General features: G+C 45.7%; 1 protein-coding gene and 1 long non-coding RNA gene across 5 annotated transcripts; both read right to left on the bottom strand.

Annotated features, from left to right (window-relative positions):
• Nucleotides 1-41,429: 41,429 nt before the first annotated feature.
• Nucleotides 41,430-103,526, bottom strand: LOC137300447 (uncharacterized). 2 transcript variants are annotated; one of them, XR_010958095.1, is made up of 3 exons: nucleotides 103,466-103,526; nucleotides 51,221-51,313; nucleotides 41,430-41,580 (listed from the first exon to the last, which is right to left on the bottom strand). It is a non-coding gene; the product is annotated as an uncharacterized lncRNA (long non-coding RNA). The 2 variants fall into 2 exon arrangements; XR_010958094.1 differs by having other exon boundaries at nucleotides 103,335-103,483.
• Nucleotides 103,527-112,560: 9,034 nt separating this feature from the next.
• LOC137300750 (protein myomaker-like) lies at nucleotides 112,561-143,003 on the bottom strand. Of its 3 annotated transcripts, XR_010958151.1 has the most exons (8): nucleotides 142,656-143,003; nucleotides 140,353-140,487; nucleotides 139,938-140,052; nucleotides 135,175-135,323; nucleotides 134,373-134,489; nucleotides 123,701-123,808; nucleotides 119,201-119,310; nucleotides 112,561-112,647 (listed from the first exon to the last, which is right to left on the bottom strand). XR_010958151.1 is itself a non-coding variant. In XM_067970023.1 (6 exons), exons 2-6 carry the CDS (start codon nucleotides 140,485-140,487, stop codon nucleotides 123,665-123,667), a joined length of 660 nt encoding a protein of 219 aa, XP_067826124.1. In that variant the 5' UTR covers nucleotides 142,656-142,991; the 3' UTR covers nucleotides 122,142-123,664. The 3 variants fall into 3 exon arrangements, 2 of the variants coding, with proteins under 2 accessions (XP_067826124.1, XP_067826125.1); XM_067970023.1 differs by lacking the exons at nucleotides 112,561-112,647; nucleotides 119,201-119,310 and having other exon boundaries at nucleotides 122,142-123,808; nucleotides 142,656-142,991; XM_067970024.1 differs by lacking the exons at nucleotides 112,561-112,647; nucleotides 119,201-119,310; nucleotides 142,656-143,003 and adding an exon at nucleotides 142,034-142,079 and having other exon boundaries at nucleotides 122,142-123,808.
• Nucleotides 143,004-144,179: the final 1,176 nt, after the last annotated feature.

The following is a 144,179-nucleotide window of genomic DNA, read 5'->3' as shown; positions in this document are numbered from 1 at the left end:
ATTCTTTGAGAAAGGAACGAAACTGATAGATGTCAGTGAGTGAGTACAATTTTACTTAGATTTACAGAAAGCATTTGATCTGGTTCAACATATAAATTATTATTAAAAATATTCAAACTTGGGGAATTAATGACAGATTAGCAAATTGGATTGAAAACTGGTTTGGCGATAAAAAGCAAGAAAGTGGTGATAATCTGGAAAAGATTTTGTGAGGGCAACAGGCTATCTGAGTCCGCAGATCGTCATGAGCGATTTGGAGGATGGTGTTAGTAATATTCTAACATTTTTTATGGCCAAGTATGTCTTGCATAAGCGAGTATGGGGGTTAAATTGATTAACCCCTGTGGGGTTCACAACCCCTTTTAAACAAAGACATTTGAAAACCTGCAAACACAGTAATTTGGTAAATTGTGTTCCCGCAAATCCTGTTTTTCCCTCAATGACGCTGATGGGATTAGTCTGAGTTTCGGGATCGGAGACGTTGTACTGTGAATAGATATCTAGATTATTAAATAAATAAGCTCGATAATATTGAGCTTTAAGCATTGTCAGGCTTTCAAAACACACAGGCTTTTGGAAACACCAGCTTTTCAACACAACAGGGGTAATGTACGAAAAGGCAACAAGAACACACATCAAAGGCTTCAGAAGCAATGATAGGTGTGAAAAAAACACAGGCTTCTCATTCCTATCTGGTAATCTGTTCAAAGAATTGGGATTTGTAAAACATCAAATAGTATTGCATCCAGAATATGGTCAAATGGTGTAAGGAATGGATTTGAAGCCACTGAAGAATCAAAATTGGAGACGTCGGGTCCATTAAGAATGTCTGGGTATAGAAATGTGAGGGGCTATCTCTACATGAAAGGCCATAAACAGCGAGAGTAAAGGGGCCTTTTACATTCCATGGTTCGAGCACATGGTCTTTTCTCCATCAAAGGGTCTGCAGTCACATGATCGAATCCTAAACTGTCAATCATTCAGTTATGTTAACGTTTGATGCACAGCAACAGGGAGTGATTGGACAAAAAGAATGACCCTCCCCAATCCTACGTCCTGTTGGTAACAACAATATAAAAAGACTTTGGGAGAAGAACAGTCTTTTCACTGCCTGGCAGTCACAAGGAACTCACACTGCAGTCACAATAAGAACATAAGAACATAAGAAATAGGAGCAGGAGTAGGCCAATCGGCCCCTCGAGCCTGCTCCGCCATTCAATAAGATCATGGCTGATCTGATCCTAACCTCAAATCTAAATTCATGTCCAATTTCCTGCCCGCTCCCCGTAACCCCTAATTCCCTTTACTTCTAGGAAACTGTCTATTTCTGTTTTAAATTTATTTAATGATGTAGCTTCCACAGCTTCCTGGGGCAGCAAATTCCACAGACCTACTACCCTCTGAGTGAAGAAGTTTCTCCTCATCTCAGTTTTGAAAGAGCAGCCCCTTATTCTAAGATTATGCCCCCTAGTTCTAGTTTCACCCATCCTTGGGAACATCCTTACCGCATCCACCCGATCAAGCCCCTTCACAATCTTATATGTTTCAATAAGATCGCCTCTCATTCTTCTGAACTCCAAAGAGTAGAGTCCCAATCTACTCAACCTCTCCTCATATGTCCGCCCCCTCATCCCCGGGATTAACCGAGTGAACCTTCTTTGTACTGCCTCGAGAGCAAGTATGTCTTTTCTTAAGTATGGACACCAAAACTGTATGCAGTATTCCAGGTGCGGTCTCACCAATACCTTATATAACTGCAGCAATACCTCCCTGTTTTTATATTCTATCCCCCTAGCAATAAAAGCCAACATTCCGTTGGCCTTCTTGATCACCTGCTGCACCTGCATACTAACCTTTTGATTTTCTTGCACTAGGACCCCCAGATCCCTTTGTACTGCAGTACTTTCCAGTTTCTCGCCATTAAGATAATAACTTGCTCTCTGATTTTTCCTGCCAAAGTGCATAACCTCACATTTTCCAATATTGTATTGCATCTGCCAAATCTCCGCCCACTCACCCAGCGTGTCTATATCCCCTTGTAGGTTTTTATGTCCTCCTCACTCTCTACTTTCCCTCCCATCTTTGTATCATCTGCAAACTTTGATATGTTGCACTCAGTCCCCTCCTCCAAATCGTTAATATAGATTGTAAAGAGTTGGGGACCCAGCACCGACCCCTGCGGAACACCACTGGCTACTGGTTGCCAGTCCGAGAATGAACCATTTATCCCGACTCTCTGCTTCCTGTTAGATAACCAATCCTCCACCCATGCCAGAATATTACCCCCAATCCAGTGATTCTTTATCTTGAGCAATAATCTTTTATGTGGCACCTTGTCGAATGCCTTCTGGAAGTCTAAATACACTACGTCCACTGGTTCCCCTTTATCCACCCTGTACGTTATGTCCTCAAAGAACTCAAGCAAATTTGTCAGACATGACTTCCCCTTCGTAAAGCCATGCTGACTTTATCCTATTAAATTATGTTTATCCAAATGTTCCGCTACTGCCTCCTTAATAATAGACTCCAAAATTTTACCCACCACAGATGTTAGGCTAACTGGTCTATAATTTCCAGCCTTCTGCCTACTACCCTTTTTAAATAAGGGTGTTACATTAGTAGTTTTCCAATCTGCCGGGACCTTTGCTGAGTCCAGAGAATTTTGGAAAATTATTACCAAAGCATCCACAATCCCTACTGCCACTTCCCTCAAGACCCTAGGATGTAAGCCATCAGGTCCAGGGGATTTATCCGCCTTGAGTCCCATTAATTTACTGAGTACCAATTCCTTAGTGATTTTAATCGTATTTAGCTCCTCCTCCCCTCGAGCCCCCTGTTTGTCCAGTGTTGGGATATTCTTAGTGTCCTCTACCGTAAAGACTGAAACAAAATATTTGTTCAGCATTTTTGCCATCTCCATGTTTCCCATCATTAATTTCCCGGTCTCATCCTCTCAGGGACCTACGTTTGCCTTAGCCACCCTTTTTCTTTTTATATAACTGTAGAAACTCTTGCTATCTGTTTTTATATTTTTTGCTAATTTATTTTCATAATCTATCTTCCCTTTCTTAATCAATCCTTTAGTTACTTTTTGCTGTCTTTTGAAGACTTCCCAATCTTCTATCCTCCCACTAAGTTTGGCTACCTTATATGTCCTTGTTTTTAGTCGGATACTATCCTTAATTTCTTTACTTAGCCACGGATGGCTGTCATTTCTTTTACACCCTTTTTTCCTCAGTGGAATATATTTATTTTGAAAGTTGTAAAATAACTCCTTAAATGAACAGCGCTGCTCATGTACCGTCTTACCCTTTAATCTATTTTCCCAGTCCACTTTGATCAATTCCGCTCTCATACCATCATAGTCTCCTTTATTCAAGCTCAGTACGCTTGTTTGAGAACCAACCTTCTCACCCTCTAATTGGATATGGAATGTAACCATGTTATGGTCACTCATTCCAAGGGGATCCTTAACTGGGACATTATTAATTAATCCTGGCTCATTACACAGGACCAGGTCCAAGGTTGCTTGCCCCCTTGTAGGATCAGTTACATACTGCTCAAGAAATCCATCCCTAATACACTCAATAAACTCTTCCTCAAGGCTGCCCTGCCCAATTTGATTTGTCCAGTTAATATGATAGTTAAAATCCCCCATAATTATAGCTGTTCCCTTATTACATGCCCCGACTATTTCCTGATTAATACTTCTTCCAGCAGAATTGCAACTATTAGGAAGCCTATATACTACGCCCACGAGTGTTTTTTTCCCCTTATTATTCCTTATCTCTACCCAAACTGTTTCATTAACCTGATCCTTTGTCCCAATATCATTTCTCTGTATTACAGTGATTCCTTCCTTTATTAACATAGCCACCCCACCTCCCCTTCCTTCCTGCCTGTCCTTCCTGATTGTTAAATACCCTGGCATATTTAATTCCCAGTCGTTGTCACCCTGCAGCCATGTTTCTGTAATGGCCACAAGATCATACCCATACGTAGTTATTTGTGCCGTTAACTCGTCCATTTTGTTACGAATGCTACGTGCATTCAGATAAAGAACTTTCAAATATGTTTTGTGACACTTAGTTCCTGCTTTTTCCTTTTTTAACACTTCACCTTTTACTCCATACCTTCTGTCCCTTCCTGATACGCTTTCCTCTGTCTCCCTGCTCAGGTTCCCAACCCCCTGCCACAGCTTTGATGCTGGGTTAATCGCCTTATGCCTTCTAGTTTTTATTTTATCTGTCGTGCCTAAAGTACACTTTCTTTCCGCTGGTCTACGCTTTTCCCTTTCACTTGTTCTTGAACAACTGTTTGTACTATTTGTATTGTAGATTTCCCCTGGGTCTTCCCCTCTCTTGCTGCTCTCAACTTTATTCCCTTCTGACTCCCCGCTCAGGTTCCCATCCCCCTGCCACTCTAGTTTAAACCTTCCCCAACAGCACTAACAAACACCCCCGCGAGGACATTGGTCCCGGTCCTGCTCGGGTGTAACCCGTCTCGCTTGTACAGGTCCCACCTTCCCCAGAACCAGTCCCAATGTCCCAGGAATCTAAATCCCTCCCTCCTACACCATCCCTGCAGCCACGCATTCATCCTGTCTATTCTCCTGTTCCTATACTCACTGGCACGTGGCACTGGTAGTAATCCTGAGATCACTACCTTTGAAGTCCTGTTTTTTAATTTATCTCCTAACTCCTTAAATTCACCTTGCAGGACCTCATCCCTTTTTTTACCTATGTCGTTGGTACCAATATGGACCACGACTACTGGCTGTTCACCCTCCCCCTCCAGAATGCCCTGCAGCCGCTCCGTGACATCCTTGACCCCAGCACCAGGGAGGCAACATACCATCCTGGAGTCACGTTTGCGGCCGCAGAAACGCCTATCTGTTCCCCTTACAATCGAATCCCCTATCACTATAGCCCTGCCACTCTTCTTCCTCCCCTCCTGTGCAGCAGAGCCACCCGTGGTGCCCCGAACCTGGCTCTTGCTGCTTTCCCCTGATAAGCCATCTCCCCCAACAGTATCTAAAGCAGAATATCTGTTTGAGAGGGAGATGGCCCCAGGGGACTCCTGCTCTACCTGCCTTGTCCTTTTACTCTGCCTGGCGGTCACCCATTTCCTTTCTGCCTGCGTAATCTTTACCTGCGGTGTGACCACCTCACTGAACGTGCTATCCACGATAGTCTCAGCATCACGGATGCTCCACAGTGAGTCCACCCGCAACTCCAGCTCCGAAAGACGGTTAGCCAGTAGCTGCAGCTGGACACACTTCCTGCACACATGGTCGCCAGGGACACCTGTAGTGTCCATGACTTCCCACATAGTGCAGGAGGAGCATATCACAGGTGTGAGCTGTGCTGCCATGACTTGCCTTAGACTCTCAGACTCTCCTCCCGCTCTCGGTCTCTCCTTTTATACTGTGCTCACCTCTCGGACTCTCCTGCCTCACCTGTGACGTCGCACAGTAGTTGTCTCTTGTTGCAGGTCTGCTGCTGCTTTTATTCCCCAATCTCAGTCTTCTACTCTCAGGTCCACTGCCGCTCTGGGGAAAAAGTTAGGAAAAGCAAAGCAAAGCAGCACCTCCTTCCCCCACTTCACCGAACTCCCACACTCACCAAACTCTCCGTTCACAATGTGTTGTCCGCACACCGTGCTGTTTGCACTCACACTGGACCTCACACTGCAGTCACAAGGAACGCAGACTGCAGTCACAAGGAACGCAGACTGCAGTCACAAGGAACGCAGACTGAAGTCACAAGGAACGCAGACTGCAGTTGAACATCACGCAAGAAGAAGAGGACCTCAAGACACAAGAAACTGATCACTTCTGAGCTGCCCCGATGAGTGAAATCCTTGGTTTAAAGGTTGTATACATTCCATGATTTGCCTGATGTGTGTATGAATTGTTAAGTCTTACATAATAATGTTGCAAATTATTAAGTATAACAGGATTTTATAGAGGAAAGTCATATGTATGGTTTGATTTTGCTTCATGAATGCTCGTATGAATTATAACATCTTTAAATAATTATTTTTGATTTACGAAACTACCGTGAGTGAGGGTGACTTTCTTTTTTTGACTATTCGTCCAGTTCCAAGAATCACAGGAAATAAGGCACACCCTACACCCCCAAAAACGGGCGCGGGCAGTGCGGTATGAGATTGATCTGCGGCCGGTCGTGCTGCCTGATGAATTCTGTGATTGCTGCGTGCAGCCAGCGCTACCTGCGCTGTTGAGTGGCTGCACGCACCAGCAGGGGGCCCTGATATCAGGAGTGGCGAGCACCACTTAAAGGCAGCCTGCACCTCTTAAAGGGGAGGTGCACTGTGGCTGCAGAAAGTGGTGGAAGTCAGTGGTGAAGTGAATCTGTGCTGTGATACAGTGCAGCCTGGTGATGATGGGAACTCTGGAATGTTTAATGAGCAACAACTTGGCTGCTCAAAGTTTGTGGGACCCTGATATTTTCAAAATATAAAATACGGGTCTGAACAGAGGTCAGAAATCCCACAGTAAAACACAGATGCAGGTCTCTTCCTTATGTTTAAAAACTGTTGTGTTATTTTAAAATAGTGAATAAAGGTTTCTCAAAACTAAATCCCACATCTTCCAATCAGCATGCCAGATCCTGCCAGTCTGCCGATCTGAGTTTGTAGCAGGCCTGCGGGAGAGCATGCACCAAGGTTTTCTGCTGATGCACTAGAGGCCTTCGGGCAAGAGGTGGATAGAAGGAGGGGATTCCTACATCCGCAGGAGGGCAAGAGGCCCCCAGACATATGCTCCCGAGGCAGCGGGGGACGAAGTCAATGACAGGAGCATAGCACCATGAACATGGATGCAGTGCAGGAAGACGTTCACTGCTTTGACACGAGTGGTCAAGGGGAGTGGATTCAACTGTCTCCTACCAACTGCAGCACTGGCCGCATCCACTGTTCAACCCACTACACCCCCCATCACCCACCTACCAACAAACTCTTTCAATTAGTACTCAACTCTTCCAATCAGATGCTTCATCTCACCCTCACACATTACCACTGTTGCAAGCCGCACACCCACAACTCACAGGCCACACACACACAGGCAGCTATTCAATTATGACAGCTGTATCACCCCGAACATCTTGCAGGACACTCATTGACACACGTCCCCCTTTCTTGCAGGAGAAGGTGGCGCATAACAGGAGGCAGCAAGTGGCAGTGGCTCCATGGAACATGAACCTGCCGTCCTCTCTCAGGATGTCAGGAGTCCTGCCCCACCCCTGCCACCCTACCAGTGCCCTTGCTGTTGCCTGTCAGCTAGCCAGCCCACTCCCTGTAGAGTATTCAAACTTTATTATAGGAACATAGGAACAGGAGTAGGTCCTGAAGCCTGTTCCGCCATTCAATGAGATCATGGCTGATCTGTGACCTAACTTCATATTCCTGCCGTAGCCCCATATCCCTTAATAAGAACATAAGAAGTAGGAGCAGGAGTAGGCCAATCGGCCCCTTGAGCCTGCTCCGCCATTCAATAAGATCATGGCTGATCTGATCCTAACCTCAAATCTAAATTCATGTCCAATTTCCTGCCCGCTCCCCGTAACCCCTAATTCCCTTTACTTCTAGGAAACTGTCTATTTCTGTTTTAAATTTATTTAATGATGTAGCTTCCACAGCTTCCTGGGGCAGCAAATTCCACAGACCTACTACCCTCTGAGTGAAGAAGTTTCTCCTCATCTCAGTTTTGAAAGAGCAGCCCCTTATTCCAAGATTATGCCCCCTAGTTCTAGTTTCACCCATCCTTGGGAACATCCTTACTGCATCCACCCGATCAAGCCCCTTCACAATCTTATATGTTTCAATAAGATCGCCTCTCATTCTTCTGAACTCCAAAGAGTAGAGTCCCAATCTACTCAACCTCTCCTCATATGTCCACCCCCTCATCCCCGGGATTAACCGAGTGAACCTTCTTTGTACTGCCTCGAGAACAAGTATGTCTTTTCTTAAGTATGGAGACCAAAACTGGATGCAGTATTCCAGGTGCGGTCTCACCAATACCTTATATAACTGCAGCAATACCTCCCTGTTTTTATATTCTATCCCCCTAGCAATAAAAGCCAACATTCCGTTGGCCTTCTTGATCACCTGCTGCACCTGCATACTAACTTTTTGATTTTCTTGCACTAGGACCCCCAGATCCCTTTGTACTGCAGTACTTTCCAGTTTCTCGCCATTAAGGTAATAACTTGCTCTCTTGGTTAATAAAAATCTATCAATCTCAGATTTAAAATTAACAATTGAGCTAGCATCTGCCGTTTGTGGAAGAGAGTTCCAAACTTCTACCACACTTTGTGTGTAGAAGCGTTTCCTAACTTCACTCCTGAAAGTCCTGGCTCTAATGTTAGGCTCTGTCCCCTAGTCCTAGTATTCGAGTATAGGAGATCTCCAAAACCAGGTACAAATGCATCAGCAGCTAGAAGCAATAATCTAGCAACCAACCTGTAACTCCTGCAAGATCCCTTTAAATAGCACAGGTCTTAAACATGCTCTTTAAGACCTGTTCAGCTGTGCGAGGTTAAGACAGTGTGTTGGTGGAAGTGTGGAGTTCCAAAATAGCAGCGGTCTCTTTAAATCTGGATTGGACACTAATCTACGTCATAATCTCTTTACTCTGCATGCTGTAGGCGTTTGTCAGGTGCGCATGCGCAAAAACCTTTACCAAGATGGCGTCCTGCGCACATCTCGGATGCCATTTTCAGGGCTTAGGTGTTCGCGTAGCACTTACAGAATGGGCACTACGTGGCCCAATTTAACCCCTAATGAGAGAGATGGTTAACATTACAAGGGTTCTGGATCAATTCAATGGAACAGCGAAGGAATGGTGAATTAATTTTAATGTAGGGTGATACACATTAGAACATCAAAGATGTGGAAACAATAAAGGGAAGTTCATTGATAATTATGGAGAAGGAAAAGGGTCTGGGTGTGATTAGTGGCTTCTCAATGAGATTATCCAGTTAGTATGAAGCTAGTTCTGGGGCACCTTGGGCTAAATTGGACCCTAAATAGCACCCGTTTTGTAAATCATAGACTGGAGCATCTCAGGGACTGGAAACATGTTGCTGGCACCAATAGTGTTCACGCGCATTGGCTACAAGAAGCCCATAGTGTCGGGCCCTGAATCCTGCACAGCTCAGGATATTGCATTGCAGAAATACTTGTCGTACTTAAGAGTTACATACCTGCCTTACAATCATAGAATCATAAAATCATGGAATCTTACAACACAACAGGAGGCTATTCGGCCCGTCGTGCCTGTGCCAGCTCTTTGAAAGAGCTGTCCAATTTAATCCCACACCCCAGCTTTTTACCCATAACCCTGCAAATTAATCCTCTTCAAGTACAAGTACATGTCCAATTGCCTTTTGAAAGTTCTTGTGGAATCTGATTCCACCGCCCTTTCAGGTCGAGTGTTTCAGGTCTTAACAAACCTCTGTGTGAAAATATTTCTCATTTCCCCTCTGGTTCTTTTGCCAATTATTTTAAATCTATAACCTCTGGTTACCGACCCACTCACCAAAAGAAACAGTTTCTCCCTACTGGCTCTATCAAAACCCCTCATTATTTTGAACACCTCTATTAAATCTCCCCTTAACCTTCTCTGCTCCAAGGAGAACAATCCCAGCTTCTCCAGTCTCTCCACATAACTGAAGTCCCTCATAGAGTCATAGAGTTATACAGCACGGATAGAGGCCCTTCGGCCCATCGTGTCCGCGCCGGCCATCAAGCCCAGTCTAATCTAATCCCATATTCCAGCATTTGGTCCGTAGCCTTGTATGCTATGGCATTTCAAGTGCTCATCCAAATGTGAGGGTTCCTGCCTCCACAACCCTTTCAGGCAGTGAGTTCCAGACTCCAACCACCCTCTGGGTGAAAAAGTTCTTTCTCAAATCCCCTCTAAACCTCCCGCCTTTTACCTTGAATCTATGCCCCCTTGTTATAGAACCCTCAACGAAGGGAAAAAGCTCCTTAGTATCCATCCTATCTGTGCCCCTCATAATTTTGTACACCTCAATCATGTCCCCCCTCATCCCTAATATCATCCTGGTGAATCTCCTCTGCACCCTCTCCAAGGCCTTGACATCCTTCCTAAAGTGCGGTGCCCAGAATTGGACACAATCCTCCAGCTGAGGCCTAACCAGTGTTTTGTAAAGGTTTAGCATAACTTCCTTGTTTTTGTATTCAATGCTCCCTCAGTACAATCGTACAGTGAAGTGCTGTTGAGATGTACTGTATAGCTCACTTGCAAAATTAAGCAAAGTGTAAGCACACTTACCTTGGCAACCTTTTGGAGACCAGTGAATTGCTTCCTCGTACCCAAGATCTGAACTGGGGAGAATCAGCATTCACTATTTCTGCTGTCCCCATCTAAGTTGCTCTTATGCCTACTCTTCAGAGACAGGTGCCCCTTTATCCAAATAAGATCACCCTTCTTCCCAAATAGCAGCACCCCTCTCTCCAGCTCCTCCTGCAGCACATCCTCCAAAGCTACATCCTGGAGGGTGCCGTTCAATATCCTGGTATTATTGGAGCCATTTCTGTCTCTCTATGGCAGTACAGCTTTAAGAAAATCAACAGCCCTTAAAGAACAGTAGCAAACAGATACAGGGATGCAGATACAGGGATGCAGACAAATACGGGGATGCAGATACAGGGGTGTGAATACAGCGATGCAGATACAGGGACGCAGGCAGATACAGGGATGCAGATACAGGGATGTGAATACACCGATGCAGATACAGTGATGCGGGTACAGGGATGCAGACAGATATAGCGATGCAGACAAATGCAGCGATGCACTTGATTTACTTTTGATGGGGCAGGGAATAGTTTTGCAGGACTTCTCCTCGTGATAGAGCAGATTGTCAGCATGGCTTTGTTAAGGGAAGGTCGTGTCTGACTAACTTGATTGAATTTTTTGAGGTGGTAACAAGGAGGGTCGATGATGGTAACTTGTTTGATGTAGTCCACATGGATTTTAGCAAGGCTTTTGACAAGGTCCCACATGGCAGACTGGTCAAAAAAGTAAAAGCCCACGAGATCCAAGGGAAAGTGGCAAGTTGGGTCCAAAATTGGCTCAGTGTCAGCAAGCAAAGGGTAATGGTTGATGGGTGTTTTTGCGACTGGAAAGCTGTTGCCAGTGGGGTCCCACAAGGCTCAGTACTAAATTCCTTGCTTTTTGTGGTATATATTAATGATTTGGACTTGAATGTGGGGTCTTGATCAAGAAGTTTGCAGATGATACAAAAATTGGCCGTGTAGTTGATAGTGAGGAGGAAAGCTGTAGACTGCAGGAAGATATCAATGGACTGGTCAGATGGGCAGAAAAGTGGCAAATGGAATTCAATCCAGAGAAGTGTGAGGTAATGCATTTGGGGAGGGCAAACAAGGCAAGGGAATACACAATAAATGGGAGGATACCAAAAGGTATCGAGGAAGTGAGGGACCTTGGAGTGCATGTCATCAGATCCTTGAAAGTAGCAGGACAGAGAGATAAGATGTTTAAGAAGGCATACGGGATACTTTCCTTTATTAGCCGAGGTATAGAATATAAGAGCAGGGAGGTTATGCTAGAACTGTATAAAATATTGGTTAGGCCACAGCTTGAGTACTGTATACAGTTCTGGTCACCATACTACAGGAAAGATGTGATTGCACTGGAGAGGGTACAGAGGAGATTTACGAGGATGTTGCCAGGGCTGGAGAATTTTAGCTATGAGGAAAGATTGGATAGGCCGGGCTTGTTTTTTTTGGAACAAAGGAGACTGAGGGGAGATTTAATTGAAGTGTATAAATTTATGACGGGACTAGATAGAGTGGATAGGGAGGACCTATTTCCCTTAGTAGAGGGGTCAGTGACCAGGGGGCATAGATTTAAAGTAATTGGTAGAAGGATTAGAGGGGAGCTGAGGAGAAATGTTTTCACCCAGAGGGTGGTGGGGGTCTGGAACTCACTGCCTGAAAGGGTGGGAGAGGCAGAAACCCTCAACTCATTAAAAAAGTACTTGGATGAGCAGTTGAAGTGCCGTAACCGACAGGGCTACGGACCAAGTGTTGGAAAGTGGGATTAGGCTGGACAGCTCTTTTTCAGCTGGCACAGACATGATGGGCCGAATGGCCTCCTTCTGTGCCGTAACTTTCTATGATTCTATGATTGGCCTGTGGAAGGAATGATTCTTGTTCAGTGATTTCTCATGTTGTTATGTTACATTTAACAGTAGCTAAAGTGCAGACTGTGACCAGTTGCAGCACAAGGCAGGATTCTGCTGGATGAGTTGGCAAATGTGCAGACTGCAAGATTAATCCGTCTGTGTTTGAGGGACCATCAAATGCAGAGAATGTGTAAGGAATATTTAATATGGGAAGATGTAAACTTTGATGTAAACATACAGCTTAGTGTTGGGTACGAGGAGGACGAATTCCAGCTATGCTACTTGGCATTTGCACAAAGGATCTGTGACAGTGGTCGGTCAGTGGGGAATTACTAATGTCCAGTCAGACACTAGTCAGTGGGGAGTTACTAATGTCCAGTCAGACACTAGTCAGTGGGGAGTTACTAATGTCCAGTCAGACACTAGTCAGTGGGGAGTTACTAATGTCCAGTCAGACACCGGTCAGTGGGTAATCACTATTGTCCAGTCATACACTGGTCAGTGGGGAGTTACTAATGTCCAGTCGGACACCGGTCAGTGGGTAATCACTAATGTCCAGTCAGACACCGGTCAGTGGGGAATTACTAATGTCCAGTCAGACACCGGTCAGTGGGGAGTTACTAATGTCCAGTCAGACACCTGTCAGTGGGTAATTGCTAATGTCCAGTCAGACACTGGTCAGTGGGGAATTACTAATGTCCAGTCAGACACTGGTCAGTGGGGAATTACTAATGTCCAGTCAGACACTGGTCAGTGGGGAATTACTAATGTCCAGTCAGACACCGGTCAGTGGGGAATGACTAATGTCCAGTCAGACACCGGTCAGTGGGGAATTACTAATGTCCAGTCAGACACCGGTCAGGGGGGAATTACTAATGTCCAGTCAGACTGGTCAGTGGGGAATTACTAATGTCCAGTCAGACCAGTCAGTGGTGAATTACCAATTTCCAGTCAGACTGGCCAGTGGGGAATTACTAATGCCCAGTCAGACACCGGTAAGTAGGGAGTTACTAATGTCCAGTCAGACGCTGGTCAGTGGGGAGTTACTAATGTCCAGTCAGACACCGGTCAGTGGGGAATTACTAATGCCCATTCGGAAACCAGTAAGTAGGGAGTTACTAATGTCCAGTCAGACACCGGTCAGTGGGGAGTTACTAATGTCCAGTCAGACACCGGTCAGTGGGGAATTACTAATGTCCAGTCAGACACCGGTAAGTAGGGAGTTACTAATGTCCAGTCAGACACTGGTCAGTGGGGAATTACTAATGTCCAGTCAGACACCGGTAAGTAGGGAGTTACTAATGTCCAGTCAGACACCGGTCAGTGGGGAATTAAATAATGTCCATTCAGACACCAGTAAGTAGGGAGTTACTAATGTCCAGTCAGACACCGGTCAGTGGGGAATTACTAATGTCCAGTCAGACATTGGTCAGTGGGGAATTACTAATGTCCAGTCAGACACCGGTCAGTGGGGAATCGCAAATGTCCAGTCAGACACTGGTCAGTGGGTAATCATTAATGTCCAGTCAGACACCGGTCAGTGGGGAATTACTAATGTCCAGTCTAACACCGGTCAGTGGGAATTACTAATGTCCAGTCAGACACCGGTAAGTAGGGAGTTACTAATGTCCAGTCAGACACCGGTCAGTGGGGAATTACTAATGTCCAGTCGGACACCGGTCAGTGGGGAGTTACTAATGTCCAGTCAGACACCGGTCAGTGGGGAATTACTAATGTCCAGTCAGACACTGGTAAGTAGGGAGTTACTAATGTCCAGTCAGACACCGGTCAGTGGGGAATTACTAATGTCCAGTCAGACACCGGTCAGTGGGGAGTTACTAATGTCCAGTCAGACACCAGTCAGTGGGTAATCGCTAATGTCCAGTCAGACACCGGTCAGTGGGGAGTTACTAATGTCCAGTCAGACACCAGTCAGTGGGTAATTGCTAATGTCCAGTCAGACACTGGTCAGTGGGGAATTACTAATGTCCAGTCAGACACTGGTCAGTGGGGAATTACTAATGTCCAGTCAGACACTGGTCAGTGGGGAATTACTAATGTCCAGTCAGACACTGGTCAGCGGGGAATTACTAATGTCCAGTCAGACACCGGTAAGTAGGGAGTTACTAATGTCCAGTCAGACACTGGTCAGTGGGGAATTACTAATGTCCATTCGGAAACCAGTAAGTAGGGAGTTACTAATGTCCAGTCAGACACCGGTCAGTAGGGAGTTACTACTGTCCAGTCAGACACCGGTCAGTGGAGAATTACTAATGTCCAGTCAGACACCGGTCAGTGGGGAATTACTAATGTCCAGTCAGACACCGGTCAGTGGGGAATTACTAATGTCCAGTCAGACACCGGTCAGTGGGGAGTTACTAATGTCCAGTCAGACACCGGTCAGTGGGGAATTACTAATGTCCAGTCAGACACCTGTAAGTAGGGAGTTACTAATGTCCAGTCAGACACTGGTCAGTGGGGAATTACTAATGTCCAGTCGAACACCGGTCAGTGGGGAATTACTAATGTCCAGTCAGACACCTGTAAGTAGGCAATTACTAATGTCCAGTCAGACACCGGTCAGTGGGGAATTACTAATGTCCAGTCGGACACCGGTCAGTGGGGAATTACTAATGTCCATTTGGAAACCAGTAAGTAGGGAGTTACTAATGTCCAGTCAGACACCGGTCAGTGGGGAGTTACTAATGTCCAGTCAGACACTGGTCAGTGGGGAATTACTAATGTCCAGTCAGACACCGGTCAGTGGGGAATTACTAATGTCCAGTCAGACACCAGTCAGTGGGGAATCACTAATGTCCAGTCAGACACCGGTCAGTGGGGAATTACTAATGTCCAGTCAGACACCGGTAAGTAGGGAGTTACTAATGTCCAGTCAGACACCGGTCAGTGGGTAATCGCTAATGTCCAGTCAGACACTGGTCAGTGGGTAATCATTAATGTCCAGTCAGACACCGGTCAGTGGGGAATTACTAATGTCCAGTCTAACACCGGTCAGTGGGGAATTACTAATGTCCAGTCAGACACCGGTAAGTAGGGAGTTACTAATGTCCAGTCAGACACCGGTCAGTGGGGAATTACTAATGTCCAGTCGGACACCGGTCAGTGGGGAGTTACTAATGTCCAGTCAGACACCGGTCAGTGGGGAATTACTAATGTCCAGTCAGACACTGGTAAGTAGGGAGTTACTAATGTCCAGTCAGACACTGGTCAGTGGGGAATTACTAATGTTCAGTCAGACACCGGTCAGTGGGGAATTACTAAAGTCCAGTCAGACACCGGTCAGTGGGGAATTACTAATGTCCAGTCGGACACCGGTCAGTGGGGAATTACTAATGTCCAGTCAGACACCGGTCAGTGGGGAATTACTAATGTCCATTCAGACACCAGTAAGTAGGGAGTTACTAATGTCCAGTCATACACTGGTCAGTGGGGAATTACTAATGTCCAGTCAGACACCGGTCAGTGGGGAATTACTAATGTCCAGTCAGACACCAGTCAGTGGGGAGTTACTAATGTCCAGTCAGACACCGGTCAGTGGGGAATTACTAATGTCCAGTCAGACTGGTCAGTGGGGAATTACTAATGTCCAGTCAGACACTGGTCAGTGGGGAATTACTAATGTCCAGTCAGACACCGGTCAGTGGGGAATGACTAATGTCCAGTCAGACACCGGTCAGTGGGGAATTACTAATGTCCAGTCAGACACCGGTCAGGGGGGAATTACTAATGTCCAGTCAGACTGGTCAGTGGGGAATTACTAATGTCCAGTCAGACCAGTCAGTGGTGAATTACCAATTTCCAGTCAGACTGGCCAGTGGGGAATTACTAATGTCCAGTCAGACACCGGTAAGTAGGGAGTTACTAATGTCCAGTCAGACGCTGGTCAGTGGGGAGTTACTAATGTCCAGTCAGACACCGGTCAGTGGGGAATTACTAATGCCCATTCGGAAACCAGTAAGTAGGGAGTTACTAATGTCCAGTCAGACACCGGTCAGTGGGGAGTTACTAATGTCCAGTCAGACACCGGTCAGTGGGGAATTACTAATGTCCAGTCAGACACCGGTAAGTAGGGAGTTACTAATGTCCAGTCAGACACTGGTCAGTGGGGAATTACTAATGTCCAGTCAGACACCGGTAAGTAGGGAGTTACTAATGTCCAGTCAGACACCGGTCAGTGGGGAATTAAATAATGTCCATTCAGACACCAGTAAGTAGGGAGTTACTAATGTCCAGTCAGACACCGGTCAGTGGGGAATTACTAATGTCCAGTCAGACATTGGTCAGTGGGGAATTACTAATGTCCAGTCAGACACCGGTCAGTGGGGAATCGCTAATGTCCAGTCAGACACTGGTCAGTGGGTAATCATTAATGTCCAGTCAGACACCGGTCAGTGGGGAATTACTAATGTCCAGTCTAACACCGGTCAGTGGGGAATTACTAATGTCCAGTCAGACACCGGTAAGTAGGGAGTTACTAATGTCCAGTCAGACACCGGTCAGTGGGGAATTACTAATGTCCAGTCGGACACCGGTCAGTGGGGAGTTACTAATGTCCAGTCAGACACCGGTCAGTGGGGAATTACTAATGTCCAGTCAGACACTGGTAAGTAGGGAGTTACTAATGTCCAGTCAGACACTGGTCAGTGGGGAATTACTAATGTTCAGTCAGACACCGGTCAGTGGGGAATTACTAAAGTCCAGTCAGACACCGGTCAGTGGGGAATTACTAATGTCCAGTCGGACACCGGTCAGTGGGGAATTACTAATGTCCAGTCAGACACCGGTCAGTGGGGAATTACTAATGTCCATTCGGACACCAGTAAGTAGGGAGTTACTAATGTCCAGTCATACACTGGTCAGTGGGGAATTACTAATGTCCAGTCAGACACCGGTCAGTGGGGAATTACTAATGTCCAGTCAGACACCGGTCAGTGGGGAATTACTAATGTCCAGTCAGACACCGGTCAGTGGGGAATTACTAATGTCCAGTCAGACACCGGTCAGTGGGGAATTACTAATGTCCAGTCAGACTGGTCAGTGGGGAATTACTAATGTCCAGTCAGACACCGGTCAGTGGGGAATTACTAATGTCCAGTCAGACACCGGTCAGTGGGGAATTACTAATGTCCAGTCAGACACCGGTCAGTGGGGAATTACTAATGTCCAGTCAGACACCGGTCAGTGGGGAATTACTAATGTCCAGTCAGACACCAGTCAGGGGGGAATTACTAATGTCCAGTCAGACTGGTCAGTGGGGAATTACTAATGTCCAGTCAGACCAGTCAGTGGTGAATTACCAATTTCCAGTCAGACTGGCCAGTGGGGAATTACTAATGTCCAGTCAGACACCGGTAAGTAGGGAGTTACTAATGTCCAGTCAGACGCTGGTCAGTGGGGAGTTACTAATGTCCAGTCAGACACCGGTCAGTGGGGAATTACTAATGCCCATTCGGAAACCAGTAAGTAGGGAGTTACTAATGTCCAGTCAGACACCGGTCAGTGGGGAGTTACTAATGTCCAGTCAGACACCGGTCAGTGGGGAATTACCAATGTCCAGTCAGACACCGGTAAGTAGGGAGTTACTAATGTCCAGTCAGACACTGGTCAGTGGGGAATTACTAATGTCCATTCGGAAACCAGTAAGTAGGGAGTTACTAATGTCCAGTCAGACACCGGTCAGTGGGGAATTAAATAATGTCCATTCGGACACCAGTAAGTAGGGAGTTACTAATGTCCAGTCAGACACCGGTCAGTGGGGAATTACTAATGTCCAGTCAGACATTGGTCAGTGGGGAATTACTAATGTCCAGTCAGACACCGGTCAGTGGGGAGTTACTAATGTCCAGTTGGACACCGGTCAGTGGGGAATCACTAATGTCCAGTCAGACACCGGTCAGTGGGGAATCACTAATGTCCAGTCAGACACCGGTCAGTGGGGAATTACTAATGTCCAGTCAGACACCGGTAAGTAGGGAGTTACTAATGTCCAGTCAGACACCGGTCAGTGGGTAATTGCTAATGTCCAGTCAGACACTGGTCAGTGGGTAATCATTAATGTCCAGTCAGACACCGGTCAGTGGGGAATTACTAATGTCCAGTCAGACCAGTCAGTGGTGAATTACCAATTTCCAGTCAGACTGGTCAGTGGGGAATTACTAATGTCCATTCGGACACCAGTAAGTAGGGAGTTACTAATGTCCAGTCAGACACCGGTCAGTGGGGAATTACTAATGTCCAGTCAGACACCGGTCAGTGGGGAATTACTAATGTCCAGTCAGACCAGTTAGTGGGGAATTACTAATGTCCAGTCGGACACCGGTCAGTGGGGAATTACTAATGTCCAGTCAGACTGGTCAGTGGGGAATTACTAATGTCCAGTCAGACACCGGTCAGTGGGGAATTACTAATGTCCAGTCAGACACCGGTCAGTGGGGAATTACTAATGTCCAGTCAGACCAGTGAGTGGGGAATTACTAATGTCCAGTCAGACACCGGTCAGTGGGGAATTACTAATGTCCAGTCGGACACCGGTCAGTGGGGAATTACTAATGTCCAGTCAGACCAGTCAGTGGTGAATTACCAATTTCCAGTCAGACATTGGTCAGTGGGGAATCACTAATGTCCAGTCAGACCAGTATTCGGGGAATCACTAATGTGCAGTCAGACACCGGTCAGTGGGGAATCACTAATGTCCAGTCGGACACCGGTCAGTGGGGAATTACTAATGTCCAGTCAGACACCGGTCAGTGGGGAATTACTAATGTCCAGTCAGACACCGGTCAGTGGGGAATTACTCATGTCCAGTCAGACCAGTGAGTGGGGAATTACTAATGTCCAGTCAAGCATTGGTCAGTGGGGAATTACTAATGTCCAGTCAGACACATGTCCAAGACCTGTCTGTAACATCAGAATACCAGAGTGTTGAGCACAGTGAAATTTATTCCAATGTTAACAGTGGATGAATCCTTTATAACAAGCAACAATGTGAAAGATGGAAGTTTGCGCACTGCTGATTTGGGCAAAATGTATATGTTGCACCTGCTGCTGTTATGCAACTACAGCCGTGAAAAATTTATGGTGGGGTAGACTGAGAGAGACAGCTATTATCCCAGGAGAGGCGTGCGGGCGGGAGATAGTGGTGCTAAATCTAGTTGTACTAGACAAGTTGGAAGAGACCCAGCATTAAGTTGGAGACAGCGGCTTCTTCACTGCGGTTAGGAGTAGTTATTGCAGAGTTTGAGAATGATCCTCGAGGGAGCTGAATTGAAGAATGAAGCTGAAGTCACTGGTCAGAGGAAGATTGAGGGTTTGACATCCAACCTGTGACTGATCCATAATGAATAATAACACCGTGGGTAGTTTGGGAGGAATGCACTGTTGAAAGTTCTGAGCATTTGATATAATTTAAAGCCAAGGCTTCACTGTCCAATACACAGGTTAACACCTGGTAAACTACAGTAAACAAAATGACATGACTACAACTGGCTTAGAATCCAAATCTGAGCAAGACAGTGGAAACTGGGTTTGGGTCACAGTAATAACTCTGTACAAAATTCATAATTCAACAGTAACTGCTATCACTAAACGCCATGCTGTTTCAATAAGGATACTTTTCTGAGATTAGGGTTAAGCCGCATTGTTCTGGCAGTGTAGAGGGAGCTTTACTCTGTATCTAACCCGTGCTGTACCTGCCCTGGGAGTGTTTGATGGGACAGTGTAGAGGAAGCTTTACTCTGTATCTAACCCGTGCTGTACCTGCCCTGGGAGTGTTTGATGGGACAGTGTAGAGGAAGCTTTACACTGTATTTAACCCGTGCTGTACCTGCCCTGGGAGTGTTTGATGGGACAGTGTAGAGGGAGCTTTACTCTGTATCAAACCTGTGCTGTATCTGCCCTGGGAGTGTTTGATGGGACAGTGTAGAGGGAGCTTTACTCTGTATCTAACCCGTGCTGTACCTGCCCTGGGAGTGTTTGGTGGGACAGTGTCGAGGGAGCTTTCCTCTGTATCTAACCCTGTACCTGCCCTGGGAGTGTTTGACGGGATAGTGTAGAGGGAGCTTTACTCTGTATCTAACCCGTGCTGTACCTGCCCTGGGAGTGTTTGATGGGACAGTGTAGAGGAAGCTTTACACTGTATTTAACCCGTGCTGTACCTGCCCTGGGAGTGTTTGATGGGACAGTGTAGAGGAAGCTTTACTCTGTATTTAACCCGTGCTGTACCTGCCCTGGGAGTGTTAGATGGGACAGTGTAGAGGGAGCTTTACTCTGTATCTAACCCTGTACCTGCCCTGGGAGTGTTTGATGGGACAATGTAGAAGGAGCTACATGAACAATGACAATAGAACATAAGAAATAGGAGCAGGAGTATGCCATGTGGCCCCTCGAGCCTGCTCCGCCATTCAATAAGATCATGGCTGATCTGCTATCTCAACTTCACTTTCCCGCCCGATCCCCGTATCTCTTGATTTCCTTAGTGTCCAAAATCTATCCATCTCAGTCTTGAATATATTCAACGACTCAGCATCCACAGCCCTCTGGGGTAGAGAATTCCAAAGATTCACAACCCTCTGAGTGAAGAAATTTTTCCTCATCTTGGTCCTAAATGGCCGACCCCTTATCCTGCGACTATACCCTCTAGTTCTAGATTCTCCAGCCAGGGGAAACAGCCTCTCAGCATCTACCCTGTCAAGCCCTCTAAGAATCTTATACGTTTCAACGAGATCACCTCTCATTCTTCTAAACTCCAGAGAGTATCGGCCCATTCTACTCAACCTCTCCTCATAGGACAACCCTCTCATCCCAGGAATCAATCTAGTGAACCTTTGTTGTATTGCCTCTAAGGAAAGTATATCCTTCCCTAGGTAAGGAGACCGAAACTGTACACGGTACTCCAGATATCGTCTCACCAGAGCCCTATATAATTACAGCAAGACCTCCTTACTCTAATACTCCAAACTCCTTGTAATAAAGGCTAACATACCATTTGCTTTCCTAATTGCTTGCTGTACCTGCATGTTAACTTTCCATGATTCATGTACAAGGACACCCAAATCCCTCTGACTATCATGATGGACAGGAAAAGACCCTCTGGTCCAGCCAGTCTGTCCCATACAGTTGTGATGCCTTGTGTGTCACAATATGTACACTCTCCATCCCATCCAAAACCATGTGATCTCCTGGGAGCGGTGAAAAACCCAGGCCAATATTGGGAAAAAAATCTGGGAAATTCCTCTCCGACCCCTATGGCAATCGAACCTAGTCCAGGAGATCACTCTGGCTCCGATAATTCTACACAGTATATAGAATGGAGCACATGCTGTCTGTGACCTGAGAGTGTTCGTGAGGCATTGAATGCTGAATCCACACATTATTGGGCACTTGGAGCCCAAGCCCTGCTCAGTGCTCCATTCACCTATCACAAAGTGCCTGTGATGCTGAGGTTTGTTCGAGACCCTCCAGTTCCTTCAAACTGCTCTTTATGTGTGGAGTTAGACAGATGTGTCAGCAAGATGTGCTGCTGTGAACCATCACCGCTGAGCCCAATTCTGGCCTCACCTGATACCCAGCCATGCACATGTACCAGCAGGGGTCACTAGTTAGTGATCAGGAGCAGATTTTCCCCTCGTTAACCCTAGGACACTGAGAAGGTTGTTTACAATGCGTTGTCTTTTGTGTAGTTCAGTGTGTTGTATTATTCTGTCAAAAGTCTGGTAATTAGCACCCACTGGACACTCCTGTAACTCTCCTTCCTGTGCTGTTTCTCTCAGTCTCACAATCAATACTAGTCATTTATTAACTCGGACAGATCTAGTATGCTGTCTCCAATATCTGGGAAATCACTTGTCCCCTGATTGCTCTCTACACCTGGGCAGCAGAGTGGTCAAAGAGATTTAGACATTTTTGCACATACCTGCTGACGTTTAGGATTATTTCTGTGAAAGTCAGTGCTTTGGGTTTGTGTTTTTAAAATCTATTAATGTCCTATTAAGTGGGGAGAGGAGCAGGTGTTGATACATTGAAACGTCTCTCCTGTCCCAATCATTTCATATTGCTTCTGTAATGTCTGCCGGAAGTTTAACATCAAAATAATTAAAAAGGTTAATGGAATGTTGGCCTTAACCTCAAGGGGGCTGGAATACAAAGTAGTGGAAGTGATGTTCCAGTTGTATGAAGCTCTGCTCAGACCCCATCTGGAGATGTTGGGTTCAGTTCTGGGCACCGCACCTCAGGAAGGAGATATTGGCCTTGGAGGGGGTGCAGCACAGATTCACCAGAATGATACTGGGGCTGAAAGGGTTAAATTATGAGGACAGGTTGCACAGACTGGGCTTGTATTCCCTCGAGTGTAGAAGATTAAGGGGTGATCTAATCGAGGTGTTTAAGATGATTAAAGGATTTGATAGGGTTGATAGGGAGGGGCAGGACTGGCAGCTCAATGTTCCAGGGTACAGATGCTATCGGAAAGATAGAGCAGGAGGTAAGAGAGGAGGGGGAGTTGTGTTCTTGATTAGGGAGAATATCACGGCAGTAGTGAGAGGGGATATATCCGAGGGTTCGCCCACTGAGTCTATATGGGTAGAACTGAAAAATAAGAAGGGAGAGATCACTTTGATAGGATTGTACTACAGACCCCCAAATAGTCAACGGGAAATTGAGGAGCAAATATGTAAGGAGATTACAGACAGCTGCAAGAAAAATAGGGTGGTAATAGTAGGGGACTTTAACTTTCCCAACATTGACTGGGACAGCCATAGCATTAGGGGCTTGGATGGAGAGAAATATGTTGAGTGTATTCAGGAGGAATTTCTCATTCAGTATGTGGATGGCCCAACTAGAGAGGGGGCAAAACTTGACCTCCTCTTGGGAAATAAGGAAGGGCAGGTGACAGAAGTGTTAGTGAGGGATCACTTTGGGACCAGTGATCATAATTCCATTAGTTTTAAGATAGCTATGGAGAATGATAGGTCTGGCCCAAAAGTTAAAATTCTAAATTGGGGAAAGGCCAATTTTGATGGTATTAGACAGGAACTTTCAGAAGTTGATTGGGAGAGTCTGTTGGCAGGCAAAGGGATGTCTGGTAAGTGGGAGGCCTTCAAAAGTGTGTTAACCAGGGTTCAGGGTAAGCACATTCCTTATAAAGTGAAGGGCAAGGCTGGTAGAAGTAGGGAACCTTGGATGACTCGGGAGATTGAGGCCCTAGTCAAAAAGAAGAAGGAGGCATATGACATGCACAGGCAGCTGGGATCAAGTGGATCCCTTGAAGAGTATAGAGATTGCCGGAGTAGAGTTAAGAGAGAAATCAGGAGGGCAAAAAGGGGACATGAGATTGCTTTGGCAGATAAGGCAAAGGAGAATCCAAAGAGCTTCTACAAATACATAAAGGGCAAAAGAGTAACTAGGGAGAGAGTAGGGCCTCTTAAGGATCAACAAGGTCATCTATGTGCAGAACCACAAGAGATGGGTGAGATCCTGAATGAATATTTCACATCGGTATTTACGGTTGAGAAAGGCATGGATGTTAGGGAACTTGGGGAAATAAATAGTGATGTCTTGAGGAGTGTACATATTACAGAGAGGGAGGTGCTGGAAGTCTTAACGCGCATCAAGGTAGATAAATCTCTGGGACCTGATGAAATGTATCCCAGGACGTTATGGGAGGTTAGGGAGGAAATTGCGGGTCCCCTAGCAGAGATATTTGAATCATCCACCGCTACAGGTGAGGTGCCTGAAGATTGGAGGGTAGCAAATGTTGTGCCTTTGTTTAAGAAGGGCGGCAGGGAAAAGCCTGGGAACTACAGACCGGTGAACCTGACATCTGTAGTGGGTAAGTTGTTCGAGGGTATTCTGAGGGACAGGATCTACAGGCATTTGGAGAGGCAGGGACTGATTAGGAACAGTCAGCATGGTTTTGTGAGAGGAAAATCATGTCTCACGAATTTGATTGAGTTTTTTGAAGGGGTAACCAAGAAGATAGATGAGGGCTGTGCAGTAGACGTGGTCTACATGGACTTCAGCAAAGCCTTTGACAAGGTACCGCATGGTAGGTTGTTACATAAGGTTAAATCTCATGGGATCCAAGGTGAGGTAGCCAATTGGATACAAAATTGGCTTGACGACAGAAGACAGAGGGTGGTTGTAGAGGGTTGTTTTTCAGACTGGAGGCCTGTGTCCAGCGGTGTGCCTCAGGGATCGGTGCTGGGTCCGCTGTTATTTATATTAATGATTTGGATGAGAATTTAGGAGGCATGGTTAGTAAGTTTGCAGATGACACCAAGATTGCTGGCATTGTGGACAGTGAAGAAGATTATCTAGGATTGCAACGGGATCTTGATAAATTGGGCCAGTGGGCCGATGAATGGCAGATGGAGTTTAATTTAGATAAATGTGAGGTGATGCATTTTGGTAGATCGAATCGGGCCAGGACCTACTCCGTTAATGGTAGGGCGTTGGGGAGAGTTATAGAACAAAGAGATCTAGGAGTACAGGTTCATAGCTCCTTGAAAGTGGAGTCACAGGTGGATAGGGTGGTGAAGAAGGCATTCGGCATGCTTGGTTTCATTGGTCAGAACATTGAATACAGGAGTTGGGATGTCTTGTTGAAGTTGTACAAGACATTAGTAAGGCCACACTTGGAATACTGTGTACAGTTCTGGTCACCCTATTATAGAAAGGATATTATTAAACTAGAAAGAGTGCAGAAAAGATTTACTAGGATGCTACCAGGACTTGATGGTTTGACTTATAGGGAGAGGTTAGACAGACTGGGACTTTTTTCCCTGGAGAGTAGGAGGTTAAGGGGTGATCTTATAGAAGTCTATAAAATAATGAGGGGCATAGATAAGGTCGATAGTCAAAATCTTTTCCCAAAGGTAGGGGAGTCTATAACGAGGGGGCATAGATTTAAGGTGAGAGGGGAGAGATACAAAAGGGTCCAGAGGGGCAATTTTTTCACTCAAAGGGTGGTGAGTGTCTGGAACGAGCTGCCAGAGGCAGTAGTAGAGGCGGGTACAATTTTGTCTTTTAAAAAGCATTTGGACAGTTACATGGGTAAGATGGGTATAGAGGGCGATGGGCCAAGTGCAGGAAATTGGGACTAGCTTAGTGGTATAAACTGGGCGACATGGACATGTTGGGCCGAAGGGCCTGTTTCCATGTTGTAAACTTCTATGATTCTATGATTCTATGATAGAGAGAAACTATTTCCTCTGGTGGGGGGAGTCCAGATCAAGGGGGCAGAACCTTAAAATTAGAGCCAGGCCGTTCAGTGGTGATGTCAGGAAGCATTTCTTCACACAAAGGGGAGTGGAAATCTGGAACTCTCCCCCCCCAAAAAGCTGTTGAGGCTGGGGGTCAATTGAAAATTTCAAGACCGAGATTGACAGATTTTTGTTGGGTGAGGGGATTAAGGGTTACAGAACCAAGGCGGGTAAATGGAGTTAAGATACAGATCAGCCATGAATGGCGGAACAGGCCCGAGGGGATGAATGGCCTCCTCCTGTTCCTATGTTTGGTGTGTGTCTCTGTACAGTGCTGTTCTATGTGATTTTAAAAATCCAAGCTAAAGACCTGTCTCGAGATTCTAATGGTTCAGCTACCAACAGTCTGCCCGACTTAATCAAAAACAGACTTTTACATCTTTGCTGACAAGTAGGTACAGTAACAATGTAGACACAATTCCAAATATAAACACAGAATTCCTGCTGCTAATGGAATGGCTGACCACACATTATGGAGATAGCGTACGGAGCAGGGTATAGAGTAACAATGCAAACTTACAGCGCAGTAATCAGCTCCAATAAATGTTAACAGCTGAGGAATGAGCATTGCCTGTGACATTAAGAATGTTTGCACTGCACTGGATAGGAGGGTGTCTGCGGCTAGACTGCATTAAGAACAGTCTGTGCAATCCAGCTTCAGCTCTCTGGAGTAATTTAGCAGGAATGGTAATTACAAACCCCCTTTTGTTTTGGTCTGAGTGACCGTCTGTGGACCTCCGCACATCTCCCGTGCCAGACGCCAGTTCCTGCTGTCAGCCTGAAGCAGCCTGGAGTGAGCGAGGAGCAGCCAAGGCACTGGCGGATATTTAAGTTTCATTCCTGCCTTGCCTGTGCTATTCAAACACTCACTGTTAGTGAGTTTCAGTTCTTTTTTGTGTAATTTTAACAATTGTTCTAGAGATCAAAGAATGAGCTGTGAGTGGGAATGTTGAAAGTGCAATGTGTTTGTTATTGGACTAAGTTTTAGACAAAATCTACCCTCAAAATGCATTGCTAAATAACTGATCCGTGCCCAGCTCACTGACGCCCAAAGGCATTGCACTCAATTCAGAAACATCGCTTTGGCTGAGAGATTAAAACTTGCAGATTTCAGATATTTCAGATCATAGTTTAAACTATTTCATTTTAATAGTTAGATATGAAGGTTTACTCCCTAATTACCAGATTATGTAGATGAGCAGAGCAGGTTTGTGCTTTGAATGTTCTGACAATTTGTGGGGTCAAAACCTCAGGTCACAGCTTCGTCCAAACGAGAGGGTTCAGACTATTTGTGAAATGAGACACAAAAGGACATTAAGGATAATGTTATTTTCAAAGACCATCACAAACGAGTTAGTCTTTGTAAAAGTTATAATTTCTGAACCGATTGGTATCATTGCCATTTGTCTAGAAACTGTACGATTGTTGCCTTTTTCTCATGATTAGAAACACTTGGTTCATCTTTTACCTCGCTCTTCAATCTCAGTTTATCCATCAATCCCTTGGTCACATGTCCACAGACACAGTCCTGAGCATTTACACTTGTTTTCATTTGAGTTGATTTTTTTGTTTGAACAATGAGTGTTGTGGCATCATGATGGGAATGGTTTACAAGTAGTTACTGAGTGACAGTGTGAGGGAGCTGGATTAACATCAGTAGAGATACAGTCAGTGACACAGGACGCTGGGGGAGAGGGGTTACTGAGTGACAGTGTGAGGGAGAGGGATTAACATCAGTAGAGATACAGTCAGTAACACAGGGCGCTGGGGGAGAGGGGTTACTGAGTGACAGTGTGAGGGAGAGGGATTAACATCAGTAGAGATACAGTCAGTAACACAGGGCGCTGGGGGAGAGGGGTTACTGAGTGACAGTGTGAGGGAGAGGGATTAACATCAGTAGAGATACAGTCAGTAACACAGGGCGCTGGGGGAGAGGGGTTACTGAGTGACAGTGTGAGGGAGCTGGATTAACATCAGTAGAGATACAGTCAGTGACACAGGACGCTGGGGGAGAGGGGTTACTGAGTGACAGTGCGAGGGAGAGGGATTAACATCAGTAGAGATACAGTCAGTAACACAGGGCGCTGGGGGAGAGGGGTTACTGAGTGACAGTGTGAGGGAGAGGGATTAACATCAGTAGAGATACAGTCAGTAACACAGGGCGCTGGGGGGAGAGGGGTTACTGAGTGACAGTGTGAGGGAGAGGGATTAACATCAGTAGAGATACAGTAACCCCTCTCCCCCAGCGCCCTGTGTTACTGACTGTATCTCTACTGATGTTAATCCCTCTCCCTCACACTGTCACTCAGTAACCCCTCTCCCCCTCCAGCGCCCTGTGTTACTGACTGTATCTCTACTGATGTTAATCCAGCTCCCTCACACTGTCACTCAGTAACCCCTCTCCCCCCAGCGCCCTGTGTTACTGACTGTATCTCTACTGATGTTAATCCAGCTCCCTCACACTGTCACTCAGTAACCCCTCTCCCCCCAGCGCCCTGTGTTACTGACTGTATCTCTACTGATGTTAATCCCTCTCCCTCACACTGTTTCTCAGTAACCCCTCTCCCCCAGCACTGTCAACATTCACTAATGAAGCAGCAAAATATATTTTTTTAAATGGCAAACAGTAAAAAATGTTGAAGTTAATGATCATACTTGGAATTAACTTTCAAAGGGGGCTGCACTGGTTGGACTTCCCTTGTTGCTGAGGTAAAGTCTCTAATATTTTGACTGTAGAGCTTTAACCATTTGTTCCATGAATGCAGCTGAAAGGAACAGAAAGTACAGAACACCAGTCAGGGAGAAGCCACAGCCTCTCAACGCCACAGCAACTGTTGGGCAAGAACATCTCCACCTAACCTCAAGTGAAGGATTTGAGCCAGTGGCAGCAGCCGGCCAGCAGCTGATGTGTGTCTGACATTCCCCCGCACTGAGAGGCCGGGCCTGCTGTTCTTCCCTTTGTACAAAGCCCCTGTGTGATGTTGAGAAAGTTGTAAAAGTGGAATTTGCTTCTTGTTTTAATGTCTGGAAAAATGTTGCACCAATTGGATCCAATTATTTAATTCAGCAGCAGTCTTGGCAAAGCTTCTTTTAGGAAATGTTGTTTTTCTCGACTTGCTTCTTCCTCAGTCCAGGAATTGTGAGCCAGGCCTGAGAGTGGAGGCTGGGTCTTTATCCAAGAATCTGCCAGCTCTGCTCTAACTGGCTGCTGGGGGTTGAGTGAGAATGCCATCGGGTAATGGGGGGTGAGTGTGAGATGCTCAGGGTGTAGAGTGAGAGTTAGTTGCCCAGGACGGTGAGGAGAGTGAGAGTTGCTCAGGGTGAGTGTGAGTTGCTCAGGGTGTAGAGTGAGAGTCAGTTGTCCAGGACGGTGAGGTGAGTGAGAGTTGCTCAGGGTGAGTGTGGGTTGTCCAGGGTGGTACAGTGAGAGTCAGTTGCTCAGGATGGTGGGGTGAGTGTGAATTGCCCAGAGTGTAGAGTGAGAGTTAGTTGTCCAGGACGGTGAGAAGAGTGAGAGTTGCTCAGGGTGAGTGTGAGTTGCTCAGGGTGTAGAGTGAGAGTCAGTTGTCCAGGACGGTGAGGTGAGTGAGAGTTGCTCAGGGTGAGTGTGGGTTGTCCAGGGTGGTACAGTGAGAGTCAGTTGCTCAGGATGGTGGGGTGAGTGTGAATTGCCCAGAGTGTAGAGTGAGAGTTAGTTGCCCAGGATGGTGAGGTGAGTGAGAGTTGCTCAGGGTGAGTGTGAGTTGCCCAGAGTGGTTTGTCCATTGATGTAACTTCCTCACTACAAGGAAGCAGCTTCCTCTTGGTGGGAATGGCACCAGTTTTGGTGCAATTGTAATAACGCAGTAACTGGAGATTATGTTTTACCTTAATGCTTTGTTAAGTACGATAAGTTAGAACCAATGGGAACTAGTTTTCAGGCTGTGTGTTTTTTAAAGCAACCAGAAATTGAGATTTTGAGCAGTGAAGAAGCGACTGAGTGACATGTGAATCAATGACATAAACTGTTGTGATGTGGAGATGCCGGTGATGGACTGGGGTTGACAATTGTAAACAATTTTACAACACCAAGTTATAGTCCAGCAATTTTATTTTAAATTCACAAGCTTTCGGAGATTTTCTCCTTCCTCCTTTCCACATCGTTCACCTGAGGAAGGAGGAAGCCTCCGAAAGCTTGTGAATTTAAAATAAAATTGCTGGACTATAACTTGGTGTTGTAAAATTGTTTACAATAAACTGTTGTGTGATGGTTGCACTGAACTTAACAACTCCTCACTTGAAACCAGTGCACAACTGGAAAAAGATTGAGGCAAGGTGGAAAAAGCAATAACTGCAGTGTGACAATGAAAGATGGAGACTTCAAGGTCAGAACCCCCTCAGTATGATGAGTGATGAAGCTGCTGAAATGTACATGGGATACACTGAGTGACAAAAGGAAAATATAGAACCTTATGGAAAAGTTTGGGAATTTTTGCCAGCTGAGCAATAGGCATTCAGTTGAAGAAATGGAGAGTGAGGAAGTGATTGATCACAGTCATAAGGTGGTGAAGACCTTGCAGTGAAGTGAAGAAGGCACTGATTTGTGATTGTGTTTTTACAGTGTGCTGAGATAGCCAGACCTCCATCTTAAGAAAGCTGCACATATGGTAAGAACAGCTGAACTTGCAGTGTCAGATAAAGCAGCTCAGTAATGATGAAACTGACTGTACAGATAGGCTAAGAGGGAGAGTCAAGATTAAATTAGATCGTCAGAAACCCAACAAAGACAAGCCTGAGCTGATTAGAGGTGAATTGATTGACTGCAAGTTGACTCACCTGACTCCTGACCTGACGAAGGAGATAATCTCCGAAAGCTTGTGATTTTAAAATAAAATTGTTGGACTATAACCTGGTGTTGTAAGATTCCTTGCAAGTTTTGTAGATAGAGACATTCTAAAGTTAAGAATCAGTGTCTGTCGCTCAGAGAACCAAGGAGATAGGAAAAGAAACAACTGCACCTCATACAGGCAAAGCAACAAGATGATGAGTAAACATCCCAAGTGGGGCAGTGAAAGATATGACAAAACTGATCCAGAAAAGTTCTTTTTGACAGTGAGGAGTCAAAGACAAAACAGATATTAAGTTTCAGCCATGTGGTGGATCTTTGTGAAACTTATTATTATTCACTCTCAAACAGTGCACAAATGTGTTGGGAAATCCTGTAATCTCTATCTCCACAGTAAAGCCAAGCTAATCCTGAAGGCAGATGTAAATGGACATGGACCAGAGAAGCAGTGACACCGATTTGTGAGTTCCAAGTTGTAGGTAAAGATGTGACACTATTGGAAAGGGAACTGTTCTGAAAGGGCAGACAGACCAGACGCAATGTCGATACTATTATCAGGAAGGCAGCTTGTCTGACATCAAGTTATGGATTAGCTATAACTTTCCTCTTAACTTTGACAAAACTGAAGGTATCCTGTTTGGCTCCTGCCAAAACTGCACACCTAACCCTTGACTGCATCCCACTCCCCATCTGCTCCCTGATATTCAGCCTGACAGTGTGCAGTTTTGGCGTCCTGTTCATTATAATACTGCCTATTTCCAGCTGTGTAACATTGGGCACCTCTATCCCTACCTTAACCCCACTTGGATTGAAACTGTCATCCAGTCTTTGTCATCTCTGGCTAGACTTCCCCAATGCTTTCAGCACCAGCTACTTAAATTCCACCTCACACGAACAGTATCCTCGCTAAAATATCATCATATTCTGCACTGTGCCATTCATCTATCACCTCTCTTCTCACCAACCTCCACTGCTCTGCATTGCCCAAACAATGACTTCAAAATCCTAATCCTCAACTCAAGTACAGGAGACTAAATCATCAGGGGATGGACTGATGAGGCCATTTGGCCCATCGTGCCTGTGTCGGCTCTTTAAAAGAGCTATCCAATTAGTCCCACTCCCCTGCTCTTTCCCCGTAGCCCTGCAACTTTTTCCTTTCAATTACTTATCCAGTTCCCTTTTGAAGGCCATGATTGAATCTGCCTCCACCACCCACTCGGGCAGTGCATTCCAGATCAGAACAACTCGCTGTGTAAAAAAGTTTTTCCTCATGTCACCTTTGATTCTTTTGCCAATCACCTTGAATCTGTGTCCTCTGGTTCTTGACCCTTCCGCCATTGGGAACAGTTTCTCTCTATCTACTCTGTCTAGACCCGTCATAATTTTGAATACCTCTATCAAATCTCCTCGCAACCTTCTCTGTTCCAAGGAGAACAACCCCAGCTTCTCCAGTCTGTCCACGTAACTAAAGTCCCTCATCCCTGGAATCATTCTAGTGAATCTCCTCTGCACCCTCTCTAAGGCCTTCACATCTTTCCTAAAATGTGGTGCCCAGAACTGGACACAATTCTCCAGTTGTGGCTGAACCAGTGTTTTATAAAGGTTCATCATGACTTGCTTGCTTTTGTACTCTATGCCTCTATTTATAAAGCCCAGGATCCCGTATGCTTTTTTAACCGCTTTCTCAACCTGCCCTGCCACCTTCAACGATTTGTGCACATATACCCCCAGATCTCTCTGTTCCTGTACCCCTTTTAGAATTGTGCCCTTTAGTTTATATTGCCTCTCCTCATTCTCCCTACTGAAATGTATCACTTTGCATTTTTCTGCGTTAAATTTCATCTGCCACGTGTCCGCCCATTCCACCAGCCTGTCTATATCCTCTTGAAGTCCATCACTATCCTCCTCCCTGTTTATTACACTTCCAAGTTTTGTGTCATCTGCACATTTTGAAATTGTGCCCTGTACACCCAAGTCTAAGTCATTAATATATATCAAGAAAAGCAGTGGTCCCAGCACTGACCCCTGGGGAACACCACTGTACACCTCCCTCCAGTCCAAAAAACAACCGTTCACCACTACTCTCTGTTTCCTGTCCCTTAGCCAATTCTGTATCCATGTTGCTACTGCCCCTTTTATTCCATGGGCCGCAATCTTGATGATAAGCCTACCGTGCGGCACTTTATCAAACACCTTTTGAAAGACCATATACACAACATCCACCGCATTGCCCTCATCGACCCTCTCTGTTACCTCATCAAAAAACTCTATCAGGTTAGTTAAACACGATTTGCCTTTAACAAATCCGTGCTGGCTTTCCCTAATCAATCTACACTCGTCCAAGTGACTGTTAATTCTGTCCCGGATTATCGTTTCTAAAAGTTTCCCCACCACTGAGGTTAAACTGACTGGCCTATAGTTACTGGGTTTATCCTTACACCCTTTTTTGAACAAGGGTGTAACATTTGCAATTCTCCAGTCCTCTGGCACCACCCCAGTATCTAAGGATGTTTGGAAGATTATGGCCAGCACCTCCGCAATTTCCATCCTTACTTCCCTCAGCAACCTAGGATGCATCACATCCGGACCGGGTGACTTATCTACTTTAAGTACAGCTAGCCTTTCTAGTACCTCCTCTTTATCAATTTTTAGCCCATCCAGTATCTCAACTATATCTTCCTTCACTGAGACTCTGGCAGCATCTTCTTCCATGGCAAAGACAGATGCAAAGTACTCATTTAGTACCTCGGCGATGCCCTCTGCCTCCATGAGTAGATCTCCTTTATGGTCCCTCATGGGTCCCACCCCTCCTCTTACTACCCGTTTACTGTTTACATGCCTGTAGAAGACTTTTGGATTTCCTTTTATGTTGGCCACCAGTATATTAAGGGTAAGAGGATGACCAGGGAAAAAATAGGGCCCATTAGGGACAAAAATGGCAATCTGTGTGTGGAGCTGGCAGATGTAGGAGGGGTTCTAAATGAATTTTTTGCATCTGTTTTCACTATGGAGAAGGACGATGTAGACATAGAAATACGGCAGGGGGACTGTGATATACTCGAACATATTAACATCGAGCGGGAGGAGGTATTGGCGGTTTTAGCAGGCCTAAAAATGGATAAATCCCCAGGCCCGGACGAAATGTATCCCAGGCTACTGTGTGAGGCAAAGGAGGAGATTGCGGGGGCTCTGACACATATATTCAGAACCTCTCTGGCCACAGGGGATGTGCCAGAGGACTGGAGAACCGCTAATGTAGTACCATTATTCAAGAAGGGGAGTAGGGAAAAACCGGGGAACTATAGGCCAGTGAGCCTAACATCAGTGGTAGGAAAATTATTGGAAAAAATTCTGAAGGACAAAATTAGTCTCCACTTGGAGAAGCAAGGATTAATCAGGGATAGTCAACATGGCTTTGTCAAGGGAAGATCATGTCTGACTAATTTGATTGAATTTTTTGAGGGGGTGACTAGGCGTGTGGATGAGGGTAACGCAGTGGATGTGGTATACATGGATTTCAGTAAGGCCTTCGATAAAGTCCCGCACAGGAGACTGGTCAAGAAGGTACGAGCCCATGGAATCCAGGGTGCCTTGGCACTTTGGATACAAAACTGGCTTAGTGGCAGAAGGCAGAGGGTGATGGTCGAAGGTTGTTTTTGTGACTGGAAGCCTGTGGCCAGTGGGGTACCACAGGGATCGGTGCTGGGTCCCTTGCTGTTTGTGGTCTACATTAATGACTTGGATATGAATGTAAAAGGTATGATCAGTAAGTTCGCTGATGATACAAAAATTGGTAGGGTGGTAAATAGCGAGGAGGATAGCCTCAGTCTGCAGGACGATATAGATGGGTTGGTCAGATGGGCGGAACAGTGGCAAATGGAATTTAACCCGGAAAAGTGCGAGGTGATGCACTTTGGAGGGACTAACAAGGCAAGGGAATACACAATGAATGGGAGGACCCTAGGCAAGACAGAGGGTCAGAGGGATCTTGGTGTGCAAGTTCACAGATCCCTGAAGGCGGCGGAACAGGTAGATAAGGTGGTAAAGAAGGCATATGGGATACTTGCCTTTATTAGCCGAGGCATAGAATATAAGAGCAAGGAGGTTATGATGGAGCTGTATAGAACACTGGTTAGGCCACAGCTGGAGTACTGTGTGCAGTTCTGGTCGCCACACTACAGGAAGGATGTGATCACTTTGGAGAGGGTGCAGAGGAGATTCACCAGGATGTTACCAGGGCTGGAGCGCTTCAGCTATGAAGAGAGACTGGGAAGATTGGATTTGTTTTCCTTGGAGCAGAGGAGGCTGAGGGGGGGCATGATTGAGGTGTACAAAATTATGAGGGGCACAGATAGGATGGGTACTAAGGAGCTTTTTCCCTTCGTTGAGGGTTCTATAACAAGGGGGCATAGATTCAAGGTAAAAGGCGGGAGGTTTAGAGGGGATTTGAGAAAGAACTTTTTCACCCAGAGGGTGGTTGGAGTCTGGAACTCACTGCCTGAAAGGGTTGTGGAGGCAGGAACCCTCCAACATTCAAGAAGCATTTGGATGAGCACTTGAAATGCCATAGCATACAAGGCTACGGACCAAATGCTGGAATATGGGATTAGAGTAGACAGGGCTTGATGGCTGGCGCGGACATGATGGGCCGAAGGGCCTCTATCCGTGCCGTATAACTCTATGACTCTATGACCCTATGACTCTATTCTCATACTCTCTCTTTGTCCCTCTTATTTCCTTTTTCACTTCTCCTCTGAACTTTCTATATTCTGCCTGGTTCTCACTTGTGTTATCAACCTGACATCTGTCATACGCCCCTTTTTTCCGTTTCATCTTACTCTCTATCTCTTTTGTCATCCAGGGAGCTCTGTCTTTAGTTGCCCTACCTTTCTGCCTCATGGGAGTGTGCCTAGACTGTACCTGAACCATCTCCTCCTTAAAAGCTGCCCATTGTTCAAATACAGTTTTGCCTGCCAATCTTTGATTCCAATTTACCCGGGCCAGATCTGTTCTCATCCCATTAAAATTGGCCCTCCTCCAATTGAGTATTTTTGCTTTAGAATTGTCAGTGCCCTTTTCCATAGCTATTCTAAACCTTATGATACTATGATCGCTGTTCCCTAAATGCTCCCCCACTCACACTTGCTCCACTTGGCCCACCTCATTCCCTAGAACCAAGTCCAGCAATGCCTCCTTCCTCGTTGGGCCGGAAACGTACTGGTTAAGAAAGTTATCCTCTACACATTTCAAAAATTCCTCCCCCTCTGTGCCCCTTATATTATTACTAACCCAGTCTATATTAGGATAGTTGAAGTCTCCAGTTATCACTACTCTATAACTTTTGCACCTCTCTGTAATTTCCCTGCAAGTTTGCTCCTCTATTTCCTTCCCTCTAATTGGTGGCCGAAAGAATACACCCAGTAGTGTAATGGCACCTCTTTTATTTCTTAACTCAAACCAAATAGATTCTGTCCTTGACCCCTCCAGGACATCCTCTCTCTCCAATACTGCAATATTCTCCTTAATCAATACTGCCAATCCCCCCTCCTTTCTTTCCTTCCCTATCTGTCTTGAACACCTTGTATCCAGGAATATTTAGTTCCCAATCCTGCCCTTTTTTGAGCCAGGTCTCCGTTATCGCTATGACATCGTATTCCCATGTGGCTAATGCTTCACATTTCTCTGCATTAAATTTCATCTGCCATGTGTCTGCCCATTTCACCAGTCTGTCTATGTCCCCCTGAAGTCTGCTACTATCCAACTCACTGTTTACTGCATTTCCAAGCTTTGTGTCATCTGCAAACTTTGAAATTATACCCTGTATACCCAAGTCCAGGTCATTAATATATATCAAAAAGAGCAGTGCTCCTAATACCAACCCCTGGGGAAGACCATAGGAACAGGAGGAGGCCATTTCGCCACTCGAGCCTGTTCCATCGTTCAATGAGATCATGGCTGATCTGTGACCTAACTCCATATACCTACCTTAGCCCCATATCCCTTAATAACTTTGGTTAACAAAAATCTATCACTCTCAGGTTTAAAATTAACAACTGAGCTAGCATCAACTGCCATTTGCGGAACAGAGTTCCAAACTTCAACCACCCTTTGTGTGTAGAAGTGTTTCCTAACTTCACTCCTGAAAGTCCTGGCTCTAATTTTTAGGCTCTGTCCCCGGGTCCTAAACTCCCCAACCAGCGGAAATAGTTTCTCTCTATCTACCCTATCAGTTCCCCTTAATATCTTGAAAACTTTGATCTAATCACTCTTTAATCTTCTAAATTCCAGGGAATATAATCCTAGTTTGTGTAATCTCTCCTCGTAATTTAACCCTTGGAGTCTAGGTATCATTCTAGTGAATCTACGCTGCACTCCCTCCAAGGCCAATATATTCTTTCCTATGGTGCAATGCCCAGAACTGCTCACAGTACTCCAGGTGCGGTCTAACCAGGGTTTTGTATAGCTGCAGCATAACTTCTACCCCCTTGTATTCTAGACCTCCAGATATAAAGGCCAGCATTCCATTAGCCTTTTTGATTATTTTCTGTACCTGTCCATGACATTTTAATGATCTATGTACATGGACCCCTAAGTCTCTTTGGACCTCCACTGTTTTGAGCTTTTCACCATTTAGAAAGTACCCTGTTCTACCCTTTTTTGGTCCAAAGTGGATGATCTCACACTTGCCTACAATGAAATCCATTTGCCACAGTTTTGCCCAGTCACTTAATCTATTAATATTTCTCTGTAATTTTCTGCTTCCATCTACACTGCTTACAATGCTGCCTATCTTTGTGTCATCGACAAACTTGGATATGTGGTTCTCTATCCCATCATCTAAGTCATTAATAAATACAGTGAATAATTGAGGCCCCAACACAGATCCCTGTGGGACATCACTAGTCACATCCTGTCAATTTGAGTACCTGCCCATTATCCCTACTCTCTGTCTCCTGCTGCTCAGCCAATTTCCTAACCAGGTCAATAATTTGCCCTCAATTCCATGAACTTCACCTCTAGCTAACAGTCTCTTATGAGGGACTTTATCTGATGCTTCTGGAAGTCCATATAAATAACATCCATTGACATTCCCCTGTCCACTACTTTAGTCATCTTTTCAAAAAATTCAATCAGGTTCGTCAGGCATGACCCCGAGCCTTTACAAATCCCCGCTGATCAGCTGAAAATTTTCAAGGTATCCAGTCACTCTATCCCTAATTATAGACTCCAGTAATTTCCAGGCTCTAGGGGAATCAAGGGATATGGGGATCGGGTGAGAAAGTGGAGTTGAGGTTGAAGATCAGCCATGATCTTGTTGAATGGCGGAGCAGCCTGGAGGGGCTGTATGGCCTACTCCTGCTCCTATTTCTTATGTTCTTATGTTCCCGACAACAGATGTTAGGCTAACTGGCCTATAATTCCCTGGTTTCCCTCTCTCACCTTTCTTAAATAGTGCAGTGACATGTGCAATTTTCCAATCTAAAGGAACAGTTCCTGAATCGAGAAAACTTTGGAAGATTATAGTTAGGGCTTCTGCAATGTTCTCACCTACTTCCTTTAAAACCCTGGGATGGAAACCATCTGGTCCTGGGGATTTGTCACTCTTTAGTGCCATTATTTTCTTCATTACTGTTAATTTGCTTACATTAATTATGGTGAATCCCCGTCCCTGATTCAAAATTAGTTTCCTTGGGGTGTCCGGCATGCTATCCTCTTCCACTACTGTAAATACTGACGCAAAGTAATTATTTAACATGTCTGCCATTTCCTTACTTTCATTTACAATATCCCCATTATCAGTTTTTAAGGGGCCCACATTGCTCATGACCGCCCTCTTTCTCCTAATATAATTGTAAAAAAAGGGATTTTGATATCCCTTCCAACTTTCTTTTCATACTCCCTTCTTGTAGCTCTTACTATCTGTTTTGTCACCCTTTGCTGTTCTTTGTATCTCCCCCAGTCGCCAGGATCTGTGCTAGTTTTTGCATTTTTGAATGCTTTTTCTTTTAGTTTTATGTTGTCTCTTACCTCTTTTGTCGTCCATGGCTGTTTTATTGGTAAGTAGAGCTTTTGCTCCTTAGGGGTATAAACTGGTTCTGTATCACATTAAATTCTTTTTTTGAACACTTCCCACTGATCTTCTGTCGTTTTCCCCATTAACAGATTTTGCCCAGTTTACTGTGGACAGTCTCTGTCTCATCCCGTTGAAGTCGGCCTTACCTAAATTTAGAATCTTAGTGGCTGTTACTGGTTTCTGCCTTTCATACAAAATGTTGAGCTCGATCATATTATGATCGCTATTAGATAAATGGTCACCCACCATTAGGCTGTTAACTAAATCTGGCTCATTACTCATTATTAAATCTAATTTGACCTGGCCCCCTTGTTGGTTCCAGGACATATTGTTGCAGAAAGCTGTCCTGAACACACTCAAGAAATTCGCTGCCTTTCTAACGTGAGCTCATCTGCTTATCCCAATCAATATGAAAGTTAAAATCCCCCGTTAAAACTACTCTGTCTTTGCTACATGCTTGTCTAATCTCTGCATTTATATATTCTGTCACTTCACAGCTGCTACCAGGGGACCTATATACAATTCCCACTACAGTCTTAAATCCTTTTCTATTTCTTAATTCTACCCATTAAGTCTCCACTGCCTGCTCACCTCTCGTTATATCCTCTCTTATCATTGGAGTAATTTCGTCCTTAATCACTAAGGCTACTCCTCCCCTTCTACTAGTTTCCCTACCCTTCCTATTGACCTTATAACCTGGTATATTCAGTTCCCAGTCCTGACTGTCTTGCTCTATGCTTCCCTCTAGTCTGAAAAATAACCGTTCACCACTACTCTCTGATTTCTGTCTCCTAGCCAATTTTGTATCCATGATGTCACTGCCCCTTTAATCCCATGGGCTTCAATTTTGCTAACAAGTCTATTATGTGGTACTTTATCAAACGCCTTTGAAAAGTCCATAGACACATCGACTGCAATACCCTCATCAACCCTCTCCGTTACTTCATCAAAGAACTCAATCAAGTTAGTCAGACACGATTTGCCTTTAACAAATACATGCTGACTTTCATTTATTAACCCATGTTCTTCCAAATGACAATTAATTTTGTCCCAGATTATTGTCTCTAGAAGTTTTCCCACCACTGATGTTAGGCTGACTGGCCTGTAATTACCGGGTTTATCCCTCTCCCATCTTTTGAACAGGGGTGTAACATTTGCAATCCTCCAGTCCTCTGGCACCGTCCCCATATCTAAGGAGGATTGGAAGATTGTGGCCAGAAGCCTCCCCAATTTCCACCCTTACTTCCCTCAGTAACCTAGGATACATCCCATCCAGACCGGGTGACTTTTCTACTTTGAGCACTGCTAAAATAGGATCATAGAAAGGTTACAGCACTGAAGGAGGCCATTCGACCCATTGCGTCCGTGCCGGCTCTCTGCAAGAGCAATCCAGCTAGTCCCACTTCCCTGCCCTTTCCCCGTAGCCCTGCAATTTTTTTCCTTTCAAGTACTTATCCAGTTCCCTTTTGAAGGCCATGATTGAATCTGCCTCCACCACCCCCTCGGGCAGTGCATTCCAGATCCTAACCACTCACTGTGGAAAAAAGTTTTTCAACATGTCGCCTTTGGTTCTTTTGCCAATCACCTTAAATCTATGCCCTGTGGTTCTTGACCCTTCCACCAATGGGAGCAGTTTCTCTCTATCTACTCTGTCTAGACCCTTCATGTCTGTTTTAATACCTTCTCTTTATCTATTTTTGTCCTATCCAATTTCTCGACTACCTCCTCCTTTCCTGTGACATTGGCAACATCACTGTAGAAAGTAATTCTTTCTTCATGGTAACCTTCACATAGAGAGTGTGTATACCTGCACTGTATAGAAATGCTGTACCTGTGAGCATATGGTTGGTGAACATCCTTGTATTCAGGACCGAGATGAGGTAAAATTTCTTCACTCAGAGGGTTGTGAATCTTTGGAATTCTCCACCCCAGAGGGCTGTGGATGCTCAGTCATTGAGTATATTCAAAGTTGAGATCGATAGATTTTTGGACACTAAGGTAATCAAGGGATTATGGTGATAGGACAGGAAAATGGTGTTGAGGTAGAAGATCAGCCATGATCTTACTGACTGGCGGAGCAGGCTCGAGGGGCCGTATGGCCTACTCCTGCTCCTATTTCTTATGTTCTTATGTATGTATATGCCATAACATATCTGCACAGTCATGGTACAAACCTGCAAATACCCATAGTTACAAACTGTGAATAAACATTAGACAGACCTGCACAGCAACATCAGAAAGTGGTGGTGAGAAGGGGCCATTCAGCCTGTCAGTTTTTTAAATTAATTCTCGGGATGTGGGCGTCGCTGGCGAGGCCGGCATTTATTGCCCATCCCTAATTGCCCTTGAGAAGGTGGTGGTGAGCCGCCTTCTTGAACCGCTGCAGTCCGTGTGGTGAAGGTTCTCCCACAGTGCTGTTAGGAAGGGAGTTCCAGGATTTTGACCCAGCGACGATGAAGGAACGGTGATATATTTCCAAGTCAGGAAGCTGTGTGACTTGGAGGGGAACTTGGACCTTTTACAGACCCTGTACAATTTCGCCTATCATCCTATCATGGACTCTACCCACCGATTAATGTCCAGAGGGAAAGTTCTGATAAACTCTCCCTGCTGTTGTCACACTAATATGGCTGTTCCCACTAAAAGGGGTCTTTTTCCGAGTTGCGGTTCCAGCAGAGATCGACCGCACATTGGGACTGTGGGCTCATTCTGCACTTCATTTCCTGATGATTTAGATTAATGGTTGGAAATTCACGCACAACTCGCATCTGAACTTCCGATACACACAACAGGCAAGGCTCCCTGTGAGAAATGCACATCTAAAATCGTGAGGCCTCGCACCAATATCAACTCAACTTTTTTGCAGGGAGTTAATTGTTGCTTTTTGTCCCGTTGTACTGAATATAAAGAGGAATTAACGCTGAGACAAACGGGCTGTGCAGTCCCAGACGGGAGTATGTCAGCTAGTCTTGGATAGTGTAAGATTTATTTTACTGTTACATGAATATTGACTATTCACACATCGGCTTTGATAAATCTGTAACCGGAGCGTTCCCATCAGGGCGATTGGTTCTTCGGTGAACAATAAAACATTCAGTGCAGCACCGTGGCGCTGTGATTCTAGGAAGAGCGAGTATGGATCAGAATCACAGCACCGTGTCAAATTCACTCCAATTCACTCCGCTTCCTCTCAATAAGTGTGAAGCACTGCAGATGGAAAATATCATTCTTTTAGATTAAAGTTTTAAAAATGTTTCGAGAGAAGGATGTGATGTGATGGAATGTGTTTGAAAACTATGTGATGCCTCCTCTGTAACTTGTACTTATTTTGGGGAAGAGAAGGATCTTTTTAAAGAAAAAATGCAGAATAACAGCTTTGTAGAAGTAACTGGGCTGTAAAATGGGGGCTTTAACCGTTCAGAGGGAGCTTGGGATAACTGATTAAGATGGAGAAGTTCATCAAATGCAATGTTTTGTAAATCAGTGTATTCTGAAGTCTAATTCTGGAGTTGGCATTGAGATACACTCACCATACAGACACTCGCATACACACACTCATATACACATGCACAGACTACACATACACACACACACATGCACTCACAAACACACTCGTATATACTCGTATATAAATTTCGCTAAAAAAAGTCATAATAAGAATAACACCGGATGGACCACCCAGCATCGGACCACTGGGCACCGGACACGACAAAGGCAAACCAAGCCCAGTCGACCTTGCAAAGTCCTCCTCACTAACATCTGGGGACTTGTGCCAAAATTGGGAGAGCTGTCCCACAGACTAGTCGAGCAACAGCCTGACACAGCCATACTCACAGAATCATACCTTTCAGCCAACGTCCCAGACTCTTCCATCACCATCCCTGGATATGTTCTGTCCCACCGGCAGGACAGACCCACCAGAGGTGGCGGTACAGTGATATACAGTCAGGAGGGAGTGGCCCTGGGAGTCCTCAACATTGACTCTGGACCCCATGAAATCTTATGGCATCAGGTCAAACATGGGCAAGGAAACCTCCTGCTGATTACCACCTACCGCCCTCCCTCAGCTGATGAATCAGTCCTCCTCCATGTTGAACACCACTTGGAGGAAGCACTGAGGGTAGCAAGGGCACAGAACGTACTCTGGGTGGGGGACTTCAATGTCCATCACCAAGAGTGGCTCAGTAGCACCACTACTGACCGAGCTGGCCGAGTCCTAGAATCATAGAAGTTTACAACATGGAAACAGGCCCTTCGGCCCAACATGTCCATGTCGCCCAGTTTATACCACTAAGCTAGTCCCAATTGCCTGCACTTGGCCCATATCCCTCTATACCCATCTTACCCATGTAACTGTCCAAATGCTTTTTAAAAGACAAAATTGTACCCGCCTCTACTACTGCCTCTGGCAGCTCGTTCCATACACTCACCACCCTTTGAGTGAAAAAATTGCCCCTCTGGACCCTTTTGTATCTCTCCCCTCTCACCTTAAATCTATGTCCCCTCGTTATAGACTCCCCTACCTTTGGGAAAAGATTTTGATTATCTACCTTATCTATGCCCCTCATTATTTTATAGACTTGTATAAGATCACTCCTCAACCTCCTACTCTCCAGGGAAAAAGTCCCAGTCTATCTAACCTCTCCCTGTAAGTCAAACCATCAAGTCCTGAAGGACACAGCTGCTAGACTGGGCCTGCGGCAGGTGGTGAGTGAACCAACACGAGGGAAAAACTTAATTGACCTCGTCCTCACCAATCTACCTGTCGCAAATGCATCTGTCCATGACAGTATTGGTAGGAGTGACCAACGCACAGTCCTCGTGGAGATGAAGTCCTGTCTTCGCACTGAGGACACCATCCAACGTGTTGTGTGGCACTACCACCGTGCTAAATGGGATAGATTCAGAACAGATCTAGCAGCTCAAAACTGGCCATCCATGAGGTGCTGTGGGCCATCAGCAGCAGAATTGTATTCCAGCACAATCTGTAACCTCATGGCCCGGCATATTCCTCACTCTACCATTACCAACAAGCCAGGGGATCAACCCTGGTTCAATGAGGAGTGTAGAAGAGCATGCCAGGAGCAGCACCAGGCGTACCTAAAAATGAGGTGCCAACCTGGTGAAGCTACAACTCCGGACTACATGCATGCAAAACAGCAGAAGCAACATGCGATAGACAGAGCTAAGTGATTCCACAACCAACGGATCAGATCAAAGCTCTGCAGTCCTGCCACATCCAGTTGTGAATGGTGGTGGACAATTAAACAACAAACGGGAGGAGGAGGCTCTGTAAACATCCCCATCCTCAATGATGGTCGAGTCCAGCAAGTGAGTGCAAAAGACAAGGCTGAAGCGTTTGCAACCATCTTCAGCCAGAAGTGCCGAGTGGATGATCCATCTCAGCCTCCTCCCGATATCCCCACCATCACAGAAGCCAGTCTTCAGCCAATTCGATTCACTCCACATGATATCAAGTAACAGCTGAGTGCACTGCATACAGCAAAGGCTATGGGCCCCGACAACATCCCGGCTGTAGTGCTGAAGACTTGTGCTCCAGAACTAGCTGCGCCTCTAGCCAAGCTGTTCCAGTACAGCTACAACACTGGCATCTACCCGACAATGTGGAAAATTGCTCAGGTATGTCCTGTCCAAAAAAAGCAGAACAAATCCAATCCGGCCAATTACCACCCCATCAGTCTACTCTCAATCATCAGCAAAGTGATGGAAGGTGTCATCGACAGTGCTATCAAGCGGCACTTACACACAATAACCTGCTCACCGATGCTCAGTTTAGGTTCCGCCAGGACCACTCGGCTCCAAACCTCATTACAGCCTTGGTCCAAACATGGACAAAAGAGCTGAATTCCAGAGGTGAGGTGAGAGTGACTGCCCTTGACATCAAGGAAGCATTTGATTGAGTGTGGCACCAAGGAGCCCTCGTAAAATTGAAGTCAATGGGAGTCAGGGGGAAAACTCTCCAGTGGCTGGAGTCATACCTAACACAAAGGAAGATGGTAGTGGTTGTTGGAAGCCAATCATCTCAGCCCCAAGACATCGCTGCAGGAGTTCCTCAGGGCAGTGTCCTAGGCCCAACCATCTTCAGCTGCTTCATCAATGACCTTCCCTCCATCATAACGTCAGAAATGGGGATGTTCGCTGATGATTGCACAGTGTTCAGCTCCATTCGCAACCCCTCAGGTAATGAAGCAGCCCGAGCCCGCATGCAGCAAGACCTGGACGACATCCAGGCTCGGGCTGATAAGTGGCAAGTAACATTCGCTCCAGACAAGTGCCAGGCAATGACCATCTCCAACAAGAGAGAATCTAACCACCTCCCCTTGACATTCAACGGCATTACCATCGCCAAATCCCCCATCATCAACATCCTGGGGGTCACCATTGACCAGAAACTTAACTGGACCAGCCATATAAATACTGTGGCTACAAGAACAGGTCAGAGGCACTATTTATGGTGGCCCCCCTGCAGTCCGATTCCACTCCTGTGCATTTTGCACTCTCTTCTCCAAGGGGAGAAAGAACAGGTGTGCGAGTGAGTGAAGGTGATGTGTTCACCCAATGAATGCATTGCTTTGGGTGAGGCTGATAGTGAAACAGATGTATCAGAGGGTGACTATCAGACAGAGACATCACATAGATCAGGATTGGGGTGAGTGGGAGTGGTGGGTTCACAAATGGGGAGGTGAGGAAGTGCACAGAAAGTGAAGGTAAGTTGATAATGAGACATAAGTGGGTGTGAGGAGTGATGTGATCAAGTGGAAGGTGAGGGGGTGGTAATGTACACCATAGGATGTAGGTGAATCAGTAACTGTACTCACTTTATCGAACCTGGTTAGGTCATTAAAGCGCTTCCCGCAATGTACCCACAACCTTGTCCCTGTTCTCCTGCTGCTCAGCTTCTCTGCCACCTCCAGCCAGGCCTTCTTGGTGGCAGTCCAACTCCACCCAACCGCTGCATCCTCCTCGAGTCCAGTGTCCTAACCTGCACCCTCCTCGAGCCCAATGTCCTACCCTGTACCCTCCTCGAGCCCAATGTCCTACCCTGTACCCTCCTCGAGCCCAATGTCCTAACCTGCACCCTCCTCGAGCCCAATGTCCTACCCTGTACCCTCCTCGAGCCCAATGTCCTACCCTGTACCCTCCTCGAGCCCAATGTCCTACCCTGTACCCTCCTCGAGCCCAATGTCCTACTCTGTACCCTCCTCGAGCCCAATGTCCTACCCTGTACCCTCCTCGAGCCCAATGTCCTACCCTGTACCCTCCTCGAGTCCAGTGTCCTACCCTGTACCCTCCTCGAGCCCAATGTCCTGCCCTGTACCCTCCTCGAGCCCAATGTCCTAACCTGCACCCTCCTCGAGCCCAATGTCCTACCCTGTACCCTCCTCGAGTCCAATGTCCTACCCTGTACCCTCCTCGAGTCCAATGTCCAACCGCTGCACCCTCCTCGAGTCCAATGTCCAACCGCTGCACCCTCCTCGAGTCCAATGTCCTACCCTGCACCCTCCTCGAGTCCAATGTCCTACCCTGTACCCTCCTCGAGTCCAATGTCCTGCCCTGTACCCTCCTCGAGCCCAATGTCCTGCCCTGTACCCTCCTCGAGTCCAATGTCCTACCCTGTACCCTTCTCGAGCCCAATGTTCTGCCCTGTACCCTCCTCGAGTCCAATGTCCTGCCCTGTACCCTCCTCGAGTCCAATGTCCTGCCCTGTACCCTCCTCGAGCCCAATGTCCTGCCCTGTACCCTCCTCGAGTCCAATGTCCTGCCCTGTACCCTCCTCGAGCCCAATGTCCTGCCCTGTACCCTCCTCGAGCCCAATGTCCTACCCTGCACTCTCCTTCATTCTGACTCTGGCCTACTCTGTGTCTCCTTCTCCCTGCACTCCACCACTGGGGACACTACCTTCGGAAATTACACAGCTGGACTCTCAAATTCTCTCCTTAAAACTCTCCCCCCATTTAACATTCTGCCAAACTTCAAAAGCCTCCTGAAAACCACTCACTTCCATGTCACCCTGTGTCACCCTCCTCAACTCTTCTCCCAACTCCTGTGTGGTGTCCAGTTTGACCCCTGTGAAGCAACTTGGGCCATTTCGCTCTGTCACAGGTGCTATATAAATGACAGTTGTTGTTGATAAAGGTGCTATATATTTTTAAATCAATATAAATCGATACAAGTACTGAACAAAAAGATATGCAAACTGCTGATGATTCTGGTTTAAAAGGTGGAAGCAGTCTCGATGGTAAATCTTACTCCAATAAACGTTCAGAATCTGATAATGCAAATACACTTGGTATGTGCCCAGTAGAGAGAGCAAGTGGGTCAGCTGGTTATAAAAACTGTCAAAACACTTTAGAGAGCTTACATGAAAAATAAGGTATTTAATCCTTGACACAGATTATTGGTTACACTGTCGAGTTACTGACTGTCCTGTTGACGGGTTTCTAGAACTCTCTGGTGCTTTCAATTTCCCAGAATTTGTCAATGGAAATAATGTCAACAAGAGAGTCGGAAGCTGCCAAAGTAAAGCTGAGTAAAGTTGTGTTGGCAGAAGCAGTGTCCACAGACATGGAGATTTATTGAATGGAGCAAGTATCGCATCTACTCTGGCCAGTGCATTTTTGTTGTTGGTGAGGGATATGAATGCTGAGAATGGAACATTTTTTCATTTCCTCATCAAGCATTTAAAACACCCCATCTCCCATCAAACACTCCCAGGGCAGGTACAGCACAGGTTAGATACAGAGTAAAGCTTCCTCTACACTGCCAGGACATACCTGGGCAATTTTCCACATTGTTGGGTAGATGCCAGTGTTGTAGCTGTACTGGAACAGTTTGGCTAGAGGCGTGGCTAATTCTGGAGCACAAGTCTTCAGCACTACAGCCGGGATTTTGTCGGGGCCCATAGCCTTTGCTGTATCCAGTGCACTCAGCCGTTTCTTGATATCATGTGGAGTGAATCGAATTGGCTGAAGACTGGCTTCTGTGATGGTGGGGATATCGGGAGGAGGCCGAGATGGATCATCCACTCGGCACTTCTGGCTGAAGATGGTTGCAAATGCTTCAGCCTTGTCTTTTGCACTCACGTGCTGGACTCGACCATCATTGAGGATGGAGATGTTTACAGAGCCTCCTCCTCCCATTAGTTGTTTAATTGTCCACCACCATTCATGACTGGATGTGGCAGGACTGCAGAGCTTTGATCTGATCCGCTGGTTGTGGAATCGCTTAGCTCTGTCTATAGCATGTTGCTTCCGCTGTTTAGCATGCATGTAGTCCTGAGTTGTAGCTTCACCAGGTTGGCACCTCATTTTTAGGTACACCTGGTGCTGCTCCTGGCATGCTCTTCTACACTCCTCATTGAACCAGGGTTGATCCCCTGGCTTGTTGTTAATGGTAGAGTGAGGAATATGCCGGGCCATGAGGTTACAGATTGTGCTGGAATACAATTCTGCTGCTGCTGATGGCCCACAGTGCCTCATGGATGCCCAGTTTTGAGCTGCTAGATCTGTCCTGAATCTATCCCATTTAGCACGGTGGTAGTGCCACACAAATGTAGAATGGTGTCCTCAGTGCAAAGACGGGACTTCATCTCCATGAGGACTCTGCGGTGGTCACTCCTACCAATACTGTCATGGACACATGCATCTGCGACAGGTAGATTGGTGAGGACAAGGTCAAATAAGTTTTTCCCTCGTGTTGGTTCGCTCACCACCTGCCGCAGGCCCAATCTAGCAGCTATGTCCTTCAGGACTCGGCCAGTATTGGTGCTACCGAGCCACTCTTGGTGATGGACATTGAAGTCCCCCACCCAGAGTACGTTCTGTGCCCTTGCTACCCTCAGTGCTTCCTCCAAGTGGTGTTCAACATGGAGGAGGACTGATTCGTCAGCTGACGGAGGGCGGTAGGTGGTAATCAGCAGGAGGTTTCCTTGCCCATGTTTGACCTTATGCCATGAGATTTCATGGGGTCCAGAGTCAATGTTGAGGACTCCCAGGGCCACTCCCTCCTGACTGTATATCGCTGTACCGCCACCTCTGGTGGGTCTGTCCTGCCGGTGGGACAGGACATACCCAGGGATGGTGATGGAAGAGTCTGGGACGTTGGCTGAAAGGTATGATTCTGTGAGTATGGCTATGTCAGGCTGTTGCTTGACTAGTCTGTGGGACAGCTCTCCCAATTTTGGCACAAGTCCCCAGATGTTAGTGAGGAGGACTTTGCAGGGTCAACTGGGCTTGGTTTGCCTTTGTTGTGTCAGGTGCCTAGTGGTCCATCTGGTTTTATTCTTATTGTGACTTTTTTTAAGTGAGATTTTACAACTGAGTGGCTTGCTAGGCCATTAAGAATCAACCACATTGCTGTGGGTCTGGAGTCACATATAGGCCAGACCGGGTAAGGACGGCAGGTTTCCTTCCCTAAAGGACATTAGTGAACCAAATGGGTTTTTATGGCAATCCGGTAGTTTCATGGCCACCATTACTGATACTAGTATTTTAATTCCAGATTTTTATTTAATTAATTGAATTTAATTAATTGAATGCCATGGTAGGATTTGAACTCATGACTCTGGATTATTAGTCCAGGCCTCTGGATTAGTAATCCGGTAACATAACCATTATGCTACCGTACCGTATCCACAGTTCTAGATCAAAGCTTTCACCCTGGCCTGGAGGTTTATAGCATTCCCCCCAGTCATAGTTTACCTCTGTTACCATCTATTAATTGTACCCAAAGTGGTTCTGTGTCTAGATTTCCTTTTTTATATCCTCTCTCACTTGTGCCTCAATACTGTTTATATATAGTTTATATATGTAGTAAACAGTGAGAGGGATAGTAACAGACTTCAGGAGGACACAGACAGACTGGTGAAATGGGCAAACACATGGCAGATGAAATTTAACCCAGAGGAGTGTGAGATGATACATTTTGGTAGGAAGAATGAGGAGAGGCAATATAAACTAAATGGTACAATTTTAAAGGGAGTGCAGGAACAGAGAGACCTGGGGGTGTATGTACACAAATCCTTGAAGGTGGCAGGACAAGTTGAGAAGGCTGTTAAAAAATCATATGGGATCCTGGGCTTTATTAATAGAGGCATAGAGTACAAAAGCAAGGAAGTTATGATGAACCTTTATAAAACACTGGTTCGGCCACAACTGGAGTATTGTGTCCAATTCTGGGCACCGCACTTTAGGAAGGATGTGAAGGCCTTAGAGAGGGTGCAGAAAAGATTTACTAGAATGATTCAGGGATGAGGGACTTCAGTTATGTGGATAGGCTGGAGAAGCTGGGGTTGTTCTCCAAAGAACAGATATGGTTAAGGAGAGATTTGATCGAGGTGTTCAAAATCATGAACGATTTTGACAGAGTAAATAAGGAGAAACTGTTTCCAGTGGCAAAAGGGTCGGTAACCAGAGGACACAGATTTAAGTGATCGGCAAAAGAGCCCGAGGCGACATGAGGAACCATTTTTTTACGCAGTGAGTTTTAATGATCTGGAATGCATTGCCTGAAAGAATGGTTTGAAGCAGATTCAGTAGTAACTTTCAAAAGGAAGTTGGATAAATACTTGAAGGGAAAAAATTTACAGGGCTACGGGGAAAGAGCAGGGGAGTGGGAACTAATTGGATAGTTCTTTCAATGAGCCAACACAGGCACAATGGGTTGAATGGTACTCCCACACCGCCTCCTATTCTCCTGATACAGTCTCTTCTAAACAATTTAAATCCTTCCAGATACGTATCCCATTGATTGGAATCGTTCCACCATGTCTCTGTGACATTAATGATGTCCAATCTGTCACCCCCTGCGACACTCTCTGGGTCACACAGCCTACTTGACAAACTTGTTGCATTATTGAAGGTCAGCCCCAATACTTTGTACCTTTCTCATCTACTCTATTAACATTTTTATTTTGTTAATTTTCCACTATTGGAATTAGTTGCCTTACAGGAGAGACCAATGATGCTGAACCCAGGAAAATATCCTGGGCAGGCCTGAGATTTGTAACAATAAGTCTTTGCAGATAAATGCAAATGCACTGATTGGACTTGCTCTCCCTAATTGATCTCCGAGACCCTAACCTCAGTTTTTTTATGACCTCTGCCATCAAGGCAAAAAAAACAATGGCCACGTCATCAAGTCCACCTTTAGTGAGCAATATGTTTCATGTGGCTGGTTACTTGTAGTACAGAGCATTTTAGGCCATTCCTTGTCCCAGACAGCTAAAGACTTATTTCGACAAAGAAAGTAAGTGGCCAGAGGTTTGAAATTTCCCAGCAATATTGAACATTGGAATTGGAAAGCAAAGGACATGTCCACCTATGATAACTAGATGATTGATGCTCTGAACCCCCTGCCAATGCTGCATCATCAGTGGTCTCTGTAGAGTAAGCAGAGAACACCACTGCCAGAGAGACTCACACCACTGCCAGAGAGACTCACACCACTGCCAGAGAGACTCACACCACTGCCAGAGAGACTCACACCACTGCCAGAGAGACTCACACCACCTTTGAAGCTGACATATTCCAATTGTCCATAAGGAACCACAATCAGTCAGGAAACTGTCCTGCACTGCCCTTCAGTGGTGTACCTAAGGTCTTGAGGATTCCATGCTGCTCAGAACCATGTACATACACAGTTCACACAAGCTAAAGACAAGTTTCCGTGAAAGGGAAAATCCGATTTCATCCTTTCTATCATTCAAAGAGTTGCTTTCCCAGGTAGCAAAAGGGAAGCCAGACTTTTGAGAGGAATTCTTATGCTTATGTGATGCAGTGATTTTGTGGAAGGTGGAAGATGTGATTGATATGATACCTAGACATACCCATGTGCCAAATCAAAAGCAAAATACTGCGGATGCTGGAAATCTGAAGTAAAAACAGAAAATGCTGGAAAAGCTCAGGAAGTGAGGCAGCATCTGTGGAGAAAGAAACAGAGTTAACGTTTCAGGTCGAAGACCTTTTATCAGAACTGGAAGATGTTAAACAGTTAAAGTTTTTAAGCAAGTACAGACTCATGTGCCACCCACATCCGTGGCAAACACACTGAGCACAAAGGCGCCCATTCCTTACCCAGCTGTCAAAGAGAACATTTTGAGTTCCCAGTGATAGTCATTGGTAATTATTGATGGGAACCCTCGAAATGCTCTTCACCGTTTTATTGTACTTACTAACTGTTCCATCAACCAGCCAGCAATTAGTCTTCATTGCAGAAATTCAGCATGTATCTAAATACAATGGACAGTAATACATGTGATAGGTGATTAATGGTAAATATTGTCATCTGGGTAAATTGTAAAAAATAAAATTGCAAAACGTAACATTCAAATAGCATTTTTGTTTTTGCTTTTCAATCTAACTTACATTGCCAGGACTCAGTGACCTTTTTGGAAAACTGGCAAAAAACTAGCAAAAGGCATGGAATTCTGGAAAAGTGAGCAAGTGTGTCAGACAGGGTCTCACATAAAGGTTCCAAAGTTCAAAACAATCCCAGCGTTTTTCATACGTCCACTTTTGTAAGGAATTCAGTGTGCAGACATAAACACAGACATGCCAACTATGACCTGGAGCACATTCCCTCTGATGTTTTGCTTTATTGTCAGTTTCAGTTACATCCCCTGATACAGGTTATAACGGCCTCTGTCAGCCAAAATACAGAACCCCAGCTTCAGCCAAGCATTTCTGAGTCGGCAGAAACCCACTCTGACAGCTGTTTCTCTTATTAAAATGTGACAATAATTTATTTTGAAGACTTGATATTTCCTTGCACAAAAGTAGAAAATACATCCATCTTACGGCAATAAATTAATACAAAAAGGCGGATAGTAAATAGAGACTTGTAACCCTAATATTTCACAATTTAACTCCCTTAAATCTTTTACTGTGATGGATCTCTGATCAATGCTGCAGTGTTTATTCGAGGTGTTGTTTGTAGTTGCTCCTGATCTGGATCCCAGTGGTGATTATTATATTCACGTCTTGTTTTTGTAATGGTTTGTGGTGCTGCACTTAAAACTAGCACACGTCCTAAGAAATGAGTGTGTAACTGCAACTGAAACTCACTGACTACGTGTCAATTGACACAATTTTATTATTAAACAATGCTCATTAGAGGGAAGAGAAGTATCGGATTCAAGTCTATAAAACCACAGGTCCTAAATCTGAAGCAGACCCTGAAACCTCTCCCGGAGGCTCTAGTCTCTTCCTCTATTGTACCCGTGGTGCCTGCTGCAGAATTGGGTTTATGAAACTCTGGTAGATTTTTTTATTGCATTATATTCACATCTTTGCTTCTTTCCGCTTACATCGAGTTTACAGAACAGGAACAGGCCATTCGGCCCAATTGGTTCATGCTGGTGTTTATGCTCCACACGAGCCTCCTCCCTCCCTACTTCATCTCACCCTATTAGCATATCCTTCTATTCCGTTCTCCCTCATGTGTTTATCCAGCTTCCCCTTAGATGCATCTATGCTAGTTGCCTCAACTACTCCTCGTGGGAGCGAGTTCCACATTCTCACCACTCTTTGGGTGAAAAAGTTTCTCCTGAATTTCCTATTGGATTTATTAGTGACTATCTTATATTGATGATCTCTAGTTTTGGACTCTCCCACAAGTGGAAACATTTCTCTCTACATCTACCCTATCAAACCCTTTCATTATCTTAAAGTCCTCTATCAGGTCACCCCTCAGCCTTCTCTTTTCTAGAGAAAAGAGCCCCAGACTGTTTAGTCTTTCCTGACAAGTATAACCTCTCAGTTCTGGTATCATCCTTGTGAATCTTTTTTCCACCTTCTCCAGTGCTTTTATATTCTTTTTCTAACATGGAGACCAGAATTGTGCAAAGTACCCCAAGTCTGGTCTAACCAAGGTTTTATACAAGTTTGATGCAATGCAGTGCCTTATCGAAGGCCTTTTGAAAATCCAAATATATTACATCTACTGCATCACCCTTGTCTACTCTTTCTGTTACTTCTTCAAAGAATTCAATAAGGTTGGTCAGGCATGACTTTCCCTTCTGAAATCCAAGCTGACCACCCTTTATTATATTTTCATTTTCTAGATATTTTTCTATTATGTATATGAGTAAAGATTCCATTATCTTTCCTACCATCGACGTTAAGCTAACTGTCTATAGTTCGCTGGACTTGTTCTAGCTCCCTTTTTCCATATAGGAATCACATAAGCTGCCTGCCAGTCCTCTGGCACTGTTCCTTTTTCTAATGAATTTTTATATATATGCAACAGTGCCTCTGCTATCTCTTCCCTATCTGCTTTTAATATGCGCGGATGCAATCCATCTGGACCAGGGATTTTAACCTCTCTAAATTTGATTAGTTTATTAATTATCTCCACCCTTTTTATCTTAAATGTCTTTATATCTTTTTTGATCTCTTCCTCTAATGTCATGCCCACCTTGTTAGTCTCTGTGGTAAATACTGACGAAAAGTAATTATTCAATATTTCTGCCATTTTGCTGTCATTACCTACATAGAATTACATAGAATATACGGCACAGAAACAGGCCATTCGGCCCAACAGGTCCATGCCGGTGTTTATGCTCCACATGAGCCTCCTCCCTCCCCTCTTCATCTAGCCACATCAATATATCTTTCTATTCTTTTTTCCCTCATGTGTTTATCCAGCTTCCCCTTAAATGCATCTATGCTAATCACCTCAACTACTCCTTGTGGGAGCGAGTTCCACATTCTCACCACTCTCTGGGTAAAGAAGTTTCTCCTGAATTCTCTATTGGATTTATTAGTGACTATCTTATATTTATGTTCCCTATTTCTGGTCTCCTTCCTGTGAGTTTATCTTGTGGCCTTATCCTTATCCTGATTTTTCTTTTTTTCTTATTTATGCGTCTATAGAATACTTTGCTGTTTCTTTTTATATTCCTTGATACTTTAATTTCGTAGTTCCTCTTTGCTTTCCTAATTGTTTTTTTGAGATCCTTCCTAATCTCTTTGTATTCCGTTTTATCATCCTTTCCTTTTTTGTCTATGTACTTAGTGTATGCTTTTTTCTTTAGGTTCAATTTTACCCTTATCTCTTTATTCATCCATGGTGTTTCATTATTGGCTAGTTTGTTCTTTTTTAGAGGAATATATTTCTCCGGAACTCTATTGATCACAGTTTTAAATATTTCCCACTGCTATTCTATCTCTTTTCCAGTTAACCTGCCCTAGTTCCATTCTCATCCCCATCAAATTAGCTTTTTTCCAATCTATTACTTTCTATCTCTTTGTCTTTCTTATGTCTTTCTCAATCATTATTTTAAACCTTATTATGTTATGATCGCCATTGCCTAGATGTTCCCCTACATTTACTTCTCTTATCTACTCCAGTTCATTTCCCATTACTAGATCCAGCAGTGCTTCCTCTCTTGTTGGGCTTCTCACATACTGGGTAAGAAAGGAGTCCCGTACACACTGTAAAAACTCCATTCCCCTTTCCCTTACCTTTTCTTGCTAGATTAGTTGGGGGGAGTTGAAATCTCCCATGAATATTATTCAATTTTTTAATACTAATTTCATAGATTTGTCTCCATATTTCTTCCTCCACTTTCATTCCACTATTAGGCGGTCTGTAGAATATCTGTTAACATGATCGATCCCTTCTTATCCTTTGTCTCAATCCATATGGATTTTGTTTCTGTCTTAATGTTAATTATGTCCCTTTTTTCTATTGCCACTATGTTGTCTCTAATTGGTACAGCTACCCCACCCCCTTCCTTTCCTATCCTTTCTAAATACATTATATCCTGCAATATTAAATTACCAATCCTGTTCTTTATGTAGCCATGTTTCAGTTATCCCCACTACATCTGGCTCCTTGCTATGAATTATTGCCTCCAGTTCCCCCGTTTTGTTTCGGATGCTGTGCACATTGCTGTGCAGGCAATTTAATTTGTTTTTAACAATTGTTCCCCTCACTTTAGTTTTAACAGTCATTTTGTGCTTATGTTCTATAACTGTATCTGTTCCCTGACCGTTTATAAGAACATAAGAACATAAGAAATTGGAGCAGGAGTAGGCCAATCGGCCCCTCGAGCCTGCTCCGCCATTCAATAAGATCATGGCTGATCTGATCCCAACCACAAATCTAAAGAACACAAGAAGTCGGAGCAGGACCCGGCCACATGTTACCCTTGTTCCTTACCTGGGTCTGACCTTTACTTTCACCTCCTATTTCTTTTATCTTCAGACTTATGTTATTTTCATGAGATGCCACCCCCCGTCTTACTGATTTAAAGTCCTCTCCACAGCCTTATTTATCCTTTCTGCCATGACACTGGTCCCATTCTGGTTTAACGTTGTTTAATGATCTTGAGGAAACATAGTAAGATATTTCAGACAGGAATATTGGTCCAACCACCAGCCAGCTTTTCCTGCTTTCAGTACTGGGACTTGCTTTTCAAATGTTGCTAACTATTGAGGAGTGCAGGTAATGTTTGGTGTATTGACAGTCACCTCACGCTACCTCTGAGCCTCTCTACTGTAAGAAATGTCACAGAAACGGATAGGTCATTTGGACCCTCGAACTTCAGCCCCCTAAACAATAAGAGGGGCTCAGTTGTTTTAAGTGTCTGACAATCAGATTTGATCTTAGAACAAAAAATAATATCCATCGACCTTTAAAGAGTTGATTGTATTTTAACGAATGAAATTAACACATTTGTAGCATTTCCAGAATTGACATAAATAGATGACTTTAATCATTGTTTAATACACTGGAAAATGCAAAGTGACTTAGAATAGATTATTTGTAAAAACTTTTACGCTGCATTTATACTCAGCTCTGCACGGGCTCCAGTAGAAAATACTGTTCCTGCACTGATAGCCTCTGCCGACTGGATTCCACTGACCTACCCAACAGACAGCTACCAGCATGGAATCCTTCCCCAGCATTTAAAATTGAAATGTTTAGAGATAGTGGAAGAATTTCAAAGTTTGGGAAAATATAAGGTTGGAGACAGTGGGTGATGGTTTCTGGAAGGGATAAGATCAGCAACTATCCGGGAAATGATGATTTGGTGTGCAGTAATGTGCCGTGATTCAGAGGGAGGAGAAGGGGTCACTCAGCCAAGTTTGATGATGATATCAAAGTTGGAACTGAGAGAAGGGAGAACTGCAAATTGAGATTGACGTAGATTAAAGAGAGTAAAGGGAGTTGAGCAACAGAGATGGCAGCTCTCAATAAAAAGATCAAGAATGCAAATGTAGCACTGCTATTCAAGAAAGGAGGCAGAGAAAAAACATGGAACAACAGGCCAGTTAGCCTGACATCGGTCATCAGGAAAATGCTGGAATCCATCATTGAGGAAGTGGGAACAGGGGACTTAGAAAATCATAGTATGATTAGGCAGAGTCAACATGGTTTTATGAAAGGGAAATCGTGTTTGTCAAATTTATTAGAGATTTTTGAGGATGCAACTAGCAGGGTAGATAAAGGGGAACTAGTGGATGTAACATATTTGGATTTTCAAAAGGCATTCGATAAGGTGCCACATAAAAGGTTGTTATGCAAGATAAGGGCTCATGGGGTTGGGGGTAACATATTAGCATGAATAGAGGATTGGTTAACGGACAGAAAACAGAGAGTAGGGATAAACGGGTCATTCTCAGGTTGGCAGGCTGTAACTAGTGGGGTGCCGCAAGGATCAGTGCTTGGGCCTCAGCTATTTACAATCTATATTAATGACTTAGATGAAGGGACCGAGTGTAATGTATCCAAGTTTGATGATGATACAAAGCTAGGTGGGAGAGTAAGCTGCGAGGAGGACACAAAGAGTCTGCAAAGGGATATAGAGTTAAGTGAGCAGGCAAGAAAGTGGCAGATGGAGTATAATGTGGGGAAATGTGAGGTTATTCAATTTGGTAGGAAGAATAAAAAAACAGAATATTTTTTAAATGGTGAGAAATTATTAAATGTTGGTGTTCAAAGGGATTTGGTTGTCCTCCTACAAGAAATACAGAAAGTCAGTATGCGGGTACAGCAAGCAATTAGGAAGGCAAATGGAATGTTGGCCTTTATTGCAAGGAGGTTGGAGTATAAGAGTAAGGAAGTCTTACTACAGTTGTACAGGGCTCTGGTGGGACCACACCTGGAGTACTGGGTACAGTTTTCGTCTCCTTATCTAAGGAAGGATATTCTTGCCTTCGAGGGGGTGCAACGAAGGTTCACTAGATTGATTCCTGGGATGAGAGGGTTGTCCTATGAGGAGAGATTGAGTAGAATGGGCCTATACTCTCTGGAGTTTAGAAGAATGAGAGGTGATCTCATTGAAACATATAAGATTCTGAGGGGGCTTGACAGGGTAGATGCTGAGAGATTGTTTCCCCTGTTTAGAGAGTCTAGAACCAGGGGGCATAGACTCAGGATAATAGGTTAGCCATTTAAGACTGAGATGAAGAGGAATTTCTTCACTCAGAAGGTTGTGAATCTTTGGAATTCCCTACCCAGAGGGATGCTGAGTTGTTGAATATATTCAAGGCTGAGACAGATAGATTTTTGGACTCTAGGGGAATCAAGAGATATGGGGGTCAGGCGGGAAAGTGGAGTTGAGGTCGAAGATCAGCCAAGATCTTATTGAGTGGTGGAGCAGGCTCGAGGGGCCTTATGGCCTACTCCTGCTCCTATTTCTTATGTTATTATGTTCTTACTAGGCAAGAGACCAGAGGGAGGAACCAGAAGGATTGAGAACAGGAAAAGTGGTTAGATTCACGGGGGATCCTTCTGACCAAAAGAGAAGACCTGGAGACAGAGATAGCCGTAGTCGAGGCCAATGTCATATTGAGCTTGGAACTTGTTGAGGTGGAGCCTCAGGGGTTGAACCAAAGGCCATTGCTGAGGACAGATTATTCAGGGTCAGAGGGGATGGGGAAGACCTGGCAAGGGATGGGGTTAGAAGGAGAGATAGGGTCAGAATACATTTAAGAGCAAGTGGGATCAGGGGCTGTTTGAAAGCTAAGAGTTGCTGGAGTTTCTAGTCCTTGCAACCTGAAAGGAAGAAGAAACATTGTTTTTTTTAAGTGACAGCTGATATGGATCTTGGGACCAGTCCAGCTCCCAATAGATTGAGCGATGTCTCTAAAGGGAGAGCTGTCTGCAGCAGTTCACAATAGTGGGGGTGGATTGAAGAAAACATCAAATATTGCAAAGGTATCAGTGATCGTGAGTGGATCCAAAAAAGGGTGAGACATCATCTGGAATCCGTGTGGGATGTCAGGTATGGAGGGAGGGAAGAGAAAAGAGATATGGCTGTAAAAGTAAGTCTTTGTAAATAAATGTCACAGACAAGGAGTGAAAGAGACAACAATGATGGTGAACATGGATGAAAGGTACAAACAAAAATTATGGTAAAGGAAGGAGCAGAAGTTCTTCAATGTTAGCTTTCCTGAAAGAGAAGTGTCAGTAAATCAAATTTTACAAATAATAAAAAGGCTAAAATAAAAACTGAAAATGCTGCAATAAATGAAAGTGAATCAAGTAAAGGTGTGTTAAGTAGTGAGCTGGGTGTGTTCTGTGTAGAGTTCCAGACCAGGTGAAGATGGTGCAAGGCCTGATTATCATGCTGTTGTGGATGTGGATTCAGTAAGTTTATGTTGTTAAAATAACTTTTTATTCTACAGATTATAACATCATTTCTAATTTTGGAAAGAACTTCTACTCTGTTCAGTGAGGTGCAGTAACTCAATCTTCAAAAGAGCTCAGTGACATTTTAATTCCCACAATATCATGGAATCATTAGAAGTCAAATGTAAACAATCTTACAACACCAAGTTATAGTCCAACAATTTTATTTGAAAATCACAAGCTTTCGGAGGCTTCCTCCTTCGTCAGGTGAATGTCAGGAAATCCTTGAACGTTTCGCATTTATATTCAGAGAACAATACCTGGTGATTACAGATAATCTTTCCAACTGCCCGTTGTCAAGGCAATCAAAGTGTTCAGACAGAGAGGTGTTACCTACAGGACCACCGAATATACAAACGGCCAGAACACAAAACAGAAAGAGAGAGGGAGAAACATCCGAAAGGAAGAGAAAGACTGAAAATGACCCGTTGAATTAAAAACAGATAACTTTTGTTCACTGTTGGGCTTACGTGTAGCGCGACATGAACCCAAGATCCCGGCTGAGGCCGTCCTCATGGGTGCGGAACTTGGCTATCAATTTCTGCTCGACGATTTTGCGTTGTCGTGTGTCTCGAAGGCCGCCTTGGAGTACGCATACCCGAAGATCGGTGGCTGAATGTCCTTGACTGCTGAAGTGTTCCCCGACTGGGAGGGAACCCTCCTGTCTGGCGATTGTTGCGCGGTGTCCGTTCATCCGTTGTCGCAGTTTCTGCATGGTCTCGCCAATGTACCATGCTCCGGGGCATCCTTTCCTGCAACGTATGAGGTAGACAACGTTGGCCGAGTCACAGGAGTAGGAACCATGTACCTGGTGGGTGGTGTCCTCTCGTGTGATGGTAGTATCCGTGTCGATGATCTGGCATGTCTTGCAGAGGTTACCGTGGCAGGGTTGTGTGGTGTCGTGGACGTTGTTCTCCTGAAAACTGGGTAATTTGCTGCGAACGATGGTCTGTTTGAGGTTGGGTGGCTGTTTAAAGGCGAGTAGTGGAGGCGTGGGGATGGCCTTAGCGAGGTGTTCGTCGTCATCGATGACATGTTGAAGGCTGCGGAGAACATGGCGTAGTTTCTCCGCTCCGGGGAAGTACTGGACGACAAAGGGTACTCTGTTGGTTGCGTCCCGTGTTAGTCTTCTGAGGAAGTCTATTCGATTTTTCGCTGTGGCCCGTCGGAACTGTCGATCGACGAGTCGAGCGTCATATCCCGTTCTTATGAGGGCGTCTTTCAGCGTCTGTAGGTGTCCATCGCGTTCCTCCTCGTCTGAGCAGATCCTGTGTATTCGCAGGGCCTGTCCATAGGGGATGGCCTCTTTGACATGGTTAGGGTGGAAGCTGGAAAAGTGGAGCATCATGAGGTTGACCGTGGGCTTGCGGTAGAGTGAGGTGCTGAGGTGCCTGTCTTTGATGGAGATTCGTGTGTCCAAGAAAGAAACCGATTCTGAGGAGTAGTCCATGGTGAGCTTGATGGTGGGATGGAACTTGTTGATGTTATCGTGTAGTCTCTTTAGTGATTCCTCGCCGTGGGTCCATAGAAAGAAAATGTCATCGATGTATCTGGTGTATAGTGTTGGTTGGAGGTCCTGTGCAGTGAAGAAGTCCTGCTCGAACTTGTGCATGAAAATGTTGGCGTATTGGGGTGCGAATTTGGTCCCCATGGCTGTTCCGTGTGTTTGGGTAAAGAACTGGTTATCGAAGGTGAAGACATTGTGATCCAGGATGAAGTGGATGAGTTGTAGGATGGCGTCCGGAGATTGGCTGTTGTTGGTGTTGAGTATTGATGCTGTCGCAGCGACGCCGTCATCGTGGGGGATACTGGTGTAGAGTGCCGAGACGTCCATCGTGGTGAGAAATGTTCCTGGTTCAACTGGTCCGTGGGTACTGAGTTTTTGTAGGAAGTCTGTAGTGTCGCGACACCTACAGACGCTGAAAGACGCCCTCGTAAGAACGGGATATGACGCTCGACTCGTCGATCGACAGTTCCGACGGGCCACAGCGAAAAATCGCATAGACCTCCTCAGAAGACTAACACGGGACGCAACCAACAGAGTACCCTTCGTCGTCCAGTACTTCCCCGGAGCGGAGAAACTACGCCATGTTCTCCGCAGCCTTCAACATGTCATCGATGACGACGAACACCTCGCTATGGCCATCCCCACACCTCCACTACTCGCCTTTAAACAGCCACCCAACCTCAAACAGACCATCGTTCGCAACAAATTACCCAGCTTTCAGGAGAACAGCGTCCACGACACCACACAACCCTGCCACGGCAACCTCTGCAAGACATGCCAGATCATCGACACAGATACCACCATCACACGAGAGGACACCACCCACCAGGTGCATGGTTCATACTCCTGTGACTCGGCCAACATTGTCTACCTCATACGTTGCAGGAAAGGATGCCCCGGAGCATGGTACATTGGCGAGACCATGCAGACACTGCGACAACGGATGAACGGACACCGTGCAACAATCGCCAGACAGGAGGGTTCCCTCCCAGTCGGGGAACACTTCAGCAGTCAAGGACATTCAGCCACCGATCTTCGGGTATGCGTACTCCAAGGCGGCCTTCGAGACACACGACAACGCAAAATCGTCGAGCAGAAATTGATAGCCAAGTTCCGCACCCATGAGGACGGCCTCAGCCGGGATCTAGGTTTCATGTCACGCTACACGTAACCCCACCAGCGAATAAAAGTTATCTGTTTTTAATTCAACGGGTCATTTTCAGTCTTTCTCTTCCTTTTGGATGTTTCTCCCTCTCTCTCTCTGTTTTGTGTTCTGGCCGTTTGTATATTCGGTGGTCCTGTAGGTAACACCTCTCTGTCTGAACACTTTGATTGCCTTGACAACGGGCAGTTGGAAAGACTATCTGTAATCACCAGGTATTGTTCTCTGAATATAAATGCGAAATGTTCAAGGATTTCCTGACATTCACCTGAGGAAGGAGGAAGCCTCTGAAAGCTTGTGATTTTCAAATAAAATTGTTGGACTATAACTTGGTGTTGTAAGATTGTTTACATTTGTCAACCCCAGTCCATCACCGGCATCTCCACATCATTAGAAGTCAACACAGGAGGAGGCCACTTGGCCCATCGTACCTGTGCAAGTGCTAGCTTGTCAATTCAATCCATCAACTCTAATCCCATTATCCTGCCAGTGCTTTGTGTCCTTGTATATTCTTCCTTTTTTGATATACTGATTTACTGTACTGCTTTTAAACTCTGGTTACAGAACAAGATTACTGATATATATGAGCTAAATGAAGAGCAACACAATGAAACTGAAACCGAAATAATCCCTGCTGTAAACGCTGACCATAGACACAGGAAGATATTTCTGTACCAGAGACAGTGTATTGTCAGGCGGTTTGGGTCAGTGTTTGAGTGACTGTGGGTTTGGGGGATACCTAGGAACACAGTAACATAGGAACAGGAGTAGGCCATTCAGCCCCTCGTGCCTGCTCCGCCATTCGATAAGATCATGGCGGATCTGTGATCTAGCTCCATATCCCTGCCTTTGGCCCATATCCCTTAATACCTGTTGCAGTAGGACAAGATATATGAAAATTCCACTGTTTAAGATGTAACAGCAGTGGGTTGCAGAATTGGTGAGCAAATCAAAATGTTCACACTCATCGTTCAAATAGCTCATGTGCTCCAGAAATAGTTTGTTTAACTATTTATTTGGAATTTATAGTTCATAAGAACATAGGCACACAGGAACAGGTGTAAGCCATTTGGCCCCTCGAGCCTGTTCCACCATTCAATTAGATCATAGCTGATCTGTAACTTATCTCCATTTCCCCGACTTTGCTCCACATCCCTTAATCCCCTCACCCAACAAAAATCAATAAATCTCAGTTTTGAAATTTTCAATTGACCCCCAGCCTCAACAGCTTTTTGGGGGAGAGAGTTCCAGATTCCCACTCCCCTTTGTGTGATGAAGTGTTTCCTGACATCACCCCTGAACGGCCTGGCTCTAATTTTAAGGTTCTGCCCCCTTGTTCTGGACCCCCCCCACCAGAGGAAATAGTTTCTCTCTATCGACCCTATCAAATCCTTTAATCATCTTTAACACCTCGATTAGATCACCCCTTAATCTTCTATACTCGAGGGAATACAAGCCCAGTCTGTGCAACCCGTCCTCGTAATTTAACCCTTTTAGCCCCAGTATCATTCTGGTGAATCTGCACTGCATCCCCTCCAAAGCCAATATATCCTTCCTGAGGTGCAGTGCCCAGAACTGAATACAATACTCCAAATCTAGTCTAACCAGAGCTTTATAAAACTGTAACATAACTTCTACCCCTTTGTATTCCAGCCCCCTTGAGAAAAAGGCCAACATTCTATTAGTCTTTTTAATTATTTTTTGTACCTGTCCATTAGTTTTTAGTGATTTCTGTACTTGGACCCTTAAATCTCTCTGCTCATCCACAATTCCGAGCTTCTCACCATTTAGAAAATACTCTGATTTCTCTTTCTTAGGTCCAAAGTGGATGACCTCACACTTCTCCACATTGAATTCCATCTGCCACAGATTTGCCCACTCACTTAATTTATCAATGTCCCTTTGCAACTTTCTGCTCTCACCTACCCAATTTACTGTGCCACCTAATGTTGTGTGGTCAGCAAACTTGGATATATGGCTCTCTATTCCTTCATCTAAGTCATTGAGAAATATAGTGAAAAGCTGAGGGCCTAGAACAAATCCCCGGGGATCACCAGTTCATAGCACTGATTTGGATAAAATCGGCGCTGATGCAAAAACTTTGTGGGATGGAGTGCATGGTTAACAGAGAGACAATGGGCTCGATTTTGCAATGCTGGTGGGTGAAGGTGTGCAAGGCAAACCCTCATGAACAAAACTTACCGTTTCCGACGCGATCGCATGTTGATTGATGATAAATAACATCCTCTCTGGTTTCGCGCCCAGCCCTGATTGGGCTGGGGGGGAGGCGAGAAAGAGAGAGAACGAGACGTCATCCAGCGATGGATTGGAAGACTGCAGGGGGGGGGGAGAAGGGGAAGATCGGGGGGGGGGGAGAGGAAGATCGGGGGGAAAGAGGGACATCGGGGGAAGATCGGGAGGATATTGGGGGGGTGAAGAGGGGGACATCGGTGGGGGGTGAAGAGGGGGAGATTGGAGAGGGCAACATCGGACATCGGAGCAGGGTGCAAAGGTAGGTTAATTTTGTGCTTTCCCTTCCATCTATGGTTTTTTAATTTAATTTATTTAGTTTCTTGTTCCCTGATCTGACCCTCCGGGCGTGATTTCGAGGCGATGAGCAAGCCGCTCAGTTAAGTTAAAAATCATTCTAATGACTTACTCTGTCACAGGTAAAGTATCTTAAGTACCTCAATGAGGTACATTTGGCTCTTTAACTGTCATCCCACCGGCTCTAATTGCTGGCGGGACTTCCGTTCTCGGGTCGCCCACGAGCACACAGGTGGGTCCCTGGGAAACTCGGAAGTCAGCGGGTTGGAGCCGCCTTCCGTACCCGAACGGGATTTCCGTGATTTTCGGAGCCCCCACGCACCCGCAATTGCTTCCTAAAATCACCCACAATATATCCATTTGCAGAGCTAATCCCATGTCTTTACAGGTTTGCTGCCAAGGGCATTCTCTCACAAATGCATGCAGTAGAATCAACCACTGAAACGATGAATGGAGAATTACACAATGCAGCAAGGACCTTGAGACAAATCGATGCCCTTCTGGAATATGCTCAGAAGACAGTGAACAGGTATAGTGAGAGTGAGCAGGCCTGCTAGCTTGTATCTGGTTACACAGTGTTAAATGCGAGGAGTATTACAATATGGTTGATGAGCAGCAGGCACAAGTTGCCACATGGGGTTGTGATACAGCGGGTGTAACGGAGACCGGGCTTAAACATGGGCAGGAATGGGAACTAAACATTCCTGGCTACAATGTATTCAGGAAGGGGAAGGGGGTGGGGTGGCAGTATTGATCAAGGATAATATTACAGTGGGACGTTATACTCAAGGGTTCAAAGGCTGAATCTATTTGGTTGGAGTTAAGGAACAGAAAAGGAGCTGTTACATTGCTGAGAGTTTACTATAGACCCCCAAATAGTGAGGAGGAGATAGAGGAAAAAATCTATCGGCACATTTCAGAGAAATGTAAAAACAGTCGAGCAGTAATAGTCGGGGACGTCAATTACCCGAATATAGACTGGGGGGAAACGGTGTAAAGGGCAAGGAGGGTGAAGAATTCCTAATAAAAACAGAAAATGGTGGAAGTACCAGCATAGTTATGGAAAAGGACAACGCTAGAACAGGAGTAAAAGTTCTAAATTGGGGAAAGGCCAATTTTACTAAACTGAGAAGTGATTTAGCAAAAGTGGACTGGAAACAGCTACTTGAAGGTAAATCAGTGTCAGAGCAGTGGGAGGCATTCAGGGGGGAGATTCAGGGGGTTCAGAGTAAACATGTTCCCACAAAGAAAAAGGGTGGGACTCCCAAACCTAGACCCCCTGGATGACAAGGGTCATACAGGGTAAGATAAGGCAGAAAAGGAAAGCTTATGTCAGACATTGAGAGCTCAATACTGCAGAAAACCTCGAGGAGTATAGAAAGTGCAGGGGTGAAATTAAAAAGGAAATTAGGAAAGCAAAGAGAGGGCATGAAAAAATACTGGCAAGTAAAATTAAGGAAAACCCAAAAATGTTTTCTAAATACATCAAATGCAAAAGGATAACTAAGGAAAGAGTAGGGCCTATTAGAGACCAAAAAGGTAACCTGTGTGTGGAGGTGGAAGATGTGGGTCTGGTTCTTAATGAATATTTTGCATCTGTCTTCACAAAAGAGAGGGACGATGCAGAGACTGTAGTTGACAAGGAGGAGTGTGAAATATTGGATGGGATAAACATAGTGAGAGAGGAAGTATTAAGGGGTTTACCATCTTTGAAAGTACCCCAAGCTTTTAAGAGAAGCAAGGGAGGAAATAGCGAAGGCTCTGACCATCATTTTCTGATCCTCCCTGGCTACAGGCGTGGTGCTGGAGGATTGGAGGACTGCTAACGTTGTACCATTGTTTAAAAAGGGAGAAAGAGATAGACCAAGTAATTATAGGTCAGTCAGTCCTATGGTGGTGGGCAAATTATTGGAATCAATTCTGAGGGACAGGATAAACCGTCATTTAAAAAGGCACGGGTTAATCAAGGACAGTCAGCACGAATTTGTTAAGGGAAGGTCATTTCTGACTAACTTGATTGAATTTTTTGAGCAGGTAACAAGGAGGGCCATTTGATGTATTTTGTGGATTTGATGGATTTTAGCAAGGCTTTTGACAAGGTTCCACATGGCAGACTGGTCAAAAAAGCAAAAAGCCGTTGGGATCCAAGGGAAAGGGGCTAGGTGAATCCAAAATTGGCGCAGTGGCATGAAGCAAAGGGTAATGGTTGACGAGTGTTTTTGTGACTGGAAGGCTGTTTCCAGTGGGGTCCCACAAGACTCATTCCGAGGTCCCTTGCTTTTTGTGGTATATATTAATGATTTGGACTTGAATGTGGGGGGCTTGATCAAGAAGTTTGCAGATGATACAAAAATTGGCCGTGTGGTTGATAGTGAGGAGGAAAGCTGTAGATTGCAGGAAGATATCAATGGACTGGTCAGATGGGCAGAAAAGTGGCAAATAGAATTCAATCCAGAGAAGTGTGAGGTAATGCATTTGGGGAGGGCAAACAAGACAAGGGAATACACAATAAATGGGAGGATACTGAGAGGTGTAGAGGAACAAAGGGACCTTGGAGTGCATGTCCACAGATCCCTGAAGGTAGCAGGACAGGTAGATAAGGTGGTTAAAAAGGCATATGGAATACTTTCCTTTATTAGCCGAGGCATAGAATATAAAAGCAGGGAGGTTATGCTAGAACCGTATAAAACATTGGTTAGGCCACAGCTTGAGTACTGTGTACAATTCTGGTCACCAGATTACAGCAAAGATGTGATTGCACTAGAGAGGGCACAAAGGAGATTTACGAGGATGTTGCCAGGGCTGGAAAACTTTAGCTATTAGAAAAGATTGGATAGGCTGGGGTTGTTTTCTTTGGAACAAAGGAGGCTGAGGGGAGATTTAAGTAGAATTATAGAATCATAGAAGTTTACAACATGGAAACAGGCCCTTCGGCCCAACATGTCCATGTCACCCAGTTTATACCACTAAGCTAGTCCCAATTGCCTGCACTTGGCCCATATCCCTCTATACCCATCTTACCCATGTAACTGTCCAAATGCTTTTTAAAATACAAAATTGTACCCGCCTCTACTACTGCCTCTGGCAGCTCGTTCCAGACACTCACCACCCTTTGAGTGAAAAAATTGCCCCTCTGGACCCTTTTGTATCTCTCCCCTCTCACCTTAAATCTATGTCCCCTCGTTATAGACTCCCCTACCTTTGGGAAAAGATTTTGACTATCTACCTTATCTATGCCCCTCATTATTTTATAGACTTCTATAAGATCACCCCTTAACCCCCTACTCTCCAGGGAAAAAAGTCCCAGTCTATCTAACCTCTCCCTATAAGTCAAACCATCAAGTCCCAGTAGCATCCTAGTAAATCTTTTCTGCACTCTTTCTAGTTTAATAATATCCTTTCTATAATAGGGTGACCAGAACTGTACACAGTATTCCAAGTGTGGCCTTACTAATGTCTTGTACAACTTCAACAAGACATCCCAACTCCTGTATTCAATGTTCTGACCAATGAAACCAAGCATGCCGAATGCCTTCTTCACCACCCTATCCACCTGTGACTCCACTTTCAAGGAGCTATGAACCTGTACTCCTAGATCTCTTTGTTCTATAACTCTCCCCAACGCCCTACCATTAACGGAGTAGGTCCTGGCCTGATTTGATCTACCAAAATGCATCACCTCACATTTATCTAAATTAAACTCCATCTGCCATTCATCGGCCCACTGGCCCAATTTATCAAGATCCCGTTGCAATCCTAGATAACCTTCTTCACTGTCCACAATGCCACCAATCTTGATGTCATCTGCAAACTTACTAACCATGCCTCTTAAATTCTCATCCAAATCATTAATATAAATAACAAATAACAGCGGACCCAGCACCGATCCCTGAGGCACACCGCTGGTCACAGGCCTCCAGTCTGAAAAACAACCCTCTACAACCACCCTCTGTCTTCTGTCGTCAAGCCAATTTTGTATCCAATTGGCTACCTCACCTTGGATCCCGTGAGATTTAACCTTATGTAACAACCTACCATGCGGTACCTTGTCAAAGGCTTTGCTAAAGTCCATGTAGACCACGTCTACTGCACAGCCCTCATCTATCTTCTTGGTTACCCCTTCAAAAAACTCAATCAAATTCGTGAGACATGATTTTCCTCTCACAAATCCATGCTGACTGTTCCTAATCAGTCCCTGACTCTCCAAATGCCCGTCGATCCTGTCTCTCAGAATACCCTCTAACAACTTACCCACTACAGATGTCAGGCTCACCGGTCTGTAGTTCCCAGGCTTTTCCCTGCCGCCCTTCTTAAACAAAGGCACGACATTTGCTACCCTCCAATCTTCAGGCACCTCACCTGTAGCTGTCAATGATTCAAATATCTCTGCTAGGGGACCCGCAATTTCCTCCCTAACCTCCCATAACGTCCTGGGATACATTTCATCAGGTCCCGGAGATTTATCTACCTTGATGCGCGTTAAGACTTCCAGCACCTCCCTCTCTGTAATATGTACACTCCTCAAGACATCACTATTTATTTCCCCAAGTTCCCTAACATCCATGCCTTTCTCAACCGTAAATACCGATGCGAAATATTCATTTAGGATCTCACCCATCTCTTGTGGTTCCGCACATAGATGACCTTGTTGATCCTTAAGAGGCCCTACTCTCTCCCTAGTTACTCTTTTGCCCTTTATGTATTTGTAGAAGCTCTTTGGATTCTCCTTTGCCTTATCTGCCAAAGCAATCTCATGTCCCCTTTTTGCCCTCCTGATTTCTCTCTTAACTCTACTCCGGCAATCTCTATACTCTTCAAGGGATCCACTTGATCCCAGCTGCCTGTGCATGTCATATGCCTCCTTCTTCTTTCTGACTAGGGCCTCAATCTCCCGAGTCATCCAAGGTTCCCTACTTCTACCAGCTTTGCCCTTCACTTTATAAGGAATGTGCTTACCCTGAACCCTGGTTAACACACTTTTGAAAGCCTCCCACTTACCAGACGTCCCTTTGCCTGCCAACAGACTCTCCCAATCAACTTCTGAAAGTTCCTGTCTAATACCATCAAAATTGGCCTTTCCCCAATTTAGAATTTTAACTTTTGGGCCAGACCTATCCTTCTCCATAGCTATCTTAAAACTAATGGAATTATGATCACTGGTCCCAAAGTGATCCCTCACTAACACTTCTGTCACCTGCCCTTCCTTATTTCCCAAGAGGAGGTCAAGTTTTGCCCCCTCTCTAGTCGGGCCATCCACATACTGAATGAGAAATTCCTCCTGAATACACTCAACAAATTTCTCTCCATCCAAGCCCCTAATGCTATGGCTGTCCCAGTCAATGTTGGGAAAGTTAAAGTCCCCTACTATTACCACCTTATTTTTCTTGCAGCTGTCTGTAATCTCCTTACATATTTGCTCCTCAATTTCCCATTGACTATTTGGGGGTCTGTAGTACAATCCTATCAAAGTGATCTCTCCCTTCTTATTTTTCAGTTCTACCCATATAGACTCAGTGGGCGAACCCTCGGATATATCCTCTCTCACTACTGCCGTGATGTTCTCCCTAATCAAGAACGCAACTCCCCCTCCTCTCGTACCTCCTGCTCTATCTTTCCTATAGCATCTGTACCCTGGAACATTGAGCTGCCAGTCCTGCCCCTCCCTTATCCATGTTTCAGTAATAGCTATAACATCCCAGTCCCATGTACCCATCCATGCCCTGAGTTCATCTGCCTTGCCCATCAGACTTCTTGCATTGAAATAAATGCAGTTTAATCTGGACTTCCCTTGGTCTTTGCCCTGCTTTCTCAGACCAATTGAGGTGTATAAATTTATGACGGGACCAGATAGAGTGGATAGGGAGGACCGATTTCCCTTAGCAAAGGGGTCAGTGATGAGGGGGCATAGATTTAAAGTAATTGGTAGAAGGATTAGAGGGGAGCTGAGGAAGAATTTTTTCACCCAGAGGGTGGTGGGGGTCTGGAACTCACTGCCTGAGAGGGTGGGAGAGGCAGAAACCCTCAACTCATTTAAGAAGTACCTGGATGTGCACCTGAAGTGCCGTAACCTACAGGGCTACGGACCAAGCGCTGGAAAGTGGGATTAAACGGGATAGTTCTTTTTTGGCCGGCACGGATACAATGGGCTGAATGGCCTCCTTCTATGCCTTAACTTTCTATGATTCTGTACTCTGTAAGTCAGGTAGCATCTGTGGAGAAAGAAACAGAGCTAACGTTTCAGGTCGATGATCTTTCGTCGGAACTGGAAGAAGTTGAAGATTTAACAGTTTTTAAGCAAATGCAGAGCGAGGCAAAGGGTGCGGGGGGAGAGGAAGGGGAGGGGAGGAAAGGACAAAGCGAGGTGGGGAAGTGAGCTGTGAGGAGGACACAGAGAGTCTGCTAAGGGATAGAGACAGGTTAAGTGAGTGGGCGAGAAGGTGGCAGATGGAGTATAATGTGGGGAAATGTGAGGTTATTCACTTTGGTAGGAAGAAAAGAAAAACAGAATATTTTTTAAATGGTGAGAAACTATTTAATGTTGGTGTTCAGAAGGATTTGGGTGACCTCGTACACAAAACCCAGAAAGTTAAAATGCTGGTACAGCAAGCAATAAGGAAGGCAAATGGTGTGTGGCCTTTATTGCAAGGGGGCTAGAGTACAAGAATAAGGAAGTCTTGCTACAATTGTACAGATCTCTGATGAAACCACACCTGGAGTACTGTGTACAGTTTTGGTCTCTTTACTTAAGGAAGGATATACTTGCCTTAGAGGCGGTGTAACAAATGTTCACTAGATTGATTCCTGAAATGGGAGGGTTGTCCTGTGAGGAGAGATTGAGTAGAATGGGCCTATTCTCTCTGGAGTTTAGAGAAATGAGAGGTGATCTCATTGAAACATAGAAGATTCTGAGGGGGGTTTGACAGGGTAGATACTGAGAGGATGTTTCCCCTGGCTGGAGAGTCTAGAAGTAGGGGACATAGTCTCAGGATAAGGGGTCGGCCATTTAAGACCGAGATGAGGAGAAATTTCTTCACTCCGAGGGTTGTGAATCTTTGGAATTCTCTACCCCAGAGGGCTGTGGATGCTGAGTCGTTGAATATATTCAAGGCTGAGATCGATAGATTTTTGGACTCTGGGGAATCAAGGGATATGGGGATTGGGCAGGAAAATGGAGTTGAGGTCGAAGATCAGCCATGATCTGATTGAATGGCGGAACAGGCTCGAGGGGCCGAATGGCGTATTCCTGCTTCTATTTCTTATGTTCTTAAGAACAAAAATAGGGTGGAGGGCAGGAGTGATTACATGATAAAAGGGATGATGGTGTGAGGCACGGAGGGTGGGAATGGGACAAGAAACAATAGATGGGTGTAGAGGAGCTGTAAATGGCAACAGCAGAACCATTCCCAGCACCTGCTGTCCGAAAAAATGGGAGCAGTGGATATGATCTGAAGTTATTGAAATCAATGTTGAGTCCAGAAGGTTGTAAAGTGCCCAAATCGAAAGGTGAGGTGCTGTTCCTTGAGCTTCCATTGAGCTTCATTGGAACAGTGTAAGAGGCCGAGGACAGAGAGGTCAGAGTGGGAGTGGGACGGGGAATTAAAATGGCAAACGACTGGAAGCTCAGGGTCACACTTGTGAACTGAGCAGAGGTGTTCAGCAAAGCGATCACCCAATCTGCATTTGGTCTCCCCAATGTAGAGGAAACCGCATCGTGAGCAGTGAATACAGTGTTCTAAATTGAAAGAAGTACAAGTAAATCACTGTTTCACTTGGAAGGTGTGTTTGGTGCCCCATAGGGTGGGAAGGGAGGAGGTGAAAGGGCAGGTGTTGCATCTCCTGCGCTCGCACGGGAAGGTTCTGTGGGAAGGAGAGCGGGTATTGGGGGTGATGGAAGAGTGGACCAAGGTGCCACAGAGGGAACGGTCCCTTCGGAATGATGAAAGAGGAGGGGAGGGGAGGGGGAAATGTGTTTGATGGTGGGATCGCGTTGGAGGTGGTGGAAATGGCGGAGGATGATACGTTGAATGTGGAGACTGGTGGGGTGGAAGGTGAGGACAAGGGGGACCCTATCATGGTTCTGGGTGGAAGGGAAAGGGGTGAGGCAGAAGTGTGGGAAATGGAACAGACACGGTCGAGGCCCCTGTCGACTACAGTGGAGGAGAATCCTCAGTTGAGGAAAAAGAAAGACATATTGGAAGCACTGGTGTGGAAGGTGGCATCGTCAGAACAGATACGACGGAGAAACTCAGAGAAGAGAATAGAGTCCTTACAGGAAGCGGGGTGGGAGGAAGTGTAATCAAGCTAGCTGGGGGAGTCGGTGGGCTTATAGTAGATATTATTCTTTTTTCATTATTCGTTCATGGGATGTGGGCGTCGCTGGTGAGGCAGGCATTTATTGCCCATCCCTAATTGCCCTTGAGAAGGTGGTGGTGAGCCGCCTTCTTGAACCGCTGCAGTCCGTGTGGTGAAGGTTCTCCCACAGTGCTGTTAGGAAGGGAGTTCCAGGATTTTGACCCAGCGACGATGAAGGAACGGCGATATATTTCCAAGTCGGGATGGTGTGTGACTTGGAGGGGAACGTGCAGGTGGTGTTGTTCCCATGTACCTGCGGCTCTTGTCCTTCTAGGTGGTAGAAGTCGCGGGTTTGGGAGGTGCTGTCGAAGAAGCCTTGGCGAGTTGCTGCAGTGCATCCTGTGGATGGTACACACTGCAGCCACAGTGCGCTGGTGGTGAAGGGAGTGAATGTTCAGGGTGGTGGATGGGGTGCCAATCAAGCGGGCTGCTTTGTCCTGGATGGTGTCGAGCTTCTTGAGTGTTGTTGGAGCTGCACTCATCCAGGCAAGTGGAGAGTATTCCATCACACTGCTGACTTGTGCCTTGTAGATGGTGGAAAGGCTTTGGGGAGTCAGGAGGTGAGTCACTCGCCACAGAATACCCAGCCTCTGACCTGCTCTTGTAGCCACAGTATTTATATGGCTGGTCCAGTTAAGTTTCTGGTCAATGGTGACCCCCAGGATGTTGATGGTGGGGGATTCGGCGATGGTAATGCCGTTGAATGTCAAGGGGAGGTGGTTAGACTCTCTCTTGTTGGAGATGGTCATTGCCTGGCACTTGACTGGCGTGAATGTTACTTGTCACTTATCAGCCCAAGTCTGGATGTTGTCCAGGTCTTGCTGCATGCGAGTTCGGACTGCTTCATTATCTGAGGGGTTGCGAATGCAACTGAACACTGTGCAATCATCAGCGAACATTCCCATTTCTGACCTTATGATAGAGGGAAGGTCATTGATGAAGCAGCTGAAGATGGTTGGGCCTAGGACACTGCCTTGAGGAACTCCTGCAGCAATGTCCTGGGGCTGAGATGATTGGCCTCCAACAACCACTACCATCTTCCTTTGTGCTAGGTATGACTCCAGCCACTGGAGAGTTTTCCCCCGATTCCCATTGACTTCAATTTTACTAGGGCTCCTTGGTGCCACACTCGGTCAAATGCTGCCTTGATGCCAAGGGCAGTCACTCTCGCCTCACCTCTGGAATTCAGCTCTTTTGTCCATGTTTGGACCAAGGCTGTAATGAGGCCTGGAGCCGAGTGGTCCTGGCGGAACCCAAACTGAGCATTGGTAAGCAGGTTATTGGTGAGTAAGTGCCGCTTGATAGCACTGTCGATGACACCTTCCATCACTTTGCTGATGATTGAGAGTAGAGTGATGGGGCGGTAATTGGCCAGATTGGATTTGTCCTGCTTTTTGTGGACAGGACATACCTGGGCAATTTTCCACATTGTCGGGTAGATGCCAGTGTTGTAGCTGTACTGGAACAGCTTGGCTAGAGGCGCAGCTAGTTCTGGAGCACAAGTCTTCAGCACTACAGCCGGGATGTTGTCGGGGCCCATAGCCTTTGCTGTATCCAGTGCACTCAGCCGTTTCTTGATATCATGTGGAGTGAATCGAATTGGCTGAAGACTGGCATCTGTGATGGTGGGGATATCGGGAGGCGGCCGAGATGGATCATCCACTCGGCACTTCTGGCTGTAGATGGTTGCAAACGCTTCAGCCTTGTCTTTTGCACTCACATGCTGGACTCCGCCATCGTTGAGGATGGGGATGTTTACAGAGCCTCCTCCTCCCGTCAGTTGTTTAATTGTCCACCACCATTCATGACTGGATGTGGCAGGACTGCAGAGCTTTGATGATGGAAGAGTCTGGGACATTGGTTGACAGCCTGTCCACAGTAATGGAGATAGAGAAATCGAGGAAGGGAAGGGAAGAGTCAGAAATGGACCATGTGAAGGCGAGGGAAGGGTGGAAATTGGAAGCAAAGTTGATGAAATTTTTCAGTTCGGGGCAAGAGCAGGAAACGGCACCAATACAGTCACCAATGTACCGGAAAAAGAGGTGAGGGAGGGGCCCTGAGTAGGACTGGAACAAGGATTGTTCCAAGTATCCCACAAAAAGGCAGGCATAGTTGGGACCCATAGCAACACCTTTTATTTGGAGGAAGTGAGTGGAGTCAAAGGAGAATTCCTAAAGTGTGTACAGGAGAACTTTCTTAATCAGTGTGTTTCTAGCCCAACAAGGAAGGAAGCAATACTGGATCTAGCTCTGGGGAATGAAGGAGGGCAAGTGGAATGTGTTTCAGTGGGAGAACATCTGGGCAATCGTGATCATCATATAATTAGTTTTAAGGTTTAATTAAGTTAAAAAGGACATCTGGCTCAAAAATGGGCAGGATTGGGTACAAAATATTCCTGGATACAAGGGGCATGATTTTGACCCCGAGCCGGGAGGAGGGCGGTGGTGGGGGGGGGGTCAAACTGCGGACGGGAAACCCAGAGCTCCTTACGATTCCCGGACGTCCTTACGATTTTGACATAAGGACATATTTTATATTTTTTTGTCAGTTTGCTGTCCGACTGAGCGGCCTGATTGACAGGCTGGCCTCAGTCGGACGGGAGACCAGTCAGGGAGGGGACGTGTTCAAGTAAGTCTTTGTTTGTAAGGATGGGGGGGGGCATAGGTTGGCATGGGGCATGGGTTGGCACTGGGCATGGGGGGAGTCAGTCATGGGGGAGGGATCGGGGGTCAGTCACGGGGTGGGTGTTGGGATCGGGTCATCGTGGGGGTCTGCGATCGTGGGCTGGGGTCGGGGATCGGGGGTCCGCGATCTTTGGGGGTTCACTGCAGGTAGGCTTGTTGGGCCTGGGGGAAGCACTGCTGCTCCTCCGGGCCCACAAGCTGTGCCTTTCTAGGCATTTACCTATTAGCTTTGGGTTTTCTTGCCTCCTTTCACGTGGCATGAAAGAGAAGGCCCAGGAATCCCAGCCCCTCGGGGTTGAAATGGAAAGTGTGGAAAAATGGAGGCCTGAAGCCTCCTTGAAAGATTTTAATCAACAACCGGCCTCCTGGGAGCGGGTTGGTCACGCGTCCCTCGTCCTGCCCCGGTGAAAACCAGAAGTGGGCGGGTTGGAGCCCGGTCCAAAATGGTTGCGATTTTGAATGTCCCGCCCCCAACCCGCCCTTTTTTCCTTTTAAAATCATGCCCAAGATGTTCAGGAAAGATTGGGAAGGAAAGAAAGGAGGTGGGTGGCAGTATTGATTAGGGAGAATATTGCAGTGCTGGAGAGAGAGGATGTCCTGGAGGGGTCAAAGACAGAATCTATTTGGTTAGAGTTAAGAAACAATAGAGGTGTCATTACACGACTGGGTGTATTCTGTAGGCCACCAACTCGTGGGAACGATAGAGAGGAGCAAATTTGCAGGGAAATTACAGAGAGGTGCAAAAGCCACAGAATAGTGATAACTGGGGACTTCAACTATCCTAATATAGACTGGGATAATAATAATAATATAAGGGGCACAGAGGGGGAGGAATTTTTGAAATATGATCAGGATAACTTTCTTAACCAGTACGTTTCCAGCCCAACGAGGAAGGAGGCATTGCTGGAGTTTGTGCTCGGGAATGAGGCGGGCCAAGTGGAGCAAGTGTCAGTGGGGGAGCATTTAGGGAGCAGCGATCATAATATCATAAGGTTTAGAATAGCTTTGGAAAAGGACACAGACTACTCTAAAGTAAAAATACTCAATTGGAAGAGGAGCAGTTTGAATGGGATGAGAACAGATCTGGCCCGGGGAAATTGGAATCAAAGATTGGCAAGCAAAACTGTAATTGAATAGTGGGCGGCCTTTAAAGAGGAGATGGTTCAGGTACAGTCCCACGAGGGAGAAAGGAGGGCAACTAAAGACAGAGCTCCCGGGATGTCAAAAGAGATAGAGAGTAAGATGAAACGGAAAAAAGGGGCGTATGACAGATGTCAGGTTGATAACACAAGTGAGAACCAGGCAGAATATAGAAAGTTCAGAGGGGAAGTGAAAAAGGAAATAAGAGGGACAAAGAGAGAGAATGAGAATAGACTGGCGACCAACATAAAAGGGAATCCAAAAGTCTTCTACAGGCATGTAAACAGTAAATGGGTAGTAAGAGGAGGGGTGGGACCGATTAGGGGCCATAAAGGAGATCTACTCATGGAGGCAGAGGGGATGGCCGAGGTACTAAATGAGTATTTTGCATCTGTCTTTACCAAGGAAGAAGATGCCCCAGAGTCTCAGTAAAGGAAGATATAGTTGAGATACTGGATGGGCTAAAAATTGATAAAGAAGAGGTACTAGAAAGGCTGGCTGTACTTAAAGTAGATAAGTCACCCGGTCCGGATGGGATGCATCCTAGGTTGCTGAGGGAAGTAAGGGTGGAAATTGTGGAGGTGCTGGCCATAATCTTCCAAACATCCTTAGATACGGGGGTGGTGCCAGAGGACTGGAGAATTGCAAATGTTACACCCTTGTTCAAAAAAGGGTGTAAGGATAAACCCAGCAACTACAGGCCGGTCAGTTTAACCTCAGTGGTGGGGAAACTTTTAGAAACGATAATCCGGGACAGAATTAACAGTCACTTGGACAAGTGTGGATTGATTAGGGAAAGCCAGAAGGGATTTGTTAAAGGCAAATCGTGTTTAACTAACTTGATAGAGTTTTTTGATGAGTTAACAGAGAGGGTAGATGAGGGCAATGCAGTTAATGTGGTGTATATGGACTTTCAAAAGGTGTTTGATAAAGTGCCGCACGGTAGGCTTATCATCAAGATTGCGGCCCATGGAATAAAGGGGGCAGTAGCAACATGGATACAGAATTGGCTAAGGGACAGGAAACAGAGAGTAGTGGTGAATGGTTGTTTTTCGGACTGGAGGGAGGTGTACAGTGGTGTTCCCCAGAGGTCAGTGCTGGGACCACTGCTTTTCTTGATATACATTTCTTGATTTGGACTTGGGTGTACAGGGCACAATTTCAAAATTTGCAGATGACACAAAACTTGGAAGTGTAATAAACAGTGAGGAGGATAGTGATGGACTTCAAGAGGATATAGACAGGCTGGAGTCATGAGTGGACACGTAGCAGATGAAATTTAACACAGAGAAGTGCGAAGTGATACATTTCGGTAGGAAGAACAAGGAGAGACAATATAAACTGGAGGGCAAAACGCTAAAAGGGGTACAGGAACAGAGAGATCTGGGGGTATATGTACACAAATCGGTGAAGGTGGCAGGGCAGGTTGAGGAAGCGGTTAAAAATGCTTATGGGATCCTGGGCTTTATAAATAGAGGCATAGAGTACAAAGTATGGAAGTCATGATGAACCTTTATAAAACACTGGTTCGGCCACAACTGGAGTATTGTGTCCAGTTCTGGGCACCGCACTTTCGGAAATATGTGAAGGCCTTAGAGAGGGTGCAGAAGAGATTTACTAGAATGGTTCCAGGGATGAGGGACTTTAGTTACGTGGATAGACTGGAGAAGCTGGGGTTGTTCTCCTTGGAACAAAGACGGTTGAGAGGAGATTTGATAGAGGTATTCAAAATCATGAAGGGTCCAGACAGAGTAGATAGAGAGAAACTGTTCCCATTGGCGGAAGGGTGAAGAACCAGAGGACATAGATTTAAGGTGATTGGCAAAAAAACCAAAGGTGACATGAGGGAAAACTTTTTACACAGCGAGTGGTTAGGATCTGGAATGCACTGCCCGAGGGGGTGGTGGAGGCAGATTCAATCATGGACTTCAAAGGGGAACTGGATAAGTACTTGAAAGTAAAAAAATTGCAGGGCCACAGGGCAAGGACGGGAGAGTGGGACTAGCTGGATTGCTCTTGCACAGAGCCGGCGTGGACTCGATGGGTCGAATGGACTCCTTCCGTGCTGTAACCTTTCTATGGTTCTAAGGCCTTGGAGAGGGTACGGAGGAGATTTACCAGGATGATACCAGGGATGAGGGACTTCAGTTATGTGGTGAGATTGGAGAAGCTGGGGTTGTTCTCCTTACAGCAGAGAAGGTTAAGGAGAGGCCTGATAGAGATATTCAAAATAATGTGGGGTTTTGATGGAGCAAATAGGGTGAAACTTTTTCCTCTAGAAAGTGGGTCAGTAACCAGAGGTCAGAGATTTAAAATAATTGGCAAAAGAACCAGAGGGGAAATGAGGAGAATTTTTTCAAACAGAGGGTTGTTAAGATCTGGAACACACGACCTGAAGGGTGGTGGAAGCAGATTTCATAGGAACTTTCAAAAGGCAATTGGATATGTACTTGAAGAGGACTCATTTGCAGGGTTATGGGGAGAAGCTGAGGTGTGGGACTAAATTGGACAACTCTTTCAAGGAGCCGGCACAGGCACGACGGGCTGAATGGCCTCCTGCTGTGCTGTAAGATTCTATGGTCCTATGACAGACCAGTGTTGAATTGTACCTAACAAAATATGAATTGTGTATTAATTAGAAATGTTCTGTAGTAGCAATCTTTGGAAAGGCAAAATAAATTCCTGATCCTTTTTTTTAATCTATTAAAAAGAAAGAGGAATGTGGAAGAATAAGCTTGAAGATATTGATGAACTTGAGCTGATTGTGCATGAGATGATGGCAGAGGTTGGGATAATGGTTCAATGTCAACACTCCCTGCAGCAGAACATACAGCAACGGAGTACTGAAGCTTTGATGGTGATAAGGTGGAGGGAGGATGTTGACAAATTGAGCTGGAGATGCACTACCTCGGGAAACACATGCAGTTTATGGTATAAGCTTTTTAACCCTTTGCAATAGTGTTCCTGCACTTCAAATTTCCAGTTCTACTCTGACATAAACTTGAGATGTACGTCACATGTGCGCTCACTGGTTACTAAACTTCCTAACTGAACACTCCTGACAGGGCTGACTTTCATAAAAACACCAGGTCCTGGGTCAGACCAGGCAACAATCACAGATCAGCCTGTTAGATATATGTACAGGCACATGTGAGTACAGGCACATGTGAGTACAGGCACATGTGAGTACAGGCACATGAGAGTACAGGCACATGCAAACTCAAATACATGAACAGACACACATGCCCACATCCTGCATATACCCAGGTGGACAGGCAGCCTGCATCTCCACTCTCGTGTTTCTGTGTATCAATATCTGCTGGGGTCAGGGACCCAAGGGAGTAAATTGAAAAGATTGTTGTGACAAAAATGAAGCATTTTTATCTGTGCTGAATCATGATATTGGCTCCCCCCCCCACCAACCCCCACCCACCCCCTCCCACCCACCCCCACCAACCCCCACCCACCCCCTCCCACCCCCCCCCACCCACCCCCTCCCACCCCCACCCACCCACCCCCACCCACCCCCCCCCACCAACCCCCACCCACCCCCTCCCACCCACCCCCACCCACCCCCTCACCTCTTTCTGTAACGGTAATCATGAGGTTAAAAACTAGCATAATTTGCAGCAAATCGCCCAGCTTGTTTCGATACATTGCACTCCAGAACTGATGTTATGTCTGCAACCAATGTCTGAAGGAGGAGTGAAACTATTCAATTCACAGCTGTAGGTTTTGTTTCAATCTATGTTTGATCGGCAGCTCTATATAAGTTTAAGGGATATCTGTATATTTAAATTTCTTTTGCCGTAATCAAATCTTTTAAGTATTTCTCAGCCTGTCTTGTTCCAATTGAGTAGTCCACCTAAAACCGTCAGAAAGCTATCGATGGACCAGAGAAAGTCGATGCATGGTCAGCAGTAAACTGCCATGAAAAGTTAATAGTCGGGGACCTTGTGCCAGGCCCAGTTTACATTCGAGTTCAGTGCAGCAGATGAGACTGTTACCGTCTTTCATTCCAAGGTGGAAGAGTCAAGCTTGTAATGGCGATAAATTTACAACAGATCATGTTCAATCATAGAGTCATAGAGAGTTATAGAGTCATAGAGTTATACAGCACGGATAGAGGCCCTTCGGCCCATCGTGTCCGCGCCAGCCATCATCCATCTACTGTCACAGCAGATCTATCAGCATCTCAGTTCTCACAAAGGATTGCACAAGAAACATTAATTTGTCTTTTCTCTTTACGGTGTTGATTGAACTGCTCTGTATTTCCATTTTTTTTGTTTTTGTTTCAGATTTCCAACATTAGCAGTTTTTATGCTTCTTTTGTACTATAATGTGAGGGAGGGTTTAACCTAATTTGGCAGGGGATGGGCACCAGGATGAAACATTAGAGAGGAGAAACAAGGTGCACAGAGGACTGGGAGGGACAGATATCCCTAGAGTAAAGAATAGTTCAGAAATAGGAGGGATCAGACAGGGGGCAAATGCGAGGCAGTCTAAGATGAGATTGGAGTGCATGTGTCTAAATGCACGTAGCAGGTAAATAAGGTCGGTGAGTTGCAGGATCAAGTCGCCACATGGGACTATGATATAGAGGCAATAACAGAGACCTGGCTCAAAGAAGGGGAGGATTGCGTACTTAATATTCCTGGCTACAAGGTATTCAGGAAAGATAGGGAAGGAAAGAAAGGAGCGGGGGATGGAAGTATTGATCAAAGAAACGATAATAGCACTGGAAAGGGAAGATGTATTTTTGGGGTCAAAGGCAGAATCTATTTGGTTAGAATTAAGGAATAATAGAGGGGCTATTACATTATTGGGCATATTAAAGGCCACCAAATAGTTGGTAAGAGATAGAGGAGCAATTCTGCAGACAAATTACAGAAAGATGCAAGAACTATAGAGTAGTGATAATGGGGACTTCAATTATCCCAATATAGACTGGGATAGTAGACTGGGAGGAATTCCTGAAATGTATATAAAAGAACTTTCTTGAGCAGTGTATTTCCAGCCCAACCAGGAAGGAAGCAGTGCTGGATCTAGTTCTGGGGAATGAAGTGGGGCAGGTGGAGCATGTTTCAGTGGGGGAGCATTTCAGGCACAGTGATCACAATATTATTAGGTTTAGAGTAGTTATGGAAAAGGACAAGAAACAATCAAGCATCAAAATACATAACTGGAGGAGGACAAATTTCAATGAGTTAAAAAGGGATTGTGCCCAGGTGGATTGGAATCAGAAATTGTTCGGCATAACAGTAATTGAACAATGGGAGGCCTTCAAGGAGGAGATGGTTCAGGTACAGAATAGACACATTTCCATGAGGGGGAAAGGAAGGGCATCCAAAGCTAGAGCTCCCTGGATGACTGAAGATACAGAGATTAAAATGAAACAGAGAAAGGAGGCTTTTGATAAATGTAAGATACATAATATAATAGAGAACCAGGCTGAATACAGAAAACACAGAGGAGATCTAAAAAAGGAAATAAGAGGGGCAAAAGGAAAGTATGAGAATTGATCAGCGGCTAACATAAAAGGGAACCCAAAAGACTTTTGTAAACATATAAATAGTAAAAGGGTAGTCAAAGGAAGGGTGGGGCCGATTGTGGACAAAAAAGGAGATCTTCTTGTGGAGGCAGAGGGTAAAGCTGAGGTAATAAATGATTACTTCGCATCGGTCTTCACTAGAGAAGAGAATGCTGGCAATGTACAGCAACACAACAATTTGCATTTATATAGCACCTTTAACATAGTAAAACATCCCAAGGCGCTTCACAGGAGCGATTATCAAACAAAATTTGACACCGAGCCACATAAGGAGATATTAGGGCAGGTGACCAAAAGCTTGGTCAAAGAGGTAGATTTTAAGCATTGTCTTAAAGGAGGAGAGAGGGTCGGATAGGTTTCGGGAGGGAATTCCAGAGCTTAGGGCCTTGGCAGTTGAAGGCACAGCCACCAATCATGGAACGATTAATACTGGGGATATTGCAAGAAGCAAAACTTGGAGGAGTGCAGAGATCTCGGAGGGTTGTAGGGCTGGAGGAGGTTACAGAGATAGGGAGGGGCAAAGCCATGGAGGGATCTGAAAATAAGGATTAGAATTTTAAAATCGAGGTGTTCCTGGACTGGGAACCAATGTAGGTCAGTGAGCACATAGGTGACGGGTGAACGGGATTTGGTGTGAGTTAGGATACGAGCAGCAGAGTTTTGGATGAGCTCAAGTTTATGGAGGGTGGAAGATGGGAGGCCGGCCAGGAGTGCATTGGAATAGTCAAGTCTGGAATAAATAGTCAATGTAGCAGTAAAGGAGGAGGTAGTAGAGATATTGGAGAAAATAAAAATAGATAAAGGTTGCCAATACTCTAAGTAGAAAAGTCGCCCCGGTCCAGATGGAATGTATCCTAAGTTACTGAGGGAAGTAATGGTGGAAATTGTGGAGGCTCTGGCCACAATCTTCCAATCCACCTTAGATATGGGAGTGGTGCCAGAGGACTGGAGGATTGCAATGTTACATCCCGTTCAAAAAAGGAGAGAGGGATAAACCTAGCAATTACAGGCCAGTCAGCCTAATGGCAGTGGTGGAGAAACTTTTAGAGACAATAATCTAGGACAAAATTAATTGGCACTTGAAAAGTCTGGGCTACTAAATGAAAGTCAGCATGGATTTGTTAAAGGAAAACCATGTTTGACCAACTTGATTGAGTTCTTTGATGAAATAACGGAGAGGGTTGATGAGGGTAGTGTGGTTGATGTCGTGTATATGGACTTTCAAAAGGCATTTGATAAAATACCACATAATTGAGTTGTTAGCAAAATTAAAGTCCATGGGATTAAAGGGACAGTGGCAGCTTGGGTACATAATTGGCTAAGGGATAGGAGGCAGAGAGTAATGGTGAACGGTTGTTTTTCAGACTGGAGGGAAGCATACAGTGGTGTCCCCCAGAGGTCAGTATTAGGACCATAGAGGGTATTTCAAAGTTTGCAGATGACATGAAACTCAGAAATGTGGTAAACAATGTGGAGGATAGTAACAGACTTCAGGAGGACATAGACAGACTGGTGAAATGGGCAGACACATGGCAGATGAAATTTAACGCAGAGAAGTGTGACGTGATATATTTTGGTAGGAAGAATGAGGAGAGGCAATATAAACTAAATGGTACAATTTTAAAGGGGGTGCAGGAACTGAGAACAAATCTTTGAAGATGGCAGGCCAAGTTGAGAAGGCTGTTAAAAAAGCATATGGGATCGTGAGATTTATTAATAGAGGCATAGAGTACAAAAGCAAGGAAGTTATGCTAAACCTTTATAAAACACTGGTTAGGCCTCAGCTGGAGTATCATGTTCAATTCTGGGAACCACATGTTACGAAGGATGTCAAGGCCTTAGAGAAGGTGCAGAAGAGATTTACTAGAATGGGTCAGTTATGTGGAGAGACTGGAGAAGCTGGGATTGGTCTCCTTAGAGCAGAGAATGTTAAGAGGAGATTTGATAGAGGTGTTCAAAATCATGAACGGTTTCGATAGAGCAAATAAGGAAAAACTGTTTCCAGTGGCAGGAGGGTCGGTAACCAGAGGACACGGAGTTAAGGTGATCGGCAAAAGCACAAGAGGCGACATGAGGAAACATTTTTTTACTCAGAGAGTTGTAATGATCTGGAATGCGCTGCCTGAAAGGGTGATGGAAGGAGATGCAATAGTAAATTTCAAAAGGGAATTAGATACATACCTGAAGGATAATAAAAAACAGGGCAATGGGGAAAAAGCAGGGGAGTGGGACTAATTGGATTGCTCTTTCAAAGAGTCGGCACAGGCATGATGGGCCGAATAGCATCCTTCTGTGCTGTACCTACTATGATGCTATAATCAATCTGTTTGGCAGTTTATAGCCTAAGCAACAGTTTCATGAAATGTATATTCCACTGCCTTGTGAGGAAGATCATATGTGGGCATGTGATATAACCACCAAGTCAAAATGCAGTTATGAGGATTTTCTTTTCAACCTTTGGCTCACTGCAAATTACCTAGACATTGGGCATGCTCTGGGTTACGGGGAGTGAAGCCTTGTCTAGACATTTGGAAGGTAAAGGCACACTCTGGGTTACAGGGAACAAAGCCTTGTCTAGACATTGGACAGGTAAAAACGCACACTGGGTTACAGGGAGTGAAGCCTTGTCTAGACATTGGACAGGTAAAAACGCACACTGGGTTACAGGGAGTGAAGCCTTGTCTGGACATTCGGAAGGTAAAGGCACACCCTGGGTTATAGGAAGTGAAGCCTTGTCTAGACATTCGGAAGGTAAAGGCACACCCTGGGTTATAGGAAGTGAAGCCTTGTCTAGACATTGGACAGGTAAAAACGCACTCTGGGTTACAGGGAATGAAGCCTTGTCTAGACATTGAGCAGGTTAAGGCACACTCTGGATTATAGGGAGTGAAGCCTTGTCTAGACATTGAGCAGGTTAAGGCACACTCTGGATTATAGGGAGTGAAGCCTTGTCTAGACATTCGGAAGGTAAAGGCACACCCTGGGTTACAGGGAATGAAGCCTTGTCTAGACATTGGGCAGGTAAAGGCACACTCTGGATTATAGGGAGTAAACAGTAGAACCAGAGGACATGGCATGAGAGAGTGGAACAGGCTTCTTTGGGAGTTGGTATTGATTCATGTCGCTTCTGGTTCTATTGCCAATTGCCTTAAATCTGTGTCCTCTGATTAACGACCCTCCTGCCAGAGGAAACAGTTTCTCCCTATTTACTCTATCAAAATCCCTCATAATTTTGAACACCTCTATTAAATCTCCCCTTGACCTTCTCTGCTCTAAAGAGAACAACCCCAGCTTCTCCAGTCTCTCCACATAACTGAGGTCTTTCGCCCCTTGGACCATTCTAGTAAATCTCCTCTGCACCCTCTCCAAGGCCTAAAGTGAGGTGTCCAGAATTGGTCACAATATTCCAGCTGTGGCCTAATCAGTGATTTGTAAAGATTTAGCTGGTCTGATCTATTTTAATATATTTGTCTGTAATTGTCCCACTGAGGTGAAGTGAAGCAAAGTTTTCAACTTTATCTTTAAAATGACACATTACTGTCGTTCGACAATCAATGCTCAATAATCCACTTGTACAGACAGCTTAAAAACAACAACAACTTGCATTTATATAGTGCCTTTAATGTAGTGAAACGTCTAAAGGCGTTTTACAGGAGCGATTATCAAACAAAATTTGACACCAAGCCACATAAGGAGATATTAGGCCAGGTGACCAAAAGCTTGGTCAAAGAGGTAGTTTTTAAGGAGTGTCTTAAAGGAAGAGAGCAACGTAGAGAGACGGAGAGGTTTAGGGAGGGAATTCCAGAGCTTGTGGCCTAGGCAGCTGAAGGAATGACCAGCAATGGTGGAGCGATTAAAATCGGAGATGTGCAAGAGGCCAGAGTTGGAGGAGCTCAGAGATCTCGGAGGATTGTAGGGCTGGAGGAGATTTCAGAGATAGGGAGGGGCGAGGCCATGGAGGGATTTGAAAACAAGGATGAGAATTTTAAAATCAAGGCCTTCCCGGACCGGGAGCCAACATAGGTCAGCGAGCACGGGGTGAAGGGTGAATGGAAGTGCGAGTTAGGATACGGGCAGTAGAGTTTTGGATGCAGTGATGTGATACCTGCAGGTTCTGGCACAGTCACATTGCTGCACTTATCAGGTTGTTGAAACATCATGTTGTTTAATGTCAAGACTTGGAATGGTCTTCACCAGGTATGATCAAGATTCACTGCCGGATAAAGTAATGCAGGTTGCATTGAGAACTCGAGCTGGCTACACAATGTTACCACTAGTTCAAAATTCTGGCTTTGGCCATCAGTAGAAAGACTGTATTGCATCACAGTTCACTAAAGGAACACTTGGCCACTGCTGCCAGTTTGTTTAAAGGTTTATTATTTAGCAAATTCCACAGTTAGAATGTCTACAACACATTGGAAGAAGCTGAGCTTCAAATTTCTTCCAGATGTTTAGGTGCTACGTGATACTTCAACAATAACCTGGACAGCCTTCTGTCTGAAGAACTTCTTGTGCTGTTCCACCCGAGTATTAGTATCTGTCACAGTCTGGGTAAAACTGTCATTAAATCATGAAATCAAGCCCTGTTTACATGGGGAGCAATGTGTTTTCATTTCATTAGGAAAATATTTAAGCTAGCTCCTGAAGATCACTACCTGCTTCTGCCTCATAATGTGTTTCCTGTGAGTTGTGTTTTCTAGAACAGCCTGTGGTGAAATACTGCCTTTTCTAATTAAAATTTCAAATTGCTTTGAAAAACTTTTTAAGGAACTATTTTTGATGACATATGTCAACTGAACTAAATATTGTTGATAAATATGATAAATCAGCACCAGCGTATTGCAGGTAAGGACAGGAACCTACAGAGCCAGATTAAGAATTCTTAGAGCCATGGGTAGTACTTGGCAACTGAGGGATAAAGGAGATATTGACCCTAAATTCCATGGGCTGAGATCCCAGTGGATAAACTAAGGTCATGTCTGCTGGTGGCCTCCAACATTCATCCACTGAATTTGCAGGATCAGTGGGAGGGCATCTAATTTACACGAGGCAGCAGGGGGGAAATGGCACTTTGGGCAGAACTTTAGCATCTGCCCCACACGCTGGAAACTCAGACTCCCCACCCCATTCGGGAATGTGGGGCTGTGCCTAGGCCCCCCTGACTCTGACCCCATTGGGGGATAGGGGACTCTGCCCAGGCCCCCCTGACTCCACTCCATTGGGGGGTAGGGGGTTGTGTCCAGGCCCCCTTGACTCCAACCTCATTCGGGAATGGGGAACTGTGCCCAGGCCCCCCCTGACTCTGACCCCATTGGGAGGTGGGGAGCTGTGCCCAGGCCCATCTAACTCTGACCCCATTGGGAGGTGGGGAGCTGTGCCCAGGCCCCTTACCTAACAAAAATCTAGCAATCTCAGCTTTGAAATTTTCAATTAAACCCCAGCCTCAACAGCTTTTTGGGGGAGATAGTTCCAGATTTCCACTTTGTGTGAGGAGTGCTTCCTGACATCAACACACAACTGGAGTACTGAGTCCAATTCTGGGCACCACACTTTAGGAAGGATGTTGAGGCCTTAGTGAGGGTGCAGAAAAAATTTACTAGAATGGTTCCAGGGATGAAGGACTTCAGTTATGTGGAGAAGCTGGGATTGTTCTCCTTAGAGTAGAGAAGGTTAAGAGGAGATTTGATAGAAATATTCAAAATCATAAAGTAAATAAAGAGAAACTCTTCCTATTGGCAGAAAGGTCGAGAATCAGAGAGCGCAGATTTAAGGTGATTGGCAAAAGGACGAAGGGCGACACGAGGAAAAACATTTTTACACAGTGAGTGATTAGGATCTGGAATGCGCTGCCTGGAAGGGTGGTGGAGGCAGATACAATCATGGCTTTCAAAAGGGAATTGGATAATTTGCAGGGTTACGGGGAAGAGGGGAGGAATGGGTCTAACTGGATTGCTCTTACAAAGAGCCGGCATAGGCTCGATAGGCCAAATGGCCTCCTTCTGTGCTGTAGCCATTCTATGATTCTCTGATCACCCCTGAATGGCTTACCTCTAATTTTAAAATTTTAAGGTTCTGCCCCCTTGTTCTGGACTCCCCCATCAAAGGAGATAGTTTCTCTCTATCGACCCTATCAATTGCTTTAATCATCTTAAACATCTCAATTAGAATCATAGAAAGGTTACAGCATGGAAGGAGGCCTTTCGCCCATCGAGTCTGTGCTGGCTCTACGCAAGAGCAATCCAGCGAGCCCCATTCCCCCGCCCTATCCCTGTAGCCCTGCAATTTTTTTCCTTTCAAGTACTTATCCAGTTCCCTTTTGAAGGCCATGATTGAATCTGCCTCCACCACCCCCTCGGGCAGTGCATTCCAGATCTTAACCACTTGCTTGTAAAAAAGTTTTTCCTCGTTTCACCTTAAATCTATGCCCTCTGGTTCTTGACCCTTCTGCCAATGGGAACAGTTTCTCTCTATTTACTCTGTCTAGACCCTTCATGATTTTGAATACCTCTATCAAATCTCCTCGCAACCTTTTCTGTTCCAAGGAGAACAATCCCAGCTTCTCCAGTCTATCCACGTAACTAAAGTCCCTCATCCCTGGAATCATTCTAGTAAATCTCTTCTGCACCAATAGTCCAGTTGTGGCCGAACCAGTGTTTTATAAAGGTTCATCATGACTTCCTTGCTTTTGTACTCTATGTCTCTATTTATAAAGCCCAGGATCCCGTATGCTTTTTTAACCGCTTTCTCAACCTGCCTTGCCACCTTCAACAATTTGTGTACATATACCCTCAGATCTCTCTGTTCCTGTAACCCTTTTAGAATTGTGCCCTTTAGTTTATATTGCCTCTCCTCATCCTTTCTACCAAAATGTAGATCACCCCTTAATCTTCTACACTCGAGAAAATACAACCATAGTCTATGTAACCTGTTCTCATAATTTAACCCTTTTAGCCCCGATATCATTCTGGTGAATCTGCACTGCACTCCCTCCAAGGCCAATATATCCTTCCTGAGGAGCAGTGCTCCAGATGGGGTCTAACCAAAGCTTCTATACAACAGTAACATAACTTCCACCCCTTTGTATTCCAGCCCCGTGAGGTAAAGGCCAATATCTGACCATCATTTTCAAATCCTCACTGGATACAGGCATGATGCCGGAGGATTGGAGGACTGCTAACATTTTACCATTGTTTAAAAAGAGAGCAAGGTATAGACCGAGTAATTACAGGCCAGTCAGTCTAGCCTCGGTGGTGGGCAAATTATTGGAATCAATTCTGAGGGACAGGATAAATCGTCATTTAGAAAGGCACGGAGTAATCAAGGACAGTCAGCATGGATTTGTTAAGGGAAGTCATGTCTGACTAACTTCATTGAATTTTTTGAGGCGGTAATAAGGAGGGTCAATGAGGGTAGTGCATTTGATGTAGTCTGAAGCTACAACACAGGACTACATGCATGCTAAACAGCGGAAGCAACATGCTATAGACAGAGCTAAGCGATTCCACAACCAAAGCTCTGCAGTCCTGCCACATCCAGTCGTGAATGGTGGTGGACAATTAAACAACTAACGGGAGAAGGAGGCTCTGCAAACATCCCCATCCTCAATGATGGCGGAGTCCAGCACGTGAGTGCAAAAGACAAGGCTGAAGCGTTTGCAACCATCTTCAGCCAGAAGTGCTGAGTGGATGATCCATCTCGGCCTCCTCCCAATATCCCCACCATCACAGAAGCCAGTCTTCAGCCAATTCGATTCACTCCACGTGATATCAAGAAACGGCCGAGTGCACTGGATGCAGCAAAGGCTATGGGCCCCGACAGCATCCCGGCTGTAGTGCTGAAGACTTGTGCTCCAGAACTAGCTGCGCCTCTAGCCAAGCTGTTCCAGTACAGCTACAACACTGGCATCTACCCGACAATGTGGAAAATTGCCCAGGTATGTCTTGTCCACAAAAAGCAGGACAAATCCAATCCGGCCAATTACTGCCCCATCAGTCTACTCTCAATCATTTTTTTTTTATTCGTTCATGGGATGTGGGCGTCGCTGGTGAGGCTGGCGTTTATTGCCCATCCCTAATTGCCCTCGAGAAGATGGTGGTGAGCCGCCTTCTTGAACCGCTGCAGTCCGTGTGGTGACGGTTCTCCCACAGTGCTGTTAGGAAGGGAGTTCCAGGATTTTGACCCAGCGACAATGAAGGAACGGCGATATATTTCCAAGTCGGGATGGTGTGTGACTTGGAGGGGAACGTGCAGGTGGTGTTGTTCCCATGTGCCTGCTGCTCTTGTCCTTCTAGATGGTAGAGGTTGCGGGTTTGGGAGGTGCTGTCGAAGAAGTCTTGGCGGGTTGCTGCAGTGCATCCTGTGGATGGTACACACTGCAGCCACAGTGCGCCGGTGGTGAAGGGAGTGAATGTTTAGGGTGGTGGATGGGGTGCCCATCAAGCGGGCTGCTTTATCTTGGATGGTGTCGAGCTTCTTGAGTGTTGTTGGAGCTGCACACATCCAAGCAAGTGGAGAGTATTCCATCACACTCCTGACTTGTGCCTTGTAGATGGTGGAAAGGCTTTGGGGAGTCAGGAGGTGAGTCACTCGCCGCAGAATAGCCAGCCTCTGACCTGCTTTTGTAGCCACAGTATTTATATGGCTGGTCCAGTTAAGTTTCTGGTCAATGGTGACCCCCAGGATGATGATGGTGGGGGATTCGGCGATGGTACTGCCGTTGAATGTCAAGGGGAGGTGGTTAGACTCTCTCTTGTTGGAGATGGTCATTGCCTGGCACTAATCTGGTGCGAATGTTACTTGCCACTTATGAGCCCAAGCCTGGATGTTGTCCAGGTCTTGCTACATGCGGGCTCGGACTGCTTCATTATTTGAGGGGTTGCGAATGGAACTGAACACTGTGCAATCATCAGCGAACATCCCCATTTCTGACCTTATGATGGAGGGAAGGTCATTGATGAAGCAGCTGAAGATGGTTGGGCCTAGGATACTGCCCTGAGGAACTCCTGCAGCAATGTCCTGGGGCTGAGATGATTGGCCTCCAACAACCACTACCATCTTCCTTTGTGCTAGGTATGACTCCAGCCACTGGAGAGTTTCCCCCTGATTCCCATTGACTTCAATTTTACTAGGGCTCCTTGGTGCCACACTCGGTCAAATGCTGCCTTGATGTCAAGGGCAGTCACTCTCACCTCACCTCTGGAATTCAGCTCTTTTGTCCATGTTTGGACCAAGGCTGTAATGAGGTCTGGAGCCGAGTGGTCCTGGCGGAACCCAAACTGAGCATCGGTGAGCAGGTTATTGGTGAGTAAGTGCTCACTCTGTGTCCGCTCCACTCAGTTTAAACCCTCCCCCACAGCATTACTAATCCTCCTCGCGGGGACGTTTGTCCCAGCTTTGTTCAGGTGTAAACCGTTCGGTCTGTACAGGTCCCACCTCCCCCAGATCCAGTCCCAATGCCCCAAGAATCTAAAGCCCTCCCTCCTGCACCATCTCTCCAGCCACACATTCATCTGCTCTATCCTCCTATTTCTGTACTCACTAGAGCATGGCACCGGGAGTAAAGTGGAGATTACTACCTTTGAGGTTCTGCTTACTAATCTCTTTCCTAGCTCCCTATAATCTGCCTGCAGGACCACATCCCTCTTCTACCTATGTAGTTTGTACCGATATCGACCTCTGGCTGTTCACCCTCTCCCTTCAGAATATTCTGCAGCCGCTCAGTGACATCCTTGAGCCTGGCACCAGGGAGGCAACATACTATCTTGGAATCACGTCTGCGGCCGAGGAAACGCCTGTCTGTTCCCCTAACTATTGAATCCCCTATTACTATTGCTTTCCTGACCTTTCTCCCACCCTCCCCGGTACAAATGAGCCACCCATGGTGCCGTGGACTTGGCTCTGGTTGTACTCCCCAGAGGGACCATCGCCCTCAACAGTATTCAGAACTTTTTTTTTTATTCATTCACAGGATGTGGGCATTGCTGGCAAGGCCAGTATTTATTGGTCGCAAGGTGACCAAGGTTGGGAGCTAAATATTCAGGGTTATTTAACATTTTGGTGGGGTAGCTCTGTTAATAAAGGATGAAATTGGTATAATAGTGAGAAATGATCTTGGCTCAGAAGATCAAGATGTCGAATCAATTTGGGTGGAGGTAAGAAATAGCAAGGGAAAGAAATCACTGGTGGGAGTAGTATATAGGCCCCCTAACAGTAGCTACACTGTAGGGCAAGATATAAATCAGGAAATAAGGGGGGCTTGTAAAAAAGGTAAGGCAATAATCATGGGCGATTTTAACTTTCACATAGATTGGACAAATCAAATTGGCAAAAATAGCCCTGAGGAGGAGTTCATAGAGTGTATTAGGGACTGTTTCTTAGACCAATACGTCGGGGAACCAACCAGGGAACAGGCCATTATGGATCTAGTAATGGGTAACGAAACAGGATTAATTAATGATCTCAGAGTAAAGGATCCCTTGGGAAGCAGTGATCATAATATGACAGAATTTCACATCCAGTTTGAGAGCGAGGATCTTGTGTCTGAAACTACTGTATTAAACTTAAATAAGGGCAATTATAAAGGAATGAGGGTGGAATTGGCTAAAGTGGACTGGATAAGCAGATTAGATGGTATGATGGTGGATAAGTAGTGGCAAACATTTAAAAAGATATTTTATGACTCACAACAAAAATATATCCCTGTGAGGAGGAAGACTCCACCAAAAGGGTGAACCAACCATGGCTAACTAAGGAAGCCAAGGAAGGTATCAGGTTAAAAGAAAAAGCATGCAACATGGGAAAGATTACTGGTAAGCCCAAAGATTGGGAAATCTTTTAAAACCAGCAAAGGATGACTAAAAGAATAATAATGAGGGAGAAAATAAGTTATGAGAGTAAACTAGCAAGAAATATAAAAACTGACAGTAAAAGCTTCTAAAAGTATATAAAAAGGAAGGGTGTAGCTAAAGTAAACATTGGTCCCTTAGAGGATGAAACTGGGGACATAATTTTGGAAAACGAGGAAATGGCAGAGGAATTGAACAGATATTTCATATTTGTCTTCACAGTACAATTGTAAACAATTTTACAACACCAAGTTATAGTCCAGCAATTTTATTTTAAATTCACAAGCTTTCGGAGACTTCCTCCTTCCTCAGGTAAACATTTACCTGAGGAAGGAGGAAGTCTCCGAAAGCTTGTGAATTCACAAGCTTTCGGAGACTTCCTCCTTCCTCAGGTAAACATTTACCTGAGGAAGGAGGAAGTCTCCGAAAGCTTGTGAATTTAAAATAAAATTGCTGGACTATAACTTGGTGTTGTAAAATTGTTTACAATTGTCAACCCCAGTCCATCACCGGCATCTCCACATCATGACTACCATCGACTTCACAGTACAAGACACTAATAACACTCCAATAATAGTAGAAAATCAAGGGGCAAAGGGGAGGGAGGGCACTCACAATCACTATCACTAGAGAAAAAGTACTAGGTAAACTAATGGGTCTAAAGGCTGACAAGTCCCCTGGACCTGATGGCTTTCATCCGAGGATCTTAAAGGAAATAGCTACAGAGATAGAGCATTGGTTCTAATCTTCCAGAATTCACTAGATTCTGGAAAGGTCCCAGCGGATTGGAAAACCGCAAATTCAAGAAGAAAATGAGACAGAAAGCAGGTAACTATAGACCAGTTAGCCTAACATCTGTCATTGGGAAAATGCTAGAATCCATTATTAAGGAAGTAGTAGCAGGACATTTGGAGACTCATAATACAATCAAGGAGAGTCAACATGGTTTTATGAAGGGGAAATCCTGTCTGACAAATTTATTAGAGTTCTTTGAGGAAGTAACGGGCAGGGTGGATAAAGGGGAACCAATGGATGCAGTATATTTGGATTTTCAAAAGGCATTCGATAAGGTACCACATAAAAGGTTACTGCACAAGATAAGAGCTCATGGTGTTGGGGGTAATATACTGACATGGATAGAGGAATGGCTAACGAACAGAAAACAAAGAGTCGGGATAAAAGGGTCATCTTCAAAATAGCAATCTGTAACTAGTGGGGTGCCGCAGGGCTCAGTGCTGGGGCCTCAACTATTTACAATATATATCAATGACTTGGATGAAGGAACAGAGTATATTGTTGCCAAATTTGCTGATGATACAAAGATAGGTGGAAAAGCAAGTTGCAAGGAGGACACAAAGGGGGTAAAATTGGATAGGGCCTGTTTTTGGGCGGGGGTAGCACGATCCACTCTTACCCTCCGCCCAATGGCCCCTGCGCAGACAGGAAGAGACTTTCATCACGTCTGAGGACTTACCTGCAATCTGCGTTGGAAATCAGTGATGATCTTGGATTCCATGCAATTTCCACGAGCAGGGGGAATTCCAATCTCTTAAAGGCAGGCTGTCTGTTAGAAACCTCTTAAAGGTAGCTGGTACCTGTTATTTGCTAAAAATAACAGTCTGCTGTCTGCACAGAGTCTGAACGGAGATCAGACATCGCACAAATGTGATGTAAAGCACAGATGCAGGTCCCGTCCCTATGTTTACACACTGATGAGTTATGTTAAAACATTGAATAAAGGTTGTGCATTACTAAATCCCACATCCTCCAATCTGCATGCCAGGCCTCACCAATCTGCTGATCTGAGTTTGTACCAGGCCTGCGAGAGTGCATGCACCAAGGTTCTCTGCTGATGCACCAGGGGCCTTGGTGCAAGAGCTGGACAGAAAGAGGGACATCCTATATCTGCATTGGGGGTGGGGGGAGGGGCGGGGCGGGGCAAGAGGCCCTCTAGACATATACCCAAAAGGTAGTGGGAGGCCGCGGGGGACGAAGTCAATGCCAGGCGCACAGCATCATGAACATGGATGCAGTGCAGGAAGAAGTTCAATGCTTTGACATGAGTGGAGAAGGTGAGTGAGGTCAACTGTCAAGTGGCGTCTCCTACCAACTGCTCCATGCACTACACCCCCCATGCCCCACACACCAACAAACTCTTTCCATCAGTACTCAACTCTTCCAACCAGATGCTTCCTCTCACCCTTACACATTGCCACTGTTTCAAGCCGCCCACCCACAACTCACAGGCGACACACATTGGCAGCTATTCAACTATGACAGGCACATCACTCAGACACACGTCCCGCTTTCTTGCAGGAGAAGGTGGCGCATATCAAGAGGCAGCAAGTGGCCGTGGCATTTAGCCCCTTGAGCCTGTTCCGCCATTCAATGAGATCATGGTGGACCTGTGACCTAACTCCATATACCTGTCTTAGCCCCATATCCCTCAATACCCTTGGTTCACAGAAAGCTATCAATCTCAGATTTAACTTTCACAAGTGTGCTAACATCAACTGCCGTCTGCAGAAGAGTGTTTCAAACGTCTCCCACCCTTTATGTGTAGAAGCATTTCCTAACTTCACTCCTGCACGCCCTGGCTCTAAATGTTAGGCTATGTCCCCGTGTCCTAGTATTGAAGTCTAGGAAACCTCCAAAAACAGTTACAAATGTCTTGGCAGCCAGAAGCAATAATCCAGCCACTAACCTGTAAATCCTGCATGGTCCCTATAAATAGCGCTGGTGGGGGATTCTCCAGGCACTCTAAGACACGTTCAGATGGTCGGGGTTAAGACTGTGCGTTGAGTTGAGCGTTCAGTCCCAAAATGGTGTCTATCACTTTAAATCAGCGTTGCACACTGATTGAAGCCATTTTCTCTCTACTTTACATGATTCCAGCGTGTGTTATCTGCGCCATCTTGGATGTCGGAGAGACTGTGTAGCACCGAAACAATGGGCGCTACACGGCCCAATTTAGCGCCCAAAGTGTCTGCCAAGGGATATTGACAGGTTAAGGGAATGGGCAAAAATTAGGCAGATGGAATATAATGTGGGAAAATGTGAAGTCATCCACTTTGGGAGGAAAAATAAAAAAACAAAATATTATTTGAATGGAGAAATACCACAAAATGCTGCGGTACAGAGGGATCTGGGTGTCCTCATACATGAAACACAAAAAGTCAATGTACAGGTGCAGCAGGTAATCCGGAAGGCAAACGGAATATTGGCCATTATTTAAGAACATAAGAACATAAGAAATAGGAGCAGGAGTAGGCCAATCGGCCCCTCAAGCCTGCTCCGCCATTCAATAAGATCATGGCTGATCTGATCCTAACCTCAAATCTAAAGAACACAAGAAGTAGGAGCAGGACCCGGCCACTCAGCCCCTGGGCCCTCTCCGCCACCCACAGGGCATTGACCGATCCGAACTCAGCTTCATGTCCAATTTCCTGCCCGCTCCCCATAACCCCTAATTCCCTTTACTTCTAGGAAACTGTCTATTTCTGTTTTAAATTTATCTAATGATGTAGCTTCCACAGCTTCCTGGGGCAGCAAATTCCACAGACCTACCACCCTCTGAGTTAAGAAGTTTCTCCTCATCTCAGTTTTGAAAGAGCAGCCCCTTATTCTAAGATTATGCCCCCTAGTTCTAGTTTCACCCATCTTTGGGAACATCCTTACTGCATCCACCCGATCAAGCCCCTTCACAATCTTATATGTTTCAATAAGATCGCCTCTCATTCTTCTGAACTCCAATGAGTAGAGTCCCAATCTACTCAACCTCTCCTCATATGTCCACCCCCTCATCCCCGGGATTAACCAAGTGAACCTTCTTTGTACTGCCTCGAGAGCAAGTATGTCTTTTCTTAAGTGTGGACACCAAAACTGTATGCAGTATTCCAGGTGCGGTCTCACCAATACCTTATATAACTGCAGCAATACCTCCCTGTTTTTATATTCTATCCCTCTAGCAATAAAAGCCAACATTCCGTTGGCCTTCTTGATCACCTGCTGCACCTGCATACCAACTTTTTGATTTTCTTGCACTAGGACCCCCAGATCCCTTTGTACTGCAGTACTTTCCAGTCTATCGCCATTAAGAAAATAACTTGCTCTCTGATTTTTCCTGCCAAAGTGCATAACCTCACATTTTCCAATATTATATTGCATCTGCCAAATCTCCGCCCACTTACCCAGCCTGTCTATATCCCCTTGCAGGTTTTTTATGTCCTCCTCACTCTCTACTTTCCCTCCCATCTTTGTATCATCTGCAAATTTTGATATGTTGCACTCGGTCCCCTCCTCCAAATCGTTAATATAGATTGTAAAGAGTTGGGGACCCAGCACCGACTATTTCTAGGGGGATGGAGTATAAAAGCAGGGAAGTCATGCTACAACTGTACAGGGTGCTGGTGAGACCACACCTGGAGTACTGCCTACAGTTCTTATGATAGAGATCATGATGGGAGGTGCTGTCGAAGAAGCCTTGGCGAGTTGCTGCAGTGCATCCTATGGATTGTACACACTGCAGCCACGGTGCGCCAGTGGTGAAGGGAGTGAATGTTTAGGGTGGTGGATGGGGTGCCAATCAAGCGGGCTGCTTTGTCCTGGATGGTGTCGAGCTTCTTGAGTGTTGTTGGAGCTGCACTCATCCAGGCAAGTGGAGAGTATTCCATCACACTCCTGACTTGTGCCTTGTAGATGGTGCAAAGGAATGAGGAATATGCCAGGCCATGAGGTTACAGATTGTGCTAGAATACAATTCTGCTGCTGCTGATGGCCCACAGCGCCTCATGGATGCCCAGTTTTGAGCTGCTAGATCTGTTCTGAATCTATCCTATTTAGTGCCATGCAACACGTTGGATGGTGTCCTCAGTGTGAAGACGGGACTTTGTCTCCACAAGGACTGTGCGGTGGTCACTCCTACCAATACAGTCATGGACAGATGCATCTGCAACAAGTAGATTGGTGAGGACGAGGTCAAGTAGGTTTTTCCCTTGTTGTTGGTTTGCTCACCACCTGCCGCAGGCCCAGTCTGGCAGTTATGTCCTTCAGGACTCGGCCAGTAGTGGTGCTACCGAGCCACTCTTGGTGATGGACATTGAAGTCCCCCACCCAGAGTACATTCTGTGCCCTTGCTACCCTCAGTGCTTCCTCCAAGTGGTGCTCAACATGGAGGAGGACTGATTCATCAGCTGGGGGAGGGCGGTAGGTGATAGTCAGCAGGAAGTTTCCTTGCCCATGTTGACTTGATGCCATGAGATTTCATGGGGTCCAGAGTCAATGTTGAGGCTACTCCCTCCTGACTGTATAACACTGTACCACCACCTCTGGTGGGTCTGTCCAGCTGGTGGGACAGGACATACCCAGGGATGGTGATGGAAGAGTCTGGAACGTTGGCTGAAAGGTATGATTCTGTGAGTATGGCTATGTCAGGCTGTTGCTTGACTCGTCTGTGGGACAGTTCTCCCAATTTTGGCACAAGTCCCCAGATGTTAGTGAGGAGGACTTTGCAGGGTTGACTGGGCTTGGTTTGCCTTTGTTTGAGTCCGGTGCCTAGTGGTCCGGTTTCATTCTTATTGTGACTTTCTGTAGCGAGGTTGTATAACTGAGTGGCTTGCTAGGCCATTTCGGAGGGCGATTAAGAATCAACCACATTGCTGTGGATTTAGAGTCACATATGGCCAGACCGGGTAAGGACGGCAGGTTTCCTTCACTTAGTGAACCAGATGGGTTTTTAACGACAATTCGGTAGTTTCAAGGCCATCATTACTGATACTAATTTTTAATTCCAGATTTTTATTTAATTGAATTTAAATTCCCCAGCTGCTGTAGTGGGATTTGAACTCATGTCTCCGGATTATTAGTCCAGGCCTAACACAACCACTATGCTACCGTACCCAATTCTGATAGCACTGTTGCAAGCCTCACACCCACAACTCACAGTTCACACACACGGGTAGCTATTCAACCATGATAGCCACATCACCCAAACATCTTGCAGGACACTCACTGACACATTTCCCTCTTTCTTGCAGGAGAAGGTGGTGAATAATGGGAAGCAGCAGGTGCCAGTGGCTCCATGGAACATGAACCTGCTGTCCTCGCTCAGGATGACAGTATTCCTGCTCCCACCCCTGCCATTCCGCTTTTGCTCTTGCTGTTGCTTGTCAGCCAGCCAGCCCGCTTCCGGTAGAGTATTGAAACTTTATCCAAGTATAGGAAACATCCAAAAACACGCACAAATGCATCAGCAGCCAGAATAAATAATCCAGCAACTAACCTGTAACTCCTGCATGATCCCTTTAAATAGTGCTGGTGGGGGCCCCGTCACGCCCTTTAAGTCATGTTCAGCTGTGTGCGTTGGATGGATTGGGAAAATAGCAGCGGTCCCTTTAAATCAGTGTCATAATCTCCCTACTCTGCATGCTGCCAGCGGTCATTAGGTGCGTGCACAAACCCCTTTACCAAAATGGCGTTTTGCGTCGGAAGTGTGTGCACACATCTCCAACCCCATTTCTGAGATTTAGTTGGCCGCAAAGCTTCTAAAACATGGGTGCTGACCAGCCCAACTCCACCCCCACAAGAGTAAAACATGGGTGCTGACCAGCCCAACTCCACCCCCACAAGAGTAAAAGGATAGTCAAAGAAAGGGTGGGCCGATTAGCGACTAAAAAGGAAACCTTCTTGTGGAGGCTGTGAGCATACCCGAGGTACTAAATGAGTGTTTTGCATCTGTCTTCATTAAAGAAATGTGTATGGAAATATAATTTTCACACAAATGTATGAGGAACCTTTATAAAACACTGGTTCGCCACAACTGGAGTATTGTGTCCAGTTCTGGGCACCGCACTTCAGGAAAGATCTGAAGGCCTAAGAGAGGGTGCAGAAGAGACTTACTAGACTGATTCCAGGGATGAGGGGCTTCAGTTACGTGGATAGACTGGAGAAGCTGGGGTTGTTCTCCTTGGAACAGAGACAGTTAAGAGGAGATTTGATCGAGGTATTCAAAATCATGAAGGGTCTAGACAGAGTAGAGAGAAAGAAACTGTTCCCATTGGCGGAAGGGTCAAGGATCAGAGGACATAGATTTAAGGTGATTGGCAAAAGAACCAAAGGTGACATGAGGAAAAACTTGTTTACACAGCGAGTGGTTAGGATCTGGAATGCACTGCCTGAGGGGGTGGTGGAGGCAGATTCAATCATGGCCTTCAAAAGGGAACTGGATTAGTATTGGAAAGGAAAAAATTTGCAGGGCTACGGGGAAAGGGCGGGGGAGTGGGACTAGCTGGATTGCTCTTGCATAGAGCCGGCATGGACTCGATGGGCTGAATGGCCTCCTTCCGTGCTGTAACCTTCTATGATTCCGTGAATTCAAAGGGTTAGATTTAATGGGGTTATGGGTTCGAAACAACAGGAACCAGCCTTAGTGCAGTAATAATCGTGGTTAAGAAGACTCAACCATGTTATCTGAGGCAAAAACAGTGAAACAAAGGCTGGGCCTGTATGTCCGAACACGTTGCTAAGCAACTACATTCCAGAATCAAGGAAGAACAATTGATTGGCCCCTAAAAATGCTGATAAGGGAACCATCTATATGTGGCTCAAATTTGCTGCAGTGAGAAGGATAAACAGTGCCCTAAGGAACTCCTGGAGCAATGTCCTGGGGCTGAGATGATTGGCATCCAACAACCACTACCACTACTACTTCAGGAAGATATAGACAGACTGGTGAAATGGGCAGACACAGGCAGATGAAATTTAATGCAGAGAAGTGTGAAGTGATGAATTTTGGAAGGTAGAATGAGGAGAGGCAATATAAGCTAAATGGTACAATTTTAAAAGGGTTCCAGGAACAGAGATACATGGGGGTTCATATATACAAATCTTTGAAGGTGGCAGGACAAGTTAATAAAGCTGTTAAAAAAGCTTACGGGGTGATTGGCTTTTTAAAAGAGGCATGGAGTACAAAAAACAAGGAAGTTGTGGTAAACCTTTATAAATCATTGGTTAGTATTGTGTCAATTCTGGGCATCACACTTTAGGAAGGACATCAAGGCCTTGGAGAGGGTGCAGAGGAGATTTACCAGAATGGTACAAGGAATTTCAGTTATGTGGAGAGACTAGAGGAGCTGGGATTGTTCTCCTCAGAGCAGAGGAGATTAGGGGAGATTTAATAGAGATGTTCACAATTCTGGGGAGTTTTAATAGAGTAGATAGGGAGAAACTGTTTCCACTGGCAGCAGGATCCATAACCAGAGGACACAGATTTAAGATAATTGGCAAAAAATGCAGGTGAGAAATGCAGCGAGTAGTTATGATCTGGAATGCACAACCTGAAAAGGTGGTGGAAGCAGATTCAATAGTAACTTTCAAAAGGGAAATGAATATATATATATATATATATATATATATGTATACTTGAAAAGGAGACATTTGCAGGGCTATGGGAAAAGAACAGGGGAGTGGGACTAATTGGATAGCTCTTTCAAAGGCCAAATTGCCTCCTTCTGTGCTGTATGATTCTATGACTTATCATTTACAAATCCATGCTTGCTCTCTCTGATCAGTTCATTTTTGTCCAAGTGCTCAGTCACTCTGTCCCTAATGGTAGATTCTAGTAACTTTCCCACAACAGACATTAGACCAAAGGTCTATAACTTCCTGGTTTATCTCTCCCACCCTTCTTAAATAACGGAGTGAAACTGGCAATTTTCCAATCCAAGGGGACAATTCCTTAATCAAGAGAGTTTTGGAAGATCATGACTAAAGCATCTGCAATTTTCTCACCTACTTATTTTAATCCCCTGGGGTGGAAACCATTAGGTCCTGGCGATTTGTCAATCTACGGTCTCATTATTTTCTCCATTACCATTTTTTTAATATAACCTTTTAATGCATTCCAACATCTGGTTTGTTTTACTCACTGCCACTGAGCATTGTTGCGATAGATTCAATTTATTGTCAATCAGGACCCCCAGATCTCTTTCATTTTCCATGCACATTTTTTTCTTTCCATTTAAGTAATAATCCTTTCCTGGATTTTTTTATACCCATGTGAAGCACTTTGCATTTCTCTACATTGAATTCTATCTGCCACCCGTCTGCCCAATTCCCAAGTATATTCCAATCCTCCTGTAGCTTATCCTGTTCAATTGTAAACAATTTTACAACACCAAGTTATAGTCCAGCAATTTTATTTTAAATTCACAAGCTTTCGGAGGCTTCCTCCTTCCTCAGGTGAACGTTTGTTGGAAATGAAATCCTCGAAATGAGATCGCATTTATAATTCACAGAACAATGCTTGGTGATTACAGACAGTTTTTTCAACTGCCCGTTGCCAAAGCTTGTGAATTTAAAATAAAATTGCTGGACTATAACTTGGTGTTGTAAAATTGTTTACAATTGTCAACCCCAGTCCATCACCGGCATCTCCACATTATCCTGTTCAGTTTTGGAGTCTACCACCTTCATTAGCTTTGTATCAACTGCAAATTTAGCCACTGTGCTTGTGACACCTAGCTCCAGATCATTTATAACGATATTAAAAAGAGGTTAATGTTCATCACAATTGTTTCTATATTTGCATCTCTATTTAAAGATAAAACATTCCATTAGTATTTCAGTCTGTTGCTTTAAACAGATGATAAGATGAATATTGAACATGATAATGTTCTGGCCAAGCTTGTGGTTTCACAGAGGAGAAAGACCAGAAGTGAAGAAATGTTAGAAGCAGAGAGTTCCTTGCAGCGACAGAATCGGATTCCCCAGACGGGTTTACAGAAAGCTACCCACACAGAAGGAAATGTCGAGGAGCTGGATGGGACCCAGGCCCAGCTAACAGCCCACACACTGCATGGCTTCAAGCTACTTGTTATCACCAGAAACTGTTTTGTCCGAATGTTTACTACTGAACACGCAGTTTGTGGAATTCAGACATATGCCAACTTTTGTGTAATTCTCATATCCTGAAAATGCACATGCTTGTGGCATCATATTAAATATCCAACATTTGTCCAGTATTTTCTTTTAAAAGAAACAGCTTGTGCTGATACAACAGCCTCCTTAACCCACGATTTTTCATTTAATTAGTTAGATATTTTAAAACAATTTTCTCCTCCCACTATACCTCTCAATTCTCATTTCCCTGTGTACCACTCTGTTCCACTGCATCGCCCCCATGTCTCATTTCATTCCCTCTCATCCTGTACTTATCACCCGATGCTATATCATTTCCCCTGCACTAATTAGTGATCTTCTCCCAATCTGCTATTGGTACTAATAGGCTGCTACTCTTCCCACTCTTCTGTGCACTGGGAGCAAAGGGCACGGCTGAGGTATGGGTTTGTGTGGCGCATAACAAAGGCCCTGTGGGGGCTTGGGATTGACGAGAGGTAATTATGGAACAGGCTGACAGACAACACTGTGCTTTTCAATCTTGGTCAATCTGCCCAATACATGTTACCATCAGGTAGTCTTATCTTGCCAAATTCCTTAAAGTGTGCTGTATTTTTACCTGTCTGTTGTCGATTCTTCAGGTAATATTGGCGTTGAGCCTGGTTACCACCTGCTGCCAGGAATGGTACATGTTATCGTCTGGGAAGATTGCCCTAAAGTGCCAAATAAGACATTCCTCCTTGCACCCACCTCATGGGAGCTGTTCGTCCATTTTACCAGCTATTAAGTTGGGGTCACATGTGGTGCCACTCTGTCAGTTGCCTACAGATTGCGATTAGTGCTTCCGCCTTGAATTTCCTTTCACTTTCACTTCATGATTATCACAGAATCATAAAATGGTTACAGCACAGAAGGCCATTTGTCTTATCGAGCCCGTGCCATTACCTGCTGTTTCTTCGCTTTCCCTGAGCCTCAGCAAAAGCCAACAAATAATTAAAATCCACCTTGAAACTTTAGAAAAGCTGAAGCAATTTATCCCCATATGCAGCCCCTTATCTTTCCACACATCCCCATAAATTTGTCCTACTCACCAGGTTTTCTTCATCCCCCATTAGACTGGCTTGTTTAGCACCAGAATCTAGGCAGGAAAACCTGCAACAGAAAATCAGCCCTAATAATCTGAGAACCTCCAAATTCCCTTCCAACTCAATACAACATCCTAAATTAAATATAAATCGCTGTTTCTTTATTGTTGCTGGATGACAATCCTGGAATTCCTACCTAATACCATTGTGGGAGCACCATCGCCACACGGACTGCAGAGCTGAAAAGAAGAAGGCTCATCATCACCTTCTCAGGACAAGTGAGGATGGGCAATAAATGCTGGTCCCGAGAACAAATATTAAAAAATGGGAAACCAAAGTCATGAGGAGAGACTTGAGAAACTGGGACTATTTCCACTGGAGCAGAAAAGGCTAAGGAGATTTTATAGAGGTTTTAAAAATTATGAAGGATTTTGATGGTGTAAATAGGGAAAAACTATTATCTGTGATATGGGAGTAAATGACGAGGGGGTCATCAATTTAAAATTATCATTGAGAGAATAAGGAGATTAGGTGAGATTTCTTTATTGAGAGGGTTGTTGGACTGTGGAATACTTTGTTACAGGGAGTGATTATGGCAGAGACCATTGCATCTTTTAAGGTAAAATTGGATAAATATTTGAAGCAGAGAAAGATACGGGGAGAAACCAGAGGAAATGTTGAGTTGCAAGGTCCAAAGACTGGGAGAGTAGATGTGCAAAATTGTTCGTGCTGCGTGGGTTATCAGGAAACTTCTAGACCTGATATGGTGTCAAAGACTGCAAGATCCATATGGTAACCCCACTGTAGGACATGCAGAATAGCACTCCACTACTGTTTATAACTATGACAAAAGTGAGCGGTTATTCAAAGTGCAGCTAAATCAAATCAAAGTTCAGCCAGTGCAGCATCACATTAAGTTAGCCAAGATGGAGAAAATGTAACCCATGGTAATTTGGAAGTAAGTTCACTCCTGCTGCTACCTGAAAACACTTGATCCAAGCAGCCTTGATTAATGGTTTGGAAACAAGAAGGCTTGGAAAATGCTGTCGATACACAGCAGGTCTGTCAGAATCTGTAAAGAGAAAGGTTTGACTGTAAATCTTTCACCAGTCCGCACCTAAGACATGAAACAGTCATTTATCTTTCAGATGCTAATGGAGCTGCCGTGTCTTTACTTTCTGATTTTAGTTCAGATTTCCAGTATTTACTATTTTTTTCCTTCTGGTAAATGTTGGGATTTTGCACTCCCCACTCAGAGCTTGATGCGAATGGAAGTGCATATTGTATTTGGGCGCTAAGCTCAGCATGCTCAATTTGCAGTTGGACTTTATTCCATTCATTTGTGTTTGTGTTTACTGTGTGCTCTTTGCCGAGTCTCCTTGGGGTCGAATTTACTTCAAAATCAGTGTTCAGCTCCTCTGATAATAAACCATCCCCTGCCAGCCTACAGCAGGACCTCGATAACAGATTTTCACCAAAATTACTTTGACAGCACCTCCCTCTCTTGTGACTTCTACCACTGAGAAGGACAAGAAAGCAATGTTGTAGGAACATCATTAGCTTCAAGTTCTCTTCTAAGTCATATACAATCCTGACTTGGACATGCATCGCTGTTTCTTCATCGTTCCTGGTTCAATATCCTGGAAAACTCTCTCACACACTATCATGGGAAAAACTATCACCACAAGAACTGCAGCAATTCAAGGCGATGGCCCACCACCAGCTTTTCAGGGTACCAGAGATGGACAAGAAGTGCAGCCTTGCCAGTGTGCCCGCAGCCCAAGATCAAGTAAAGAAACTTAGAGGGACCTTAGGTAGGGTGGTCCCAAGGAGTTGAGGGGAAAAGAACCTAAATCTGTAAGATGATGTTGAGGATCTTGGACAAATAGTAGGAGTCCAAGCCCACTAAAGGAGGTCCCCCCCAACCCCCGACTATGGAATGCATACAGGCAACAATGTCCTGAGCAGGCCAAATATCACTTGAGAGCATTGAACAAGGTGGTGACTGACTATCCAGTCCTAGGTATGTCTAGTAGGGGACCGACCACAGACAGTGCCTGTGTAATTCCATTTGCTGATGCAAAATGGGAATGGTGGCACCAGTCAGTGCCAAGGTCTCAAAAGTACCTTGGATTGGGAAGGTAGGGATTGACTGGATCATCAATCGAGGCCATATGGGTTGAGCTAAGAAATAAAAAAGGGGCAGTCACACTACTAGGAGTGTACTATAGACCCCCGAATAGCGAAAGGGAGATAGAAGAACAAATATGTAGGCAAATTTCTGAGTGCAAAAATAAGAGAACAATAATAGTAGGGGACTTCAACTACCCGAACATCAACTGGGATTCAAACAGTGTGAGGGGCACAGAGGGCGCAAAATTCTTGATCGGTGTCCAGGAGAACTTTTTTAGCCAGTACGTGACAAGCCCAACAAGAGGGGATGCAATTCTAGATTTAGTCCTGGGAAATGAAGATGGGCAGGTGGGTGAAGTGACCGTGGGTGACCATATTGGGGATAGTGACCACAATTCAGTTAGTTTTAGCATTATTATGGAAAAGGACAGAGTTAAATCAGGAGTAAATGTTTAAATTGGGGGAAGGCAAATTTTACAGAGCTAAGAGGTGATTTGACAGAAGTGGACTGGACACAAATACTTGAGGAGAAATCAGTGGCAAGCCAGTGGGAGGCACTAAAAATTGAAATTCTACGGGTACAGTGCAGACATGTCCCCTCAAAGAAAATGGGTGGCACTGTCAAATTTAGAGTCCCCTGGTTGTCTAGAAGTATACGAGGCAAGATAAAGCAGAAAAAGAAAGCTTATGACTGTCACAGAAAACTAAATACTGCAGAAAGCCTAGGGGAGTATAGAAAGTACAAGGATGACGTAAAATGAGAAATAAGGAAAGCAAAGAGAGGGCATGAAAAAACATTAGCTAGTAAGACTAAAGAAAACCCAAAGATGTTTTATCAGTACATTAAGAACAAGAGGATAGCTAAGGAAAAGGTGGGACCTATCAGGGATGATAAGGGTAACTTGTGTGTAGAAGCAGAGGATGTGGGTAGGGCTTTAAATCAATATTTTGTCTCTGTTTTCACAAAGGAAAGGGATGATCCGGACGTAGTAGTTAAAGAGGAGAGGTGTGAAATATTGGATAAGGGAAACATAACGAGAGAGGAAGTACTAGAGGGACTGGAATCCTTGAAAGTTGATAAGTCACCAGGGCTGGATGGATTGTTTCTTAGGCTATTGAAGGAAGCCAGGGAGGAAATAGCGGATGCTCTGAGGATCATTTTCCAATCCTCACTTGATACAGGGGAGGTACCGGAGGACTGGAAGACTGCAAACGTAGCACCATTGTTTAAAAAGGGTACGAGGGAAAGGCCGAACAATTATAGGCCGGTCAGTCTTACCTCGGAGATGGACAAACTATTAGAATCAATAGAGATAGGATGAACTGTCACTTGAAAAGGCATGGTTTAATCAGGGATAGTCAGCATGGATTTGTTCAGGGAAGGTCATGCCTTACAAATCTGATTGAATTCTTTGAGGAAGCAACAGGGAGGATTGATGAGGATAGTGCAGTGGATGTTGTCTACATGGATTTTAGTAAGGCATTTAACAAGGTCCCACATGGCAGACTGGTCAGAAAGGTAAAAGCCCATGGGATACAGAGAAATGTGGCGAATTGGATCCAAAATTGGCTCAGTAACAGGAAACAAAGGGGAAAAGTCAATGGATGTCTTTGCGAATGGAAATCCGTTTCCAGTGGTGTGCCACAGGGCTCAGTGTTGGGTCCCTTGCTGTTTGTGGTATATATTAATGATTTGGACTTGAATGTAGGGGGCATGATTGGCAAATTTGCAGACGACACAAAAATTGGCCGTGTAGTTGATAGTGAAGAGGACAGCTGTAGACTCCAAGAAGATATCAATGGGTTGGTGGAGTGGGTGGAAAAGTGGCAAATGGAGTTCAACCCGGAGAAGTGTGAGGTAATGCACTTAGGGAGGGCAAACAGTAAAAGGGAATACGCAGTAATCAGGAATATATTGAGAGGGGTAGAGGAAGTGAGAGACCTTGGAGTGCATGTGCACAGGTCCCTGAAGGTGGCAGTACAGGTAGATAAGATTGTGAAGAAGGCATACGGAATGCTCTCCGTTATTAGCCGAGGTATAGAATACAAAAGCAGGGATGTAATGATGGATCTGTGTAAAACGCTGGTAAGGCCACAGCTGGAGAATTGTGCGCAGTTCTGGTCACCACATTACAGGAAGGATGTAATTGCTCTGGAGAGAGTAATGAGAAGATTTACAAGAATGTTGCCAGGGCTTGAAAATTTCAGCTACGAGGAGAGATTGGATAGGCTGGGGTTGTTTTCCTTGGAGCAGAGGAGGCTGAGGGGTGACTTGATTGAGGTGTAGAAAATTTTGAGGGGCCTAGATAGAGTGGACAGGAGGTACCTGTTTCCCCTAGCGGAGAGTTCAAGAAGTAGAGGACATAGATTTAAGCTGATTGGCGGAAGGATTAGAGGGGACATGAGGAAAAACTTTTTTACCCAGAGGGTGGTGGGTGTATGGAATTTGCTGCCCGAATTGGTGGCAGAGGCAGGGACCCTCAACTCTTTTTAAAAAGTACCTGGACCTGCACCCAAAGTGCTGTAAGCTGCAGGGCTACGAACCAGGTGCTGGAGAGTGGGATTAGAATGGGCACCTGGTTGTTCTTTGAGCTGGTGCGGACACGATGGGCCGAATGGCCCCCTTCTGTGCTGTATCTTTTCTATCGTTCAATGGAAAAAGGTCTCAAATCAGCTTGTCCTAATCTGAAACATTGGGGTTGACTGAAATGTAGACTGTAGTGTCAGTTGGCACCAAAGTGGATCTTCAGCCGATATCTGGCAACACCTGTACTTTGGGAGCCCAGTGTTGGAAGGTGCTGGTCCATTGGATGTGGAAGTTTTCTTTTACTTTTCAGAGACAGCCTGTGTGTCACTCGGCATTAGTTGGAACTGAGGAAACAGTAGCATCTGCATTAGACAAGGGGAGACTGGACATGCTTTCTCCGTAGCAAAATCAGAATGCAGAAATTTACAGTACAGAAGGAGACCATTCGGCCCATCGTGTCTGTGGCAGCTGAAAACGAGCTATCCTGCCTAATCCCACTTTCCAGCACTTCGTCTGTAGGCTTGTAGGTTCAAGTGCATATCCAAGTACTTTTTAAATGCAATGAGGGTTTCTGTCTCTGCCACCCTTTCAGGCAGTGAGTTTCAGACCTCCACCAGCCTCTGGGTGAAAAAATTTCTCCTCAACTCCCCTCTAATCCTTCTAATTAATTTAAATCTATGCCCCCTAGTTATTGACCTTTGTGCTAATGGAAATAGGTCATAGAAACATCGAAAATAGGAGCAGGAGTGGGCCATTCGGCCCTTCGAGCCTGCTCCGGCATTCAATATGATCATGGCTGATCCTCTATCTCAATACCATATTCCTGCTCTCTCCCCACACCCCTTGATGCCTTTTGTGTCTAGAAATCTATTTAGCTCCTTCTTAAATATATTCAGTGACTTGGCCTCCACAGCCTTCTGTGGTAGAGAATTCCACAGGTTCACCACCCTCTGAGTGAAGAAATCTCTCCTCATCTCAGTCCTAAATGTCCTACCCCATATCCTGAGACTGTGACCCCTCGTTCTGGACCCTCCAACCAGGGGAAACATCCTCCCTGCATCCAGTCTGTCGAGCCCCGTCAGAATTTTATATGTTTCAATGAGATCCCCTCTCATTCTTCTAAACTCGAGTGAATACAGGCCGAGTCGACCCAATCTCTCCTCATACGACAGTCCTGCCATCCCAGGAATCAGTCTGGTGAACCTTCGCTGCACTCCCTCTATGGCAAATATATCCTTTTCTTAGGTAAGGAGACCAAAACTGCACACAATACTCCAGGTGTGGTCTCACCAAGGCCCTGTATAACTGCAGTAAGACATCCTTGCTCCTGTACTCAAATCCTCTTGCAATGAAGGCCAACATACCATTTGCCTTCCTAACTGCTTGCTGCACCTGCATGTTTGCTTTCAGTGACTGGTGTACAAGGACACCCAGGTCCCTTTGTACATCAACATTTCCCAATCTATCACCATTTAAATAATACTCTGCCTTTTTGTTTTTCCTTCCGATGTGGATAACTTCACATTTATTCACATTATACTGCATCTGCCATGTATTTGCCCACTCACTCAACTTGTCCAAATTGCCTTGAAGTCTCTTTGCATCCTCCTCACAACTCATGATCCCACCTAATTTTGTGTCGTCAGCAAACTTGGAAATATTACATTTAGTTCCCTCATCCAAATCATTGATATATATTGTGAATAGCTGGGGCCCAAGCACTGATCCCTGCGGTACCCCACTAGTCACTAACTGCCACCCCAAAAATGACCCATTCGTTCCTACTCTGTTTCCTGTCTGTCAACCAATTTTCAATCCATGCCAGTATATTCCCCCCAATCCCATGTGCTTTAATTTTGCACACTAACCTCTTGTGTGGGACTTTATCAAAGGCCTTCTGAAAATCCAAATAAACCACATCCACTGGTTCTCCCTTATCTATTCTACCAGTTACATCCTCAAAAAACTCCAGTAGGTTTGTCAAACATGATTTCCCTTTCATAAACCCGTGTTGACTTTGTCTAATCCCACTCATATTTTCTAAGTGTCCTGTTATCACATCCTTTATAATAGACTCCAGCATTTTCCCTACTACTGATGTTCGGCTAACAGGTCTGTAGTTCCCTGTTTTCTCTCTCCTTCCTTTTTTAAATAGTGGGGTTACATTTGCCACCCTCCAATCTGCAGGAACTGTTCCATAATCGATAGAATTTTGGAAGATGACAACTAATGTATCCACTATTTCCATGGCTACCTCTTTCAGTACTCTGGGATGCAGATTATCAGGCCCTGGGGATTTATCAGCTTTCAGTCCCATTAATTTCTCCAGCACTATTTTTTTACTAATACTAATTTCCTTTAATTCCTCCTTCTCACTAGACCCTTGGTTCCCTCGCATTTCTGGCAAGTTATTTGTGTCCTCTTCTGTGAAGACAGAACCAAAGTATTTGTTTAATTGCTCTGCCATTTCCTTGTTCCCCATAGGTCCTTCCTATCCACTCTATCTAGGCCCCTCATAATTTTATACACTTCAATTAAATATCCCCTCAGCCTCCTCTGTACCAAAGAGAATAGCCCCAGCCTATCCAATCTTTCCTCATAGCTAAAATTCTCCATCCCTGGCAACACTCTCTAGTGCAATTACATCCTTCCTGTAATGTGGTGACTGGAACTGTACACAGTACTCAAGCTGTGGTCTAACCAGTGTTGTATACAGTTCAAGCATAACCTCCCTGCTCTTATATTCTATGCCTTGGCTAATAAAGGAAAGTATCCTGTATGCCTTTTTAACCACCTTATCTACCTGTCCTGCTAACTTCAGGGATCTGTGGACATGCACTCCAAGGTCCCTCACTTCCTCTACACCTCTCAGTATCCTCCCATTTATTGTGTATTCCCTTGCCTTGTTTGCCCTCCCAAATGCATTACCTCACACTTCTCTGGATTGAATTCCATTTGCCACTTTTCTGCCAACCTAACAAGTCCACTGATATCTTCCTGCAGTCTACAGCTTTCTTCCTCACTATCAACCACAAGGCTAATTTTTGTATCATCTGCAAACTTCTTGATCAAGCCCTCCACATTCAAGTTCAAATGATTAATATATACCACAAAAAGCAAGGGACCTAGTACTGAACCTTGCAGGTCCCCACTGGAAACAGCCTTCCAGTCACAAAAACACCCGTCAACCATTACCCTTTGCTTCCTGCCACTGAGCCAATTTTGGATCCAATTTGCCACATTCCCTTGGATCCCATGAGCTTTTACTTTTTTGACCAGTCTGCCATGTGGAACCTTGTCAAAAGCCTTGCTAAAATCCATGTGGACTACATCAAATGCACTACCCTTATCGACCCTCCTTGTTACCTCCTCAAAAAATTCAATCAAGTTGGTCAGACATGACCTTCCGTAACAAATCCATGCTGACTGTCCTTGATTAGTCCGTGCCTTTCTAAGTGACGGTTTATCCTGTCTCTCAGAATTGATTCCAATAATTTGCCCAGCGCCAAGGTTAGACTGACTGGCCTGTAATTACTTGGTCTATCCCTCGCTCCCTTTTTAAACAACGGTACAACGTTAGCAGTCCTTCAATCCTCCGGCACAACACCTGTATCCAGTGAGGATTGGAAAATGATGGTCAGAGCCTCCGCTATTTCCTCTGTTGCTTCTTCTAACAGCTTGGGAGGTTTGGCATTATTTGGTGCCTTGGTGATCATTTCTCTGGTTTTCTCCCTCCAACTCAAGTTAATGGAAAGAAAAACGGGGCGAGGCATATAACGGGCGGCCGATCCAAAACGCTGAATTTACCGCCTGGTGAGGAAAGTTAATATCCACCCCAGAGGCAGAACTTTCGCTGGCTCAGTCTGGGTTGCACTTTGATTTAGCTGATAGATGTGAAAAGACAGTATGCTAACCTACTGCAACAGTCAGACTCATCACTCTGTGAGTGCCTATCTGTAATTGATTGTTGGTCTGTGAATGTGTGTCTGTGTATAGTTAATTAGCTCTGGTTAAAAGCTGAATACAATTAGAGGTTTAAACTGGAGAAGTTTCGTTGGACACAGTATTGCAATTATAAGGGAAAACTCTTAATTGCCATTTAAATCTTTATTCCTTTCACAGAGGCTCTTCAAGTCTTTTGGAAACAACAAGACGACCTCAGCTCACTGGAGGACAGGGTTAGAAAGCTGCAGGAAAAAACAAATAATTTATTAGCGAGCGTCCAGTAGGCAAACACAATCTTGTTTCTAAGGAACAGAAATGCAGTGGAATGGAGTAAGCCTCTGTGCACCCGAGATAACCGACACTGGAACCGACATCTGATCCAACGCCGGAACCAACACCTGATCCGACACTGGAACCGACACCTGATCCGACACTGGAACCGACACCTGATCCGACACTGGAACCGACACCGGAACCGACACTGGAACCAACACCTGATCCAACGCCGGAACCGACACCTGATCCAACGCCGGAACCAACACCGGAACCGACACTGGAACCAACACCTGATCCGACACTGGAACCAACACCTGATCCAACGCCGGAACCAACACCTGATCCAACGCCGGAACCAACACCGGAACCGACACTGGAACCAACACCTGATCCGACACTGGAACCAACACCTGATCCAACGCCGGAACCAACACCGGAACCGACACTGGAACCAACACCTGATCCAACGCCGGAACCAACACCTGATCCAACGCCGGAACCAACACCTGATCCGACACTGGAACCAACAGCTGATCCAACGCCGGAACCAACACCTGATCCGACGCCGGAACCAACACCTGATCCAACACTGGAACCGACACCTGATCCAACGCCGGAACCAACACCTGATCCAACGCCGGAACCGACACCTGATCCGACACTGGAACCGACACCGGAACCGACACTGGAACCAACACCTGATCCGACACTGGAACCGACACCGGAACCGACACCTGATCCAACGCCGGAACCAACACCGGAACCGACACTGGAACCGACACCTGATCCAACGCCGGAACCAACACCGGAACCGACGCCGGAACCAACACCTGATCCAACGCCGGAACCAACACCTGATCCAACGCCGGAACCGACACCTGATCCAACGCCGGAACCAACACCTGATCCGACACTGGAACCAACACCTGATCCAACGCCGGAACCGACACCTGATCCAACGCCGGAACCAACACCGGAACCGACACTGGAACCGACACCTGATCCAACGCCGGAACCAACACCTGATCCGACACTGGAACCAACACCTGATCCGACACTGGAACCGACACCTGATCCAACGCCGGAACCAACACCGGAACCGACACTGGAACCAACACCTGATCCAACTCCGGAACCAACACCGGAACCGACACTGGAACCGACACCTGATCCAACGCCGGAACCAACACCTGATCCGACACTGGAACCAACACCTGATCCGACACTGGAACCAACACCTGATCCGACACTGGAACCAACCCTGATCCGACACTGGAACCGACACCTGATCCAACGCCGGAACCAACACCTGATCCGACACTGGAACCAACACCTGATCCAACGCCGGAACCAACACCTGATCCAACGCCGAAACCGACACTGGAACCGACACCGGAACCGACACCTGATCCAACACCTGATCCAACGCCGGAACGGACGCCGGAACCAACACCTGATCCGACACCTGATTCGACGCCTGATCCGACGCCTGATCCGACGCCTGATCCGACACCTGATCCGACGCCTGAACCGACGCCTGATCCGACGCCTGAACCGACACCTGATCCGACGCCTGATCCGACGCCTGATCCGACACCTGATCCGACGCCTGATTCGACGCCTGATTCGACGCCTGAACCGACGCCTGAACCGACACCGGAACCGACACCGGAACCGACATCTGCCATTTCTCCCTAAGTTAAACAGTTGAATGTAATTGTACTGGTCGGTTGCTCAAGTCTTTTCTTTGTCCACCTTGTGTATTTACCATGGCTTTGCTGTGGGATTGAACTGTGGCTAGCTGAGTGGACAGAAAGAAGGACAGACTTGTATTTATAGAGTGCTTTGCAACCAATGAGGTACTTTTGAAGTGTAGTCACTGTTGTAATGTAGGAAATGCAGTAGCCAATTTGCGCACAGCAAGATCCCACAAATTGCAATGTGATAATGACCAGATAATCTGTTTTAGTGATGTTGGTTGAGGGATAAATACTGGCCCCAGGACACTGGGGAGAACTCCCCTGCTCTTCTTTGAATATTGTAAACAATTTTACAACACCAAGTTATAGTCCAACAATTTTATTTTAAAATCCACAAGCTTTCGGAGGCTTCCTCCTTCCCCAGGTGAATGTGGAAATGAAATCCTCGAACCTATCGCATTTATAAATCAGAGAACAATGCCTGGTGATTACAGATAGTCTTTTCAACTGCCCGTTGCCAAAGTGTTCAGACAGATAGGTGTTACCTACAGGGCCACCGAATATATAAATGGCCAGAACTAAAAAAACAGATGATGTGGAGATGCCAATTAAAAAAAGAGCGAGAGAGGCAGAAACATCCGGAAGGAAAAGACAGCAATTGACCCGTTATATTAAAAACAGATAACATTTGTTCGCTGGTGGGGTAACGTGTAGCGTGACATGAACCCAAGATCCCGGTTGAGGATCCTAACCCTAATGCAAACGCTGCGACAATGGATGAACGGACACCGCGCAACAATCGCCAGACAGGAGGGTTCCCTCCCAGTCGGGGAACACTTCAGCAGTCAAGGACATTCAGCCACTGACCTTCGGGTAAGCGTACTCCAAGGCGGCCTTCGAGACACTCGACAACGCAAAATCGTTGAGCAGAAATTGATAGCCAAGTTCCGCACCCATGAGGACGGCCTCAACTGGACACAATGTTCAGTTGTGGCCCACCAGTGTTTTATAAAGGTTCATCATGACTTCCTTACTTTTGTACTCTATGCCTCTATTTATAAAGCCCTGGATCCCTTATGCTTTTTTAACCGCTTTCTCAACCTGCCCTGCCATCTTCAAGGATTTGTGTACATACACTCTCAGATCTCTCTGTTCCTTTACCCCTTTTAGAATTGTGCCCTTTAGTTTATATTGCCTCTCCTCATTTTTCCTATCGGAATGCATCACCTCGAATGTTTCTGCGTTAAATGACATCTGCCACGTGTCCGCCCATGCCATCAGCCCGTCTATATCCTCTTGAAGTCTATCACTATCCTCCTCACTGTTCACTATCCTTCCAAGTTTTGAAATTGTGCCCTGTACACCCAAGTCCAAGTCATTAATATATATCAAGAAAAGCAGTGGGGGTGGCGGAGTTAGTGGGGGAGGCAGAGTTAGTGGGGGTGGCGGAGTTAGTGGGGGAGGCGGAGTTAGTGGGCGGTGGTGGAGTTAGTGGGGGAGGCGGAGTTAGGGGAGGAGGCGGAGTTAGTGGGGGAGGTGGCGTTAGTGGGGGAGGTGGCGTTAGTGGGGGGGTGGAGTTAGGGGCGGAGGTGGAGTTAGGGGCGGAGGTGGAGTTAGTGGGGGGGTGGAGTTAGGGGAGGAGGCGGAGTTAGTGGGGGAGGTGGCGTTAGTGGGGGAGGTGGCGTTAGTGGGGGGGTGGAGTTAGGGGCGGAGGTGGAGTTAGTGGGGGAGGTGGCGTTAGTGGGGGGTGGAGTTAGGGGCGGAGGTGGAGTTAGTGGGGGAGGTGGCGTTAGTGGGGGGTGGAGTTAGGGGCGGAGGTGGAGTTAGTGGGGGAGGTGGCGTTAGTGGGGGGGTGGAGTTAGGGGCGGAGGTGGAGTTAGTGGGGGGGTGGCGGAGTTAGTGGGGGAGGCGGAGTTAGTGGGGGAGGCGGAGTTAGTGGGGGAGGTGGAGTTAGTGGGGGAGGCGGAGTTAGTGGGGGGGTGGCGGAGTTAGTGGGGGAGGCGGAGTTAGTGGGGGAGGTGGAGTTAGTGGGGGTGGCGGAGTTAGTGGGGGGAGGCGGAGGAGGAAGGGGTAGGAAGAGGCGGAGTAGGGGGTTAGGAGGAAGGGGAAGGGGACATTTGTCTTTTCTCCCACTGTACACCTCCCTCCAGTCCGAAAAACAACCGTTCACCACTACTCTCTGTTTCCTGTCACTTAGCCAATTCTGTATCCATGTTGCGACTGCCCCTTTTATTCCATGGGCTGCAATCTTGATGACAAGCCTACCATGCGGCACTTTATCAAACACCTTTTGAAAGACCATATACACATCAACCGCATTGCCCTCATCGACCCTCTCTGCTACCTCATCAAAAAACTCTATCAGGTTAGTTAAACACGATTTGCCTTTAACAAATCCGTGCTGGCTTTCCCTAATCAATCCACACTCGTCCAAGTGACTGTTAATTCTGTCCCGGATTATTGTTTCTAAAAGTTTCCCCACCACCAAGGTTAAACTGACTGGCCTGTAGTTGCTGGGTTTATCCTTACACATTTTTTTAAACAAGGGTGCAACATTTGCAATTCTCCAGTCCTCCGGCACCATCCCCGTATCTAAGGATGTTTGGAAGATTATGGCCAGAAACTCCGCAATTTCCACCCTTACTTCCCTCAGCAACCTAGGATGCATCCCATCCGGACCGGGTGACTTATCTACTTTAACTACAGCTAGTCTTTCTAGTACCTCCTCTTTATCAAATTTTAGCCCATCCAGTGTCTCAACTATATCTTCCTTCACTGAGACTCTGGCAGCATCTTCTTCCTTGGTAAAGACAGATGCAAAGTACTCATTTAGTACCTTGGCCATCCCCTCTGCCTCCATGAATAGATCTCCTTTATGGTCCCTAATCGGCCCCACCCCTCCTCTTACTACCTGTTTACTGTTTACATGCCTGTAGAAGACTTTTGGATTCCCTTTTATGTTAGCCGCCAGTCTATTCTCATACTTTCTCTTTGCCCCTCTTATTTCCTTTTTGACTTCCCCTCTGAACTTTCTATATTCTGCCTGGTTCTCACTTGTGTTATCAACCTGACATCTGTCATACGCCCCTTTTTTCCGTTTCATCTTACTCTCTATCTCTTTTGTCATCCAGGGAGCTCTGGCTTTAGTTGCCCTACGTGGGAATGTGCCTAGACTGTACCTTAATCATCTCCTCTTCAAAAGCTGCCCATTGTTCAAATACAGTTTTGCCTGCCAATCTTTGATTCCAATTTACCCGGGCCAGATCTGTTCTCATCCCATTGAAATTGGCCCTCCTCCAATTGCGTATTTTTACTTTAGAGTAGTCTGTGTCCTTTCCCATAGGCATTCTATACCTTATGATACTATGATCGCTGCTCCCTAAATGCTCCCCCACTGATACTTGCTCCACTTGGCCCAACTCATTCCCTAGAACCAAGTCCAGCAATGCCTCCTTCCTCGTTGGGCTGGAAACGTACTGATCAAGAAAGTTATCCTGAACACATTTCAAAAATTCTTTGCCCCTTATATTATTACTATCCCAGTCTATATTCGGATAGTTGAAGTCCCCCCGTTATCACTATTCTGTGGCTTTTGCACCTCTCTGTAATTTCTCTGAAAATTTGCTCCTCTATATCCTTCCCACTAGTTGGTGGCCTATAGAATACTCCCAGTCGTGTAACGGCACCTCTATTGTTTCTTAACTCAAACCAAATAGATTCTGTCCTTGACCCTTCCAGGACATCCTCTCTCTCCAGTACTGCAATATTCTTCTTAATCAATACTGCCACCCCCCCCCCCCCAATCCTTTCTTTCCTTCCCAATCTTTCTTGAACACCTTGTATCCAGGAATATTTAGTACCCAATCCTGCCCTTTTTTGAGCCAGGTCTCCGTTATCGCCACATTGTATTCCCATGTGGCTATTTGTGCCTGTAGCTCACCGACCTTGTTTACCGCGCTTCATGTGTTTACACACATGCACCGCAAACCAGTCTCAGATTTTCTTGTACTCTCTCTTAATCTGATCCCACCTCATACCGTGCTATTTCTTACTCTCGTGCTATCTTTCTCCCCCAATCCTTTGTGCCCCTTGTTTCTCCTTTCCAATGCTACATCCTGGTGCCCCCCCCACCCAACAGCAATAGTGAACCTCCCCACGAGGACATTGGTCCCAGCTCCATGCAGCCTGCACAGGTCCCACCTCTCCCAGAACTGGTCCCAATGCCCCAGGAATCTAAAGCCCTCCCTCCTGCACCATCTCTCCAGCCACACGTTCATCTGCTCTATCCTCCTATTTCTATACTCGCGTGGCACCGGGAGTAATCCAGAGATTAACAAGCAGGACCTCAAAGTTAGTAATCTCTTTCCTAACTCCTTAAAATCTGCCTGCAGGACCTCATTCTTCCTTCTACTTATGTCGTTGGTACCAATATGGACCACGACCTCTGGCTGTTCATCCTCCCCCTCCAGAATGTTCTGCAGCCGCTCAGTGACATCCTTGACCCTAGCACCAGGGAGGCAACATACCATCCTGGAATCACACCTGCGGCCGCAGAAACGCCAGTCTGCTCCCTTAACTATAGAATCCCCAATCACTATTGCTCTCCTGACCTTTCTCCTTCCCCCCACAGTTCTAACCAGAACTCAATACTGGTTAGAAAGCGAGATGCACTCAGGGGTCTCCTGCACTACTATGTGTATTAGGTTATATTACTTTTCTCACTATTGTTGTTGATGTTTCCAACAGTACCATTTTACACAGTAGTTCTCATACTGAATATGATTTACATGTCTGAACAGATTGATGGATAGAAACTCACATTTTCATGATTACACATCACATCCGGACAGGAAGCTCTCTTCAGCCACAACAATATTCAGCTGCTTGGCTTGATAATCATATCTGATCCATGCTGGACAAACAAGCTGTCTGGAAAAGCAGGAAGAAAGTAGGAATCCCCAACAAAACTTGGCCATATTGTTAGCAGTTTTTGTGTTGCACAGACATATTCCTTGGTAGTGGAGTTTGACAGGCTGCAGAAACAGCCGCTCTCCTGTTCCTGGACTCAGCACTGTGCAATCCATGCAGACCAGGGACTGGGTGAGAATGACCTGTTCCGTGCCAGAGTCCTCTCTCTCCAGCATCAGGGGGTCTGGCTGTCTGACCTCTCCAGACTGTCACTGGTGCTTGAGCCAGAATGCATATTTATGCCAACAATACAAGAGCTGTTGCAGCTGCACCTCAGTACAACACGCATGACACCACTGTACACACCGACAGTGGCACATCAAAATGTGCTTGATCTTTTTCTTCTAATTTATTCCACTAAATCTCGAAGTTGATACATTTTTGCTCGTGGGCAGAAATATGGTAAATTAAATTCAATACCCACAAGTGCAAACTGTTATATATTAGAAGAAAAAAATGGAATATTTAATGAATGACATCAAACTAGCTGTGACAGAGGTCTGGGAGTGACAACTGTCCAGTCACTGCTGAGCAAATGTTTCCATGAACCAGATTAGGGTGAGTTGACAAAGTGAATAGAATGCTGAACTATGATACAACACAGACCCTGGAATCATTCAAGAGGAGGTTAGATGCTGCGATGAAGAAAACCTTAGAAGTTAGAATTTCTGCGAGATTCTCCCGATTGTCTGTTGCAACTTCAGGAGAAGATTCACATAAATCCTGTCCTAGAACATTCCACCCCCTTTCTCTGGGCTTCGCTGATCTTCCGCCCAATTTATGGCAGACGATCAAAATGATCCATCACGGAAAGGAATGGTGTAGGATGCCCACTCTAACCCTATTGGCCCTCCTAATCTGCACTTTGTCATCTCCCAACCTCTCAGGCCTCTGACTAACCTTTATGTAAAGCAGAGGGAGGAAACCTGAAAGACAGTCCTTTATACATTCATGAGTACAAGTAAATCCATGATTTGATGATAATGGCCAAATATGAGGAAGGATCGAAAGAGAAACCTGCAAAGATATTTTTTTTTATTATTCGTTCACGGGATGTGGGCGTCGCTGGCAAGGCCGGCATTTATTGCCCATCCCTAATTGCCCTCGAGAAGGTGGTGGTGAGCCGCCTTCTTGAACCGCTGCAGTCCGTGTGGTGACGGTTCTCCCACAGTGCTGTTAGGAAGGGAGTTCCAGGATTTTGACCCAGCGACAATGAAGGAACGGCGATATATTTCCAAGTCGGGATGGTGTGTGACTTGGAGGGGAACGTGCAGGTGGTGTTGTTCCCATCCGCCTGCTGCCCTTGTCCTTCTACGTGGTAGAGGTCGCGGGTTTGGGAGGTGCTGTCGAAGAAGCCTTGGCGAGTTGCTGCAGTGCATCCTGTGGATGGTACACACTGCAGCCACAGTGCGCCGGTGGTGAAGGGAGTGAATGTTTAGGGTGGTGGATGGGGTGCCAATCAAGCGGGCTGCTTTATCTTGGATGGTGTCGAGCTTCTTGAGTGTTGTTGGAGCTGCACTCATCCAGGCAAGTGGAGAGTATTCCATCACACTCCTGACTTGTGCCTTGTAGATGGTGGAAAGGCTTTGGGGAGTCAGGAGGTGAGTCACTCGCCGCAGAATACCCAGCCTCTGACCTGCTCTCGTAGCCACAGTATTTATATGGCTGGTCCAGTTAAGTTTCTGGTCAATGGTGACCCCCAGGATGTTGATGGTGGGGGATTCGGCGATGGTAATGCCGTTGAATGTCAAGGGGAGGTGGTTAGACTCTCTCTTGTTGGAGATGGTCATTGCCTGGCACTTATCTGGCACGAATGTTACTTGCCACTTATCAGCCCAAGCCTGGATGTTGTCCAGGTCTTGCTGCATGCGGGCTCGGACTGCTTCATTATCTGAGGGGTTGCGAATGGAACTGAACACTGTGCAGTCATCAGCGAACATCCCCATTTCTGACCTTATGATGGAGGGAAGGTCATTGATGAAGCAGCTGAAGATGGTTGGGCCCAGGACACTGCCCTGAGGAACTCCTGCAGCAATGCCCTGGGGCTGAGATGCTTGGCCTCCAACAACCACTACCATCTTCCTTTGTGCTAGGTATGACTCCAGCCACTGGAGAGTTTTCCCCCTGATTCCCATTGACTTCAATTTTACTAGGGCTCCTTGGTGCCACACTCGGTCAAATGCTGCCTTGATGTCAAGGGCAGTCACTCTCACCTCATCTCTGGAATTCAGCTCTTTTGTCCATGTTTGGACCAAGGCTGTAATGAGGTCTGGAGCCGAGTGGTCCTGGCGGAACCCAAACTGAGCATCGGTGAGCAGGTTATTGGTGAGTAACTGCCGCTTGATAGCACTGTCGACGACACCTTCCATCACTTTGCTGATGATTGAGAGTAGAGTGATGGGGCGGTAATTGGCCGGATTGGATTTGTCCTGCTTTTTGTGGACAGGACATACCTGGGCAATTTTCCACATTGTCGGGTGGATGCCAGTGTTGTAGCTGTACTGGAACAGTTTGGCTAGAGGCGCAGCTAGTTCTGGAGCACAAGTCTTCAGCACTACAGCTGGGATGTTGTCAGGGCCCATAGCCTTTGCTGTATCCAGTGCACTCAGCCGTTTCTTGATATCACGTGGAGTGAATCGAATTGGCCGAAGACTGGCTTCTGTGATGGTGGGGATATCGGGAGGAGGCTGAGATGGATCATCCACTCGGCACTTCTGGCTGAAGATGGTTCAATGCGTGCAAGGCTGAGAAATTCAATACACACAACCACATTAAAAAAAGAACAAAAATAGTTCCAAATGCGAAGCAAGATTTATTTCACAGGCATTGGGTAGTTGCCGGTGATTTTAGGTTTGAGCTTAGTCTGTCTTTATATGCATACCTGTACCTCTATTCCAAACTGGGCAAGGATTCATTCTACCTATTGGTATTGGGACTTTTCCCCCACCTTTTCTCACCTCTTTTCCTGAAAGGTATACAGATTAAGGGGAAGCTAGATATATACATGAGGGAGAAAGGAATAGAAGGATATACTGATAGGGTTAGATGAAGTAGTGAGGGAGGAGGAGGCTCGTATGGAGCATAAACACCGGCATAGACCCATTGATCCAAATGGCCTGTTTCTGTACTGTAAATTCAATGTTTTTTTTATTCGTTCATGGCATGTGGGCATCGCTGGCAAGGCTGGCATTTATTGCCCATCCCTAATTGCCCTTGAGAAGGTGGTGGTGAGCCGCCTTCTTGAACCGCTGCAGTCCGTGTGGTGAAGGTTCTCCCACAGTGCTGTTAGGAAGGGAGTTCCAGGATTTTGACCCAGCGACGATGAAGGAACGGCGATATATTTCCAAGTCGGGATGGTGTGTGACTTGGAGGGGAACGTGCAGGTGGTGGTGTTCCCACGTGCCTGCTGCTCTTGTCCTTCTAGGTGGTAGAGGTCGCGGGTTTGGGAGGTGCTGTCGAAGAAGCCTTGGTGAGTTTCTGCAGTGCATCCTGTGGATGGTAATTCTATGTAAGATTGCACCTTGACCAATTGCTTTTTCTCCAAGTGGTCATCTGTGAGTTTAGTGAATGAGTGTCAGCAGGCTATTCACCCTAAGGCGGGGGGAATTTGCAGTGAAGCCCAATCCTGTCCTCACCCAACGTCCACACAGCCGGGGCCGGGGGGTGGGGGTGGGTCACTGGGTTGTGATCAGGAACAGGGACCCTGGTTGATTTCCCCTCCCGAACCCAAAGGGCTCTGAAGCCAATTGTATCCCTGTTAACATCCACACACAAGTGCACTTTCCAGCAGGGTCAGTGGATAGTTAACATGAGCGGGATCCTTTCCCCAACGCAGAGTGCTGAAACCAATTGTCTCACTCCTACTGCTCTTCAGCACAGAGCAGGGATTGAACCTTTTTGTGTATATGTGCTATACCAAATGGTACTTTTACTTACTGGGCCAGTGGAGAGCTTCTTATGCGAAGTCTTAAGATGTCTTGATGTAACACAGTAATATACTGAAATGGAGAAGACCACTGATGTGTCCAGCTTACCCTTTCAAACACCCACCCGTTTTCTTGCCATGATTTTGGAATGAATAGTCCTGTATCCCCTTTCGTAATCGGGATCATTTCTAAAACTCACCATAGATTGCTGTTTAGGTCTCTACATTTTTATAATCATTCATTAGAATAACACATTCAGCCACCAGCTCAGCTTTTGCTTCATACAGTTCATATAGTGCATTTACAGTGTCAGTCAAAAGGAATGATCTTTTCATTGATGCAATGCACAAATATAATGCTAGGAATGGAGACACAAGATTGTGCCTCTTTCAGACACAGCAGAGTGTGCAGCAACTCAGTTTTACCGGATTTCCTCCATTTCCAGCTTGAGAGTTAATCTTCGGGAGAAGTAAGATAAAGGAGGCAGCTAGGCTGCAGTGGTAGAAGCTGTGTACGTAGCTGTAATCCCATTCCTATGAAGAGAAGAGAGGGAGTCTACATCGATTACCCCTGTACTTGTTTCTGGATGTTACACACAATTCACAAATTAATAATCCATTTGGCTTAGTGCATCAACACTGCATTTATTCAGCACCTTTAACATAGTAAAACATCTCAAGGCGCTTCACAGGAGCGATTTTCAAACAAAATTTGACACCGAGCCTCATAAGGAAATATTAGGGCAGGTGACCAAAAAGCTTGGTCGAAGAGGGAGGTTCAAATAGCGTCTTAACGGAGGAAAGACAGGCGAAGAGGTTTAGGGAGAGAATTCCAGAGCTTAGGGCCTAGGCAGTTGAAGGCACCGCCACCAATGGTGGAGCGGAGGAAATCGGGGATGCACAAGAGGTCAGAATTGGAGGAGCACAGAGGTCTCGGAAGGTTGTAGGGCTGGAGGAGGTTACAGAGATAGGGAGGGGCGAGACCATGGAGGGATGTGAAAACAAGGATGAGAATTTTAAAATCGAGGTGTTGCCGGACCTGCTAAATCGTGTTCAGCACAGGAATTTGATGGGGTTAAAGGGTATATACTTCAATGCAAGGAGTATTACAAACAAAGCAGATGAACTAAGGGCACAGATAGACACATGGCAGCATGATATCATTGCTATAATGGAAACCTGGCTTAAAGAGGGGGATAATTGGCAGCTCAATATCCCTGGATATAGAGTTTTCAGGCAGGATAGAGTGGGTGATAAAAAAGGAGGGGGGGGGGGTAGTATTATTGGTTAAAGAATCAATTCCAGTTGTGAGAAGGGATGATATGCTAAATGGATCATCAATCGAGGCCGTATGGGTTGAGCTAAGAAATAAAAAAGGGGCAGTCACACTACTAGGAGTGTACTATAGACCCCCGAATAGCGAAAGGGAAATAGAAGAACAAATATGTAGGCAAATTTCTGAGTGCAAAAATAAGAGGGCAATAATAGTAGGGGACTTCAACTACCTGAACATCAACTGGGATTCAAACAGTGTGAGGGGCACAGAGGGCGCAAAATTCTTGATCGGTGTCCAGGAGAACTTTTTTAGCCAGTACGTGACAAGCTCAACAAGAGGGGATGCAATTCCAGATTTAGTCCTGGGAAATGAAGATGGGCAAGGGGTGAAGTGACAGTGGGTGACCATATTGGGGATGATTTAGACAAATTGCGTGAGTGGGCAAGAACATGGCAGATGCAGTATAACGTGGATAATGTGAGGTTATCCACTTTGGTTGTAAAAACAGAAAGGCAGATTATCAGAATGGTGATCGATTGGGAAAAGGGGAGGTGCAACGAGACCTGGGTGTCCTTGTACAACAGTCGCTGAAAGCGAGCATTCAGGTGCAGCAAGCAGTTAGGAAGGTGAATGGTATGTTGGCCTTCATTGCAAGAGGATTTGAGTACAGGAGCAGGGATGTCTTACTGCAGTTATACAGGACCTTGATGAGACCACATCTGGAGTATTGTGTGCAGTTTTGGTCTCCTTATCTGAGGAAGGATGTCCTTGCCATGGAGAGAGTGCAACGAAGGTTTACCAGACTGATTCCTGGGATGGCAGGACTGACGTATGAGGAGAGATTGGGTCGACTAGGCCTATATTCACTAGAGTTTAGAAGAATGAGAGGTGATCTCATCGAAACATATAAAATTCTAACAGGACTAGACAGACTAGGTGTAGGGAGGATGTTCCCGATGGCTGGGGAGTCCAGAACCAGGGGTCACAGTCTCAGGATACGGGGGTATGCCATTTAGAACAGAGATGAGGAGAAATTTCTTCACTCAGAGGGTGGTGAACCTGTGGAATTCTCTACCACAGAAGGCAGTGGAGGCCAAGTCATTAGATGTATTCAAGAAGGAGATAGATATATTTCTTAATGCTAAAGGGGTCAAGGGATATGGGGAAAAAGCAGGAACAGGGTACTGAGTTAGACGATCAGCTATGATCATTTTGAATGGAGGAGCAGGCCCGAAGGGCCGAATGGCCTACTCTTGCTTCTTTTTTCTATGTTTCTATAGTGACCACAATTCAGTTAGTTTTAGCATTATTATGGAAAAGGACAGAGTTAAATCAGGAGTAAACATTTTAAATTGGGGGAAGGCAAATTTTACAGAGCTAAGAGGTGATTTGGCAGAAGTGGACTGGACACAACTACTTGAGGAGAAATCAGTGGCAAGCCAGTGGGAGGCACTAAAAAGTGAAATTCTACAGGTACAATGCAGAAACGTCCCCTCAAAGAAAAAGGCTGGCACTGTCAAATTTAGAGCCCCCTGGTTGTCTTGAAGTATACGGGGCAAGATAAAGCAGAAAAAGTAAGCTTATGAATGTCAAGGAAAACTAAATACTGCAGAAAGCCTAGAGGAGTATAGAAAGTACAGGGATGATGTAAAAAAGGAAATAAGGAAAGCAAAGAGAGGGCATGAAAAAATATTAGCTAGTAAGATTAAAGAAAACCCAAAGATGTTTTATCAGTACATTAAGAACAAGAGGATAGCTAAGGAAAAGGTGGGACCTATCAGGGATGATAAGGGTAACTTGTGTGTAGAAGCAGAAGATGTGGGTAGGGTTTTAAATGAATATTTCGTCTCCGTATTCACAAAGGGAAGGGATGATCCGGACGTAGTAGTTAAAGAGGAGAGGTGTGAAATATTGGATAAGGTAAACATAACGAGAGAGGAAGTACTAGAGGGACTGGAATCCTTGAAAGTTGATAAGTCACCAGGCCCGGATGGATTGTTTCCTAGGCTATTGAAGGAAGCCAGGGAGGAAATAGCGGATGCTCTGAGGATCATTTTCCAATCCTCACTAAATACAGGGGAGGTACCGGAGGACTGGAAGACTGCAAGCGTGGTACCATTGTTTAAAAAGGGCACAAGGGAAAGGACGAACAATTATAGGCCGGTCAGTCTTACCTCGGTGGTGGGCAAACTATTAGAATCAATACTGAGAGATAGGATAAACTGTCACTTGAAAAGGCATGGTTTAATCAGGGATAGTCAGCATGGATTTGTTCAGGGAAGGTCATGCCTTACAAATCTGATTGAATTCTTTGAGGAAGTGACAAGGAGGATTGATGAGGGTAGTGCAATGGATGTTGTCTACATGGATTTTAGTAAGGCATTTGACAAGGTCCCACATGGCAGGCCGGTCAGAAAGGTAAAAGCCCATGGGATGCAGGGAAATGTGGCAAATTGGATCCAAAATTGGCTCAGTAACAGGAAACAAAGGGTAAAAGTCGATGGATGTCTTTGCGAATGGAAATCCGTTTCCGGTGGTGTGCCACAGGGCTCAGTGTTGGGTCCCTTGCTGTTTGTGGTATATATTAATGATTTGGACTTGAATGGAGGGGGCATGATTGGCAAATTTGCAGACGACACAAAAATTGTCCGTGTAGTTGATGGTGAAGAGGATAGCTGTAGACTCCAAGAAGATATCAATGGGTTGGTGGAGTGGGCGGAAAAGTGCCAAATGGAGTTCAACCCGGAGAAGTGTGAGGTAATGCACTTAGGGAGGGCAAACAGTAAAAGGGAATACGCAGTGAACAGAAATATATTGATGGGGTAGGGGTAGTGAGAGACCTTGGAGTGCATATGCACAGGTCCCTGAAGGTGGCAGTACAGGTAGATGAGGTTGTGAAGAAGGCATACGGAATGCTCTCCGTTATTAGCTGAGGTATAGAAGACAAAAGCAGGGATGTAATGATGGAACTGTATAAAACGCTGGTAAGGCCACAGCTGGAGTATTGTGCGCAGTTCTGGTCACCACATTACAGGAAGGATGTAATTGCTCTGGAGAGAGTGCAGAGAAGATTTACAAGAATGTTTCCAGGGCTTGAAAACTGCAGCCATGAGGAGAGATTGGATAGGCTGGGGTTGTTTTCCTTGGAGCAGAGGAGGCTGAGGGGAGACTTGATTGAGGTGTACAAAGTTATGAGGGGCCCAGATAGAGTAGACAGGAAGTTCCTGTTTCCCCTAGCGGAGAGTTCAAGAACTGGAGGACATAGATTTAAGCTGATTGGCGGAAGGATTAGAGGGGACATGAGGAAAAACTTTTTTACCCAGAGGGTGGTGGGAATTCGCTGCCCGAATTGGTGGTAGAGGCAAGGACCCTCAACTCTTTTTAAAGGTACCTGGACCTGCACCTAAATGCTGTAAGCTGCAGGGCTACGGACCGAGTGCTGGAGAGTGGGATTAGAATGGGCACCTGGTTGTTTTTTGAGCCGGCACGGACACGATGGGCTGAATGGCCCCCTTCTGTGCTGTATCTTTTCTATGGTTCTATGGAGCCAATGTCGGTCAGCGCGCACATCTTACTATGACTGAACCCACAGCCTTTTGTGGGTGCAATTCAGGTATGGGGTGACGTTATGAATGCACACTGCCAGCGAGGTGCCACCTCTGGCAGGTGTGCATTCTGGAATTTGTGTGCATGGTCCTTGCGAATTTCCATTCATTAAAATCAATGGATGGAAAATCATGGCAAGTGCACCTGCCATTTTCCCCATTTGCTTCTGCAAGACCCAACAACAGGAGCATGATTTTGTAAAAATCAGTTTGTTTTTTTTTAAAACAGCATTTCCAGCATTTAAGTGACTGGAGAAAAGTGGTAAGATCATAAAACTTGCATAATAATTGGACAAAAAACGTCATTTTCTGGTAATAATGGGATCAATTATTTTTGTTATGTTGCAAAGTAGTGATTTTGCACAAGTTCAGAATTTCCCAATGATGTGAAAAATGAAAATCGCTGGAAATACGTGCATGAAATTGCTGCAGGCTCGGGGAACAGACACACAGGGGGTCAAATTGGTCTTTGCCAATAGCGTGAGACGGGCTCACAGCAAGTCGACAGCCTGCTTTACATCACGCCCAATTTTGCCCGTAGCGAGAGATGGGCTCACAGCGAGTAGACAGCCTGCTTTGCACCACGACCGGTTTTGCCAGTAGTGCGAGACAGGCTCACAGCGAGTCGACAGTCTGCTTTACATCGCGCCCAGTTTGCTTTTCCATTAACCAATATTTCCCCCAGAGACCTAGAAAAGCCTGGAGCTTCATATGCAAAGCAGAAAGGTTTGGCTTGCTCTTATTCAGCTGGGTCACAGGAAGGACGACTGCATCAGTGGTCACTTGGCTGAGACGAGATGTTCTGACAGGGAAGGCTGACAGTTTGTCAGAAGCAGGAAAAGTGACAGCTATTTGTTTAATTATTACAAACTTCGATTTAGAAAAATGGTAAATGCAATTGCAAAGTCAGTTATGTGTGTGAAGTGCATGATGTTGACTTTCCTGTATCCACAAGATATCCAGGAGGATACACATGCATAAGGTGTTGGAAGGTTGTGTTGCTCGAGCAGAAAAATGCTGAGCTTGAGCACAAGCTGACCCCATGAGCTGACCAAAACCTGGTTGAAATCAAATAATGGTTGGGGAGTTAACGCAGGGTTTTGTGTGTTTTAGGAAGGATTGGTGGTGGCATTATTTGTTAAGATAGGGACTAGTTACAACAGGGTTGGATGCAGAAAGTGGTACTGAGTGGATAGAATTAAAAGACAGTAAAGGGGAAAAGTTAGTAATATGAATGTGCTATAGGCCACCAAATAATCAAAGGAAGGCTGATGCAGTTTTTTGGGAGACGATGAAACAGTTGAGTGCCAAGTCTTCAGTAGTAATCTTGGGGGAATTCAATCTTCCTCATATTGACTGCAATGCACAATGGGGACAATCTGCATCGAGCAGGAATTTATTGAAATTGTGTGAGACTTGTTTCTTAAACAGTACGTTAAGGAGTCCACAAGGGGTAGTGTAATGTTGGATTTAGTTCTAACGAATGAGGAGGGAACAATTAGCAAAGTAGAAGTAAGTGAGAATAATGTTCTGGCAATTTCAAAAGGATATTTATTAAGATGCAAAAGGAATGTATCCCTGGAATAGGTCAGGGCAGAATAAAAGAGTATAACCAGTTTGGCTTACTAACAAAGCATAAAGAAAGCATACAATTTATTTTAATGTTCAGGAAAGGAACAAGATAGGGAGATCTATAAAGATAGGCTGAGGAATGCTAAGAATTGTTACGGGCTGCAGACGGATCACGAGGAAAACATCGCTGGAAACTTTAGGCAAAACAGTAAAGCATTCTTCAGTTAAGTCAGGAGTAAACAAAGGGTGCAAAGAAGGGTCAGTCCACTAAACAATGACAATGAGGAAATGATGTCTGAAGATAGAGAAATTGCTGAAGTATTTAACAGTCATTGTTCACAAAAGAAATGGAGAAAGAAATGCTAGAATCAGGGGTACAGTTTAAAGATGAATGTAGTCTGAAAAATTGTAAAATCATGAGAGGACATCCTGGGGAGGCTGTTCAAGTTCAAAGTAAATGAGGCTCTTGGCTCTGCAGGAATTGGCTCAATAACTGGGAGTTCTCTTGTGGATATTTCTCAGAGTTCACTGGACTTGGATCAAATCCCAGAGGTTAGAAAGTAGCAAATGTGGCTCCCATCTTCAAAAAAAGGGGCAAGGAATGAACCGTCAAATTATAGACCTGTAAATCTTACTTCCATTGTTGGGAAAATACTTGAAAATATTATGAAGGATAATATAAGGGAGCATCTTGAGGGGCATGAGCCAATCCAAGGCAGTCAGTATGGTTTTAGGAGTAGGAGGTCATGCTAGACTAATTTATTAGATTTTTTGAGGAGATGACAGACTTTGTAGATAGGGGAGAGACAGTGGATGTTATCTACCTGGATTTCAAGAAGCCATTTGACACTGTCCCACATAATGGACTACTACATAAGATCCAAGCTCAGGGGATAAATGGGAATGTATTAAAATGGATAGGCAAATGGTTGGTTGGTAGACAGCAAAGAGTAGTAGTGCACAGTCAGGTATCTGGTTGACAGCCAGTTACCAGTGTGGTGCCACAAGGTTCAGTGTTGGGGCTGCTATTATTTGTAATTTTTATTTAGAGGAAGCAATTGTGTCCAAATTTGCAGATGATACCAAATTGGGAGCAGTGGCAAATGATTATCAATGAGCACAAATTCAAAAGGATCTTCACAAGCTTGATAGGTGGGCAGAGAAATAGCTGAAGTAATTCTTCCTGGCTCCACAATAAAGTAAAAGAATTCAAACTTGCCTTTCCAGTGGCAGCCTCCAGCAGTCCTTTTAAGGGCCACTGGTTTGACTATCAAGTGCCTGAGAATATCGACTGCAGCATGCAAGGCACCATAGAAAAGATACAGCACAGAAGGGGGCCATTCGGCCCATCGTGTCCGCACCAGCTCAACGAACAACCAGGTGCCCATTCTAATCCCACCTGCCAGCACCCGGTCCGTAGCCCTGCAGCTTACAGCACTTTGGGTGCAGGTCCAGGTATTTTTTTTAAAAAAAAGTTTGAGGGTCCTTGCCTCTACCACCAATTCGGGCAGCAAATTCCATACACCCACCACACTCTGGGTAAAAAAGTTTTTCCTCATGTTCCCTCTAATCCTTCCGCCAATCAGCTTAAATCTATGGCCTCTACTTCTTGAACTCTCCGCTAGGGGAAACAGGTACTTCCTGTCTACTCTATCTAGGCCCCTCATAATTTTGTACACCTCAATCAAGTCTCCCCTCAGCCTCCTCTGCTCCAAGGAAAACAACCCCAGCCTATCCAATCTCTCCTCGTAGCTGCAATTTTCAAGACCTGGCAACATTCTTGTAAATCTTCTCTGCACTCTCTCCAGAGCAATTACGTCCCTCCTGTAATGTGGTGACCAGAACTGCGCACAATTCTCCAGCTGTGGCCTTACCAGCGTTTTATACAGTTCCATCATTACATCCCTGCTTTTGTATTCTATACCTGGGCTAATAACGGAGAGCATTCCGTATGCCTTCTTCACAACCTTATCTACCTGTACTGCCACCTTCAGGGACCTGTGCATATGCACTCCAAGGTCTCTCACTTCCCCTACCCCTCTCAATATATTCCCGTTTACTGCGTATTCCCTTTTACTGTTTGCCCTCCCTAAGTGCATTACCTCACACTTCTCCGGGTTGAACTCCATTTGCCACTTTTCCGCCCACTCCACCAACCCATTGATATCTTCTTGGAGTCTACAGCTATCCTCTTCACTATCAACTACACGGCCAATTTTTGTGTCGTCTGCAAATTTGCCAATCATGCCCCCTACATTCAAGTCCAAATCAATAATATATACCACAAACAGCAAGGGACCCAACACTGAGCCCTGTGGCACACCACCGGAAACGGATTTCCATTCGCAAAGACATCCATCGACTTTTACCCTTTGTTTCCTGTTACTGAACCAATTTTGGATCCAATTCGCCACATTTCCCTGTGTCCCATGGGCTTTTACCTTTCTGACCAGTCTGCCATGTGGGACCTTGTCAAATGCCTTACTAAAATCCATGTAGACAACATCCACTGCACTACCCTCTTCAATCCTCCTTGTCACTTCCTCAAAGAATTCAATCAGATTTGTAAGGCATTACCTTCCCTGAACAAACCCATGCTGACTATCCCTGATTAAACCATGCTTTTCCAAGTGAAAGTTTATCCTATCTCTCAGTATTGATTCTAATAGTTTGCCCACCACCGAGGTCAGACTGACCGGCCTATAATTGTTCGGCCTTTCCCTTGTGCCCTTTTTAAACAATGGTACTACGCTTGCAGTCTTCCAGTCCTCCGGTACCTCCCCTGTATCTAGTGAGGATTGGAAAATGATCCTCAGAGCATCCGCTATTTCCTCCCTGACTTCCTTCAATAGCCTAGGAAACAATCCATCCGGCCCTGGTGATTTATCAACTTTCAAGGATTCCAGTCCCTCTAGTACTTCCTCTCTCGTTATGTTTACCTTATCCAATATTTCACACCTCACCTCTTTCTGCCACAGTCGCAGGTGAATTTTGCAAAGGAGGCTTCAAATAGGCGTTAGGCCCTTTGCAAATAAGGAACCTATCTCTGTTTCAGGTGTGCACTCTTGACACCTATGCAGGAGCCATTACCAATATGGCAGGTGCTGTACTTCCAGTGTGGAATGAGCACGTGCTTGCCATATTGGACCCTTTTTTTTTAATTCATTTGTGGGATGTGGGCATCACTGGCCAGGCTGGCATTTATTGCCCATCCCTAATTGCCCTTGAGAAGGTGGTGGTGAGCCGCCTTCTTGAACCGCTGCAATCCGTGTGGTGAAGGTTCTCCCACAGTGCTGTTAGGAAGGGAGTTCCAGGATTTTGACCCAGCGACGATGAAGGAACGGTGATATATTTCCAAGTCGGGATGGTTCGTGACTTGGAGGGGAACGTGCAGGTGGTGGTGTTCCCATGCGCCTGCTGCCCTTGTCCTTCTAGGTGGTAGAAGTCGCGGTTTGGGAGGTGTTGTCGAAGAAACCTTGGCGAGTTGCTGCAGTGCATCCTGCAGATGGTACACACTGCAGCCACTGTGCGCCGGTGGTGAAGGGAGTGAATGTTTAGGGTGGTGGATGGGGTGCCAATCAAGTGGGCTGCTTTGTCCTGGATGGTGTCGAGCTTCTTGAATGTTGTTGAAGCTGCACTCATCCAGGCAAGTGGAGAGTATTCCATCACACTCCTGACTTGTGCCTTGTAGTTGGTGGAAAGGCTTTGGGGAGTCAGGTGAGTCACTCACCACAGAATACCCAGCCTCTGACCTGCTCTTGTAGCCACAGTATTTATGTGGCTGGTCCAGTTAAGTTTCTGGTCAATGGTGACCCCCAGGATGTTGATGGTGGGGGATTCGGTGATGGTAATGCCGTTGAATGTGAAGAGGACTCTCTCTTGTTGGAGATGGTCATTGCCTGCCACTTGTCTGGCGCAAATGTTACTTGCCATTTATCAGCCCAAGCCTGGATGTTGTCCAGGTCAAGCTGTACGTGGGCACAGATGGGCCTGTAAAATGGGTGAGGCGCGATCCAATTTCTAAGCCTCAGCAATTTCCTCCCTCAAGATCCTGGGATATATCCCCTCGGTCCTGGTGCTTTATCTTCCTTTAGCCTAACTAACTGGTCAAACATTTTTATTTTGTCCATCACAATATTGTTCATCTCACTCTCACCCACTTCAGAATTCACTCTTAAACATGGTCCTGAGTTTTTACACATCAGATATGTGGCTGACCAAAAGTAATCTTGGTTAACTGTTTAGGAGGTGTTAGAGTTTGTAGGTCGTGGAACGAGAGGGATGGAATATCAGAGGACTACGGCCCCTGAGCTGCTCGGTCACAGATATTAGTGGCCAAATGTAGGACTACACTGGCAGCGGCCGGCAGCAGCTCAGTTGGTCTCTTCTCAGCTGAGGAACGGTGCAAGGTGAGGGTATGGGACATCTGAAAAAAGCTGTATTTTTTAGTACAATTATTAGTTTGATAGAAAGCTATGTTACATGGGACTTTGTGATGTTGATTCACTCGGTGGTGTCAGTAATAAATGGCAAAGAACTGAACTGTAATATGAACAAAAGGGAAATCTGAAATCTATCAGAAGTGAAAAGATGTTCTCCCAGCTATTAATTGTCATAGCTGAAAATGAAAATGCCTCCATTGTACCTCAAAGAAGAATCGCAGCATCAAGGCTAGTGCCCCGAAGCAGAAGCCAGGGCCAATTTGTTGTGTGTAGATGCTTTTATCAGGGTAAAGGCCTTTTTTGTCCTTCATCTTCTTTAACTGTGAAATTAAAAGTAGCAATTATTCAGCAATCTAGTTTATATTTAAATATATTATCCTTTATATCAAGAATTTTCTGTTAAACAATTAAAATGTGTCTTTCCCCCATCCCATTATAAGCTGCTGCATCCAAGCACTAGAAATGTCAACACGCCACCAAGTGAAAGTGGTTTCTCTGTGAAGCTACTCCACACAATGAGTTTCTGATCTGTACTGGGCTGTCTGAGGAGTTCCTAGGCACAATGCAGCAATTAAACCAGAGGGAGGGTCAGAGGGTAAGTGGACATACCCTCACTTTACTTTCTACCAACTGGTTGCAGAGCAGCATCAGCAGAGGCTCAGGCAACTTTCAATTCAGTAATAGTTATATAGGGAGTTATAATCCCCTCAGCAATGGGGGATGGGGAGAATAATATTTAAAAGTAGCAAAATTCTCAAAAGAAGCAGGCAAATTTACACAATGGGCAGTCTCACAGCTAAGTAATCCAAAGTCTGGATTAATAGACATTGCTTTATTATGCTGCTTCTAGGTTGCTTATTAAACAGATGGAATACTGAAATAGGAAAAAGACCAGGACAGAGGAATAGCCACGTAACCACAGAATACTAGGGGACCTGTATATAATGAACAGTAATAGTGATATTGCACACAGGCATGTTTGAACACTTCAGTGACCCTACGTACAAATTTGATGGTTATCATGAAGACAGCTGTTCCAATTGGTCCGGAGTAAACACCATAGCCCCATCGATCTTGATAGATCCGCACACTCAAAGTCAGCACTCCAAACATAACCAAAGTAGATCTTTTTGGTTCCTCAAATTCTGCTAATGCTAAATAGCAAATAAGAAAGAAATATTTGCATTTTTATAGTTACTTATTGTTTCACACAAATTACTGTTATGTAAGAAAATGTAATAGCCATTTTATGCACAGCAAGTTTCTAGAAACAGCAATTAGATAAACAATTAACACCTTAGACAATCCGCTGTGTTTTTCTTAGCAACTCGCTGCCAGCCTGTCTACTCTCAGAGAAATACCCTGTGTGCCTTTGGTATTTTAACCCCTTATATGCTGATTCTAACCATAAAGAATCCAAATCAGAAATTTAATAGAGATAAAAGTACATTTTTAATCACCCTCTCCCTCTCCCTCTGATTTTCCACCCCCTCCCTTTGGGAAAGGGCCTTGCCTTACTAACTGCCTTTCCAAGGTGGTGAGTCTCATATGGGAAACTTCAGCATGTAGAGAATCACAAGTACGAATCACTCCGTGTTCTGAGCCATTGTGCTAATTATGACACATGGGAAATTTTCAACTACACAAAATGCAGCTTCTTCCTCCAATTTTTTACCTTATATTTCCACTTTGAAAGATAATGACTTGTGCTGGTCTACAATCTGATGGGCACCAGGCATTGCCTGATACTTTGTTTAAGTGGCCATTCTTCATGTGAGGTTGGATAGTGAGTACTGCACACTATTTGATTTTGGGGGCATCACATCAGAATGAAATCCTGTTCACATCCAATACTCACTCTCACACACTTTCCAGCGGGGTCACTGAGCAGTATAGGACTGGCTGCCCTGGGCAATCAGTTTGCTTTTGAGGCCAGGAATTCTGAGGCCAATTGTAGCAAACCATAGAAAAGATACAGCACAGAAGGGGGCTGTTCGGCCCATCGTGTCCGCGCCGGCTCGAAGAACAACCAGGTGCCCATTCTAATCTCACCTTCCAGCACCCGGTCCGTAGCCCTGCAGCTTACAGCACTTTGGGTGCAGGTCCAAATACTTTTTAAAAAGAGTTGAGGGTCCCTGTCTCTACCACCAATTCGGCAGCGAATGCCATACACCCACCACACTCTGGGTAAAAAAAATTTTCCTCATGTCCCCTCCAATCCTTCCACCAATCATCTTAAATCTACGTTCTCTAGTTCTTGAACTCTCCGCTAGGGGAAACAGGAACTTCCTGTCTACTCTATCTGGGCCCCTCATAATTTTGTACACCTCAATCAAGTCTCCCCTCAGCCTCCTCTGCTCCAAGGAAAACAACCCCAGCCTAAACAATCTCTCCTCGTAGCTGCAATTTTCAAGACCTGGCAACATCTTTGTAAATCTTCTCTGCACTCTCTCCAGAGCAATTACATCCTTCCTGTAATGTGGTGACCAGAACTGCGCACAATACTCCAGCTGTGGCCTTACCAACGTTTTATACAGTTCCATCATTACATCCCTGCTTTTGTATTCTATACCTCGGCTAATAACGGAGAGCATTCCGTATGCCTTCTTCACAACCTTATCTACCTGTACTGCCACCTTCAGGGACCTGTGCACATGCACTCCAAGGTCTCTCACTTCCTCTACCCCTCTCAATATATTCCCATTTACTGCGTATTCCCTTTTACTGTTTGCCCTCCCTAAGTGCATTACCTCACACTTCTCTGGATTGAACTCCATTTGCCACTTTTCCGCCCACTCCACCAACCCATTGATATCTTCTTGGAGTCTACAGCTATCCTCTTCACTATCAACTACACGGCCAATTTTTGTGTCGTCTGCAAATTTGCCAATCATGCCCCCTACATTCAAGTCCAAATCATTAATATATACCACAAACAGCAAGGGACCCAACACTGAGCCCTGTGGCACACCACCGGAAACGGATTTCCATTCACAAAGACATCCATTGACTTTTACCCTTTGTTTCCTGTTACTGAGCCAGTTTTGGTTCCAATTCTAATCATTTCTCTGTATCCCATGGGCTTTTACCTTTCTGACCAGTCTGCCATGTGGGACCTTGTCAAATGCCTTACTAAAATCCATGTAGACAACATCCATTGCACTACCCTCATCAATCCTCCTTGTCACTTCCTCAAAGAATTCAATCAGATTTGTAAGGCATGACCTTCCCTGAACAAATCCATGTTGACTATCCCTGATTAAACCATGCCTTTCCAAGTGACAGTTCATCCTATCTCTCAGTATTGATTCTAATAGTTTGCCCACCACCGAGGTAAGACTGACCGGCCTATAATTGTTCGGCCTTTCCCTCGTACCCTTTTTAAACAATGGTACCACGCTTGCAGTCTTCCAGTCCTCCGGTACCTCCCCTGTATCTAGTGAGGATTGGAAAATGATCCTCAGAGCATCCGCTATTTCCTCCCTGACTTCCTTCAAAAGCCTAGGAAACAATCGATCCGGCCCTGGTGACTTATCAACTTGCAAGGATTCCAGTTCCTCTAGTACTTCCTCTCTCATTATGTTTACCTTATCCAATATTACACATCTCTCCTCTTTAACTACTATGGATCATCCCTTTCCCTTGTGAATATGGAGACAAAATATTCATTTAAAACCCTACCCACATCTTCTGCTTCTACACACAAGTTACTCTTATCATCCCTGATAGGTCCCACCTTTTCCTTAGCTATCCTCTTGTTCTTAATGTACTGATAAAACATCTTTGGGTTTTCTTTAATCTTACGAGCTAATATTTTTTCATGCCCTCTCTTTGCTTTCCTTATTTCCTTTTTTACATCATCCCTGTACTTTCTATACTCCTCTAGGCTTTTTGCAGTATTTCGTTTTCTGTGACAGTCATAAGCTTTCTTCTTCTGCTTTATCTTGCCCTGTATACTTCTGGACAACCAGGAAGCTCTAGATTTGACAGTGCCACCCTTTTTCTTTGAGGGGACGTGTCTGCATTGTACCCGTAGAATTTCACTTTTTAGTGCCTCCCACTGGCTTGCCACTGATTTCTCAAGTAGTTGTGTCCAGTCCACTTCTGCCAAATCACCTCTTAGTTCTGTAAAATTTGCCTTCCCCCAATTTAAAACGTTTACTCCTGAATTAACCACTGCCAGGTGTGCTGTGATCAGATAACTCAGCACTGATTAGGGTCTGAATTTGGACTTTTTGATGGTGTTAATGGTTTAGTTCAGTTTTTACCCACTCAATGCACCAACAAGCAGGTGGGGTACCAAAGGCATTGCGACTGTTATGATTTTGAAGCTTATATAGTCAGTTGTGAAAGCATGACCTATTTTCCATATAGAAGCAACTATGCAATAGAAACATGCTATAAAGTTCCGGTCCTATTAGTACAGTACATAACGGAGGCACTGAGAAGTCCTACTGACTGTTTCCCCACATTATAACTTCAGTACAATTGTCATCTTATTGAGATAAAGTAAAGACAGCTTGTTGTGTACTGAACTATCCTGGACTACACTCCTCCCACACAGGCTTTCACCATCACGTGATATCATTAAGTGCATCAAACTGGAAAATGTCACAGGCGAGGTGAAAACTCTAGTCCTGGAATGTCCTAGAGATGGCAACTTTGACATTTAATCAGCCAAAAATTGCCACTCAGTTTTACTAATAAGAACTCAGTGCAAGATCAATACCTATAGTCTCCCATGATAGTAAATACATGGGTAAGCCCAGGTCAAATGGAAACGATCAGAATTCAACTTCAAAATTGAACATTTTGGACTATGTCTAGTGACATTGTAACTATTCAATTGATATTGTGAAAAAAAACAAACAAACAATTAGTAACACATTCCCCACAGGCTCCCTCCAGAACACATTCCCCACATCTACACACAGGCTCCCTCCAGAACACATTCCCCACATCTACACACAGGCTCCCTCCAGAACACATTCCCCACATCTACACACAGGCTCCCTCCAGAACACATTCCCCACATCTACACACAGGCTCCCTCCAGAACACATTCCCCACATCTACACACAGGCTCCCTCCAGAACACATTCCCCACATCTACACACAGGCTCCCTTCAGTAACACATTCCCCACATAAGACCATAAGAGATAGGAGCAGGAGTAGGCCATTCGGCCCCTCGAGCCTGCTCCGCCATTTATTGAGATCACGGCCGATCTGATTTTTACCTCAACTCCACTTTCCCGCCTTTTCCCCATATCCTTTGAATCCCTTGCTAATCACAAATTTGTCTAACTCAGCCTTGAATGTATTCAATGACTCAGCCTCCACAGCTTTTTGAGGTAAAGAAATCCAAAGATTCACGACCCTCTGGGAGAAGAAATTCCTCCTCATTTCTGTCTTAAATGGGCGACCCCTTATCTGAGACTATGTATCTATACACAGGCTCCCTTTGGAACACATTTGCCACATCTATACACAATGGCCATTGAAACTCCTTTACTTGGATCTTACTTTTTAAAAATGGTTAAAATATTTTCTATAAATGATATATTTCTGACCATGCCCAGTTAGGATTTTCTTGCCTCGGGGTCTGTTCAATATTGACCTGCGGGGAAAGGTAGACTCAAACCTCTCTTGGTAATGGCAAAACAAAAGCAGTCTATTGTGTGTGCTCGGACACTGCTATAATTAACAAGACACCAGGTGTATTTGTGCTCCTGTAGGGAGGGATGTGCAGATTCAAACGGTTTCTTACCTATTAAAGTAACCCACATGGACAGGGCAGTGCCATAGACACTGAAATATTGCAGAGTATCATGGCGCATGATACACAGAACCGTCAGGCCTGGCCCTTCACATGCGTGGAAAAACTGGAAGGAGAAAGAAACAAAACTTCAATATATCGCGAATATTAAATGGAACGAAAGAGCTAAACTCTAAGTAGAGGAATCGATCATCTTCACGAAATGACAACCAACAGAGTGTGGGGAGAAGCAGTCCGGGCTCCGGAGGGACGGGGAGTGGCGGCTTGCTCTCACCTTCTCTGCTTGATCAGGTGCGGGAAAGCCCATTGGGGCCACGCAGCTCACGGTGGCGGGCTGAGCTTCAGGGTTTTACTGGACTGTGGCCCAAATGGTAAATGTTTACAGATTGTCAAAATATCTTCTCACCGCTATGAAAAACATTGTGAAGAAGTAAACCATGGCTTCCATGTGGAATCTCCGCTTGGCTGCGACAGTGATGGTGGGGAGGAAGACCAGGCTACTGAGGGTTGGAAGAAGTAGTTTGGTAATCACAGCTCCCATCTAAACACCCAGAGAGGAACAGGAGTTAAAAACAAGTAAACATCATGAAATGGGCCCAGTCTCCTGAGTGAAACGGGCTGAGACGTACCGTATCCTGTTGGTTGCTGAATACTGTAAAACAGCTGATGAGAGAGCTTTTAAGTTAAAAAAATCCAACACGTCAGTGGAGCCCAACAGCTGCGGCTAAAGCTGGGCCCAAATGGGCAAGAGAAGGGGGTGTAATTTATCACAAACGTCGAAACATTTGTTATTCTGTTTCTAATTCTTCAGAGCAACTGTTCCGTTTAGATTCAGTCCCTAATAAGTAGTTTTGTGGGGTGCCCGTGATAACTTGGGTTCCAACACGTCACAGATTTTAAGAATGATGAAAGGGAACAGTATTTTGTGTGCAAAAAGTAGAATTAAATACACAAGTCTCCGACTTTCCAACCAGGGTAGTACAACCTGAGCAGTCTGAAAATCGTATAAATCATTCGCCCTTTACTAAAGATTTCCAACCAGGGTAGAAAGGTTTTGAAATAAACCAGCACTACACGTTGGTGGTTTTATTTATGTAAAGATATATTAGCAAAGTAACTCAATATAAAGATAATCTCTTGCGTGAGCTGTGATTTTTTTAATATCCAACTGTAGCAAATACAACAATAAATTTCTGACCAGCAGCTGCTCGCAGTTGTTTGGAATTCAAATTCAGATTCAGACATTTTCGCAAGAATAGGAACCAGAGTGACTCCAATCCCAAGCCAGCAAGGTGCCAGCCACCACAATACCAGCGCCTTACTGGTGCAGGATAGTGTGTGTTCTGGCACACAAGGGTCTCCCTCGGGTTTTCTGAGTTCCCCTCGTTGACATATGGCGAGCTCCCAGCTCAATTTGTTTCAATTGGTGAGATTTCAGGGGAAGATCTTTAAAAATTAATGTATAGCACCTTAAAGCTGTACCTGTAATTCTTGATGTGGAGATGCCGGTGATGGACTGGGGTTGACAATTGTAAACAATTTTACAACACCAAGTTATAGTCCAGCAATTTTATTTTAACTTCACAAGCTTTCGGAGGCTTCCTCAGGTAAACATTTACCTGAGGAAGGAGGAAGCCTCCGAAAGCCTGTAATTCTTGTTCTGGGAGAAAAGCTTCCTTTGGTCTGGTATTGCTGCAACTCCTCAGGAAATAAGCCAAGAATCCACAAATCCTGGGGGGAATGGGATAGGGGACAGCTCCCTTTAGTGAAAGAGGCCTGGAGATAATGTTAACAGTGGCAAGGAGGCATACCATTTTTCAATATAAGTGGCACTCTTCTCAGCAAGCTACAGTGAGATGGCCAAACAGGTGAGTATCAGCAGGAAAGTCATCCTTCCAGGCAGTTAAGAAATTCAACCTCAAGAAGTTTGCCAAGCAAAGTGAATCTTCAATTTATCTCTGTGCAGTAATCTGTAACGGCATATCTGCAACACACACACACTTTCCCCTTAATCAGCTGCATACTCATGAGATGCTTCCTTATCTTAGCTCTCTACCAAAGCAAACCCATATTCATGCTTGACGTACCTTTCACCTATCCAGGGACTCTCACCAAAGGTGAGTAGACCATTAAAGACTCCCCCAATATCCATTTTATGCAGCCTGTTCTTGCCCTCCTGTTCGGTAATTGCTTAGCTCTGACAGGCCCCTCAGGAAGCAGGCAGCTTTTCATTGATGTCTTATGATTGCAGGTCAAGGGTTATGAATCTTTGGAATTCTCTACCCCAGGGGGCGTGGATGCTGAGTCACTGAATATATTCAAGACTGAGATCGATAGATTTTTGGACTCTGGGGGAATCAAGGGATACGGGGATCGGGCGGGAAAGTGGAGTTGAGGCGAAGATCAGCCATGATCTGATTGAATGGCGGAGCAGGCTCGAGGGGCCGAATGGCCGACTCCTGCTCCTGATGTTCTTTCTGCTATTTCTTATGTCAAGGAAGCCCACAATAGAACAAAGAGGTTGAAAGCTGGACTGGGCCCACAAAGTCCCAGACGTTGACACACCCTGAAGGATTTGATCTGGACACAGCAGGTTGTACCTGCACCTCACTCTCCACATGCGGGCGGTGAAGCTCAATCTGCAGTGATTCCATTCTCCCCTCAAGGAAGGTTTCTTTCACTCACCCACTGCGCCAACAACCAACTTACCGGCCACAACTACCTCATATCAGGAGCTTCTGGAGATGGGTTCCATATGCGTCTTGCTCATTCCAATTAATGCTTCTCCCACTGTTTCCACAGAGCCTCCTGAAGGGCAGCAGAAAGCAGGGCCCGCGACAGGGCGAGAGAGGGGCCCGCGACAGGGAGACAGGGCGAGAGAGGGGCCCGCGACAGGGCGAGAGAGGGGCCCGCGACAGGGAGACAGGGCGAGAGAGGGGCCCGCGACAGGGCGAGAGAGGGGCCCGCGACAGGGCGAGAGAGGGGCCCGCGACAGGGCGAGAGAGGGGCCCGCGACAGGGCGAGAGAGGGGCCCGCGACAGGGCGAGAGAGGGGCCCGCGACAGGGCGAGAGAGGGGCCCGCGACAGGGCGAGAGAGGGGCCCGCGACAGGGCGAGAGAGGGGCCCGCGACAGGGCGAGAGAGGGGCCCGCGACAGGGCGAGAGAGGGGCCCGCGACAGGGCGAGAGAGGGGCCCGCGACAGGGCGAGAGAGGGGCCCGCGACAGGGCGAGAGAGGGGCCCGCGACAGGGCGAGAGAGGGGCCCGCGACAGGGCGAGAGAGGGGCCCGCGACAGGGCGAGAGAGGGGCCCGCGACAGGGCGAGAGAGGGGCCCGCGACAGGGCGAGAGAGGGGCCCGCGACAGGGCGAGAGAGGGGCCCGCGACAGGGCGAGAGAGGGGCCCGCGACAGGGCGAGAGAGGGGCCCGCGACAGGGCGAGAGAGGGGCCCGCGACAGGGCGAGAGAGGGGCCCGCGACAGGGCGAGAGAGGGGCCCGCGACAGGGAGAGAGAGGGGCCCGCGACAGGGAGAGAGAGGGGCCCGCGACAGGGAGAGAGAGGGGCCCGCGACAGGGAGACAGGGAGAGGGGCCCGCGACAGGGAGACAGGGAGAGGGGCCCGCGACAGGGAGACAGGGAGAGGGGCCCGCGACAGGGAGAGAGAGGGGCCCGCGACAGGGAGAGAGAGGGGCCCGCGACAGGGAGAGAGAGGGGCCCGCGACAGGGAGAGAGAGGGGCCCGCGACAGGGAGAGAGAGGGGCCCGCGACAGGGAGAGAGAGGGGCCCGCGACAGGGAGAGAGAGGGGCCCGCGACAGGGAGAGAGAGGGGCCCGCGACAGGGAGAGAGAGGGGCCCGCGACAGGGAGAGAGAGGGGCCCGCGACAGGGAGAGAGAGGGGCCCGCGACAGGGAGAGAGAGGGGCCCGCGACAGGGAGAGAGAGGGGCCCGCGACAGGGAGAGAGAGGGGCCCGCGACAGGGAGAGAGAGGGGCCCGCGACAGGGAGAGAGAGGGGCCCGCGACAGGGAGAGAGAGGGGCCCGCGACAGGGAGAGAGAGGGGCCCGCGACAGGGAGAGAGAGGGGCCCGCGACAGGGAGAGAGAGGGGCCCGCGACAGGGAGAGAGAGGGGCCCGCGACAGGGAGACAGGGAGAGGGGCCCGCGACAGGGAGACAGGGAGAGGGGCCCGCGACAGGGAGACAGGGAGAGGGGCCCGCGACAGGGAGAGAGAGGGGCCCGC

The sequence above is a fragment of the Heptranchias perlo genome, chromosome 31, assembly GCF_035084215.1.
Source record: "Heptranchias perlo isolate sHepPer1 chromosome 31, sHepPer1.hap1, whole genome shotgun sequence".
Taxonomy (NCBI): domain Eukaryota; kingdom Metazoa; phylum Chordata; class Chondrichthyes; order Hexanchiformes; family Hexanchidae; genus Heptranchias; species Heptranchias perlo.
This window is presented reverse-complemented; position numbering and strand designations above follow the sequence as displayed.

Bases quoted from the DNA above. Each gene is read 5' to 3' on its own strand.
- LOC137300750 (XM_067970023.1), bottom strand. From the start codon at position 140,487: ATGGGAGCTGTGATTACCAAACTACTTCTTCCAACCCTCAGTAGCCTG. The intron at 140,053-140,352 runs GTGAGAAGATAT...TTCTCCTTCCAG, and splicing joins TCACAATGTTTTTCATAGCG to TTTTTCCACGCATGTGAAGG. The intron at 123,809-134,372 runs GTACAATGGAGG...TTCTCTTCATAG, and splicing joins TGCTGCGATTCTTCTTTGAG to GAATGGGATTACAGCTACGT.